The 124,509-nt window shown below is 45.6% G+C and overlaps 16 pseudogenes; 8 read left to right on the forward strand and 8 right to left on the reverse strand.

Moving 5' to 3' along the window:
• The first annotated feature begins 9,367 nt into the window (after window positions 1-9,367).
• LOC143936791 (5S ribosomal RNA) lies at window positions 9,368-9,487 on the forward strand (annotated as a pseudogene).
• A 98-nt stretch (window positions 9,488-9,585) lies between these two features.
• LOC143936919 (5S ribosomal RNA) lies at window positions 9,586-9,704 on the forward strand (annotated as a pseudogene).
• A 25,491-nt stretch (window positions 9,705-35,195) lies between these two features.
• On the forward strand, window positions 35,196-35,314 carry LOC143936790 (5S ribosomal RNA; annotated as a pseudogene).
• Window positions 35,315-38,655: 3,341 nt separating this feature from the next.
• On the forward strand, window positions 38,656-38,774 carry LOC143936579 (5S ribosomal RNA; annotated as a pseudogene).
• A 598-nt stretch (window positions 38,775-39,372) lies between these two features.
• On the forward strand, window positions 39,373-39,491 carry LOC143937788 (5S ribosomal RNA; annotated as a pseudogene).
• A 16,950-nt stretch (window positions 39,492-56,441) lies between these two features.
• Window positions 56,442-56,560, forward strand: LOC143937246 (5S ribosomal RNA; annotated as a pseudogene).
• Window positions 56,561-57,491: 931 nt separating this feature from the next.
• On the forward strand, window positions 57,492-57,610 carry LOC143936318 (5S ribosomal RNA; annotated as a pseudogene).
• A 526-nt stretch (window positions 57,611-58,136) lies between these two features.
• On the forward strand, window positions 58,137-58,255 carry LOC143937194 (5S ribosomal RNA; annotated as a pseudogene).
• Window positions 58,256-67,808: 9,553 nt separating this feature from the next.
• LOC143936773 (5S ribosomal RNA) lies at window positions 67,809-67,928 on the reverse strand (annotated as a pseudogene).
• Window positions 67,929-68,027: 99 nt separating this feature from the next.
• Window positions 68,028-68,146, reverse strand: LOC143936971 (5S ribosomal RNA; annotated as a pseudogene).
• A 9,695-nt stretch (window positions 68,147-77,841) lies between these two features.
• Window positions 77,842-77,960, reverse strand: LOC143936909 (5S ribosomal RNA; annotated as a pseudogene).
• Window positions 77,961-110,590: 32,630 nt separating this feature from the next.
• Window positions 110,591-110,710, reverse strand: LOC143936636 (5S ribosomal RNA; annotated as a pseudogene).
• A 98-nt stretch (window positions 110,711-110,808) lies between these two features.
• On the reverse strand, window positions 110,809-110,927 carry LOC143936554 (5S ribosomal RNA; annotated as a pseudogene).
• Window positions 110,928-111,459: 532 nt separating this feature from the next.
• LOC143937161 (5S ribosomal RNA) lies at window positions 111,460-111,578 on the reverse strand (annotated as a pseudogene).
• Window positions 111,579-119,692: 8,114 nt separating this feature from the next.
• LOC143937070 (5S ribosomal RNA) lies at window positions 119,693-119,812 on the reverse strand (annotated as a pseudogene).
• A 1,524-nt stretch (window positions 119,813-121,336) lies between these two features.
• On the reverse strand, window positions 121,337-121,455 carry LOC143937379 (5S ribosomal RNA; annotated as a pseudogene).
• Between the last annotated feature and the right edge of the window lie 3,054 nt (window positions 121,456-124,509).

Consider the following 124,509-nt stretch of genomic DNA (forward strand, 5'->3'; position numbering starts at 1 on the left):
TACCAAAGCATTCATTCTATAAATATTTGCAGATCCGACATGCGCTGGATAAACAATTTAATAAACAAGGCCCAGTGTGGAATAACTCCCCTTTTTATGACAGATTGAACGCGCAAGAAAAGGCAGGGGGAACTATAGCAGAAATATACCCATATATAACTGAAGGGAATATAGAAAACCCAGAGAAACTTAAATGTAGAGGGAAATGGGAGGAGGAATTTGGGGTATTTTCAGATGAGCAATGGAGGAAGTTATTAGAGGCAGGACACTCTATCTCAATCTCGCCTGCACAGAAGGTTTCTCACTTGATGCTGTTGCATAGATCATACTATACCCCCAAGAGACTGTTTGGCTTCGGGAAAAGAGAGGATGATAAGTGTCCAAGATGTCAAGATACTGGGGACCTAGCGCACATGTTCTGGAGATGTCCCAGACTATTTCGATACTGGTCAGAAATTATCCACACTCTGAATGAAACGTTTGGAGTGGGAGTAGGGAGAGATCCCAGACTATGTGTGCTGGGATTGGCTGAGGGAATAGGGGGCTCATCCTGTACAACTAAAGCAATACTGAGGTGTATGTTTCAGGCAAGAAAGCTTATAGCACAGAGGTGGCAGGCAGAGAGCCCCCCCCCGGCAAGAGATGGGACAAGGATAATAACAGAAACAATATGGAAGGAGAGGACAGTGTATATAAAAAGAGGAAACTTGAAGGAATTTGAAAAAATATGGAAGCCTTGGATGGACAGGATAGGACATTCAATGTAGAGGGAGGGAGGTGGAGAGAGAGGGGGACGGAGGGAGGGAACATTTTTTTTTTTTTTTTTTTTTTTTGTTTTTTTTTTTTTTTGCTTTTGCCTGAAGGGAAATAATGCTGTGAAGTCAGATAATTGTTAAAATTATGAAGGATTGACTGTACCCTTGACGATCTAATGGTTTCCTTTTTTTTTATATATGTTTAAAATTTTGATATAATATGATATAAAGATTGTATTTATGAAGAAAATGAATAAAGAATACTTTAAATAGAAAAGACTTTGGCTATTTGGGTTGGGGTAGAGGCCCTCTGGCCATTCTCATCTATCAACTGTGGTATGTAAGAGGCAGATTTCAACTCCTTTACCGACCTGGCTAAGATTTTTCCGCATTTGTCCCCTGACTCCTACGTCAGTTTATGACAAAACTGGAGTGCTGCTTTCGCTTTATAATGGAGTAGGTCAGTAATCTGGGTACGGAGTGTCCCCAATTCAATCTCTAAGGTCCGTGAGGGGGCATGCTTATGTTTCGCTTCCACAGAGGCAAGTTCACGAAACAGATTAGCAAGCTGTTCCTTCTGTGTTCGTTTGATGCGCGCCCCGTGCCTGATAAGTACCCTGCGGAGTACTGACTTGTGAGCCTCCCAAATTATCCGGGTCGCAGTCCTGAGTTTAGTTTTCTTAGAAATAAAGGTCCAATTCCATGGTCACATCTGCTTAAACTTCCAGTATCTGGAGGAGGCTCTCATTAAGGTGCCAGAATAGAGACCTAGGTGAGGGGTTCCTAGAGAGGGTGTAGGTAAGGGCTACAGGAGCGTGGTCGGACCAAGTAATATGGCAGATGGAGGAAGAGCTCACCAAGTGCAGTTGGTCATGTGGAATCAAGAAGAAGTCTATCCTCAAGTATGATTTGTGCGGGGAAGAGCAAAAAAAGTAGTCCCTTTCCCCGGAGTGTTGCAGACGCCAGACATCAACTAATTGGTCATTCATTTAACACTTAGTAATCCGCTTTCTAGAGGAAATGAGGAGCAAGGAGAAAGAGGCAGTAGTGTCAACCGATGGCGAAAGGGGACATTGAAGTCCCCACCTAATATCAAGTGGCCCTCCCGAAAGTCACATAATCTGTGCAGGGTAGTTCTGAGGAACGTGTCTTGGTGATCATTGGGAGCGTACACAGTGGCAAATGTAAAAAGGAGCTCTCCAATGTGGCCCCTAAGAAATAGATATCGGCCCCCAGGGTCCACCAGAGAATCCTGGAGAACCCAGGGGAGCCTGCTAGAGATCAGAATGGAGACTCCCTTGGTCTTAGAGGAGAGGTTAGTAGAGTGGTAGACCTTAGGGAAGGATCTCGACCATAGAAAGGGGAGGCTAGTATTTTTAAAATGTGTTTCTTGTATAAAGGCCACATCAGTACAGGAAGTCTTCAGTTCTCACAGGAGGATCCACCGTTTTTCAGGGGAGTTCAGTCCCTTAACGTTTAGAGAGGTGACCTTGACTGAGTCTGCCATCGCTCCTCTGGGAGGGGGAGGGGGACGTCAGAGAAAAGCAAAGAATGTTGAACCAAGGTAGGTATTGGGTAGGTAATGGATGGCGGGAACTAAGGGGGAGAAAGGAAGGGCAAATGGAAGGAAAGGTAAGGGGAAAAAGAGGCCGGGCACCTCAACCCCAGGGGGAGAGGGAAATTAAGGGTTGTCCGCACTCAACAGTACAGGAAGGGTTTACTAAAACAGCACAATTATGCTATAGCGCTTACCAGATGTACACTGGGTTCAAAGCGCCGCCCTACTTGGGTTGGTGGGTAGACAGGTCGGAGAGGGAGCCCACGGATCCTAGTCCCCCCAGTCCCGGCAGTGGTAAATGTCACGTCTGATATAGGTATGCAAATAAAAGACAATCAGTAACATCATAGAACCAAAAAACAATAGTATAATCAAAACAGAGGTAGAGCATATAACTGTCAGCACTGAGGGGTCTCCTCGGCTTGCCCTAAACTTAGGCATGCACGAGGGAGCCCGTCACAACAGAAAAGGCATCACAGAATGGGATCCACCACCCCCCATCCCATACCCCAAAAGTACATGCAGTCCCCGAACAAATGCATTTCTCCCTTTGGCAGATTGTCCTCTCTTTACCCGCTCTCCCCTGTCCATGCCCCGGGGGAAAAGGGGGAGGGAAGGGGGAAATGGGGGGGAGGGGGGAAAGGGTGAGGGAAAGAGGGGAGGGAAGGGGGGCAGCAAGGGAGAGGGGACAAACATGCGGAAATGTCAAGTCCTTTAGCGCACTCCCACCAGCAACCACCCGGACCCCATACATTTCAACTCCTCCCCTCCATGGTCACCACATCAAGATGAAAGGGAGCAGCCCTGGTCGGTGCATGGAAAATCCGGCAGGCAAGTGGCTGGGGCCACCATCCCTCCATCCAATGGGAGACTTCACCCGAGCAGCAGTCCTGGGGCCCCCCAATTAGTGTCTCTCCTGCATCGCCATCGGGGGCTGTGTAGAGCATCCGGAGGGAGGATGGGACCGCCCAAACAGTAAGGGGTAAATCCTCCAGGGGGGTCCAGAGTCAAACTGGAGGGAAGCAGTGTCTTGTATCAATAGGCTCAATAAATAAGTCATCCAGGGTGTCCCCGTAAGCTGCATAAGGCAATGTTGGCAAAGAGTAGGTGGGGGCCAGAGGGGAAGGGGACGAGGGGCGCAACCAGGGGGAGGGGACAAATATGCGGGAATGTCAAGCCCTTCCAGTACAGTGCACTAGGTATCACTCAGACCCCCCAAAGCGCAACTCCCCCCTCTAAGATCAAGACTCCAGAAGGGAAGATGAGCCGCCCTGGTCTGTACATGTAAGAACCTGCTGCCAAGGGGTTGGGACCATCATCCCTTCCTCCAATGGGAGATGCCACCGGCATGACAGCCTGTGTCCTGTCAAGTGGTGCCCCTCCGACAATGTCGTCGGGGTATATGTGGAGCATCCAGGTTGATGCAGGGACCACCCAAACAGTGAGGGATAAAGCCTCCAAGGGGGACCGGTGTCAGACATGAGGGTAGCGGTGTCTACAAGTACAAGTTGGTTAATTGGACAAGTCATCCAGTGTGTTCCTGTGAGCAGCGGAAGGCAAGGTCGTTAAGGATTATGAATGGGCAGGGGCCAGGGAGTGCATAAAATTGCCACCAGATGACCGGGGCAGAGAGGGCAAGGGGATGAAAGTCAGATCTGGTAGGTGGGGTGGTGAGGAGCGTCCCTCATATTACTCACGTTGGCCATCCCTTGAAGCTGAGCGCTCTGCATACCCAGGACTTTCTTCTGTATAATCTAGCCTATCTGTATACATTAGCCTGTCTTTTGTACACATTAGCCTCTCTGTATAATCTAGCCGGTCCTCTGTACACACTAGTCCATCTGTATACACTAATGTATACAGATAGGCTAGATTATACAGAAGAAAGTCCTGGGTATGCAGAGATGGAGGCTAGGGTATACAGAGAGAGAGGCTAGAGTATGCATACTTGCTAGTGTATACAGACGGACTAGTGTATACAGAAGACCGGCTAGTTTATATAGAGAGGCTAATGTGTGCAAAAGAAAGGCTAGTGTATACAAATAGGCTAGATTATAGAGAAGAACATCTTGGGTATGCAGAGATGGAGGCTAGGGTATACAGAGAGAGAGGCTGGGTTACACAGAGAGGCCCGTGTATGCAGACTTGCTAGTGTATACAGACGGACTAGTGTATACAGAGAGGCTTGGGTATACAGAGAGCTAATCTATAAAGAGAAGCTAGTGTATACAAAAGACATCCAAGGGTATACAGAGAGGCTCGTGTATACAGAAGACCGACTAGTTTATACAGAGAGGCTAATGTGTACAAAACACAGGCTAGTGTATATAGATAGGCAAGATTATACAGAAGAACGTCCTGGGTATGCAGAGATGGAGGCTAGGGTATACAGAGAGAGAGGCTAGAGTATGCATACTTGCTAGTGTATACAGACGGAGTAGTGTATACAGAACACTGGCTAGTTTATACAGAGAGTCTAATGTGTACAAAAGACAGGCTAGTGTATAAAAATAGGCTAGATTATAGAGAAGGACGTCCTGGGTATGCAGAGATGGAGGCTAGGGTATACAGAGAGAGAGGCTGGGTTACACAGACAGGATAGTGTATGCAGACTTGCTAGTGTATACAGACGGACTTGTGATACAGAGAGGCTTGGGTATACAGAGAGCTAATGTATAAAGAGAAGCTAGTGTATACAAAAGACAACCAATGGTATACAGAGAGGCTCGTGTATGCAGAAGACCGGCAAGTTTATACAGAGAGGCTAATGTGTACAAAAGACAGGCTAGTGTATACAAATAGGCTAGATTATACAGAAGAACGTCCTGGGTATGCATAGATGGAGGCTAGGGTATACAGAGAGAGAGGCTGGGTTACACAGAGAGGCTAGTGTATGCAGACTTGCTAGTGTATACAGACGGACTAGTGTATACAGAGAGGCTTGGGTATACAGAGAGCTAATGTATAAAGAGAAGCTAGTGTATACAAAAGACAACCAAGGGTATACAGAGAGGCTCGTGTATGCAGAAGACCAGCAAGTTTATACAGAGAGGCTAATGTGTACAAAAGACAGGCTAGTGTATACAGATAAAAGACAGGCTAGTGTATACAGATAAAAGACAGGCTAGTGTATACAGATAGGCTAGATTATACAGAAGAACGTCCTGTGTATGCACAGATGGAGGCTAGGGTTTACAGAGAGAGAGGCTGGGTTACACAGAGAGGCAGGAGTATGCAGACTTGCTAGTGTATACAGACGGACTAGTGTATACAGAAGACTGGCTAGTTTATACAGAGAGGCTAATGTGTACAAAAGACAGGCTAGTGTATACAGATAGGCTAGATTATACAGAAGAACGTCCTGGGTATGCAGAGATGGAGGCTAGGGTATACAGAGAGAGAGGCTGGGTTACACAGAGAGGCAGGAGTATGCTGACTTGCTAGTGTATACAGACGGACTAGTGTATACAGTAGACCAGCTAGTTTATACAGAGAGGCTAATGTGTACAAAAGACAGTCTAGTGTATACAGATAGACTAGATTATACAGAAGAACGTCCGGGTTATGCAGAGATGGAGGCTAGGGTATACAGAGAGAGAGGCTTGGTTACACAGACTTGCTAGTGTATACAGATGGACTTGTGTATACAGAGGACAGGCTAGTTTATACAGAGAGGCTAATGTGTACAAAAGACAGGCTAGTGTATAAAGATAGGCTAGATTATACAGAAGAACGTCCTGGGTATGCAGAGATGGAGGCTAGAGTATACAAAGAGAGAGGCTGGGATACACAGAGAGGCTAGTGTATGCACACTTGCTAGTGTATACAGACGGACTAGTGCATACAGAGAGGCTTGGTATACAGAGAGCTAATGTATAAAGAGATGCTAGTGTATACAAAAGACATCCAAGGGTATACAGAGAGGCTCGTTGATACAGAAGACCGGCTAGTTTATACAGAGAGGCTAATGTGTACAAAAGACAGGCTAGTGTATACAGATAGGCTAGATTATACAGAAAAACTTCCTGGGTATGCAGAGATGGAGGCTATGGTATACAGAGAGAGAGGCTGGGTTACAAAGAGAGGCTAGTGTATAAAGACTTTTTAGTGTATAAAGACAGACTCGTGATACAGAGAGGCTTAGGCATACAGAGAGCTAATGTATAAAGAGAAGCTATTGTATACAAAAGACAACCAAGTGTATACAGAGAGGCTCGTGTATGCAGAAGACCAGCAAGTTTATACAGAGAGGCTAATGTGTACAAAAGACAGGCTAGTGTATACAGATAGGCTAGATTATACAAAAGAACATCCTGGATATGTAGAGATGGAGGCTAAGGTATACAGAGAAAGAGGCTTGGTTACACAGACTTGCTAATGTATACAGTCGGACTAGTGTATACAGAGGACCGGCTAGTTTATACAGAGATTCTAATGTGTACAAAAGACAGGCTAGTGTATACAGATAGGCTAGATTATACAGAAGAGCGTCCTGGGTATGCAGAGATGGAGGCTAGGGTATACAGAGAGAGAGGCTAGAGTATGCATACTTGCTAGTGTATACAGACGGACTAGTGTATACAGAAGACCGGCTAGTTTATACAGAGAGTCTAACAAGTACAAAAAACAGGCTATTGTATACAGATAGGCTAGATTATACAGCAGAACGTCCTGGGTATGCACAGATGGAGGCTAGGGTATACAGAGAGAGAGGCTGGGTTACACAGAGAGGCAGGAGTATGCAGACTTGCTAGTGTATACAGACAAACTAGTGTATACAGAAGACCGGCCAGTTTATACAGAGAGGCTAATGTGTACAAAAGACAGTCTAGTGTATACAGATAGGGTAGATTATACAGAAGAATGTCCGGGTTATGCAGAGATGGAGGCTAGGGTATACAGAGAGAGAGGCTTGGTTACACAGACTTGCTAGTGTATACAGATGGACTTGTGTATACAGAGGACCGGCTAGTTTATACAGAGAGGCTAATGTGTACAAAGGACAGGCTAATGTATACAGATAGGCTAGATTATACAGAAGAACGTCCTGGGTATGCAGAGATGGAGGCTAGAGTATATAAAGATAGAGGCTGGGATATAAAGGGAGGCTAGTGTATGCAGACTTGCTAGTGTATACAGACGGACTAGTGTATACAGAGAGGCTTGGTATACAGAGAGCTAATGTATAAAGAGAAGCTAGTGTATAAAAAAGACAACCAAGGGTATACAGAGAGGCTCGTGTATACAGAAGGCCGGCTAGTTTATACAGAGAGGCTAATGTGTACAAAAGACAGGCTAGTGTATACAGATAGGCTAGATTATACACAAAATCTTCCCGGGTATGCAGAGATGGAGGATAGGTTATACAGAGAGAAAGACTGGGTTACACAGACTTGCTAATGTATACAGAAGGACTAGTGTATACGGAAGACCCGCTAGCTTATACAGAGAGGCTAACGTGTAAAAAAGACAGGCTATTGCATACAGATAGGCTAGATTATACAGAAGAACATCCTGGGTATGCAGAGATGGAGGCTAGACTATACAGAGAGAGAGGTCAGAGTATGCATCCTTGCTACTGTATACAGATGGACTAGTGTATACAGAGGACCGGCTAGTTTATACAGAGAGGCTAATGTTTACAAAAGACAGGCTAGTGTATACAGATAGGCTAGATTATACAGAAGAACGTCCTGGGTATGCAGAGATGGAGGCTAGGGTATAAAGAGAGAGAGGATAGAGTATGCATACTTGCTAGTATATACAGACAGACTAGTGTATACAGAAGACCTTTCTAGTTTATACAGAGAGGCTAATGTGTACAAAAGACAGGCTAGTTTATACAAATAGGTTAGATTATACAGAAGAACGTCCTGGGTATGCAGAGATGGAGGCTAGGGTATACAGAGAGAGAGGCTGGGTTACACAGAGAGGCTAGTGTATGCAGACTTGCTAGTGTATACAGACGGACTAGTGTATACAGAGAGGCTTGGGTATACAGAGAGCTAATGTATAAAGAGAAGCTAGTGTATACAAAAGACAACCAAGGGTATACAGAGAGGCTCGTGTATGCAGAAGACCGGCTAGTTTGTTGGCATTGACTTTTTTTTTTTGCCTTGTTTCCCAAGGGGACCATCTTTGCGTTTGTCAAGAGGGTTGAAAGTGCCTGAAGAGACTGCCTATGGACACATCACCCCGAAAGCACCCGATCTCGTTTGATGTTGGAGGCTAAGAAGAGTCGGGCCATGTTAGTACCTGGATGGGAGACCGCCTGGGAATACCAGCTGTCGTAGGCTTCTTTTTATGTTGTTGGCATTGACCTGTTTTTTTTCTCGCTTGTTTCCCAAGGTGACCATCTTGGTGTTTGTCAAGAGGGTTGAGAGGGCCTGAAGAGATTGCCTATGGCCATATCACTCTGAAAGCACTCAATCTTGTCTTATCTTAAAGGCTAAGAAGAGTCAGGCCTGGTTAGTACCTGGATGGGAGACCACCTAGGAATACCAGTTATTGTAGGCTTCTTTTTATGTTGTTGGCGTTGATTCGTTTTTTTTCTTCGCTTGTTTCCCAAGGTGACCATCTTGGCATTTGTCAAGAGGGTTGAGAGTGCCCAAAGAGATCGCTTACAGCAGCTTCACCCTGAAAGAGCCCTATCTCTTCTCATCTCCGAGGCTAAGAAGGGTCGGGCCTAGTTAGTACCTGGATGGGAGATGGCGTTGAAATACCAGGTGCCGTATTTTTCTTATTATGTTGTTGACATTGACCTGTTTGTTTTTTGCTTGTATCTCAAGGTGACTATCTTGGCATTTGTCAAGAGGGTTGTGAGTGCCCAAAGAGATTGCCTATGGGCACATAACCCTGAAAGCGCCCAATCTCCTCTGATCTCAGAGACTAAATAGGGTCGGGCCTTGTTACTACCAGGATGGGAGACCACCTGGGAATACTAGGTGCTGTAGACTTCTTCTTATGTTGTTGGCATTGACTTGTTTTTTTTGTTTGTTTCCCAAGGTGACCATCTTGGCGTTAGTCAAGAGGGTTGCGAGTGCCTGAAGAAATCTCCTACGGCTACATCACCCTGAAAGAGCCCAATCTCATCTGATCTCAGAAGCTAAGCAGGGTTGGGACAAGTTTAGTACCTGGATGGGAGACCGCCTGGGATTTCCAGATGCCGTAGGCTTCTTTTTATGTTGTTGGCATTGACCTATTTTTTTCCGCTTGTTCCCAAGGTGACAATCTTGGCGTTTGTCAAGAGAGTTGAGCGTGCCTGAAGATATTGGCTACGGCCACATCACCCTGAATCTGTTCCATCTCGTCTGATCTTGGAGGCTAAGCAGGGTCGGGCCTGGTTAATGCCTGGATGGGAGACCGCCTGGGAATACCAGGTGTCGTAGGCTTCTTTTTTTTTTTTCAAAGATAATTTTTTCTCCAAACAGGGGAAGGCGGTCCCCCGAGTACATAATGCAACAGAGAAATACAGAGCAAAAAGCAGCTGAACAATGCTTGATACAGGTATATTTACAACTGTGAGTCTGCCTTCCATCAATCATAATGATTCGAGGCACGGATAAAGTACTATACCAAGATCAAGAGTCACACAAACCCCAGGTCCCTCCGGCATAATCCATCCAGAGGGGGGTGTGGGGCCGTCATTCCCAATTTTCCACTTTTTCCAAAAGAGAGAGGGGGTGGACGGCGAGAGATAGGGGAAGAAGGCAGAAAAGAGAAGGTGTGAAAGATCAGGAAAGGAGAAGAGGGGATGAGACACGAGGGCAGCCACTGCCCAAGGGGCCAGGCAAGGAAAGCTCAGAGCACTAAGGCGATAGCAGGCGACATCCTTCCAGCAAGAATATAAAGGTATTCCAGATGTCCCAGATTTGTTTAAAACATTTTTGTTTACCTTGTGATGTGAAGATCAAGTCCTCCATTTTTTTAATGTCCTCTATTTTCCTAAGCCAGTGAGTAATGAAAGGGGGGGAACATTTTTTCCAATAGAGAGGGATGCAGGATTTCGCCGCATTTATCACATGCCGTAAAATTGATATTTTGTACTTCTTAATGGGAATCTGTGAATGGTGCAAGAGAAAGAATGCAGCCTTTTCCGGGATGGAGAAGTTTGTGAATTTTTGTGTTATGCATCGGATCTCTGTCCAGAAGTCCACCAAGCTGGGGCAGGACCAAAAAATGTGGAGCAACGTGCCCTCTTCTTCTCCACACCTCCAGCATATGTTCGAGGAAGAGGGGAAACATTTATGCAGCTTTGATGGTGTCAAATACCACCTGGTGAGAAGTTTAAAATTTGTCTCCTGTATCTTCGTGCACAGTGAGGTTTTGAGAGCCAAAGTGATAATGCGTTGTCTCTGTGCTGGGGAAAACGAGCAATTAAGGTCTTTTTCCCAGTTGGACAGACAGGTTAAGTGTGGGTGATCTGTTTGAGAGAGAATGTGGGCCAAAGGGCCTTCGCTCCTGCATAGAGTTTCAATCTCCGTCTGAGGGCGGATGAAAGTTTGAGGATTGGGAATGGAAAGGAGAAAATGATGTCATTGCGCCGCTCTCCAAAAAGGCAGTTGGAAAAGCCCTGTCGGATCTGTTAGGGTTGAGAAAGAAGGCCATTTTCCGTCAATGACGAATTTAGACGCATGGTCTAGGTTGGAATTTCTAAGTGGGTCCCCGGTTCAAAGTTTGGATGGCCGGGGGCGTGGCCAGGACAGCAATGGAGTAGGACGCTTGTGACCTGAGCTCCGCTCCTACCGTGATCTCCTGCAGTGATCCTGGGTGCCCACTGACTATTTTACCTGCAACTTTACTGGTGTAATACCGTTACTTTCCCGTGTATAACTTGGGACAATGTCTCCGATGAAGAAGCAGTCTGCAGCGGCGGCATCTCTTGAAAAATTCCGGCGGGACCACGAGGGCCAACATGGCGGACAGTCCCCTCTGACTGCAGAACCTGCTACCTCAGACACGGCGAAGGTGCTGGAGGCGATTTCTACCTGCCAGGCCACACTGACAACTAAGCTTGAGGAGGTCAAGGTGGACGTCTCACTTATCCGGCAGGACATGGCTAAACTGCATGACAGAGTGAAGGAAACTGAAACCCGGATCAGTCAGGCTGAAGATGTCCTGTTCCCTCTGCAGCATGCCCAGGAGGATGTGCAAAGACAACTCCAGCAGCTGGCCCAGAAACAGGATGACCTCGAGAATAGGGCCCGCAGATCTAACCTCCGATTCATCGGCCTACCGGAGGGCTCCGAGGGGGCTGACCCGGCGACATTTCTGGAATCTCTCCTGATCAAGGCCTATGGTAGGGAGGCGTTCTCTACCTCCTTTATTATCGAAAGGCCCCACAGAATGCCTGCCCGCCCGCCGCCGGAGGGGGCACCTCCCCGCACGTGCATTGCTAAGCTGCTAAACTACCGTGATAGGGATGCTATCCTTCGCCTTACCCGAGAAAAAGGCAACATCCCGTTTCAGAACGGACATATATCGGTGTTTCCCGACTTCTCCGCAGAAGTTCAAAAACGTTGTTCCCGATTCGTGGAAGTTAAGCGGCGCCTCAGGGCACATCACCTCAAATACGCTATGTTGTACCCGGCCAGACTCCGCGTTGTGGGGGAAGATAGGGCCCACTTTTTTGAAGATCCTGAGATGGCGGTATCCTGGTTGGACCAGAGAGACTCGGCTCGAAATCGGCCACCTCGGGACTAAAATCGTTGGAGGATTTGTGAGTACTCTATCTGCTCCCCCCTTTCTATTTGCCCGTGTGCAAGCAGATCGCTGTTGGACTGCCTATGCGTGGTTCACTAACCTCAGTCCCTGAATTGATACTTATGTTCCCCCTCTCTACCATGGATGGCCGTTATTCTTGTGGACTGAACATTTGCTGCTGCCTATGGCCACGCTCTGCGGGCATCCCCCTGGTTCATTACACAGTACCCCTTCCCCCTCCCTGTTAGTTTGGGGGGCCCGCTTGGCGGGCTTTATTGGGCCCTTTCCCTGGGTGGGTGGTGGGGTTGCGGGTCATCTGGACTTGCTGCATGGGACTGCAGAACTTTGACTTTCTCCTGATACATGCCCTTTACTGGACTGCTATGTCCCGCTGCTGAACTGGGCACCACACCAATGGGAGTGGGGTGGGAAATGGACGCATGGTCCGGCTCCGGCCTACAAGCCGGGTTATGACGAGAGAGGATTTGGTCTTGTCACTGGGTCCATATATGGCAAAGTCCACCCCCGTGGCTTATTGTTACTGATATTGCCTAGTGTTATATGGTTTGTTTTGGGAAGGGAGCTCCAGCCAAGTTGGGGTGGCTGAGAGCAGGGAGGGTGGGGATGGGTTGTAGTTGTTATGTTACGGTATGTTATGTTCTATGCTTAGTTTATGGCACAAGCTTTATTTGGTTATGGAACAGACAAATGTCTCTTTTTTATGTCTACTCTGATGAATATGGGGATGGATACTGTTTTGTCAGGTGGTGTGGGTAATATTTTTCTCCTTGTGATATTGGCTGAGACCATGCCATGGGTACCCTTAAGTTACTGACGTGGAATGTCAGGGGAATTCGGGATAAAATTAAGAGGGTGGCTGTGTTTGGGTGTCTTAAAACTTATAGAGCGCATATCACAGTTCTGGTGGAGACGCATGTAACTGGGAGATTGCAAATAGCTTTGCGTTGCCCGTGGATTGGCTGGGCCTACCACGCCACCCATACGTCCAATTATCGTGGGGTGTCTGTATTGATATCTAAGATGGCACAGTTTTCCTTGGTTTCTTTACAGACAGACCCACAGGGCAGATATATATTTATACACTGCTTATTGCACGGCGAACAGTACATTATACTCGCCTATTACGTACCCCCGCCCTACGATCATAGACTAATTACAGAGGGATTATTTTTTATGGCTCAACACCCTAATGTCCCAGCGATTTGGCTGGGAGATTTTAATATGGTTTTGAATCCAGGGGTGGATAGAATGAGCTCTACTCGAGGGGACCATCCACAGGGGGACACTGGCCTAGGTCGCACGTTTCAGGAATTCTCTCTTACAGATCTATGGCGATTTCAATATCAGGCTAAACGTGTTTACTCCTGTTTCTCTGCAACTCACTCCACCATGTCACGCATTGATTATATTGCTGTGTCCGCCCAGTTGTTACCCAGGCTAGTAGACACAGGCTATTATGCTAGATCATTGTCAGACCACGCCCCTTGCTGGGCAATTTTTTCCTTGACCCGGCCTACTGGACCGAAACCATGGCGGCTTCACCCCTTCTGGTTAACCGCCTTGAGTGACAGTGAAGACTTAGGGGATAAATGGCGTTTTTTCTTTACTACTAATCAGGGAACGGCTCCGGTTGATTGTACCTGGGAGGCTTTTAAACTGCACGTACGCTCCACTTTAACACACCGGATTAACCGGTTGAAGCGTACCTCCAAGACTTTGCTGTCTAATGCCCTACGGGAGCTGGACTCGGTGACCACTGACTTCACCACTGACCCCACACCTGCTAAGGCCCAGATATTAAGACACCACACAAGGATAGTAGATCACCTCCACACTGAACAGGCTAAGCAAAAGTTGTTTTTTGTTAAGCAACGGGTGTTTGAACAGGGAGAGAGGGCGGGAAAGTTGTTGGCCTACTTGGCGCATCGGGACTCCAAGCCCCCGGTGGTGGTTTCGTTGACTGACAATGGGGGTGCGGAGGTGACTGATCCGCCAACAGTGGCCACCATGTTTCGTGCTTACTATGCTGCCCTCTATGAGTCGCAGGTACATAGGCCGAGGACTGAGACGGGGGCATACCTCCGAGATGTCTCTCTTCCCCACCTGTCCGAGGCTCAGGTTGAGTCTCTTGAGGCCCCGATATCGGCAGATGAGATTAGGCTAGCGGTGGCATCCCTTGCAGCAGCTAAGGCCCCTGGACTGGATGGTATTCCTCTGGATTTCTATGCCCACTACTCTGAGATACTAGTGCCAGAATTGTTGAGATTATATACACACATATTTGAATCCGAGTCCCTATCTGATACTCTAAGGCAGGCAGTTATTATAGTGATACCCAAGCCAGGAAAGGATCCCCACTCCCCGGATTCCTACCGCCCCATCTCACTGCTCCAAGAAGATATTAAAATTTTGGCTAAAGTACTTGCCACCCGTTTGAGTGGCATCATCCTATCACTTATTCACCCTGATCAAACGGGATTTATGCCCGTGAAAAACACGGCCATTAATATCCGTCGGTTATATATGAATATCCAGGCTGAGCATGACAGAGTGGGATCGAGGGTGGTGGTGTCACTGGATGCCGCTAAGGCGTTTGATTCCATTGAGTGGAATTATCTTTGGGAATGCTTGGGTAAATTTGGGTTTGGCCCCAATTTTATTAAATGGATTACTCTCCTATACTATCGCCCAATGGCTAGAGTAGCGGTTAATGGATGGGTGTCGGACCCCTTTCAGTTGGGCCGTGGCACACGTCAGGGTTGTCCGCTCTCTCCTATGCTATATGCTTTGGCGGCAGAACCGTTGGCTGCTGCACTTCGGGCACACCCGGCTGTAGTAGGCCTCCGACGCGGCTCTCTGGTGGAGTCGGTGAGTATGTATGCGGATGATACTTTACTGTATTTAGAGGACTCGGGTCAGTCGTTGGGAGCTGCCCTGGGGGTCATAGAGGAGTTTGGTGGTCATTCCGATCTGCGTATTAATTGGACCAAGTCACAGGTTTTACCCATTGACTTGTTCCCCCCGGACCGGAGTGCAGCTTCTCTCCCGCTCTCCAGGGTATCCTCCATCCAGTATCTGGGAGTGCAGGTTACGAGGGAGCCCAGGGAGTATATTCTTCTCAATCTTGAACCACTGCTTCTGTATGTGCGGGAGAAGACTAAGGCATGGTCCCGTCTCCCCATTGGGGTTATGGGACGGATCAATATTACTAAAATGATCCTCCTGCCGAAACTCCTTTATGTACTTTGGCATTCCCCTGTCATGGTCCCTGTGGCGTTCTTTAAAACATTAGACGGTGTCTTAAACACCTTTATCTGGGGCCCATCTAGACATAAGTTGGCATGGAACACACTTAAAAACCCGACCTCTATGGGGGGATTGGCTCTCCCTGATTTCCACACATACTACATAGCAGCCCAGGTTTCCCATTTTTATCACCTCCATAGGGCGGATAGTCACAGATACCAGGCCTTGGTGGGCGGGAGGGCTGAATCCCCTGTTGACACTCCACTTCAGAGGATTTTTCGGGGTGGTGGGGATAGGGATGCCCGGTTCTGGATCCTGCCACACCACCGGAGTATTTGGAAGCTAGCCCTTAGATTACTGGGAGCTGACTATCACCACTCACATCCAACGTTATGGCGCAACCCCCTACTTCGTGAGTTGTTTGGCTTACCAGATGTAGACTTGTGGGCTTCTAGGGGGATACTTTATCTGCACCAGGTGGTGTCTCCTATGGGCGTAAGGGATTTTCCCTCCCTACAAGTGGAATTTAACATACCCCCTCATATGCACTTTCGCTACTTGCAATTGCGACACACGCTCCGTGCGCAATTTGCCCAGGACTTCCCGAATGTGCAGTCATTGGCTTTGACAGATGTAATTATGGGGGACAAACCGACTAAATTGATCTCGACTCTATACAGCCTACTCCGGGCCCGCTTGGTGGCGCAAATCACTGAACGGGCTAGGTTGAGATGGGAAGAGGATATAGGTCCCTTTGATGGGGAGGAATGGGAGGATGCTCTTGAGAACATTAAACAGGCTTCGCTTAACCTACCTGACCGACTAACGCAGTACTATGTGATGCACAAGTCCTATCTCACCCCTGTCCGGACTGCAACCCCCATGGCCTCTGATTTCAAGAAGTATCCCGTATATGTGGAATTCCCGAAGGAGATTTGGCAAGGAAACTCTGGGATTCGTCAGCGAGAACAGCATGTCATCCGCGTAGGCAGATATCTTGCACTCAATAGTACCCATTTGGAGTCCCGTTATGTCTGAGTTTTGTCGAATTGTGGAGAGAAAGGGTTCCAATGACAGTGCGAATAATAGGGGCGACAGGGGGCAACCCTGTCTGGTCCCATTCCCGATGTCAAGGGGAGATGAGAGCACCCCATTCGCTTTGACTTGAGCTGAAGGGAGCGTGAGTATATCTTACTTATCCATGCCAGCATCCGTTCACTCAGACCTATATGGCGAAGGACCGAGAACATGAATGTCCATTTGACCCGATCAAAAGCCTTCTCGGCATCAGTACTCACGAAAAGACAAGGGGTCCCAGATGACTTTGCTTTATGGACCAGGGTAAGCACCTCAATGGTGTTGTCCCTATCTTCCCTGGTGGGAATAAAACCTAACTGGTCAATGTGTATAAGGGACTGCAAGTGCTGTGCCAATCGCGTGGTGAGGATTTTAGAGAATAGTTTTAGGACCGAATTTAGGAGGGAAATGGGTCTGTAGCTCCCACATAGGCCCAGGTCTTTGCCCTCCTTAGGTATCAACGAGATGTGGGCTCTAAGGGTATCCTCAGGAAAATCCCCATTCGAGCTCAGAGTATTAAATAAATTCACCAAGCGCGGGCCGAGAATAGGGAGGAAGGTCTTATAGTATTGTGCGGTATATCCGTCAGGGCCCGGAGCCTTACCCACCTTCGTAGGTCCCATGGACGTCTGGACTTCTTCCAGTGTGATTGGGTCCTCCAAGTACTCCCGTGATTCCGATGAGAGGGTGGGTAGACCAGAACCGGTTACATATCTGTCTATATTGTCCTGTCTGGACCTTGAATCGGGCAGGTTGTAGAGATCAGAGTAAAATTTTTCAAAGACTTTGGCTATTTGGGTTGGGGTAGAGGCCCTCTGGCCATTCTCATCCATCAACTGTGGTATGTAAGAGGCAGATTTCAACTCCTTTACCGACTTGGCTACGATTTTTCTGCATTTGTCCCCTGACTCCTACGTCTGTTTACGACAAAACTGGAGTGCCGCTTTCGCTTTATAATGGAGTAAGTCAGTAATCTGGGTACGGAGTGTCCCCAATTCAATCTCTATGGTCCGTGAGGGGGCATGTTTATGTTTTGCTTCCACAGAGGCAAGTTCACGAAACAGATTAGCAAGCTGTTCCTTCCGTGTTCGTTTGATGCGCGCCCCATGCCTGATAAGTACCCTGCGGAGTACAGACTTGTGAGCCTCCCAAATTATCCCCGGGTCGCAGTCCTGCGTTTAGTTTTCTTGGAAATAAAGGTCCAATTCCCTGGTCACATCTGCTAAAACTTACGGTATCTGGAGGAGGCTCTCATTAAGGTACCAGAATAGAGACCTAGGTGAGGGGTTCCTAGAGAGGGTGTAGGTAAGGACTACAGGAGCGTGGTCGGACCAAGTAATATGGCTGATGGAGGAAGAGGTCACCAAGTACAGTTGGTCATGTGGAATCAAGTCACATAATCTGTGCAGGGTAGTTCTGAGGAACGTGTCTTGGTGATCACTGGGAGCGTACACAGTGGCAAATGTAAAAAGGAGCTCTCCAATGTGGCCCCTAAGAAAAAGATATTGGCCCCCCAGGGTCCACCAGAGAATCCTGCAGAACCCAGGGGAGCCTGCTAGAGATCAGAATGGAGACTCCCTTGGTCTTAGAGGAGGGGTTAGTAGAGTGGTAGACCTTAGGGAAGGATCTCGACCATAGAAAGGGGAGGCTAGTATTTTTAAAATGTGTTTCTTGTATAAAGGCCACATCAGTTCAGGAAGTATTCAGTTCTCATAGGAGGATCCACCATTTTTCAGGGGAGTTCAGTCCCTTAACGTTTAGAGAGGTGACCTTAAATGAGTCTGCCATCGCTCCTCGGGGAGGGGGAGGGGGACGTCAGAGAAAAGCAAAGAAAGTTGAACCAAGGTAGGTATTGGGTAGGTAATGGATGGCCGGAACAAAGGGGGAGAAAGGAAGGGCAAATGGAAGGAAAGGTAAAGGGAAAAAGAGGCCGGGCACCTCAACCCCAGGGGGAGAGGGAAATTAGGGAAGGGGGGCACTCACACCAGCAACCACCCGGACGCCATAAATTTCAACTCCTCCCCTCCATGGTCACCACATCAAGATGAAAGAGGAGCAGCCTTGGTCGGTGCATGGAGAATCCGGCAGGCAAGGGCCTGGGGCCACCATCCCGCCATCCAACGGGAGACTTCACCCGAGCAGCAGTCCTGGGGCCCGCCAATTAGTGTCTCTCCTGTATCACCATCGAGGGCTGTGTAGAGCATCCAGAGGGAGGCTGGGACCGCCCAAACAGTAAGGGGTAAATCCTCCAGGGGGGTCCAGAGTCAAACTGGAGGGAAGCAGTGTCTCGTACCAATAGGCTCAATAAATAAGTCATCCAGGGTGTCCCCGAAAGCTGCAGAAGGCAATGTCGGCAAAGAGTAGGTGGGGGCCAGAGGGGGGGGGGACGAGGGGCGCTACCAGGGGGAGGGGACACATATGCGGGAATGTCAAGCCCTTCCAGTACAGCGCACTAGGTATCACTCAGACCCCCCAAAGTGCAACTCCCCCCTCAAAGGTCAAGACTCCAGAAGGCAAGATGAGCCGCCCTGGTCTGTACATGAAAGAACCTGCTGCCAAGGGGTTGGGGCCATCATCCCTTCCTCCAATGGGAGATGCCACCGGCATGACAGCCCCATGTCCTGTCAAGTGGTGCCCCTCCTACAATGTCGTCGGGGTATATGTGGAGCATCCAGGGGGAGGCAGGGACCACCCAAACAGTGAGGGGTAAAGCCTCCAAGGGGGACCGGTGTAAGACAGAAGGATAGCGGTGTCTTGTACAAGTTGGTTAATTAGACAAGTCATCCAGTGTGTTCCTGTGAGCAGCGGAAGAAAAGATCGGTAGGGATTATGAATGGGAGGGGGCACGGGAGTGCATAAAACTGTCACCAGATGACCGGATCATAGAGGGCAAGGGGATGAAAGTCAGATCTGGTAGGAGTGTCCCTCATATTACTCATGTTGGCCATCCCTTGAAGCTGAGCGCTCTGCATACCCAGGACGTTCTTCTGTATAATCTAGCCTATCTGTATACATTAGCCTGTCTTTTGTACACATTAGTCTCTCTGTATAAACTATCCGGTCCTCTGTATACACTAGTCCGTCTGTATACACTAGACCGGCTAGTTTATATAGAGAGGCTAATGTGTGCAAAAGGCAAGCTAGTGTATACAAATAGGCTAGATTATAGAGAAGAACATCTTGGGTATGCAGAGATGGAGGCTAGGGTATACAGAGAGAGAAACAAGATAAAGTTGGCGCACAAATGAATGGTCTCTTTAAGAGCGTTTGACTATCTCGTGGGATGTTTGTTTATTTAAATAAATGTCCTGTAGATGGTCTCAATGTGCGGCTGTTAACCCATTATGGACTTGGTAAAAAATGGATGCAGCAGAAAAAACGATCAAAAACAGCGCATCAAAGGGACTAGTAGATTGATGTGAAAAAGACTTTAAAATGTCATTTATTAAATGTAAAAAATAAACACAGACATCTGATCCCTGCAGGATCTCAAACACATAAAAAACACCAATCATAAAACGGACAGATGTTTGATAATGAAAAGCTCCTCAGATCTCTCAATTATAACTTTGGAAAGGTCAAAACCAACGACCAATGTGCACAGCTTTCGAATGCCTAATGAATGCAATCAATCATCTGAAAGAACCCAAAAAGTCAGTGTAAACGAATGGAACAACGTTTCTAGGGACACTCACTTCATAGGTGTTCAATGGGCTGCAGAGCTGATGAGTCCAGTCTGATGACCGAGGGGGAGGTGTTTATTTCAGCTCCATCTGAAGCGTTCGGCTTGGAGGCAGAGGTGTAATGCTGCACGCTAGGTGGTAAGGATCAAGCTTAGTCACCAGATGATATCAGCTGTACACATAGGCAGCTTGGAGAACGCTGCACTGCCTGCAGTGCGGCTTGTCCGAGCGGCTGTGGATCACATGAGAGGCTTGTCACGTGGAAGGCTGTGAAGGGGAAGGTTGCTATGCCGACTCTCCTGCTTACATGTTTCGCGCTCCTGCGCTTTGTCCTTGCGCGAAACATGTAAGCAGGAGAGTCGGCATAGCAACCTTCCCCTTCACAGCCTTCCACGTGACAAGCCTCTCATGTGATCCACAGCCGCTCGGACAAGCCGCACTGCAGGCAGTGCAGCGTTCTCCAAGCTGCCTATGTGTACAGCTGATATCATCTGGTGACTAAGCTTGATCCTTACCACCTAGCGTGCAGCATTACACCTCTGCCTCCAAGCCGAACGCTTCAGATGGAGCTGAAATAAACACCTCCCCCTCGGTCATCAGACTGGACTCATCAGCTCTGCAGCCCATTGAACACCTATGAAGTGAGTGTCCCTAGAAACGTTGTTCCATTCGTTTACACTGACTTTTTGGGTTCTTTCAGATGATTGATTGCATTCATTAGGCATTCGAAAGCTGTGCACATTGGTCGTTGGTTTTGACCTTTCCAAAGTTATAATTGAGAGATCTGAGGAGCTTTTCATTATCAAACATCTGTCCGTTTTATGATTGGTGTTTTTTATGTGTTTGAGATCCTGCAGGGATCAGATGTCTGTGTTTATTTTTTACATTTAATAAATGACATTTTAAAGTCTTTTTCACATCAATCTACTAGTCCCTTTGATGCGCTGTTTTTGATCGTTTTTTTATACAGAGAGAGAGGCTGGGTTACATAGAAAGGCTGGTGTATGCAGACCAACTAGTTCATACAGAGAGGCTAATGTGTACAAAACACAGGCTAGTGTATATAGATAGGCTAGATTATACAGAAGGACATCCTGGGTATGCAGAGATGGAGGCTAGGAATACACAGACTTGCTAGTGTATAAAGACAGACTACTGTATACAGAAGGCCGGCTAGTTTATACAGAGAGTCTAATGTGTACAAAAGACAGGCTAGTGTATACAGATAGGCTAGATTATACAGAAAAACGTCCTGGGCATGCAGAGATGGAGGCTAGGGTATACAAAGAGAGAGGCTGGGTTACACAGAGAGGCAAGTGTATGCAGACTTGCTAGTGTATACAGACGGACTAGAGTATACAGAGAGGCTTGGGAATACAGAGAGCTAATGTATAAAGAGAAGCTAGTGTATACAAAAGACAACCAAGAGTATACAGAGAGGCTCGTGTATACAGAAGACCGGCTAGTTTATATAGAGAGGCTAATGTGTACAAAAGACAGGCTAGTGTATACAGATAGGCTAGATTATACAGAAAAACTTCCTGGGTATGTAGAGATGGAGGCTAGGGTATACAGAGAGAGAGGCTAGAGTATGCATACTTACTAGTGTATACAGATGGACAGAGAGGCTAATTTGTACAAAAGACAGGCTAGTGTATACAGATAGGCTGGATTATACAGAAGAACGTCCTGGTTATGCATTGATGGAGGCTAGGGTATACAGAGAGAGAGGCTTGGTTACACAGACTTGCTAGTGTATACAGACGGACAAGTGTATACAGAGGACCGGCTAGTTTATACAGAGGGGCTAATGTGTAAAAAAGACAGGCTAGATTATACAGAAGAACTTCCTGGGTATGCAGAGATGGAGGCTAGGTTATACAAAGGGAGAGGCTGTTTTACACAGAGAGGCTAGTGTATGCAGACTTGCTAGAGTATACCGACAGACAAGTGTATACAGAGAGGCTATTTTATACAGAGAGACTAGGGAAAACAGAGAGGCTAGTGTACAGAGACAAGCTGACAGTGAGGCCGGGGTATTAAAAAGAAGTTATACAGTATAATTGGAATGAGGCTGGGGTAATAAGATTGGCTTGGGTATACGCTGTGGTACACCCTAGAAAAGAATCAGAAAATAGAAAGTCAAACAAGGTAATACAGATAGGCTAATGTTATTCCCCTGTGCCTAGTGTATACAGAAGAATGGCTAGTGTATACAGAGAGGCTAGTGTGTACAGATGACAAGCTATTGTTTACAGATAGGCGTTTAATTTTTTTTGCAATAAATTTTTATTGTGGTATACAAGAGTAAATAAAAAAAAAAAATATATATATATATAATGGAACAATAAAATAACAATACAAACTTACAATAAGCATAAATAAAATGGACATGCATTTAAGAAAAATAAATAAATAAATAAATTAAATAGGAACTTTAAATATCAAAATGCAGTATATGACAATAAAGATTCGCAAAATTATCGTAAGGATAATTGCGCATAGTCAGAGGATTTACAAAAGCAATTCCAAGAATCCCAAATCTTCCTAAAGATATCAGTAGTATCAAACTGTGGTATGACTGTGGCATCTTTGGCTGGCCTGATTACCGGTGTTCCGCACCATCTCTGCGCAGGTATATATGCAAGTTTGTGGATCAAGTGTGCATGTGGGTCTCTCCACATTGTATATTTGTCCCCCCCTTTCCTTAGACATTTCCAAACATGGCTGTTCTCTCTATTTATAGGTTACCATCATGGTTTTGCTCCTGTTGAGTGATATAAAAGTCACGAAACGCGTAGAGCTGTCAACTTCCATGTTGTGTACACATGTTATAACAAAGAATGAACGTTCCATTTTGATTTATCCCTATTTTTGTTTTTATTTATTCTTAGGTGACACTTTAGAGTGCCACATATCTATAGATAACTGATATTTATTCAATGTGAAGATTCCTATGTATGTACTATCAAGTCCTTGTTGGAATGTACATTTTGATGAAATTCTATAATATTATTTTATGATTATGTGTAATAATAGGTGCAATACATGACTATTTGAATTTATTAAAATCAGTTTTTTATCTAATTGGATTTTCTAGCTTCCGTGTGCCTCATTTAAAGTCCCGCTCTGTTGCTCCCCCTTTTATTCGATATATCAGTAGTATTGATGAATCAATTCTTTCATTAAATTTTTTCGATACGATTAAACCAATCCAGAATGGATGGGGGAGTAGTAATGTTCCATAGAGCTGGAATACACATTTTTGCTGCGTTAATTAAGTGTAGAGTAAGAGATTTATGATACATTTTTCTAGGGATATGAGAGTGATGTAAAAGCATCTGTGCTGGCGAGAAATCAATCGGGAATGTGGAAACTAGAGAAGTAATACGGTAGACTTCCTTCCAGAAAGGTTGAATAAGGGGGCAAGACCAAAAGATATGAAGTAAAGAGCCTTCTAAATCCATACATCTCCAACAATGAGAAGGTATGGAAGGAGAAAACTTATTTATGGAAAGTGGAGTTTTGTACCACCTAGAGAAAATTTTAAAACCATTTTCCTGAGTAGAAACATTAATGTAACCTTTATGTATATAGGAATAAATTTTACTCCATTCTTTACTTGAAAGATCGAGAGAGAGATCTTGCTCCCATCGTTGACTGGCAACATTGGATTTGGAGTCAATATCAGAGAAAAAAAAAGAATACATTTTAGAAATAACGTGTTTTTGAGGTTCAGTTTGAGAGCATAGTACTTCAAAGGAGGTTAGTGATTTTGTAAAAGATATACGTTTGAGAGGGTTATTCAAAAAATGTCTTATTTGAAAGTATAGCCAGAAAGGGAAAGAACAACTTGAAGTCTGTAAATGTAAATCTGATAAATTTAAAAAGTAACCATCATGAAAAAATTGCATGGCTCTAACTATTTTATGAGGCCAATTAGACTTGAAAAAAGAGTTTAAAATACCTGGCGGGAAGTCAGGATTATCACAAATGGGTGTGAAGGGACCTGGAGAAGAAGAAATATTATGTTTTTTGCAAGCTTAATTGAATATTTGTATAGTATTGTGAATGAGAGGATGTTGTCTGTAAGTGTGTGGTACATGAGCGGGAGAAATCCAAGGTAGTTGGTGAAGAGGAATATTAGTAAATGAATGTTCAATGGATATCCAATCTTTAATAGAAGAGTGAATATTCCAGTCAACTATTCTTGATAGGTGACAGGCCCAATAATATTTAGAAAAATTTGGAAGACCTATACCCCCTTTCAATTTAGGCATGGTCAGTCTATCAAAACTAATTCTTGGTCTGAGTTTACCCCACAGAAAAAAAGAGCAAGCTTAATGGGTATAGTTTGAAAAAGATAAAGAAGTCTTGGAAGGATGTTCATTTTTATTATAGAAGCTTTACCAAACCAGGAAAATATACCAGTGGACCAAGAATGTAAGTCTTTTTGTATATTTTGAAGGATGGGAACGTATTTTTTAGAGTAGAGTTTAGACAAATGAGAGGGTAATTGTATACCAAGGTAAGTGATTGAATCAGTATTCCATTTAAAAGGAAATTTTGATTTACATCGGGAAATATCATCAGCGTCTAAAGATATATTCAGAGCTTCGGATTTATTGAAATTTATTTGAAGATTAGATAGAAGTTTAAATGTGGCGAAGTCTTTAAGCAAGGATGGAATAGAAATATGAGGATTAGTAAGAAATAACAGAATGTCATCAGCAAAAGCTGCTAGTTTATAAGTGTTGTGGGCGATAGTAATTCAGGATTAGAATTGAGACAATGAAATAAAGGTTCGAGAGTGAGTACAAAAATTAAAGGGGATAGGGGACATCCTTGACGAGTGCCATTGGAAATTGGAAAGGCATTTGATAGGTGGCCATTAACTCTCACTCTCGCAGTCGGGGAGGAGTATAATGCATGAATAAATTGCAACATGCGTTCGGGGAGACCAAATATTTTTGAGAGCTTCAAACATATAATCCCAGGCCACTCTATCGAACGCCTTCTCCGCATCTAAAGATAAGAAAAAACCACGTTGTTGTGAGGAAGACAACCAATGATGTAGATTAATAGCTTTCGTTGTATTATCTTTTGCTTCTCTACCTGGAATGAAGCCTACTTGGGCAAGAAGGGTAAAAGACGATTGGCCAAAATTTTTGCATAAATCTTCAGATCCACATTCAGCAATGAAATTGGACGGTAATTAGAAACAAGGGATGGTTCTTTATGAGGTTTAGGAATAACTGTTATATGAGCAGTAAGTAAATCAGGCGTAGGAGATTTGTGTAAAGATAAGAAATTAAAAGCATTTAGAAAATGTGGGCGCAGGATTTCTATAAAAGATTTGTAATAGCCCGAAGTTAGACCATCTGGTCCAGGACTCTTTCCAGGTTTTAACTGTTGAAGAGCCATTTAGAAGAAATAGGTTGTGCTATAGTGAGAGAGTCTTGTTCAGAAAGTTTTCTCGTGGTATGTTTAGATAAAAAATCTTGAATTTGTTTTATTCGGGTGTTTCGTTCAGAGTCTGAAATGGAGGGCTATAAATTGTATAGACGTGTATAATAATTAACAAAGTGATTAGCAATATCAGTATTAGTAACTAACTTGCGTCCCGTGGAAGTGGTGAGGGAATGAACAGTAGAACGTCTCTTCTTGAGTCTCAAAGCATTAGCTAATAGTTTCCCTGCTTTGTTCCCGTATTCATAAAAACGTTTTTGATTTAATATGTAATTGCGTTTATATTGATTGTGCAATTCAGCTAACAAATCTTTTCTAGCTTGAATAAGATCATTTAAAGAGGAAATAGCCTGTGAAGATTTATGTGCCATTTCCAAATGGCGAATACAAGATGTCAAGTTATTGATATATGAATAAAGTAACCTCTTATAACGCATTTGTACGCTTCCTAGGACACTAAAGTTGAAACATCAGGAGAGGTATTTTCAGCAAAATATTGATTCAGTCTCTCAACAAGGACGGGAGCAAATCTTTTATCTGTGAGAAGGGAGGGATCTAGACGCCAGATAGATGGTACATCAGGAAATGACATGGACATCGAAATAGGGTGATGATCAGATAAAAACATGGGATCAATAGTGGCAGAAGTGAGGAAAGGTAGGTCTTTCTGAGAAATAAATAGATAGTCAAGTCTAGAGTAACTTTTATGTGGTGCAGAATAAAAGGTGTAATCTTTCATTGTAGGGTATAGTGTACGCTATGTATCATGTAGAGATAAATTTTGAAGTTGAGTTTTAATGGAGCATAAAACTGTATAAAGGAGTGATGAGGAACCGGTAGACGTATCCTGAATAGGTATCAAGGGAACATTAAAATCACCTCCTACAATGAGAATGCCAGAATAAAAATCAGACAGTTTCTGCAAGGTTGATTTAAAAAATAGGGATTGTTTAGAATTAGGAACATAAATATTAGCTAAAGTGATAGGTTTACCATGAAGCGATCCTTTCAAAAAAAGATACCTTCCCTCTATGTCTATACAGGAGTCCAAAATTTAGAAAGGGCATTTAGCAGCAATTAAAATAGAAACCCCCTTGGATTTCGAATGGAGATTAGTGGCATGAAAAAAAGATGGATATCGGGGATCATGAAGTTTAGGAGTGGAATTCGTTTTAAAATGTGTTTCTTGCAAGAAAATTATATCAGCTTTGTTTTTATGCATATAGGAAAGCAATTGTGAACGTTTCTCTGGTACATTAAGACCTCTAATATTTAAGGAAATCCTTTTAATGGTCGGCAAAGAAGATTTAATATGTGAATAAGCCATTGTACGATATGAGATGCAGGAGAAAAAGAAGATAAAATATTATACTGCAAGTAAAAAAGAGAAAAAAGAAAAAAAATTATAAAAATTAAACAAATAAATAAATATATAAATAAATAGTATGAGATCAAAAAGGGGTAAAACCGGGGATAAACAAGAACCCGCTTGTTGATCCGTGAATGGCAGATAATAAATCTACCAAAATTCCTGATATCGATCAGTGGTATGAGTAATAATTAAATATTTTTTATTATGTGCGAGAGTAGCGTACTGTGAGAGAACGAGGTTGGACACAAAAAAAGAGGTGTCTTTTAGTAATTAATAATACATTTCCCGTTGAACAGAGATAATGAACAACATAAAATGGAGGAGGTAAATACATAAAAAAAATGAATAGAGTATTCGAAGAGTATCACAATGTAAAATATGGGTGTCATTAAAAAGTATGCTATGTTAAGCGCAATTTCTGTTTTTCCACTGTGTCCATATCGGTTAATATTTTTCAAAAAGAAAATTGTAGTCCCAATTTTTTATCATATTCCACCCAAACCTTTACTCCTTCCTCGCTCTCTCCCCCCCCCCCCCCCCCCCCCCACTTCACTCTCCCCTATGGTAATAGCCACATAATCATAAATACAATAACTTCCAATAGAAAAACAAAATATTAATAATAATAAAATTAATATCAATTACACAGATATAAACCTACAAATCCCGAAGGTCTACATGCCAAGGAAAAAAATAAAAATAACATTTGAGACATCCGACGATACTTCATAGAGGAACTAAACCACCGCAAATTTATCGAGAATGAAATACAATGTATCATTTATCATAACAAGATTAGGAGAAGGCAGAAGAAAACAAATAAATAAAAAAGAAAGGGAGGAGGAGAGAAAGGAAAGAAAGAAAAACAAAAGAAAACATCAAGCAAAGCAGGTAAATAGAAACAGCATTGGAAATAAAAGTAAGAAGTAATAAGCAGAGCATTCGAAAGTCAATGAAAGTAAATGACCCCGGCGGGCTCGGCGGGAATGAGGTGCTCTCGTGGAATGTGAATCACCGCCAGTATTAGCAGAAGCAGGATCCAAAGGGACGTTGTTCCGACGGTGATCGTTTTCTGTGGTGACGAATTGTTTGGGTATCCATCTGTTCGCAATGAAGCTGGGCTGAGCCTGTGATCCGTGGACGAAAGTCCGCATACCAATCCGGTACTGCAGTAAAAGGGATATCCAGTGTAGAGCAGAAATTACGCAGATCTTCAGGCACTCTGAGTAGGGCTTTGTAAAGTCATTGACTGACAGACCAAAAGGACAATTTACTTGGCAATATTTAACAGGAAAGAGATCCAAAGCGTTAGATGCAGTAGCTTCATAAAACTGAGAAATCGTTGTATTACTCTAAATTTAAAAGTTGTTCCGGTAGCAGTGAAAAGACTGATATTAGATGAAATATACACATTTCGTTTACTATTGCAGAGAGATGCCGGCTAAATGTTAATATCTTAATATGTGCTGCGTGTAAGGTAGAAATAAGATGGTTTTGTGTGAGTTGGTTTTCCAGGATTTAGAGATATTAATCTGTTTATTCTAATAATAAATATAGAAAAATAACTCATATTAATATTGAGACAGTATATACAGGTCGGGTTTAAGTATAAATACACAAAATATATATGATTGCTGCATAACACAAAATAACATCTAGGTTCATTTCATATCTTTCAGGTTCATTACGTGTCTTTTTAATCATTTAGTGAATATACTCCAAATATAGCAAAAGGATGGGAAAGGATAACAATTGCAGAGGATGACATGGCAAAAAGACAAACTGCATTAGAATTGTGAATGTGAATTAGAGATGAAATGTCAATCCCAATTGGTTACTTACAGGTAACCATTAATACAGCTACATACAGCAAAGTGTGAGCTAAGCAGCTAAATATTCCTTAAAATTGCAGAGATTAAGTATTGCAGTGGAAAAAAGAGATCGGAAGCGTTAGTTGCAGGAGCTTCAAAATGACTGAGAAATTCTTTCATTACTCTAAATGTAAAAGTTATCCCGGTAGCACTGAGTGGTCTGATATTAGATGAGTGATCGTTGTGATACAAATTCAGTTTCCTATTGCAGATAGATACCAGCTAAAAGTGAGATGAGCAATTAAACTGTTCACATCGGTAGCATTGCATTACTCTTAATATGTGCAGCGTGTACAGAAGCAATAAGATGGTTTTGTATAATCCTAAAATTAGCAGTATACGTAATAAAGGTGAGTAGGTTACCTGGATTTAGACATAGCAAACTCTATAATCGAAATTAGCAAAATTAGAAAGGATAATATTGAGACAGTAAATACAGGTCGAGCTTAAGTGGAAATACACAAAATATCTAGCTTACCTTTACATTGTTCAATAGAGCGTTGCAAAGTAATACCAAGGCAGAATGACGGAATAGCAATTAGATGAGATGATTGCTGTAATCGTGAAATATCAGCAACGATGTGACAAGATTTCTATCGTTTTTCAGGATCCTTACGTGTCTTTAAGGATGAGAAAGTATAATAACTGGCAAAGTATGACATGGCATCAAGCATACATTGCATGAGACAGATTGCATTAGAGGTGTGAGATAGACATGACATTGGTTACTTTCATGTAACCATTAATACAGTTAACGCGGCTACATACAGCAAAGTGTGAGCTAAGCAGCTAAAGAGTATACATTATTTAAGAGTAAATTGACGTAGCTTGAAAATTCCAACGTGTAAATCGTTCCATTCATTTTGTTACGCACGAGGACGGCTTACACTGACAGTTTTCCGTTTTCAATGGTTATCGGCATAATGTATCAGTAACCCTGAACATTAATGTTGATATAAAGTTTACATTAGGATGTATGCTTGATGTGAATGTAAAATAGTTGCATTATGTGTTAGTAATGTAATCAAACTTTATTGCTATCCTTTGCTAGTGCAATCACTTCTCAATCAAGTAAAATAAAAATTGCAGAGATTAAGTATTGCAGTTGAAAAGAGATCGGAAGCGTTAGTTGCAGTAGCTTCAAAATGACTGAGAAATTCTTTCATTATAAATGTAAAAGTTATCCCGGTAGCACTGAGTGGTCTGATATTAGAGGAGTGATCGTTGTAGTACAAATTCAGTTTCCTATTGCAGAGAGATACCAGCTAAATGTGAGATGAGCAATTACTTCACATCGGTAGCATTGCATTACTCTTAATATGTGCAGCGTGTAAACAAGCAATAAGATGGTTTTGTATAATCCTAAAATTAGCAGTATACGTAATAAAGATGAGTAGGGTTGTCTGGATTAAGACATAGCAAACTCTATAATCTAATTTATCAAAATTAGAAAGGATAATATTGAGACAATATATACAGGTCGAGCTTAAGTGGAAATATACAAAATATCTAGCTTACCTTTACATTGTTCAATAGAGCGTTGCAAAGTAATACCAAGGCAGAAAGACGGAATAGCAATTAGATGAGATCATTGCTGTAATCATGAAATATCAGCAACGACGTGACTAGGTTTCTATCGTTTTTCAGGATCCTTTCGTGTCATTAAGGATGAGAAAGTATAATAACTGGCAAAGTATGACATGGCAAACAGACAGATTGCATTAGAGGTGTGAGATAGACATGAAATACAATATATACCATGAATATAGTTAACGTGGCTACATACAGCAAAGTGTGAGCTAAGCAGCAAAAAGGGTATACATTATTTAAGAGTAAATTGACGTAGCTTGAAAATACCAACGTGTAAATCGTTCCATTAATTTTGTTACTCACGAAGACGGCTTACACTGACAGTTTTCCCTTTTCACTGGTTAACGGCATAATGTATCAGTAACCCTGGACATTAATAGTGATATAAAGTTTACATTAGGATGTATGCTTGATTTGAATGTAAAATAGTTGCATTATGTGTTAGAAATGTAATCAAATTTTATTGCTATCCTTTGCTAGTGCAATCACTTCTCAATCAAGTAAACCGTCCCACTGCTTTTCTGACATTTTGCTGCTGTTAAAAAATGTGTTTCCAGTGTTATGTGTTACAAATGGTTATCAGTGTGACAGTTAATGTGGAGACGTAATACCCAAAATAGAGTCAGAACGAGAATCCTATTGCATAGAGGTAGTGAGAGATGGTTGCATTACGTGCAGTGTGTAAAAGGTTTTAAAAAGATGGTTTTGTGTGAATTTTGCTTTAACGTAAAATTTGCTGTAGACATTATAACTATGGTTAGGTTTACAATGATTTAGAGATAGTAATCTCTATAATATAATAAACATAGCAAAACAAATTTAGAAAATATTGAGGCAGTATATAAATGTCGAGATAAAGTGAATAGACAAGGGATAGTTGCAAAGTAATATCATCATTAAGGCCTAATTAAGGTCTCATTGTCCGAATAGCAATGAGATTAGATGGTTGCAACATAACACGAAATATGAGCACGGCTAGGTACAGAAGAACAGTACATAATTTAAGAGTACAGTAGAATATAGTATACATTATTTAAGATTTAATTGACTTAGCTTGAAAAAAAATCTAAGTTGAAATCGTTAAGTAAATCGTTGAGTAAATCGTAAATTTATCAAATAACCAACTCTGAGATTATGATTATGTCACTGGTTAATATGACAGTTGCTTTACGCGGTCCTTTTCCACTGGTATAATCATAATGTAATATCAGTAAATGTTAAAATTTTAAGACGTTTACAATGTATTAGGATGTGGAATTGATATGGATTTAAAAGTGATACATTAATTTTCTGAAGCATATGGCAGAAAAACGGCTTACACTGCTTTCCTCACATTTTGCTGCGGTTAAAAGAAATGTTTTGTCACTGTGTTTTAACTGTGACAGTTAACGTGAAGAAAAAGAAGTAATACAGAAAATAGAGTCAAACAGTGGAAACGTTTATTTGCTTATGTCATGACAGCTGATACTGGTTGAGCAATAAAACGGTTTTATCAAGATGTAAGACTAGTTTTATTCTCTACATATATGCTTTTGAGACAGTTGTATAATATAGGCGACCAATAGGACATTTAAATGGCTTAATATTGCAGGGAGGAAGTATCGCCGTTCAACGGTAAGAGATTGAAAGTTTAGCTTGAGAATGGGCGAGAAATAGTTGCGTTAGTCTAAATTTAAAGGCTATGCCGGTACCTTTGAGAAAGCTTATATTAGACTAGTTGATCTTTGCATTACACAATCCTATTATTATTATTATTACAATTCTAGTGCAGAGAGATAGTTAATGTCAGAGATACTCGGTTAATGTCAGAAGAGCAATAAAAGTGTTTACATCGTTAGCGAGCGATAGTTACATTACTCTTAGTATGTGCAGCATGTCTGGTAGCAAATGGATGGTTTTGTGAACATTTTACATTACCGTACAATTAGCGGTAGACCTGTGAAGTGAAGTGAATAGATTTAACCGGATTTTGAGATAGTACTCTCTATTTCTAATAATAAATAAAGCAAAATAAGTCAGAAGGGTGTGTCGTCAGTGGTGATATCAATGTGACAGTTGATGTGGAGAATTACAAATATGCAAAATAGTGCAAAAGAGTGCAAAGCTAAGTCATTTGTTAAGCCATATGCCGTTATTGGTTTGGCAGTACATGGTTTACTTTGATATATGATAGTTTTATTGCATGCTTGATGTGGATGATTATAATCGTGTAGTGAGTATAATCTATATTTAGCATAATAATGAAAAGGCAGCTAGATGAAATGATGAAATGTCTCTGTATATCCTAGATTGTCTTCTGTTATCACTTAGCCTACCCTCTAAATTCACTAGCCTCTCTATATACACCAGCATGTTTACACTAGCCGGTCTTCTGCATAAAATCTGCCTGTCTTCGATATACACTAGACTGTGTTCTGAATACGTCTTCTGTCTTCTGTATGCCCTAGTCTGTCTTCTGTATACATTAGTCTCTCTGTATAAACTAGCATCTCTGTATACCGAAACTGTCCTCTGTAAACACTTGTCTCTTCTTTATAGCCTGTCTAGCCTTTCTTCTGTACACCCTAGCTTCTCTGTATACACTAACCAGGTTTCTTTATACAATAGCTTCACTGTATGCACTAGCCTCTCTGTATAATCTAGCCTCTCTGTATACCTTAGATAGTGTTCTGCATACACTAGCCTCTCCGTAGAAGCCAGCCTTTATTCTGTATTCACTAGCCTTTCTTCTGTACGCTGTAGTCTTCTATATATACTAGCTTCTCCGGACCCCTTGCATCTCTGTAAACTCTGTGTAAACTAGCGAGTCTTATGTATACACTCGCCGACTGTATACACTAGACTCTCTGAATACACTAAACTCTCTGTATACCACAGCCTTTCTTCAGTATGCAGTAGCCTGTACAAACTAGCTAGAATAAACCAGCCTGTCTTCTGTACCCACTAGCCTGTCTGTTTACACTGGGCTGTCTTCTGTACACACTATTATCTCTGTATACACTACCCAGTCTTCTGTATACACTGTCAGCTTTGATGTATACCCAAGCCTGTCTTGTATACACTAGTTTCTCTATATGCACTGTCCTTTCTGTATACACTAACCTCTCTATATACATTAACATCTTTGTATATACTAGCCTCTCTTTAAACTAGTCTATCTGTGTACCCCAGCCTCACTGTTTACTCTAGCATCTCTGTATACACTAGCATTTCTGTATACATCACCCTATCTGTATTAATTAGCATCTCTGTATACCCCAGCCTACCTTATGGCAGCCTCTCTGTATACACTACACTGTATACACTAGCATTTCTGTATACATCACCCTACCTGTATTCACTAGCCTCTCTGTATACCCCAGCCTGCCTTTCTGTATACACTAGCTTTTCTTCTGAATATAATAGTCTCAGTCTCTCTCTATAACCAAGCCTGTTTTCTGTATACATTAGCATGTGTCCTGTATACACTAGCCTGTCTTCTTTATTCTCTAGCCTCTCTGTATACAATAGCCCAATACTTTGTATACCCAACCGGGTTTCTGTATAAACTGGCCTACCTTCTGTATACCTTAGCCTCTCTCTATATACTTAGCTTAGCCTTCCTTCTATATACACTGCCATTTATGAGTTAAACAAAGAGTCTAGTGTACATAAACGACAGGATAGATTATAAAGAGAGGATAGGGTATGCAGAAGAAAGCCTAGTGTATACAGAACACAGGCTAGTACCCTGAGCCTGGGTGAGAGTGGATAAGGAGCATTAGGAGGGCTTGGTCTTCCACATCAACCAAGTCTTTGGCATGATGTGGCTCAACACATCCAGCTGCCGAAAATAAGGAAAAGTGTGGGAGACACACAACACCCACTGTAACAGTGCTAGGTTCCTGTATTACAGAAACAGAACACCAGCAATAAGGGGTAGCTTCAGGTGTATATTGTGCAGGAGGCACACAACACCCACACTCAACAACCACTGCAGATGCCTGTATTGCAGAAATAAAGGGTAGCTTCAGGTGTGTACTGTGCAGGAGGCACATAACCCCCACTGTAACAGTGCTAGGTTCCCAAGCAGTTCCCAAGCAGTAAAGACACTGTCCCTGCCTATCGTCCTCTTTCCCTGACCGCCGCAACACACCATACAAGGCGTGTGGGGTGTGTACTAAACCCCCTGAGCTATAATTGGCCACAGGAATCCTGCCTGTGGTCAATTGTGGCTCTCCTCTCAGAGGATGTCACATCTGTTCTTATTTTATAGAACTTATTATGCTCCTCGTAAACTTTTTCAATTTGGCCGAGTGGCCAGATGCAAGCTGCCCCCGGTACGGGAACATGGGGGGAGACATGATTCACATGTTTTGGAGATGCCCGAAGTTGATCCGCTACTGGACGGGGGTGACAGAAACCATTGATCGGGTTTTTGGAACCTCCACCAGGATGGAGGCTAAGTATCATCTCCTGGGATTAGTTGAAGGAGATGGAAACCCGGGAAGCAGCCAGATGGCAGTTCTGAGATGCCTATTTCAGGCAAGGGAACTGATTGCCCGACCATGCTTAGCCTCCAATGTTGGCAATGACTTGTTTTTTTTTTCCGCTTGTTTCCCAAGATGACCATGTTGGCGTTTGTCAAGATGGTTGAGAGTGCCCGAAGAGATCGCCTACGGCCCCATCACCTTGAAAGTGCCTGATCTTGTCTGATCTCGGAGGCTAAGCATTGTTGGGCCTGAATTAGTAACTGGATGGAAGACCGACTCTGAATACCAGGTGCCGTAGGCTTCATTTCATGTTGTTGGAGTTGACCCAAGATGACCATCTTGGCATTTGTCAAGAGGGTTGAGAGTGCCCAAAGAAAGTGCCTACGGCCAAATCACCCTGAAAGTGCCAGATCTTGTCTGATCTCGGAGGCTAAGCATTGTCGGGCCTGATTATTAACTGGATGGGAGACCGACTGGGAATACCAGGTGCCGTAGGCTTCTTTTTATGTTGTTGACGTTGACATGTTTTTTTCCGCTTGTTTCCCAAGGTGACCATCTTGGCATTTGTCAAGAGGGCTGAGAGAGCCCAAAGAAATCTCCTAAGGCCACATCACCCTGAAAGCGCCCGATCTCATCTGATCTCAGAGGCTAAGAAGGGTCCGGCCTGGATAGTACCTAATTACAGGTGGCGTAGGAATCTTTTTATATTGTTGGCTTTGACCTGTTTTTTTTTTTTTTTAAACAATCTTTATTTATTTAATGAAAATGAAAAGAGAGGATAAACATTTGCTGTAGGTAATGCTGATACGTAATACTCCAGTCGTTCCTTTTTCGTTTTTCACTTGTAGTGGGAACAAGAACATGAATAGTCAACAGTCATAAATTAACTTCGTACTGATTAGGTTATTAAGAGAGTATTTACCTGGTGACGGGTCAACACGTTAGGTCAACTGATTGTTGGGCTGAGTAATCCCAGTCCGCAGTCTAGTTCGTGCAGTATAGGACTGGTCTGTCCTCTTGTAAGAGGTTCTCACGCGTGATACGCTTGGTCAGCTTTAACGTTCAAGGTAACTCACGTGGGGCCGACGGCTTCCTAGACGACCGCGTGCGGGGGGAAGGGGAGCAGTCCTGCATAATAGCGGAACCAAAGTGCCATTTCCCTGTTCAAGTCAGGTTGTCCCATGGCGTCAGGTCACCAAATTTTTGTTGGGCCCCCCAAGTCCTCCATTCCTCACCCATCACCTGGCACTCAACATATCAACCATCTGCCCGTAGGCAGCCATAACTATTCAAGTCATAAAGTATTAGAAAGTAGTTAAGTGAGAAAAAGAAGGGAAAAGAAAAGTGGTTTAGAGCATACCTGAAGCCTCTCTTCTGACTCCGCCTCCTCCCCGAGCTCCGTCAACCTCTCCATACATGTAGGATGATCAAGGGGGTGAGTGAAGAGAGAGAATAGCATCCTCTCTCCCCACCCCTGATTAATGAAATGTTAAATTGAGTGTTGGAGTCTCCTCAGCTCCTGGTCCCTATCTGTAAGCCCTGGGGGCGTCCCCTTAGGGATGGCACCGCCAGTTCCAGGAGGGCCACATCCAAACTGGATGAAATGTGTCCAGGGTTCGATATATACACTAGCCAGGGCTGCCAAATCGCAGTGAAGCGGTCATGGGCCCTTCTGCAAGTGGCAATCCACCCCTCTGCCTCCCGGATGTCACCCACCCTGCGGCGCCACTCCTCCTTACTTGGGATTTGCGGACGCATCCAAAAAATAGGGAGCAGCCGCTTAGCTGCATTTAACAAATGAGGCAGCACACTCTTCTTGTACTGGCTCACTGGCATGGGAGGAATGGGTAGCAGGAAGTGAATCGGGGACAGAGGAATATCTATGCCTGTGATTTCTTTGATCAGAGATTTAATGTCCTCCCAGTAAGGTCTGATCGCAGGGCAATCCCACCAAATATGCAGAAGAGTGCCCCTGTGGCCACAGCCCCGCCAACATTGATCTGACGTGGATGGGTATATCCTTGCTAGATCTGCCGGCACACAGTACCAGCGCATCAGTAGCTTGTAGTTCATTTCTTGCGTCTTGGAATCAATCGAGCTGGACCGGGTAAGTTGGTAGAGGCAAGATATTTGGGCAGGGGTGAAAGTTATCTCCAAGTCCCTTTCCCAGGCTCTGATGCAAGCAGGCTTCACTGTGGGGGATGCAGAGTTAAGCAGTTGATAGAGTTCAGAGACCATGTGTGGTATTGGTTCTTCCGCTATGAAGAGACGTTCGAAGGGTGTGAGGGAGGAGATATCCCGTATGGAGTCTCCCTGTGTTTTAAAAAAATGGTGGAGTTGCCTATACCGCCAGAAGTCCATAGGGAAGCTCCCCCTCTGATCTCGTAGAGTTACTAGGGACATTAGTTTGCCATTCTGCATTAATTTACCACAACTAGCGTCTCCATCATCTGCCCAGGGGCCAAAGAAAGCAGCCTGTTCCCCCGGGGGGAACCATAAGTAACCCCCCAGTGGGGCCAGTGGGGACACAGGGGGCGCCAGTGTCAAATTGGCATTAAGTCGGTCCCAGGTTCTCAGGGCCTGGATCGTCAGCGGGGAAGTAAAGGTGGACAGATCCCTGTGTTCCCGTGCTAGCCACGGCGCATAGGTCAAATTTCTCCCTGCCATATATTTTTCAAGAGAGACCCATAATTTGGATTGAGTATGGAAGCGCCAGTTCAGTATTCTCTGGAGGACTATTGCCCTGTAGTATCTTTGGGCGTCAGGGAGGCCCAGGCCTCCTGCGTCTCTATGGCGACTTAGCAATCTAATTGCGATTCTCGGCCTCTTATTGTTCCAAACAAAATTTGATATTAGACTGGATAGCTGGGCAAAGAAGGTGTTAGGTAGGGCCACAGGTAGCATCTGCATAGAGAACAGCACGCGTGGGAGAATGTTCATTTTGATGATATTGAGTCTGCCCATCCAAGTGAAGGCTGTCTTAGTCCATAGGGCCAAGTCTTTATTCACAGCTTTTAGTAGGGAGGGGAAGTTAGTGGAGTATAGGGTGTCAAACCTGTCTGTCAGCCGTATACCTAAGTATTTTATGGTCGCTTTGGCCCATGTAAATGGAAAGGCAGTACGCAACCTGTCAGTCAGGGAAGGCGTCAATTGGATGGGTAATATCTCTGATTTTGTATAATTAATTTTGAAGTTAGAAAGTGTCCCGAAGCGCTGGAGTTCCCTCATCAGATTAGGCAAGGAGATCAGGGGTTCCGTGAGGTGGAAAAGTACGTCATCAGCATAAGCCGAGAGCTTATGTTCCATACGCCCCACCGTAAGTCCCTTGATATCCAAGTTCGCCCGGACCGTACGAAGAAACGGGTCCGACCTGTTTTTTTTTCGCTTGTTTCCCAAGGTGACCATCTTAGCATCTGTCAAGAGTTTTAAGTATGTCCCGAAGCGTTCAGCTAAGGCCACATCACCATGAAAGCGCCCAATCTCAGAGGCTAAGCAGGGTCAGGGTCAGATGGGAGACCACCAGGGTCTATGTTGTTGGCGTTGACCTGTTTTTTTTCACTTGTTTCCCAAGATGACCATCTTGGCGTTTGTCAAGAGCACTCAAGAGAGTGTCTGAATAGAACACCTACGGCCACATCACCCTGAAAGCACACAACCTCATCTGATCTCGGAGGCCTAGTGTATGGCCTGGTTAGTACCTGGATGGGAGACCATCTGTGAATACCAGGTGCCGTAGGCTTCTTTTTACGTTGTTGGCGTTGACCTGTTTATTTTTCGCTTGTTTCCCAAGGTGACCTTCTTGCAGTTTGTCAAGAGGGTTGAAAGTGCCCAAAGAGATCACCTACGGCCCCATCACCCTAAAAGCACCCGATCTTGTCTGATCTCGGAGGCTAAGCAGTGTCGGGCCTGGTTAGTACCAGGATGGCAGAACGTCTGGGAATAACAGGTGCCGTAGGCTTCTTTTTATGTTGTTGGCCTTGACCTGTTTTTTTTTCACTTGTTTCCTAAGGTGACCTTCTTGCAGTTTGTCAAGAGGGTTGAAAGTGCCCTAAGAGATCGCCTATGGCCACATCATCCTGAAAGCGCTTGATCTTGTCTGGACTGGGAGGCTATCCAGGGTCAGGCCTGGTTAGTACCTGGATGGGAGGCTGCTTGGGAATACCAGGTGCCTTAGGCTTCATTTCATGTTGTTGGAGTTGACCTGTTTTTTTTTTTTTTCGCTTGTTTCCCAAGATGACCATCTTGGCGTTTGAGGGTTGAGAGTGCCCAAAGAGATCACCTACGGCCCCATCACCCTGAAAGCGCCCAATCTGGTCTGATCTCGGAGGCTAAACAGTGTCAGGCCCGGTTAGTACCTGGATGGGAGACTGCCTGGGAAGACCAGGTGCCATAGAAGGATCTAGCCTGGTTAGTGTCTTGATTGGGAGATCGCCTGGGAATACCAGATGCCGTAGGCTTCTTTTTATGTTGTTGGCTTTGACCTGTTTTTTTTAGCTTGTTTCCCAAGGTGACCATCTTGGCCTTTGTCAAGAGGCTTCAGAGTGCCCAAAGAGAGTGCCTACGGCCAAATCACCCTGAAAGAGCCCAATCTCATCTGATCTCGGAGGCTAAGCAGCGATGGGTCTGGTTAGTACCTGGATGGGAGACAGGCTGGGAATACCAGGTGCCGTAGGCTTCTCATTATGTTGTCGGCGTTGACCTGTTTTTTTTCCCTTGTTTCCCAAAGAAATTGCCTACAGGCACAACACCCTGAAAGCACCCAATCTCGTCTGGTCTCAGAGGCTAAGCAGGGTTGGGCCTGGTTTTTACCTGGATGGGAGACCGCCTGGGTTTTCCAGATGCCGCAGGCTTCTTTTTATGTTGTTGACGTTGACATGTTTTTTTCCGCTTGTTTCCCAAGGTGATTTGTCAAGAGGGCTGAGAGAGCCCAAAGAAATCTCCTACGGCCACATCACCCTGAAAGCGCCCAATCTCATCTGATCTCAGAGGCTAAGAAGGGTCCGGCCTGGATAGTACCTAATTACAGGTGGCGTAGGAATCTTTTTCTTTTTTTTTTTATTTGTATTTAGGCGGAAGGACCAAACCGGCCACAACATGTACAAAATCAAAACAGTCACAGTGCAATATAAAGTAGCGACAATCTGGGTACATGACATAGTACAACTGTAACATAGGTATCCCCTGACAGTAACATGTAACATCATGCCGTTTAGGTCCGGCCAGGTCTCTCACCCCTTTTTTTTTCCTGTTGGTTGTAGAAGGATGTAAGAGAGCCCAGGAACTCCAACAGAGCCCTGAGGTGCCAAGGAAGGCAAAGCTAGTTAGAAAAACAGTGAATAGAAGAGGAAGTAGGAAGGGAGAGGTAAGTAAAGGTCAGGCAGGGGGCAGGAGGAAGGAGATTGGGGGGCGGGGTAGGGGGGGGTACCCACGAGCATGGGTGTCCAGTATACTCAGATTAGGTAAACATTCGAACGATTGGTCATAATATCATCCACTTTACGGTGGGTGAACTAGGGGCCCCCGTAGGGCCTGCCCCTCTTGTGAGAATTTGAAGACATTCCAAAGTTGCCATGTCTTGGTATATAACTCCTGTCTGTGTTGGCTCGTCAGGACAAGGTCTTCCATCTTATTAACGTCTTCGACTTTCCTGACCCAAGTAATCAGAGTAGGCGGGAGCGGAGATTTCCAGGCAAGGGGATTGCATGCCTTCGCCGCATCTACAAAATGTCTGATCAAACACTTCTTATACAAGCGTGTGGGTATGTCGTTAACATGAAGCAGGAAGAACGCCGGATCATCCGGGATCACATAATCAGTGAATCCCTGCACGATCCGACGGACCCCCTCCCAAACACATCTAAGTCTAGGGCAGGACCAAAAAATATGCAACAGAGTCCCCGTCCCCTCCCGGCAGCGCCAGCATTCATCCGACACCGCCGGGAAAAATTTACGCAAAACTACCGGGGTCCTATACATTCTCGTGAGGAGTTTGTAATTCGTCTCCTGCACCTTAGTGCAGATTGACGATTTGTGCGTAAACAGCACAATTTTCTGCTTCTGTAGATCTGTGAATGTGCAATTCAGTTCCCTTTCCCATTTAATGCGACTCGGGAGCTGATAGCCTTCCGGCGGAACATTAAGTATCGTGTATGTTAAGGACAGAGTGTGAGCCACCAACCCCGTTCCGGAGCATAGATCTTCTATGGGTGTGGGAGGTAAAGATGCGGCCCTAGGCGGCGTTAGGGTGTCTAAAAAGTGTCGCAGTTGTGCTGTTCTAAAAAAGTCCAGACGGTATGGGCCAGTCGGGTCTGTCAGTTCTGCAGTCATTCTCCAGTGTCCCGCTACACTAAAATGTGAGGCTAGGTAACACCCCGAATCCCTCAGGGTTCGGAATGCTGCATCAGATTTGCCCGGGTGGAAACGTGGGTCATCCAAAATCGGGCAGAGGGGCGAGTTATCGGAAGACAGGGGGACCTGGGAGGCCAGACGCGTGCAGACCACCACAGTATTGCCTATGAGCGGGTGGCGCTTGAGGGCCAGCGGAACATCATTGTAGCATCCCGCTCTGGGCTTGTTCCACCTGCATCCACAGCTTCACCTTCCCATGACGACACCAGTCAATTAGTCTAACCAGCTGTGCTGCTTTGTAGTACGTGTGCACGTCTGGCATCGACAGACCCCCAGATCGCTTGGGTAGGGACAGAATTTTCCCCTGTAACCTAGACCTTTTCCCCGCCCACAGAAAGGTCAAAAATACTTTTTTTTTTTTTTTTTTTTTCTTTTAGATCTTCTTTATTATTTTCCTTATAACAAATACATCAGACCATTACTTTTAGGCCGCGTACACACGCGCGGACTGTTCGCCCAACCTTGTTCGGCAAACAGTTTGTCAAACAGTCCGCTCAAAATTTGCATGAGCGGACTTGCCCACACACGAGCGGACTGTTTGACGAACAAGGTTGGGCAAACAGTTCGCTCAACTTTTGAAATGAACGGACTCGCCCACGTAAGGAGGAGGCAAATCCGCCCATTTCGAGCGCGTGTACAGGTAGGCGGGGCCCGCGAAGGAGACGTCGCGGGCTCCGCCGCCTGGAATGGGCTTAAAGGGGAACCCCAACGCCGAAAAAAATCGGCGTGGGGGTTCCCCCCAAGTCCACACCAGACCCTTGTCCGAGCACGCTACCCGGCCGGCCAGGAAAGGGGGGCGAGCGAGCGCGCCCCCCCCTCCTGAGCCGTACCAGGCCGCGTGCCCTCAACATGGGGGGGTGCCTTGGGGAAGGGGGGGGCCGCGCGGCCCCCCCACCCCAAAGCACCTTGTCCCCATGTTGATGAGGACAAGGGCCTCTTCCCGACAACCCTGGCCGTTGGTTGTCGGGGTCTGTGGGCGGGGGGCTTATCGGAATCCGGGAGCCCCCTTTAAGAAGGGGGCCCCCGGATACCGGCCCCCCACCCTATGTGAATGAGTATGGGGTACAATGTACCCCTACCCATTCACCTGTGAAATAAAGTACAAATAAAAACACAACACAGGGGGAAAAAATATTTTATTGCACAGCCGGGGGTCTTCCGTCTTCGGGGGTCTTCTCGCCGGACTCCTCCGCTATGTGTGTGTAGCTCTTTTGCCAGCGGAGGAGTCCGGCTTTCTTCCTCCCCGCCGCCGGCCTCTTCTCCCGACTTCGGGGGTCTTGTCCCCCTCTTCGGTTCTTCTGCCGGGCCACCGCGCCTGGTCCGGTGGCCCGGTCTTCTGTCGCCGTCTTCCGTTCTTCTGTCGCCGCCTTCGGTTCTTCTGCCGGGCCACCGCGCCTTCTTGTAGCTCTTTTACAGGCGGTGGCCCGGTCTTCTGTCGCCGTCGCCGCCTTCCGTTCTTGTTCTTCTTCTTGTTCTTCTTGTTCTTCTCCAGGCGATGTTGACTCGACGAGCTCTCCGGCCGGAATGCCGGGGACGCGCTGTGCGGTCACTTATATAGTGACAATGGGGCGGGGTCACATGGTATATGTCACATGGGTTGATGTCACATGGTGACCCCGCCCCCTTACGATGTCATAGTCCCCATGTGACATCAACCCATGTGACCAACCCATGTGACATATACCATGTGACCCCGCCCCATTGTCACTATATAAGTGACCGCACAGCGCGTCCCCGGCATTCCGGCCGGAGAGCTCGTCGAGTCAACATCGCCTGGAGAAGAACAAGAAGAACAAGAAGAAGAACAAGAACGGAAGGCGGCGACGGCGACAGAAGACCGGGCCACCGCCTGTAAAAGAGCTACAAGAAGGCGCGGTGGCCCGGCAGAAGAACCGAAGGCGGCGACAGAAGAACGGAAGACGGCGACAGAAGACCGGGCCACCGGACCAGGCGCGGTGGCCCGGCAGAAGAACCGAAGAGGGGGACAAGACCCCCGAAGTCGGGAGAAGAGGCCGGCGGCGGGGAGGAAGAAAGCCGGACTCCTCCGCTGGCAAAAGAGCTACACACACATAGCGGAGGAGTCCGGCGAGAAGACCCCCGAAGACGGAAGACCCCCGGCTGTGCAATAAAATATTTTTTCCCCCTGTGTTGTGTTTTTATTTGTACTTTATTTCACAGGTGAATGGGTAGGGGTACATTGTACCCCATACTCATTCACATAGGGTGGGGGGCCGGTATCCGGGGGCCCCCTTCTTAAAGGGGGCTCCCGGATTCCGATAAGCCCCCCGCCCGCAGACCCCGACAACCAACGGCCAGGGTTGTCGGGAAGAGGCCCTTGTCCTCATCAACATGGGGACAAGGTGCTTTGGGGTGGGGGGGCCGCGCGGCCCCCCCCTTCCCCAAGGCACCCCCCCATGTTGAGGGCACGCGGCCTGGTACGGCTCAGGAGGGGGGGGCGCGCTCGCTCGCCCCCCTTTCCTGGCCGGCCGGGTAGCGTGCTCGGACAAGGGTCTGGTGTGGACTTGGGGGGAACCCCCACGCCGATTTTTTTCGGCGTTGGGGTTCCCCTTTAAGCCCATTCCAGGCGGCGGAGCCCGCGACGTCTCCTTCGCGGGCCCCGCCTACCTGTACACGCGCTCGAAATGGGCGGACTTTCCGAGCGGGAACAGTCCGCTCATTTCGAAAGTACAGCGGACAGGCCCACACACGGGCGGACTGTTCGCTCAAACACAGTTTCAGCGGACAGTTTTTCGGAATTTCCGAAAGACTTTGTCCGTCCAACTGTCCGCTGAAACTGTCCGCTGAAAGCCCACACACGAGCGGACTGTCCGCCCAAACACTGTTCAGCGGACAAGGTTGGGCGAACAGTCCGCCCGTGTGTACGCGGCCTCAATCTTAAAACATTTGGGGTTTACACATATACCCCAGTATCTTCACAGACATACATTCCTTTACATATCCATAATAACATTATATGGTGGCTCTAGAGGGGGGGGGGTTTGTTGGAGCGGAGATGTTCTGTGTGAGAGGGGAAAAAAGACAAAAAAAAAAAAAAAAGGGGGGGTGGAAATTTTTATGTTTATCCTTTCTCTTTCTGTGACCTTCCTTTGGTGCATTATTTATACTTTGTGCAAGGGAGAAAAAAAAAAAAAAAAAGAAAAAGAAAAAAAAAAAAAAACAAAAAAAAAAAAAGGGGGTGAAAATTTTTATGTTTATCCTTTCTCTTTCTGTGACCTTCCTTTGGTCCATTATTTATACTTTGTGCAAGAGAGAAAGAAAAAAAAAAAAATTGTGATTGTAACATTTATATTAATGTCTCCACAAATGGTCATCTCCGCTCTTCCCCACCCCCCCCTCCCCAGGCCCTTTCCTGCCCTTTTTCGCATCCCATTTATCTTAAAACATACTACAAACAATAACAATACAACAAAACAACAAAACAACAAAGTTTTAACGGTTGTGGTTCGGTTCTCATTTCCCTCTTTCCCTTTCCTTCCCTCTCCCTTCCCTTCCCCCCTCCCCTTTCTACGGTGTACCTTTGGGGGATACGAGCTTGCTCAGCAACTTCTTAGTTGTTCTCTCCCTCCCCTCCCCCTCTCCTCTTGGAGATCTATGGGGGGGTTTAGGTGAGATTATCTGAATTTTTAATTCGACATGGCCTACTCTTACTCTATTTCTCGGGAATAGTGCTTCCAGCCTGCCCACATATTTTTATGTTTTTCCTGTTGTTCTTTTAGATTGTATATCCATTTTTCAGCTTCCATTATTTTATCTACCTCTCCCTTCCATTCTAATAATGTGGGACATGCTGTCTGCTTCCAATATCTAGGTATTAATGATTTGGCTGCGTTCAGCAAATGTGGTGTGATGCCTTTTTTATATGATTTGATGGAGCCTTCTGTACCATGGAATAAATATTGCAAGGGTGTCACTTCTATAGGTTTTATTATTATCCTCCCTATCCATCTGGCTACTCCCTCCCAAAAATTCCTGATTTTGGGGCATTCCCACCATAAGTGAAGATATGTCCCCTTATCCTTACATCCTCTCCAGCAATGCCCATCCGCTGTTGGATATATCTCTGCTATTCTAGCTGGTGTTCGATACCATCTGGCTATAAACTTATATGACATTTCTTGTATTGCTGCACTTATTGATGTCACATGTGTCAGCTCCATGATTTTTTTTACTTGTGTTGGTTTTATTGTGCATCTTAGTTCCTTCTCCCACTCTCTTATAAAGTAAGGGGTTGTGCTGCTTTGTTCACTTAAAACTATTTTATACATCTGGGATAATAAATTGCCTGGTTTTTCTAATTTCAGACACATCTTCTCATATGTCGTAAGGGAACTCAGGGGTCTTACTTGGGGTTCTAGTTTATTAAAGAAGTCTCTCATTTGATAATATCTCCATCTCGACATATGTATGTCTCCTTGTGTTGATATTAATTCTGTCAATGAGAGTATACTTCCCAATGGAGCATATCTTAAACACCTTGTGTTCCCCCCTGACCCCCAGGAGCCTAATGCTCCCCTTTCTTCCCCTGGTGGAAACCATGGGTATCCCCCTAATGGAGCTAGTGGTGATGTACGTGGGGCATATTTTCCATTTTTATTCATTCTATCCCACACTGCTAACGTATTCCGTGTTAATGGTGATGTCCACTTTGATAATGCTCTATTCGTGGCCTGTATCCATGGGGCCCCTGCTAGATTTCTACCCGCCATACTTTCTTCCACTGATACCCATGCTTTATTTAAGGAGTCATGACACCAGTTTAATATTCGTACCATAGCCATTGCTTTATAATACATAAAAACATCTGGGAGCCCTATTCCTCCTTCCTTCTTATTTCTGCGCAAGATGTCATATGCTATCCTAGGATTTTTCTCCTTCCATATAAAAGATATAAACATTTTGCGTATTTTCTTGAAAAAGGTCTGAGGCACTGCTATCGGAACAGTATTTATAATATATATTATTCTAGGTAATATATTCATTTTCAAAGTATTTATCCTCCCGAACCATGTCATTGAATGATCCCTCCACCTATTTAAATCTTTGTTTATTTCTGTTATTAAGGTTTCGTAATTCAATTCATATAGGGATTTAACCTCTGCTGTTATGTGTACTCCCAAGTAATATAATGATTTCTTTTCCCATCTAAATGGTAGGTCATTCTTCATCAATATTGACATTGGTAGTGGGACATGACAAGGTAATAATATAGATTTTTCCATGTTTATTTTAAAGTTGGACATTCTTCCATATCTCTGAACTTCCTCCATCAATGCCATTATTGATCCCTGTGGTTCTGAAAGATAAAATAATAGGTCATCAGCATATGCTGAAACCTTGTGCTCTTCAGTTCCTATTCTTATTCCTTTTATTCCCTTGTTATTTCTCACCCTGCACAGAAATGGTTCAAGAGTTAAGGCGAACAATATTGGGGAAAGGGGACACCCCTGTCTTGTGCCATTTCGTATTTCAAAGCATCCTGATAGGGTACCGTTTACTTTCACTCTTGCCCTAGGTTTTGCATATAGGGCTGCTATCCATCCCATCAATCGGTCTCCCAGACCTATTGCTCTCAGCACTTCTTTCATAAAGTCCCAGTCAACTCTATCAAATGCCTTTTCGGCATCCATTGATAGAATTGTACTGGGTACTCTGTCTGGGCCACTTTGCATCCAATGGAGTATATGTAGAGCTCGGATGGTGTTGTCTTTGGTTTCTCTACCTTTCATAAAGCCCGTTTGATCGCGATGGACCAGTTGTGTTACCTCTTCTTGTATTCTGGTGGCTATGATTTTGGCTAATAATTTAGTGTCTGAGTTGAGCAATGATATGGGTCTATAGTTGGCACATTCCTGTGGGTCTTTCCCCTGTTTCGGTAAAACCGTTATATAAGCTAGCAGTGCTTCTGGGGACATTGTACTGGAGGCAGAAATTTTGTTGAAGTATCTGCATAAAGGTGTTTCTAGTATCTGAGCAAACTTTTTATAATATGCATTAGTTAACCCATCGGGTCCTGGGCTTTTCCCCCTCGGCAGGTTTTCTATTGCTTTTTTTATCTCCTCTTTAGTTATTGGTTCTTCTAGTTTTTCTATTATCCTAGTAGGGAATATTGATATTGTGGAACCGTTAATATAATCTTTCATCTCTTCTATCCTCCCCTTATCTTCCACCTGCTCCGGAATGGGTTGGATATTATATAGCTTCTCATAAAATTGTTGAAATTCCTTTGCTATTAATTTTGTGTCTTTTACTTGTTTATTATTCACTCTGATTTCATGTACATGGGATGATTCCCTCTTTTTTTCTAGTTGTCTAGCCAATAATCGGCCGCATTTATTCCCATGTCCATAGAATCTGTGTGCTATAAATCTGTATTTATCCCTGACCCTTCTATCAAGACACTTGGTAAGCTCCTCCCTCATAATTCCCAACTGCCTGGCATCTTCTGGTTCACGAGTGCTCTTATGTTTGTTCTCTAGTTCCTTTATTCTTTCTAACTGATCTTCTATCTCTTTTCTTTTTTCCCTCTTTACTCGTGTCCCGTGAGCTATTAATTCTCCTCTAATTACCGCTTTGTGGGCTTCCCACACAGTTTGCTCAGATACTTCCTCTGATGTATTTAGTACAAAGTACTCCTCTAGTTTATGTTGAAGGTCCTCTATTATTTTTTTATCATCTAATAATGACTCATTTAATCTCCATGTTCGTTCCTTATGACCTGTGTGTGTAAGGGAGATCACTGCTACCACCGGGGCATGATCTGAGATCGTTATTGACTTTATATTTACTGCTTTTACATATTCCAGGTAGTACTGATCTACCAGGATCCAATCCAACCTGGAATAGGTGTTATGGCTCTTTGAATAGTAACTATAGTTTTTTTTTTCTCCATTTAGTGCCCTCCAGCTATCTACTAAATGTGAGGATTGAAATAATTTTTTAACCTGTTTAAGTGCTCTGAATGATAAGGGTGTTTTCCCTGTTGTTGTGTCTAATTTAGTGTCAACTATCACATTAAAATCCCCTCCAAGAATCAAAAACCCTTCCCTAAATTTTTCTAATGCTCTTAATGTTTTTCCTAAAAAATCTACTGTGCATGTGTTTGGTGCATATATTGAAGCAAATGTGTACCTTTGTCCCTGCAATGTTCCTTTAATAAAAAGGAACCTCCCTTCTGGGTCTGTGTTCACCACTATAGATGTCAAAGGGCACGTATTCCCAAAGGCTATCGATACTCCTCTTGCTCTCGCAATTGGTGATACCGCATGAAACCATTGGTTATATGGGAATACCGGTAGCCTTGGTATGGATCCTGATGTAAAGTGTGTTTCCTGTAGGAACACTATATCTACAGCTTGATGATTTAATTCCTGCCAGAGACGTCCCCTTTTTTGAAGTGAGCATAATCCCCTTACATTATAAGTCATTATTTTTAATACTTTAACCATTTCTTTGCTCTGAGTAATTGTATACCATTCTTAATCTGCTGCTAAGTGTCTCTTCTCCCCATTTCCATGTACACCTATGAAAAACTCCCCAAAAAACAAAAAAAAAGAGAAAAAAAAAAAAAAAAAAAAGGGAAAAGAGAAAAATTCCGTTCCGGCCACATCCACAACTTAACACTTTACTTAGTAAAATGCACCAACTAATGATAGGGTGAGCCCGTTTGGTTACTCCTAACTCCTCCCGAGCCCTCCCCCCTTCCTGCATTTGCAGGTTTGGTCAGTCCCTTTCCACGGGACCCGCCTAATTGGGGAAAAAAAAAAAAATAAAAAATAAAATAAACCCTGCAGTAAAGTTAGGCGAGGGTTTGAGTGCTGACCCATACTTCCCCCCCCTCCCTCTTGACTTCACTTATTTTTATATCTTCCTAAGTCTCTTTTCTCTTCCCTTCTTACAGTTCTTTTATGCTAAAATGTGCTATCTTCTTTCGTTAGCCTTTCCCTCCTACTTGGGACCATGGCTCCGGTCGTTGGATTACTGTCTTGACGTTAGTGATTCTCCAGTCCTGGAAATCTACGGATGGGAGTTCTAGTATTTCTAAAAATTCTTTTAGATCATCCTTAGTACGGAGTGCTGCTGTTTTCCCGTTCTTTGAAGCTATTAAACGGAAGGGATACCCCCATCGATACCTAATATCTGCTGCCTGTAGAGCTTCCAACAATGGTCGGACCATTCTTCGCTGCATTAATGTGCGACGGGATATGTCAGGGAACAGAAGGATATGGACTCCTTCGTATTCAATTGTGGGGGTGTCTCGTGCAATTCTAATTATTATTTCCTTTATTGTATACTTATGCAGTTTGCATATCACATCTCTAGGCTTCTCTTTATTTTGAGTACTGAAGGAGGTGACACGGTGGACTCTGTCTATCTCAATAAATTCCGGCGCGGCTGTTCCCATAATTTGACAGAATAATTTTTGAACTACTGTTGGCAGGTCGCTGCTATGATATTTTTCAGGTAGACCTCGTATGCGTATATTCTGTCGCCGATCCCTGTTCTCAAATTCGTCCATTTGATCTCTGTAATTATTCATTACTTCCTCATGGTATTTAATAGTGTCTTGGGCCTCTGCTACCGCCTGTGCCATCTCTTCTTGGGTATTTTCAATACCTTCCATTCTATTACCTATTGTCATCACCTCTTCTTTTAATTCCTCTACTGCTAGTTTACATGATTTCTCTACTGTTGCTATTAATTGTTGAATGTCCGCCTTCGTAGGGAGGGCCTTTATGTGCTCTCTTAGGTCCCATTCTATATTTATACTTTCCGTCTCTTCCCCCTCAGAACCTCTTTTATTTTGCTCTTTCCTATTAGAGTTTCCCAGACTCTTTTTTGCCATTTCTTTCCTTGGTGTATCAACATGAGGTCCTTTATGGTCTTTGTCTTTCATCTTTTTTTCTTTTTGCTCTTCCTCGGGTATATTACCTCCCTCATCTATTATATCTTGGGTTCCTTCCTCTTCGCTGACAGCTATTCTTTCTTTATCGGGGGGTCTTTGTGAGTCCAAGCTCTGGTCTGTTGGAGTTCCTTCCATTATTGAGAGTCTTTTTTTTTTTTTTTCTCCCCTTACTCCACCCCCCCTCCAGTCCTCTTTCATGCCTCCTGGGGTTGGTATTCCTTCTCTTTGCCTTCCCTCCAAATAGTTTCCACTTACTCTCCGCTCTTCTCTGCTTGTGGTTTGTAACCCCCGGCCATATCCCATTGGCTCATTGTGATCCAATGTTGATGCTCCTCGTCCCACCTTTGTATGCCCACCAGCCATCTCCAAACTCCCCCGTCTCCCTTCCTGGTTTCGGGTAGTCAATCGTTCTCCCTTTGGCGGCGTCAGGTAGGCCCGCAATACACTTGCCGAATTCCTACTTCCACCTGCAGCCGGTTGTAATGCCGCACGTCTACGTGTTGTCATTCCTACTGCTTTCTCCGCTTCTATTATTCTTTACTATCTCTCTTTTTTTTTTTTAAAGTCCAATCTATATGCTACCCCACACTGTGCATCTATGCATCTGCACTTCTGTTGGGTCTAGACAAGAAAAACCAGAGTCTGCCAGGGAGGAGTGCTCTTAACTTTGTTCAGCTCATCAGCTCTTCAGCTTTATTTTTTTAGTTGCCGGTTTCACTCCACAGCTAAGAACCGCTTCCCGTATATTGGTGTATAGGTGTTTATATTGATATGCTCCAATTGTCTTTGGTTCCGTTCCTATGAACCCGATCACAAATGTCCATACACTATTATACTTATGATTATACAGCCCTTTGTATGCACTCTGGGTAGCTCAAGTTTTATAGTCAACGTTATTCTCCCATAGAGATAGCAAAAAAAATAAGTTCTCTCACCCTCTCTTCTGACGCTCTGGTACTCTCCAGCTAGTCTCCAGACTGTTTCCTTGTGTGTCCTCGATTCATGCAGGCAGGAGGTTCACAGGGGCTCACAGGTCAAAAATACTGACCGGATTTGTGCGAAATAGGATAGAGGGATGCGGATTGGAAGGGCTTGAAGGAGGTAGAGAAATTTGGGAAGAACCATCATTTTCAGGATGTTACAGCGGCCAAACCAAGAATGGAGGCCGCTGTTCCATTTGCATAACAAAGCTCGCACTTTATGAAGCAAGGGTGGGAAGTTAAGTTGAAAAAGTTGAGATAGTTTCGGGGGTATAAGTGTGCCCAGGTATTTCAAGGCTACTGCCGTCCATTTCAGGTTGAAACGTGTTTGTAGATTAGTCAGCTGGGGAGCGGACATGCCTACTCCCATGGCTTCCGATTTACCAAAGTTTATACGAAAGTTGGAAAGTTTGCCATAAGTTTCAAATTCATTAAGTAGGGTAGGTAGCGATAAGGACGGATCAGCCAGAGTAAACATTAAGTCATCGGCGTAAGCCGAGACTTTGTATTGCGCATTCGCGACCCCGATCCCTACAATATCTGGGTTTCTCCTAATATGACAAAGGAAAGGCTCCAGGGTCAGAGCAAACAGCAAGGGGGAGAGAGGACACCCCTGCCTGGTTCCATTGGTAATCTCAAAGATGTCCGAGAGAACACCGTTGGCTCTCACCCCGGCCGTCGGGTTGGAATACACCGCCGAAATCCAACACATCACCCTGTCTCCCAGTCCAATGTGCTCCAGCGTGGAGAACATAAACTGCCAGTTCACTCGGTCGAACGCTTTTTCGGCGTCTGTCCCGAGGAATACGCACAGAATGCGTTCCTTATTCGCCACGTGTAACAGATTCAGGACTTTAATAGTATTGTCCCTGGCTTCTCTGGTCGGTACGAAACCCACCTGGTCCAAGTGAATTAAGCTAGGTAAATGTCGTTGTAGTCTAGTGGCCAAAATTTTTGTGAAGAGTTTCAGGTCTGTATTTAGCAAGGAGATAGGGCGGTAGCTCCCACATTGCGCTGGATCCTTGCCTTCTTTCGGTATCACCGAGATCTGGGCCTGTACCGTTGACTTATGGAAGTGCGCTCCCATGCTCAGGACATTAAGAAAATATATCAAATGTGAACCCAAAGATGGGAGAAGGGTTGTATAGTATGTATTCGTGAGACCGTCTGGACCCGGAGCTTTTCCCGTCGTAGTGGTGCCTAGCGCCGACTGAAGTTCTATTAACGTAATTGGCTCCTCTAAGTTCTCTATAACTTTGACCGGTAACGTGGGCATGAGGGAGGCGGCGATATACTGAGAGGTAGCATTTGGAGGCGGCGGGGACGTGTGTAGATTATAAAGGGCGTCATAGAATGTTTTAAATTCTTGTGAAATTTGTTGCGGCAGGGAGATCTTCTGACCCCCCGCAGAGCTGACGTATGGTATATAGGAGGCGAGTGTTTGTTCTTGTAGGTTACGAGCTAAGGTCCTCCCGCACTTTTTGCCGGATTCATACACTTTTTTCCGGCATATTTGGAGCATTGCCTTCGCCCTATAATGAAGCAGGTCAGTAATCTGCCTGCGAGCCACATCTAGCTCCCTACCTAAATGTACTGTGGGAGTGCGTTTATGACTTACTTCCAGATTCTGCATCTTTAGCAGCAACGCCGACAGTTGGGCCGCCCTCTGCTTGTGGAGCCTAGCACCATGTTTAATAAGCACTCCACGGATCACCGCTTTGTGCGCTTCCCATATCACTCCGGGACTACTCTCCGAAGTCAAGTTAGTCTGGAAATAACAGTCTATTTCCCTAGTTATGTCCGCAAGGATTTATGGGTTCTGAAGAAGACTGTCATTCAGGCACCAGGGTGGTCTCTGTGATTTATGAATGTCCGTAATAGTGTATCGCAGGGTGATCGGGGCATGATCCGACCAAGTTATTGAACCTATCGTAACATCTTTAACAGCATGTAAATGTCTATGGGGGATTAGGAAATAGTCTATACGCGAGTATGTATGGTGGGGTCTGGAATAAAAAGTGTAGTCCCTTTCCCCGGGATGAAAAAGTCTCCACGTATCAACCAGTTGTGCTGAATGTAAAGACGCAGAGATGCGTTTACGCATCTCCCGGGAGGTGGAAGAAAGGAGGCCGGGGCCCAGGGGAGGGAAAGTGGATGCTGGAAGGGGAAAAGTGATAGACACTTATTAGGGCGCAATCACAAGAGAGAACTGCGCAAAGAGACAACAAAATGTGCTGAATACAGCTAAAGCGCTCCCCAGTAAGATACCGGGATTCGGGCGCGTTCCTAAGTGGGGTGGTGGTTGGACAGGGCCGAGAAGTGTGGCCCCCGGTCCCACCCAACACCCCCGGCAATCCGCCATATAACAACAACATACAACGGCAAAAACAGCTGAACATATTTGTGGAACAGTATATAGCATATAAAGACGTGAAGAATATTCACAGGGAGAGGAAACATGTTAACATCAATGCCCAGCTCAAATATAAAAGGAAGAATAACCTGAGGGAAAGAGGCAACACTAGACAATCATGTGGCTAACAACATACCCTTTACATCACTCCCCGATAACAAACATGGTTGCTGGTCGCCCCAATGCCCTCAAACCAAAATCAAACTCCTCCACGACCCGAAGGAGCACTCCCACCCCCCAGCACAGTGGAATCACCCCGGGCGTCCCAGACCACAGGGTAAAACAGGCCCCCCTCAAGCAAAACACCCCCCTCCCCCCCCAAGATGGAAAAAATAGTCACGTCCCTCTGTTCAAGGCAGTCCAGCACACAAGGCAGTATATAGTATATCCAATACATGGCGCAGGTCAGGGCCTGCACCTACGAGTTTTCCGGGGAGACAATCCCCACATGGCAAATAAGTCTCCGTCTGGCATCCCAGCGGTCAGGGAGGTGTGTAGGCCTAGCAGCAGGGGAGAGCATAAAACCCAAGAGCATGGTGTAATTCCTGTGGCCATCAACCCTCCTCTCCCCCGCCCTCAACAAAAGCAACTGCCATATCCATCTATTGCCAGGGTACACATCGTCCCGCTGCCATGTATAGAGTATCATAGAAAAAAAAAACCCCACCGCATATCAATGTAGCTCAGTCTTCCATATAAAAGGAGACACTGCGGGGGTCCGGAGGGGACACAACGGGGCAGGGGGGGAGCACAAAAAATAAGGGAAAAAATCCGGGCTATGGAGGGCAAGAAAGTCACAAAGCCGCTGGGGGTACTGGTAGAGGACAGTTGGGGGAGCCCAAAATAAGTCAGGGGTCAAGCAGCAAAACAAGGGAGCTACTCACGGTGTGGAGGGTCCTCCCGCTGGGCCAATCTAGGCCGCCGTCGGCTGCGCTGCAACCTGGGCTGTAACGGGCCTCTGTACGCTGAGGGACCAGATCTTCCAACCGGGCGAGGTAGCAGTTGTAGCCAGTCAGGGACAGGGATCTGTTCCGCCTCAAGGAACCTGAAGAGGCCGGGTAGGTCAGCTGGCGACTGCAGGGTGTACATGTTGCCTTCCCTCCGGAAGGTGACGGCAAGTGGGTATCCCCAACGATGGGTACATCCCTTCGCTTTTGCCAACTCCAGGACGGGGCGTAGTAGGGCCCTACGTTTCAGCGTGGCCCTGGAAAGATCCGGGAGAATGGAAATGGCAGCTCCATTTAAGTCAACTTCTCCCTGCTCCCATGCTCTTCTCAGTATCTCGTCTTTCTGCGGGTATCGTAGCAGTTTGCATAGGACATCCCGCGGACGTTCCGGATCAGCATTTCTAGGTCCCAGAGTCCGGTGAAGAAGTTCCACTTCCACAGCTCCCGTGGGATCCTCCAAGAGGATACGAAAAACTTCTTGCACGGCGGCCTCCATAGTTTCACCCTCGAGGGATTCGGGTACTCCTCGGAGCCGCAGATTGTTCCTGCGGCTCCTGTCTTCCATGTCTTCTAAGTGGAGCTGAAGTGCAATAGCTGTGTCACGATGTTGGTCTCGGGACCTTTCCAAGTCCGCTACTCGGTGCTCCAATGTGGAAAAGGAGGCCTCACCCGCAGACACCCTTTCCGTCAAAGCGGACACATCTTCCCTCACCTCCTGGATATCTCTGCGGTGCGTCTCCTCGAGGCGTAAAATAAGCGCCTCAATGTCCGTTCTGGTGGGGAGGGCCTGTATCAAGGATCGAAGATCTTGGTCGATTTGGTCCGACCCCCGGGAACTTCCTGGTACATCCATTGAAGCCGATGTTACAGGCGGAGTGTCTGCGGCTGGGTGCCGATCCGCCGGGGTGTCCCGACTCTCAGGTCACGCTTGAGGTGCCCCGCGTTGTGTGCCTCGTGGCGCCGCCAAGGCCGCACCTGTATACCGTCTTTGCGTGGGGTTAAAGTAGCGTTTCATCTCTCCGGCGGGGGTCCCGGAGCGATCTCCCTTAGCAGCTGCCCTTGTCCTGCATCTTTCGGGTGATTGCATGCCGATTTAACAGTGGAATACCGTGGGTGGAAGGCCGGGGCCGGGAGCTCACAGAAAATGCGACTTCAATCCGCCATGTCCAGGCCACGCCCCCAGGAATCTTTTTATATTGTTGGCTTTGACCTGTTTTTTTTTTTTTCGCTTGTTTCCCAAGGTGACCATCTTAGCATCTGTCAAGAGTTTTAAGTATGTCCCGAAGCGTTCAGCTAAGGCCACATCACCATGAAAGAGCCCGATCTCAGAGGCTAAGCAGGGTCAGGGTCAGATGGGAGACCACTAGGGTCTATGTTGTTGGCGTTGACCTGTTTTTTTTCACTTGTTTCCCAAGATGACCATCTTGGCGTTTGTCAAGAGGATTGAGAGTGTCTGAATAGAACACCTACGGCCACATCACCCTGAAAGCACACAACCATCTTGACTAATCTCGGAGGCTAAGCAGTGTCGGGCCTGGTTAGTACCAGGATGGGAGAACGTCTGGGAATAACAGATGCCGTAGGCTTCTTTTTATGTTGTTGGCCTTGACCTGTTTTTTTTTCACTTGTTTCCAAAGGGGACCATCTTGGCATTTGTGAGTGCCCGAAGAGATCACCTACAGGCCCCATCACCCTGAAAGCGCCCAATCTGGTCTGATCTCGGAGGCTAAACAGTGTCAGGCCCGGTTAGTACCTGGATGGGAGACTGCCTGGGAAGACCAGGTGCCATAGAAGTATCTAGCCTGGTTAGTGTCTTGATTGGGAGATCGCCTGGGAATACCGGATGCCGTAGGCTTCTTTTTATGTTGTTGGCTTTGACCTGTTTTTTTTAGCTTGTTTCCCAAGGTGACCATCTTGGCCTTTGTCAAGAGGCTTCAGAGTACCCAAAGAGAGTGCCTACGGCCAAATCACCCTGAAAGAGCCCAATCTCATCTGATCTCGGAGGCTAAGCAGCGATGGGCCTGGTTAGTACCTGGATGGGAGACAGCCTGGGAATACCAGGTGCCGTAGGCTTCTCATTATGTTGTCGCCGTTGACCTGTTTTTTTCCCCTTGTTTCCCAAAGAAATTGCCAAAGAAATTGCCTACGGGCACAACACCCTGAAAGCGCCTAATCTCGTCTGGTCTCAGAGGCTAAGCAGGGTTGGGCCTGGTTTTTACCTGGATGGGAGACCGCCTGGGTTTTCCAGATGCCGCAGGCTTCTTTTTATGTTGTTGGTGTTAACATGTTTTTTTCGCTTGTTTCCCAAAGTGATCATCTTGGCATTTGTCAAGAGGGTTGAGAGTGCCTAAAGAGATCGTTTACAGCCGCATCACCCTGAAGGCACCCTATCTCTTCTGATCTCGGAGGCTAAGAAGGGTTGGGCCTAGTTAGTACTTGAATGGGAGACGGCCTTGGAATACCAGGTGCCATATTCTTCTTTTTATGTTGTTGGCGTTGACCTGTTTTTTTTCGCTTGTTTCCCAGGGTGACTATCTTGGCATTTTTCAAGAGGGATGAGAGTGGCCAAAGAGATTGCCTATGGGCACATCACCCTTAAAGCGCCCAATCTCCTCTGATCTCAGAGGCTAGAAAGGGTCGCGCCTTGTTAATACCTGGATGGGAGACCGCCTGGGTGCTGTAGGCTTCTTTTTATGTTGTTGGCGTTGACTTTTTTTTTTTGTTTGTTTCCCAAGGTGACCATCTTGGCGTTTGTCAAGAGGTTTGAGCGTGCCTGAATAAATCTACTATGGCCGCATCACCCTGAAAGAGCCCAATCTCATTTGATCTCAGAGGCTAAGCGGAGTTGGGACCTGGTTAGTACCTGGATGGGAGACCGCCTGGGATTTCTCGATGCCATAGGCTTTTTTTTTAAGTTGTTGGCATTGACTTATTTTTTTTTGCTGGTTTCCCAAGGTGACCATCTTGGCGTTTGTCAAGAGGGTTGAAAGTGCCTGAAGAGATTGCCTACGGGCACATCACCCTGAAAGCACCCGATCTCATTTGATGTTGGAGGCTAAGAAGAGTCGGGCCTTGTTAGTACCTGGATGGGAGACCGCCTGGGAATACCAGGTGTCGTAGGCTTCATTTTATGTTGTTGGCGTTGACCTGTTTTTTGTTTCGCTTGTTTCCCAAGGTGACCATCTTGGTGTTTGTCAAGAGGGTTGAGAGTGCCTGAAGAGATTGCCTTTGGCCACATCACTCTGAAAGCACCCAATCTCGTCTGATCTTGGAGGCTAAGAAGAGTCAGGCCTGGTTAGTACCTGGATGGGATGTAGGCTTCTTTTTATGTTGTTGGCGTTGATTTGTTTTTGTTTTTTTCGCTTGTTTCCCAAGGTGACCATCTTGGCATTTGTCAAGAGGGTTGAGAGTGCCCAAAGAGATCGCTTACAGCAGCATCACCCTGAAAGAGCCCTATCTCTTCTCATCTCTGAGACTAAGAAGGGTTGGGCCTAGTTAGTACCTGGATGGGAGATGGGAGATGGCGTTGGAATACCAGGTGCTGTATTCTTCTTTTTATGTTGTTAACATTGACCTGTTTTTTTTCGCTTGTATCTTAAGGTGACTATCTTGGCATTTGTCAAGAGGGTTGAGAGTGCCCAAAGAGATTGCCTATGGGCACATAACCCTGAAAGCGCCCGATCTCCTCTGATCTCAGATGCTAAACAGGGTCGGGCCTTGCTAGTACCTGGACTGGAGACCACCTGGGAATACTAGGTGCTGTAGGCTTCTTTTTATGTTGTTGGCGTTGACTTATTTTTATTTTTTTTTGTTTACCAAGGTGACCATCTTGGTGTTTGTCAAGAGGGTTGAGAGTGCCTGAAGAGTTCACCTATGGCCACATAACCCTGAAAGCACCAGATCTCATCTGATCTCAGAGACTAAACAGGGTCGAGCCTTGTAAATACCTGGATGGGAGACCACCTGCTAATACTAGGTGCTGTAGACTTCTTCTTATGTTGTTGGCGTTGACTTGTTTTTTTGTTTGTTTCCCAAGGTGACCATCTTGGCGTTAGTCAAGAGGGTTGAGAGTGCCTGAAGAAATCTCCTACGGCCACATCACCCTGAAAGAGCCCAATCTCATCTGATCTCAGAGGCTAAGCAGGGTAGGGACCAGTTTAGTACCTGGATGGGAGACCACCTGGGATTTCCAGATGCCATAGGCTTCTTTTTATGTTGTTGGCGTTGACCTATTTTTCTCCGCTTGTTCCCAAGGTGACCTTCTTGGCGTTTGTCAAGAGAGTTGAGAGTGCCTGAAGATATTGGCTACTGCCACATCACCCTGAATCTGTTCCATCTCGTCTGATCTTGGAGGCTAAGCAGGGTCAGGCCTGGTTAATGCCTGGATGGGAGACCGCCTGGGAATACCAGGTGTCATAGGCTTCTTTTTTTTTCAAATATAATTTTTTCTCCAGTCCAGTCCCCCGAGTACATAATGCAACAGAGAAATACAGAGCAAAAAGCAGCTGAACAATACTTGATACAGGTATATTCAAATATAATTTTTTCTCCAGTCCGGTCCCCCGAGTACATAATGCAACAGAGAAATACAGAGCAAAAAGCAGCTGAACAATACTTGATACAGGTATATTCGCATCCAGGGTCACACAAACCCCAGGTCCCTTTGGCATAATCCATCCAGAGGGGGTGTGGGGGCTGTCATTCTCAATTTTCCACTTTTTCCAAAAGAGAGAGGGGGTGGAGGGGGTGAGAGATAGGGGAGGAAGGCAGAAAAGAGAAGGGGTGAAAGATCAGGAAAGGAGAAGAGAGGACGAGACACGATGGCAGCCACTGCCCAAGGGGCCAGTCAAGGAAAGCTCAGAGCACTAAGGCGATAGCAGGCGACATCCTTCCAGCGAGAATATAAAGGTATTCCAGATGTCCCAGGTTTGTTTAAAAAATTCTTGTTTATCTTGTGATGTGAGGATCAAGTCCTCCATTTTTTTTAATGTCCTCTATTTTCCTAAGCCAGTGAGTAATGAAAGGGGGGGAACATTTTTTTTCAATAGAGAGGGATGCAAGATTTTGCCGCATTTATCACATGCCGTAAAATTGATTTTTTGTACTTCTTAATGGGAATCTGTGAATGCTGCCAGAGAAAGAATGCACCCTCTTCCGAGATGGAGAAGTCTGAATTTTTGTGTTATGCATTGGATCTCTGTCCAGAAGTCCACCAAGCTGGGGCAGGACCAAAAAATGTGGAGCAACGTGCCCTCTTCTTCTCCACACCTTCAGCATATGTTCGAGGAAGAGGGGAAACATTTATGCAGCTTTGATGGTGTCAAATACCACCTGGTGAGAAGTTTAAAATATGACTCCTGTATCTTCGTGCACAGCGAGGTTTTGAGAGCCAAAGTGATAATGCGTTGTCTCTGTGCTGGGGAAAACAAGCAATTAAGGTCTTTTTCCCAGTTGGACAGACAGGTTAAGTGTGGGTAATCTGTTTGAGAGAGAATGTGGGCTAAAGGGCCTTTGCTCCTGCATAGAGACTCAAACTCCGTCTGAGGGCGGGCGAACGTTAGAGGATTGGGGATGGAATGGAGAAAATTATGTTGTTGCGCCACCCTCCAAAAAGGCAGTTGGAAAAGCCCTGTCGGATCTGTTAGGGTTGAGAAAGAAGCCCATTTTCCGTCAATGACGAATTTAGACACATGGTCTAGGTTGGAATTTCTACGTGGGTCCCCGGTTCAAAGTTCGGATGGCCACATATAGGGAATAGGGGGGAAGTCAAAGACGTGAGTGTGTTTTGGGTAGCGATCAGGTGACTGACTTCAACGAAGCCCCGATAGTGGGATCTGACGTCAATTCTGTGGGTAAATCCTTATAGCACCACATGGCACTTCTTAGCGGAATTCAGGAGTGAGATTGTTCTAGTTGCACCCAGAGCTTAGAAAGTTTGTTTCGATTCCAGTCCAATACCAGATGGGAGGCCAGGTAGTAGCATCGCAAGTCAGGGAGAACCAACCCTCCCTGTTGTTTAGACAATGTCAGCTGTGACCGCTTAAGTCTGGGATTTTTGTGGGCCCAGTTAAATTGAGTGAGCAGGGATTGAGCTTGCTTAAAAAACGTGACTGGAATCTGTATCGGAAGAGCTTGGAAAAGATAGGTACATTTAGGGACTATGTTCATTTTAATGAGATTGCATTTCCTGAACCAGGAATGGAGGCCAGAATGCCACCCGTGAAGCAAACTGCGGATCTCAGTAACAAAGGGTGGGGGGAAGTTCAACATAAACGTACGCGCGATGTCCGGTGGAATGTAAGTACCTAAGTTCTTAAGAGCTGTATGGGTCCATTTAAATTGAAAATTGGACTGCAAGTCTAGTAACGTTTGCGGGGGGACTGCAACCCCCATGGCCTCTGATTTCAAGAAGTATCCCGTATATCTGGAATTCCCGAAGGAGATTTGGCAAGGAAACTCTGGGATTCGTCAGCGAGAACAGCATGTCATCCGTGTAGGCAGATATCTTGCTCTCAATAGTACCCATTTGGAGTCCCGTTATGTCTAAGTTTTGTCGAATTGTGGAGAGAAAGGGTTCCAATGACGTGCGAATAATAGGGGCGACAGGGGGGAACCCTGTCTGGTCCCATTCCTGATGTCAAGGGGAGATGAGAGCACCCCGTTCACTTTGACTTGAGCTGAAGGGTGTGAGTATATCTAACTTATCCATGCCAGCATCCGTTCACTCAGACCTATATGGCGAAGGACCGAGAAGATGAATGTCCATTTGACCTGATCAAAAGCCTTCTCGGCATCAGTACTCACAAAAAAAGGGGTCCCAGATGACTTTGCTTTATGGACCGGGGTAAGCACCTTAATGGTGTTGTCCCTATCTTCCCTGGTGGGAATAAAACCTAACTGGTCATTGTGTATAAGGGACTGCAAGTGCTGTGCCAATCGCGTGGCGAGGATTTTAGAGAATAGTTTTAGGACCGAATTTAGGAAGGAAATGGGTCTGTAGCTCCCACATAGGCCCGGGTCTTTGCCCTCCTTAGGTATCAACGAGATGTGGGCTCTAAGGGAATCCTCGGGAAAATCCCCATTCAGGCTCAGAGTATTAAATAAATTCTTCCAGTGTGATCGGGTCCTCCTCCAAGTACTCCCGTGATTCCGATGAGAGGGTTGGTAGACCAGAACCGGTTACATATCTGTCTATATTTTCCTTTCCGGACCCTGAATAGGGCAGGTTGTGAGATCAGAGTAACATTTTTCAAAGACTTTGGCTATTTGGGTTGGGGTAGAGGCCCTCTGGCCATTCTCATCTATCAACTGTGGTATGTAAGAGGCAGATTTCAACTCCTTTACCGACCTGGCCAAGATTTTTCCGCATTTGTTCCCTGACTCCTACGTCAGTTTATGACAAAACTGGAGTGCAGCTTTCGCTTTATAATGGAGTAGGTCAGTAATCTGGGTACGGAGTGTCCCCAATTCAATCTCTAAGGTCCGTGAGGGGGCATGTTTATGTTTCGCTTCCACAGAGGCAAGTTCACGAAACAGATTAGCAAGCTGTTCCTTCCGTGTTTGTTTGATGCGCGCCCCGTGCCTGATAAGTACCCTGCGGAGTACTGACTTGTGAGCCTCCCAAATTATCCCCGGGTCGCAGTCCTGCGTTTAGTTTTCTTGAAAATAAAGGTCCAATTCCCTGGTCACAGCTGCTAAAACTTCCGGTATCTGGAGGAGGCTCTCATTAAGGTGCCAGAATAGAGACCTAGGTGAGGGGTTCCTAGAGAGGGTGTAGGTAAGGGCTACAGGAGCGTGATCGGACCAAGTAATATGGCCGATGGAGGAAGAGCTCACCAAGTACAGTTGGTCATGTGGAATCAAAAAGTCTATCCTCAAGTATGATTTGTGAGGAGAAGAGCAAAAAGAGTAGTCCCTTTCCCCGGAGTGTTGCAGACGCCAGACATCAACTAATTGGTCATTCACTAAACACTTAGTAATCCGCTTTCTAGAGGAAATGAGGAGCGAGGAGTAAGAGGCCGAAGTGTCAACCGATGGCGAAAGGGGACATTAAAGTCCCCACCTAATATCAACTGTCATATAATCTGTGCAGGGTAGTTCTGAGGAACGTGTCTTGGTGATCATTGGGAGCGTACACAGTGGCAAATGTAAAAAGGAGCTCTCCAATGTGGCCCCTAAGAAAAAGATATCGGCCCCCAGGGTCCACCAGAGAATCCTGGAAAACCCAGGGGAGCTGCCAAGGGGTTGGGGCCATCATCCCTTCCTCCAATGGGAGATGCCACCGGCATGACAGCCCTGTGTCCTGTCAAGTGGTGCCCCTCCGACAATGTCGTCGGGGTATATGTGGCGCATCCAGGGGGAGGCAGGGACCACCCAAACAGTGAGGGGTAAAGCATCCAAGGGGGACCGGTGTCAGACAGGAGGATAGCGGTGTCTTGTACAAGTTGGTTAATTAGACAAGTCCTCCAGCGTGTTCCTGTGAGCAGCGGAAGGAAAGGTCGGTAAGGATTATGAATGGGTGGGGGCACGGGAGTACATAAAACTGCCACCAGATGACCGGGGTAGAGAGGGCAAGGGGATGAAAGTCAGATCTGGTAGGTGGGGGGGTGAGGAGTGTCCCTTATATTACTCATGTTGGCCATCCCATGAAGCTAAGCGCTCTGCATACCAGGACGTTCTTCTGTATAATCTAGCCTATCTGTATACATTAGCCTGTCTTTTGTACACATTAGCCTCTCTGTATAAACTAGCCGGTCCTCTGTATACACTAGTCCGTCTGTATACACTAGTGTATACAGATAGGCTAGATTATACAGAAGAACGTCCTGGGTATGCAGAGATGGAGGCTAGGGTATACAGAGAAAGAGGCTAGAGTATACATACTTGCTAGTGTATACAGACGGACTAGTGTATACAGAAGACCGGCTAGTTTATATAGAGACATCCCCCTCCCCCTCCCGAGGAGCGATGACAGACTCAGTCAAGGTCACCTCTCTAAACGATAAGGGACTGAACTCCCCTGAAAAACGGTGGATCCTCCTGTGAGAACTGAAGACTTCCTGTACTGATGTGGCCTTTATACAAGAAACACATTTTAAAAATACTAGCCTCCCCTTTCTACGGTCGAGATCCTTCCCTAAACTCTACCACTCTACTAACCCCTTCTCTAAGACTAAGGGAGTCTCCATTCTGATCTCTAGCAGGCTCCCCTGGGTTCTCCAGGATTCTCTGGTGGACCCTGGGGGCCGATATCTTTTTCTTAGGGGCCACATTGGAGAGCTCCTTTTTACATTTGCCACTGTGTACGCTCCCAATGATCACCAAGACACGTTCCTCAGAACTACCCTGCACAGATTATGTGACTTTCGGGAGGGCCAGTTGATATTAGGTGGGGACTTTAATGTCCCCTTTCGCCATCGGTTGACACTTCTGCCTCTTGCTCCTCGCTCCTCATTTCCTCTAGAAAGTGGATTACAAAGTGTTTACTGAATGACCAATTAGTTGATGACTGGCATCTGCAACACTCCGGGGAAAGGGACTACTTTTTTTGCTCTTCCCCTCACAAATCATACTTGAGGATAGACTTCTTCTTGATTCCACATGACCAACTGCACTTGGTGAGCTCTTCCTCCATCGGCCATATTACTTGGTCCGACCACGCTCCTGTAGCCCTTACCTACACCCTCTCTAGGAACCCCTCACCTAGGTCTCTGTTCTGGCACCTTAATGAGAGCCTCCTCCAGATACCGGAAGTTTTAGCAGCTGTGACCAGGGAATTGGACCTTTATTTCCAAGAAAACTAAACGCAGGACTGCGACCCAGGGATAATTTGGGAGGCTCACAAGTCAGTACTCCGCAGGGTACTTATCAGGCACGGGCGCGCATCAAACGAACACGGAAGGAACAGCTTGCTAATTTGTTTCGTGAACTTGCCTCTGTGGAAGCGAAACATAAACATGCCCCCTCACGGACCTTAGAGATTTAATTGGGCACACTCCGTACCCAGATTACTGACCTACTCCATTATAAAGCGAAAGCGGCACTCCAGTTTTGTCGTAAACTGACGTAGGAGTCAGGGGACAAATGCGGAAAAATCGTAGCCAGGTCGGTAAAGGAGTTGAAATCTGCCTCTTACATACGACAGTTGATAGAGGAGTATGGCCAGAGGGCCTCTACCCCAACCCAAATAGCCAAAGTCTTTGAAAAATTGTACTCTGATCTCTACAACCTGCCCGATTCAGGGTCCGGACAGGACAATATAGACAGATATGTAACCAGTTCTGGTCTACCAACCCTCTCATCGGAAAAACTGGAGTACTTGGAGGACCCAATCACACTGGAAGAAGTCCAGACGGCCGTGGGACCTCCGAAGGTGGGTAAGGCTCCAGGCCCTGACGGATATACCGCACAATACTATAAGACCTTCCTCCCTATTCTCGGCCCGCGCTTGGGGAATTTATTTAATACTCTGAGCTCAAATGGGGATTTTCCTGAGGATGCCCTTAGAGCCCACATCTCGTTGATACCTAAGGAGGGCAAAGACCCGGGCCTATGTGGGAGCTACACACACATTTCCCTCCTAAATTCGGTCCTAAAACTATTCTCTAAAATCCTTGCCACGCGATTGGCACAGCACTTGCAGTCCCTTATACACATTGACCAGTTAGGTTTTATTTCCACCAGGGAAGATAGGGACAACACCATTAAGGTGCTTACCCTGGTCCATAATGCAAAGTCATCTGGGACCCCTTGTCTTTTCGTGAGTACTGATGCCGAGAAGGCTTTCAATCGGGTCAAATGGACATTCATGTTCTCGGTCCTTCGCCATATAGGTCTGAGTGAACGGATGCTGGCATGGATAAGTAAGATATACTCACGCTCCCTTCAGCTCAAGTCAAAGCGAATGGGGTGCTCTCATCTCCCCTTGACATCGGGAATGGGACCAGACAGGGTTGCCCCCTGTCGCCCCTATTATTCGCACTGTCATTGGAACCCTTTCTCTCCACAATTCGACAAAACTCAGACATAACGGGACTCCAAATGGGTACTATTGAGTGCAAGATACGCGCCTACGCGGATGACATGCTGTTCTCGCTGACGAATCCCAGAGTTTCCTTGCCAAATCTCCTTCGGGAATTCCAGATATACGAGATACTTCTTGAAATCAGAGGCCATGGGGGTTGCAGTCCTCCCGCAAACGTTACTAGACTTGCAGTCCAATTTTCGATTTAAATGGACCCATACAGCCCCTAAGAACTTAGGTACTTACATTCCACCGGAAATCGCGCGTACGTTTATATTGAACTTTCCCCCACCCCTTGTCACAAAGATCCGCAGTTTGCTTCACGGGTGGCTTTCTGGCCTCCATTCCTGGTTCAGGAGATGCAATCTCATTAAAATGAACATACTCCCTAAATGTACCTATCTTTTCCAAGCTCTCCCGATCCAGATTCCAGTCCCGTTTAAGCAAGCTCAATCCCTGCTCACTCAATTTAACTGGGCCCACAAAAATCCCAGACTTAAGCGGTCACAGCTGACATTGTCTAAACAACAGGGAGGGTTGGTTCTCCCTGACTTGCGACGCTACTACCTGGCCTCCCATCTGGGGCGTGTATTGGACTGGAATCAAAACAAACTTTCTAAGCTCTGGGTGCAACTAGAACAATCTCACTCCCGAATTCCGCTATAAGGATTTACCCACAGAATTGACGTCACATCCCACTATAGGGGTTTTCGTTGAAAGTCAGTCACCTGATCGCTACGCAAAACACACTCACGTCTTTGACTTCCACCCTATTCCCTATACGTGGCCATCCAAACTTTGAACCGGGGACCCACTTAGAAATTCCAACCTAGACCATGCGTCTAAATTCGTCATTGACGGAAAATGGCCTTATTTCTCAACCCTAACAGATCCGACAGGGCTTTTCCAACTGCCTTTTTGGAGAGCGGCGCAATGACATCATTTTCTCCATTCCATTCCCAATCCTCAAACTTTCACCCGCCCTCAGACGGAGTTTGAGACTCTCTGCAGGTGCGAAGGCCCTTTGGCCCACATTCTCTCTCAAACAGATCACCCACACTTAACCTGTCTGTCCAACTGGGAAAAAGACCTTAATTGCTAGTTTTCCCCAGCACAGAGACAACGCATTATCACTTTGGCTCTCAAAACCTCACTGTGCACGAAGATACAGGAGACAAATTTTAAACTTCTCACCAGGCGGTGTTTGACACCATCAGAGCTGCATAAATGTTTCCCCTCTTCCTCGAACATATGCTGGAGGTGTGGAGAAGAAGAGGGCACGTTGCTCCACATTTTTTTGTCCTGCCCCAGCTTGGTGGACTTCTGGACAGAGATCCGATGCATAACACAAAAATTCACAGACTTCTCCATCCCGGAAAAGGCTGCATTCTTTCTCTTGCACCATTCACAGATTCCCATTAAGAAGTACAAAATATCAATTTTACGGCATATGATAAATGCGGCGAAATCCTGCATCCCTCTCTATTGGAAAAAATGTTCCCCCCCTTTCATTACTCACTGGCTTAGCAAAATAGAGGACATTAAAAAAAATGGAGGACTTGATCCTCACATCACAAGGTAAACAAGAATTTTTTAAACAAACCTGGGACATCTGGAATACCTTTATATTCTCGCTGGAAGGATGTCGCCTGCTATCGCCTTAGTGCTCTGAGCTTTCCTTGACTGGCCCCTTGGGCAGTGGCTGCCCTCGTGTCTCGTCCCCTCTTCTCCTTTCCTGATCTTTCACACCTTCTCTTTTCTGCCTTCTTCCCCTATCTCTCACCCCCTCCACCCCCTCTTTCTTTTGGAAAAAGTGGAAAATTGGGAATGACGGCCCCACACCCCACTCTGGATGGATTATGCCGGAGGGACCTGGGGTTTGTGTGACCCTGGATCTTGGTACAGTACTTTATCCGTGCCTCGAATCATTATGATTGATGGAAGGCAGACTGACAGTTGCGAATATACCTGTATCAAGTATTGTTCAGCTGCTTTTTGCTCTGTATTTCTCTGTTGCATTATGTACTCGGGGGACCGCCTTCCCCTCTTTGGAGAAAAAATTATATTTGAAAAAAAAAAGAAGCCTATGACACCTGGTATTCCCAGGCGGTCTCCCAACCAGGCATTAACCAGGCCCGACCCTGCTTAGCCTCCAAGATCAGACGAGATGGAACAGATTCAGGGTGATGTGGCCGTAGCCAATATCTTCAGGCACTCTCAACTCTCTTGACAAATGCCAAGATGGTCACCTTGGGAACAAGCGGAAAAAAATAGGTCAACGCCAACAACATAAAAAGAAGCCTACGGCATCTGGAAATCCCAGGCGGTCTCCCATCCAGGTACTAAACTTGTCCCAACCCTGCTTAGCTTCTGAGATCAGATGAGATTGGGCTCTTTCAGGGTGATGTGGCCATAGGAGATTTCTTCAGGCACTCTCAACCCTCTTGACTAACACCAAGATGGTCACCTTGGGAAACAAACAAACAAAAACAAGTCAATGCCAACAACATAAGAAGAAGTCTACAGCACCTAGTATTCCCAGGTGGTCTCCCATTCAGGTATTAACAAGGCCCGACCCTATTTAGTCTCTGAGATCAGACGAGATCTGGTGCTTTCAGGGTTATGTGGCCATAGGCGAGCTCTTCAGGCACTCTCAACCCTCTTGACAAACACCAAGATGGTCACCTTGGTAAACAAAAAAAAAAAACAAGTCAACGCCAATAACATAAAAAGAAGCCTACAGCACCTAGTATTCCCAGGTGGTCTCCAGTCCAGGTACTAGCAAGGCCCGACCCTGTTTAGCATCTGTGATCAGAGGAGATCGGGCGCTTTCTGGGATATGTGCCCATAGGCAATCTCTTTGGGCACTCTCAACCCTCTTGAAAAGTGCCAAGATAGTCACCTTGAGATACAAGCGAAAAAAAAACAGGTCAATGTCAACAACATAAAAAGAAGAATACGGCACCTGGTATTTCAACGCCATCTCCCATCCAATGCCAACAGCATAAAAAGAAGCCTACGACAGCTGGTATTCCCAAGCGGTCTCCCATCCAGGTACTAACATGGCCCGACTCTTCTTAGCCTCCAACATCAAACGAGATTGGTGCTTTCGGGGTGATGTGCCCATAGGCAATCTCTTCAGGCACTTTCAACCCTCTTGACAATTGCAAAGATGGTCCCCTTGGGAAACAAGGATAAAAAAAAAAAGTCAATGCCAACAAACTAGCCGGTCTTCTGCATACACGAGCCTCTCTGTATACCCTTGGTTGTCTTTTGTATACACTAGCTTCTCTTTATACATTAGCTCTCTGTATACCCAAGCCTCTCTTTATACACTAGTCCGTCTGTATACACTAGCAAGTCTGCATACACTAGCCTCTCTGTGTAACCCAGCCTCTGTATACCCTAGCCTCCATCTCTGCATACCCAGGACATTCTTCTGTATAATCTAGCCTATTTGTATACACTAGCCTGTCTTTTGTAAACATTAGCCTCTCTGTATAAACTAGCTGGTCCTCTGTATACACTAGTCCATCCGTATACACTAGCAAGTATGCATACTCTAGCCTCTCTCTCTGTATACCCTAGCCTCCATCTCTGCATACCCAGGACGTTCTTCTGTATAATCTAGCCTATCTGTATACAATAGCCTGTCTTTTTTACACGTTAGCCTCTCTGTATAAACTAGCGGGTCTTCCGTATACACTAGTCCTTTTGTATACATTAGCAAGTCTGTGTAACCCAGTCTCTCTCTCTGTATACCCTAGCCTCCATCTCTGCATACCCAGGAAGTTTTTCTGTATAATCTAGCCTATCTGTATACACTAGCCTGTCTTTTGTACACATTAGCCTCTCTGTATAAACTAGCCGGTCTTCTGTATACACGAGCCTCTCTGTATACCCTTGGTTGTCTTTTGTATACACTAGCTTCTCTTTATACATTAGCTCTCCGTATACCAAGCCTCTCTGTATACACTAGTCCGTCTGTATACACTAGCAAGTCTGCATACACTAGCCTCTCTGTGTATCCCAGCCTCTCTCTTTGCATACTCTAGCCTCCATCTCTGCATACCCAGGATGTTCTTCTGTATAATCTAGCCTATCTGTATACACTAGCCTGTCTTTTGTAAACATTAGCCTCTCTGTATAAACTAGCCGGTCCTCTGTATACACTAGTCCGTCTGTATAATCTAGCAAGTATGCATACTCTAGCCTCTCTCTCTGTATACCTTAGCCTCCATCTATGCATACCCAGGACGTTCTTCTGTGTTATCTAGCCTATCTGTATACACTAGCCTGTCTTTTGTAAACATTAGCCTCTCTGTATAAACTAGCCGGTCCTCTGTATACACTAGTCCGTCTGTATAAACTAGCAAGTCTGCATACTCTAGCCTCTCTGTGTAACACAGCCTCTCTCTCTGTATACCCTAGCCTCCATCTCTGCATACCCAGGACCTTCCTCTGTATAATCTAGCCCATCTGTTTACACTAGCCTGTCTTTTGTACAAATTAGCCTCTCTGTATAAACTAGCCGGTCTACTGTATACACTAGTCCATCTGTATACACTAGCAAGTATCCATACTCTAGCCTCTCTCTCTGTATACTCTAGCCTCCATCTCTGCATACCCAGGACGTTCTTCTGTATAATCTAGCCTATCTGTATACAATAGCCTGTCTTTTTTACACGTTAGCCTCTCTGTATAAACTAGCGGGTCTTCCGTATACACTAGTCCTTCTGTATACATTAGCAAGTCTGTGTAACCCAGCCTCTCTCTCTGTATACCCTAGCCTCCATCTCTGCATACCCAGGAAGTTTTTCTGTATAATCTAGCCTATCTGTATACACTAGCCTGTCTTTTGTATACATTAGCCTCTCTGTATAAACTAGCCGGTCTTCTGTATACACGAGCCTCTCTGTATACCCTTGGATGTCTTTTGTATGCACTAGCATCTCTTTATACATTAGCTCTCTGTATACCAAGCCTCTCTGTATACACTAGTCCGTCTGTATACACCAGCAAGTCTGCATACACTAGCCTCTCTGTGTATCCCAGCCTCTCTCTTTGTATACTCTAGCCTCCATCTCTGCATACCCAGGACGTTCTTCTGTATAATCTAGCCTATCTTTATACACTAGCCTGTCTTTTGTACACATTAGCCTCTCTGTATAAACTAGCCGGTCCTCTGTATACACAAGTCCATCTGTATACACTAGCAAGTCTGTGTAACCAAGCCTCTCTCTCTGTATACCCTAGCCTCCATCTCTGCATACCCAGGACGTTCTGCTGTATAATCTAGCCTATCTTTATACAATAGCCTATTTTTTGTACACGTTAGCCTCTCTGTATAAACTAGCCGGTCTTCCATATACACTAGTCCATCTGTATACACTAGCAAGTATGCATACTCTAGCCTCTCTCTCTGTATACTCTAGCCTCCATCTCTGCATACCCAGGACGTTCTTCTGTACAATCTAGCCTATCAGTATACAATAGCCTGTCTTTTTTACACGTTAGCCTTTCTGTATAAACTAGCAGGTCTTCCGTATACACTAGTCCTTCTGTATACATTAGCAAGTCTGTGTAACCCAGCCTCTCTCTCTGTATACCCTATCCTCCATCTCTGCATACCCAGTAAGATTTTCTGTATAATCTAGCCTATCTGTATGCACTAGCCTGTCTTTTGTACACATTAGCCTCTCTGTATAAACTAGCCGGCCTTCTGTATACACGAGCCTCTCTGTATACCCTTGGTTGTCTTTTGTATACACTAGCTTCTCTTTATACATTAGCTCTCTGTATACCAAGCCTCTCTGTATACACTAGTCCGTCTGTATACACTAGCAAGTCTGCATACACTAAATTCTCTGTGTATCCCAGCCTCTATCTTTGTATACTCTAGCCTCCATCTCTGCATACCCAAGACGTTCTTCTGTATAATCTAGCCATTCTGTAAACATTAGCCTGTCTTTTGTACACATTAGCCTCTCTGTATAAACTAGCCGGTCCTCTGTATACACAAGTCCATCTGTATACACTAGCAAGTCTGTGTAACCAAGCCTCTCTCTCTGTATACCCTAGCCTCCATCTCTGCATAACCCGGACATTCTTCTGTATAATCTAGCCTATCTGTATACACTAGACTGTCTTTTGTACACATTAGCCTCTCTGTATAAACTAGCCGGTCTTCCGTATACACTAGTCCGTCTGTATACACTAGCAAGTCTGTGTAACACAGCCTCTCTCTCTGTATACCTTAGCCTACATCTCTGCATACCCAGTAAGTTTTTCTGTATAATCTAGCCTATCTGTATACACTAGCCTGTCTTTTGTACACATTAGCCTCTCTGTGTAAACTAGCCGGTCTTCTGTATACACTAGTCCGTCTGTATACACTAGCAAGTATGCATACTCTAGCCTCTCTCTCTGTATACCCTAGCCTCCATCTCTGCATACCCAGGACGTTCTTCTGTATAATCTAGCCTATCTGTATACACTAGCCTGTCTTTTGTACACATTAGCCTCTCTATATAAACTAGCCGGTCTTCTGTATACACTACTCAGTCTGTATACACTAGCAAGTATGCATACTCTAGCCTCTCTCTCTGTATACCCTAGCCTCCATCTCTGCATACCCAGGATGTTCTTCTGTATAATCTAGCCTATCTGTATACACTAGTGTATACAGATGGACTAGTGTGTACAGAGGACCGGCTAGATTATACAGAGAGGCTAATGTGTACAAAAGACAGGCTAATGTATACAGATAGGCTAGATTATACAGAAGAAAGTCCTGGGTATGCAGAGCGCTCAGCTTCAAGGGATGGCCAACGTGAGTAATATGAGGGACACTCCTCACCCCCCCACCTACCAGATCTGACTTTCATCCCCTTGCCCTCTCTGCCCTGGTCATCTGGTGGCAATTTTATGCACTCCCTGGCCCCCACCCATTCATAATCCTTACCGACCATGCCTTCCGCTGCTCACAGGAACACACTGGATGACTTGTCCAATTAACCAACTTGTACAAGACACCGCTACCCTCATGTCTGACACCGGTCCCCCTTGGAGGCTTTATCCCTCACTGTTTGGGTGGTACCTGCATCCCCCTGGATGCTCCACATATACCCCGGCGACATTGTCGGAGGGGCACCAATTGACAGGACACAGGCTGTCATGCCGGTGGCATCTCCCATTGGAGGATGGGATGATGCCCCCAACCCCTTGGCAGCAGGTTCTTTCATGTACAGACCAGGGCGGCTCATCTTCCCTTCTGGAGTCTTGACCTTAGAGGGGGGAGTTGCACTTTGGGGGGTCTGAGTGATACCTAGTGCGCTGTACTGGAAGGGCTTGACATTCTCGCATATTTGTCCCCTCCCCCTGGTTGCGCCCCTCGTCCCCTTCCCCTCTGGCCCCCACCTACTCTTTGCCGACATTGGATGGAGGGATGGTGGCCCCAGCCACTGGTGGGAGTGCGCTAAAGGACTTGACATTTCCGCATGTTTGTCCCCTCTCCCTTGCTGCCCCCCCTTCCCTCCCCCTTCCCTCCCTTCCCTTCCCTCCCTTCCCTTCCCTCCCCCTTTCCCCCCCCCCCCCCCCCATTGACAAGTATAATACTGCATGGATAAACACATACAAGAAAGTGATTAAATAATACAAGTGCCCATATTTACAATAAGCTTTAAAGAAAAAAGCACATAATTGAATCTGATTGCTACAAACAGCATTGATATATACATAGTTATGTGTATGGGGGAACAAAGCATTGGGGTCGTATAACAATCTAGGAGGCTGAAAGATCAAACACTCACCTACTGTGTATTCACACAACTAAAGATCAAAATAATCCCATATTGCAAGAAAAATGAATGAAGAGCCTCTGTGGTGAATAGGAAGGGAGATACCCGGACTGTAGATGCTTGCAGGGAGGTGCTTCAAAATATCAGTTTAAATGTATGCTATTAAAGAAAAGGAGAATCATACATATTAACTCCCAAGAATCGCTCTGATTTTGCGACTTCTGAGAGAAGCTGCATTAGGCTAAAATCAATTACATCTGGTAAGCGCTATAGCATAATTGTGCTGTTTTGGTATACCCTTCCTGTACTGTTGAGTGTGGACAACCCTTAATTTCCCTCTCCCCCTGGGGTTGAGGTGCCCGGCCTCTTTTTCCCCTTACCTTTCCTTCCATTTGCCCTTCCTTTCTCCCCCTTAGTTCCCGCCATCCATTACCTACCCAATACCTACCTTGGTTCAACATTCTTTGCTTTTCTCTGACCTCCCCCTCTCCCTCCCCGAGGAGCGATGGCAGACTCAGTCAAGGTCACCTCTCTAAACGTTACGGGACTGAACTCCCCTGAAAAACGGTGGATCCTCCTGTGAGAACTGAAGACTTCCTGTACTGATGTGGCCTTTATACAAGAAACACATTTTAAAAATACTAGCCTCCCCTTTCTATAGTCGAGATCCTTCCCTAAGGTCTACCACTCTACTAACCCCTCCTCTAAGACCAAGGGAGTCTCCATTCTGATCTCTAGCAGGCTCCCCTGGGTTCTCCGGGATTCTCTGGTGGACCCTGGGGGCCGATATCTTTTTCTTAGGGGCCACATTGGAGAGCTCCTTTTTACATTTGCCACTGTGTACGCTCCCAATGATCACCAAGACACGTTCCTCAGAACTACCCTGCACAGATTATGTGACTTTCGGGAGGGCCAGTTGATATTAGGTGGGGACTTTAATGTCCCCTTTCGCCATCGGTTGACACTTCTGCCTCTTACTCCTTGCTCCTCATTTCCTCTAGAAAGCGGATTACTAAGTGTTACCTGAATGACCAATTAGTTGATGTCTGGCGTCTGCAACACTCCGGGGAAAGGGACTACTTTTTTTGCTCTTCCTCTCACAAATCATACTTGAGGATAGACTTCTTCTTGATTCCACATGACCAACTGCACTTGGTGAGCTCTTCCTCCATCTGCCATATTACTTGGTCCGACCACGCTCCTGTAGCCCTTACCTACACCCTCTCTAGGAACCCCTCACCTAGGTCTCTATTCTGGCACCTTAATGAGAGCCTCCTCCAGATACCGGAAGTTTTAGCAGATGTGACCATGGAATTGGACCTTTATTTCCAAGAAAACTAAACTCAGGACTGCGACCCGGGGATAATTTGGGAGGCTCACAAGTCAGTACTCCGCAGGGTACTTATCAGGCATGGGACGCGCATCAAACGAACACGGAAGGAACAGCTTGCTAATCTGTTTCGTGAACTTGCCTCTGTGGAAGCGAAACATAAACATGCCCCCTCACGGACCTTAGAGATTGAATTGGGGACACTCCGTACCCAGATTACTGACCTACTCCATTATAAAGCGAAAGCAGCACTCCAGTTTTGTCATAAACTGACGTAGGAGTCAGGGGACAAATGCAGAAAAATCTTAGCCAGGTCGGTAAAGGAGTTGAAATCTGCCTCTTACATACCACAGTTGACAGATGAGAATGGCCAGAGGGCCTCTACCCCAACCCAAATAGCCAAAGTCTTTGAAAAATTGTACTCTGATCTCTACAACCTGCCCGATTCAGGGTCTGGACAGGACAATATAGACAGATATGTAACCAGTTCTGGTCTACCAACCCTCTCATCGGAATCACGGGAGTACTTGGAGGACCCGATCACACTGGAAGAAGTCCAGACGGCCGTGGGACCTCCGAAGGTGGGTAAGGCTCCGGGCCCTGACGGATATACCGTGCAATACTATAAGACCTTCCTCCCTATTCTCACCCGCGCTTGGTGAATTTATTTAATACTCTGAGCTCGAATGGGGATTTTCCTGAGGATACCCTTAGAGCCCACATCTCGTTGATACCTAAGGAGGGCAAAGACCCGGGCCTATGTGGGAGCTACACACCCATTTCTCTCCTAAATTCGGTCCTAAAACTATTCTCTAAAATCCTCGCCACGTGATTGGCACAGCACTTGCAGTCCCTTATACACATTGACCAGTTAGGTTTTATTCCCACCCTGGAAGATAGGGACACCACCATTAAGGTGCTTACCCTGGTCCATAAAGCAAAGTCATCTGGGACCCCTTGTCTTTTCTTGAGTACTGATGCCGAGAAGGCTTTTGATCGGGTCAAATGGACATTCATCTTCTCGGTCCTTCGCCATATAGGTCTGAGTGAACAGGTGCTGGCATGGATAAGTAAGATATACTCACGCTCCCTTCAGCTCAAGTCAAAGCGAATGGGGTGCTCTCATCTCCCCTTGACATCGGGAATGGGACCAGACAGGGTTCCCCCCTGTCGCCCCTATTATTCGCACGTTTTTGGAACCCTTTCTCTCCACAATTCGACAAAACTCAGACAAACAGGACTCCAAATGGGTACTATTGAGATCAAGATATCTGCCTACGCGGATGACATGCAGTTCTCGCTGACGAATCCCAGAGTTTCCTTGCCAAATCTCCTTCGGGAATTCCAGATATACGGGATACTTCTTGAAATCAGAGGCCATGGGGGTTGCAGTCCCCCCGCAAACGTTACTAGACTTGCAGTCCAATTTTCGATTTAAATGAACCCATACAGCCCCTAAGAACTTAGGTACTTACATTCCACCGGACATCGCACGTACGTTTATGTTGAACTTCCCCCACCCCTTGTCACTAAGATCTGCAGTTTGCTTCACGGGTGGCATTCTGGCCTCCATTCCTGGTTCAGGAGATGCAATCTCATTTAAATGAACATACTCCCTAAATTTACCTATCTTTTCCAAGCTCTCCCGATCCAGATTCCAGTCCAATTTTTTAAGCAAGCTCAATCCCTGCTCACTCAATTAAACTGGGCCCACAAAAATCCCAAACTTAAGCGGTCACAGCTGACATTGTCTAAACAACAGGGAGGGTTGGTTCTCCCTGACTTGCCACGCTACTACCTGACCTCCTATCTGGTATTGGACTGGAATCGAAACAAACTTTCTAAGCTCTGGGTGCAACTAGAACAATCTCACTCCCGAATTCCGCTAAGAAGCGCCATGTGGTGCTATAAGGATTTACCCACAGAATTGACGTCACATCCCACTATAGGGGCTTCGTTGAAAGTCAGTCACCTGATCGCTACCCAAAACACACTCACGTCTTTTACTTCCCCCCTATTCCCTATACGTGGCCATCCAAACTTTGAACCGGGGACCCACTTAGAAATTTCAGGGTTATTGTGCTCATAGGCAATCTCTTTGGGCACTCTCAACCCTCTTGACAAAGGCCAAGATAGTCACCTTGAGATACAAGCGGAAAAAAACAGGTCAATGTCAACAACATAAAAAGAAGCCTACGACACCTGGTATTCCCAGGCGGTCTCCCATCCAGGTACTAACAAGGCCCGACTCTTCTTAGCCTCCAACATCAAACGAGATCGGGTGCTGTCAGGGTGATGTGCCCTGAGGCAATCTCTTCAGGCACTTTCAACCCTCTTGACAAACGCCAAGAAAAAAAATAAGTCAATGCCAACAACTTAAAAAAAAAGCCTATGTCATTCAGATATCCCAGGCGGTCTCCCATCCAGGTACTAACCAGGTCCCAACCCTGCTTAGCCTCTGAGATCAAATGAGAATGAGCTCTTTCAGGGTGATGCAGCCATAGTAGATTTTTTCAGGTACGCTCAAACCTCTTGACAAACGCCAAGATGGTCACCTTGGGAAATAAACAAAAAAAACAAGTCAACACCAACAACCTAAGAAGAAGTCTACAGCACCTAGTATTCCCAGGCGGTCTCCCATCCAGGTATTAACAAGGCATGACCCTTTCTAGCCTCTGAGATCAGAGGAGATTGGGCGCTTTCAGGGTGATGTGCCCATAGGCAATCTCTTTGGGCACTCTCATCCCTCTTGAAAAATGCCAAGATAGTCACCCTGGGAAACAAGCGAAAAAAAAACAGGTCAACGCCAACAACATAAAAAGAAGAATACGGCACCTGGTATTCCAAGGCCGTCTCCCATTCAAGTACTAACTAGGCCCAACCCTTCGTAGCCTCCGAGATCAGAAGAGATAGGGTACTTTCAGGGTGATGCGGCTGTAAACAATCTCTTTAGGCACTCTCAACCCTCTTGACAAATGCCAAGATGATCACTTTGGGAAACAAGCGAAAAAAACAGGTCAACACCAACAACATAAAAAGAAGCCTGCGGCATCTGGAAAACCCAGGCGGTAAAAACCAGGCCCAACCCTGCTTAGCTTCTGAGACCAGACGAGATTGGGTGCTTTCAGGGTGTTGTGCCCGTAGGCAATTTCTTTGGGAAACAAGGGAAAAAAAACAGGTCAATGCTGACAACATAATTAGAAGCCTACGGCACCTGGTATTCCCAGGCTGTCTACCATCCAGGTACTAACCAGGCTCATCGCTGCTTAGCCTCCGAGATCAGACAAGATCGGGCACTTTCAGGGTGATTTGGCCGTAGGCACTCTCTTTGGGCACTCTGAAGCCTCTTGACAAAGGCCAAGATGGTCACCTTGGGAAACAAGCTAAAAAAAACAGGTCAAAGCCAACAACATAAAAAGAAGCCTACAGCATCCGGTATTCCCAGGCGATCTCCCAATCAACACACTAATCAGGCCCGACAATGCTTAGCCTCCGAGATTAGACAAGATGGGGCACTTTCAAGGGGATGGGGCTGTAGGCAATCTCTTCGGGCAATCTCAACCATCTTGACAAACGCCAACATGGTCATCTTGGGAAACAAGCAAAAAAAAAACAAGTCATTGCCAACATTGGAGGCTAAGCAGGGTCGGGCAATCAGTTCCCTTGCCTGAAATAGGCATCTCAGAACTGCCATCTGGCTGCTTCCCAGGTTTCCAACTCCTTCAACTAATCCCAGGAGATAATACTTAGCCTCCATCCTGTTGGAGGTTCCAAAAACCCGATCAATGGTTCCTGTCACCTCCGTCCAGGCAGGATTCCTGTGGCCAATTATAGCTCAGGGGGGTTTAGTACACACCCCACACTATATAAGGACGCCAGCGCGGCGGCCTTGTATGGTGTGTTGCGGCGGTCAGGGAAAGAGGACGATAGGTAGGGACAGTGTCTTTACTGCTTGGGAGCTGCTTGGGAACCTAGCACTGTTACAGTGGGGTTTATGTGCCTCCTGCACACCTGTAGCCACCCTTTATTACTGGTGTTCGATTTCTGCAATACAGGCATCTGCAGTGGTTGCTAAGTGTGGGTGTTGTGTGCCTCCTGCACAGTATACACCTGAAGCTACCCTTTATTGCTGGTGTTCTGTTTCTGTAATACAGGAACCTAGCACCGTTACAGTGGGTGTTGTGTGCCTCCCACGCTTTTCCTTATTTTCGGCAGCTGAACGTGTTAAGCCACATCATGCCAAAGACTTGGTTGGATGTGGAAGACCAAGCCCTCCTAATGCTCCCCATTCACTCTCACCCAGGCCCAGGGTATTAGCCTGTGTTATGTATACACTAGGCTTTCTTCTGTATACCCTATCCTCTCTTTATAGTCTAGCCTGTCGTTTATGTACACTAGACTCTTTGTTTAACTCATAAATGGCAGTGTATATAGAAGGAAGGCTAAGCTAAGTATATACAGAGAGGCTAAGGTATACAGAAGGTAGGCAAGTTTATACAGAAAACCGGTTGGGTATACAAAGTAGTAGTCTATTGTATACAGAGAGGCTAGAGAATAAAGAAGACAGGCTAGTCAGGCTAGTGGGGTATACAGGACACATGCTAATGTATACAGAAAACAGGCTTAGTTATAGAGAGAGACTGAGACTATTATATTCAGAAGAAAAGCTAGTGTATACAGAGAGGCAGGCTGGGGTATACAGAGAGGCTAGTGAATACAGATAGGGGGATGTATACAGAAATGCTAGTGTATACAGTGTAGTGTATACAGAGAGGCTGCCATAAGGTAGGCTGGGGTATACAGAGATGCTAATGAATACAGAGATGCTAGAGTAAACAGTGAGGCTGGGGTACACAGAGAGGCTAGTTTAAAGAGAGGCTAGTATATACAAAGATGTTAATGTATATAGAGAGGTTAGTTTATAAAAAGAGTCGAGAGTATACAGAAAGGACAGTGCATATAGAAAAACTAGTGTATACAAGACAGGCTTGGGTATACATCAAAGCTGACAGTGTATACAGAAGACTGGGTAGTGTATACAGAGAGTAAAGTATGTACAGAAGAAAGGCCAGTGTAAACAGACAGGCTAGTGGGTACAGAAGACAGGCTGGTTTATTCTAGCTAGTTTGTACAGGCTAGTGTATACTGAAGACGGGCTGTGGTATACAGAGAGTTTAGTGTATTCAGAGAGTCTAGTGTATACAGTCGGCGAGTGTATACATAAGCCTGGCTAGTTTACACAGAGTTTACAGAGATGCAAGGTGTACAGAGAAGCCAGTAGACTACAGCATACAGAAGAAAGGCTAGTAAATACAGAATAAAGGCTGGCTTCTACGGAAAGGCAAGTGTATGCAGTACACTATCTAGGGTATACAGAGAGGCTAGATTATACAGAGAGGCTAGTGCATACAGTGAAGCTATTGTATAAAGAAGCCTGGTTAGTGTATACAGAGAAGCTAGGGTGTACAGAAGAAAGGCTAGACAGGCTATAAAGAAGAGACTAGGGGTTTACAGATACAGTTTGGGGTATACAGAGATGCTAGTTTATACAGAGAGACTAATGTATACAGAAGACAGGCTAGGGCATACAGAAGACAGAAGACGTATTCAGAACATAGGCTAGTGTTTTTCGAAGACTTGTGTATAGAGAGGCTAGTGAATTTAGAGTGTAGGCTAAGTGATAACAGAAGACAATCTGGAATATACAGAGACATTTCATCATTTCATCTAGCTCACATCTCTAATGGAGTTTGTATCATTGCCTTTTCATTCTTATGCTAAACATAGATTATACTCACTACACGATTATAATCATCCACTTCAAGCATGCAATAAAACTATTATACATCAAATTAAACCATGTACTGGCAAACCGCTAATTGTACGGTAATGTAAAATGTACACAAAACCATCCATTTGCTATCAGACATGCCGCACATACTAAGAGTAATGTAACTATCGCTCGCTAACGATGTAAACAGTTTTTTTGCTCTTCTGACATTAACCGAGTATCTCTGACATTAACTATCTCTCTGCACTAGAATTGAAATAATAATAATAGGATTGTGTAATGCAAAGATAAACTAGACTAATATAAGCTTTCTCATTGCCGGCATATCCTTTAAATTTAAACTAACGCAACTATTTCTCTCCCATTCTCAAGCTAAGCTTTCAATCTCTTACCGTTGAACATCGATATTTCCTCCCTGCAATAATAAGCCATTTTAATGTCATATTGGTCGCCTATATTATACAACTGTCTCAAAAGCTTATATGTAGAGAATGAAACTAGTCTTACATCTTAATAAAACAGTTTTATTGCTCAACCTGTATCAGCTGTCATGACATAAGGAAATAAACGTTTCCACTGTTTGACTCTATTTTCTGTATTACTTCTTTTTCTCCACCTTAACTGGCACAGTTAAAACACAGTGACAAAACATTTCTTTTAACTGCAGCAAAATGGGAGAAAAGCAGTGTAAGCCGTCTGCCTCAATACATTTTCTAAATTTATTTTGCTATATTTATTATTATATTATAGAGATTACTATCTCTAAATCATTGTAAACCTAACCATAGTTATAATGTCTACAGCTAATTTTACGTTAAAGCAAAATTCACACAAAACCATCTTTTTAAAATCTTTTACACACTGCACGTAATGCAAACATCTCTCGCTACCTCTATGCAATAGGGTTCTTCTTCTGACTCTATTTTGGGTATTACGTCTCCACATTAACTGTCACACTGATAACCATTTGTAACACATAACAATGGAAACACATTTTTTAACAGCAGCAAAATGTGAGAAAAGCAGACGGTTTACTTGATTGAGAAGTGATTGCACTCGCAAAGAATAGCAATAAAGTTTGATTACATTAATAACACATAATGCAACTATTTTACATTCACATCAAGCATACATCCTAATGTAAACTTTACATCACTATCAATGTTCAGGGTTACTGATACATTATGCCGATAACCAGTGAAAACGGAAAACTGTCAGTCTAAGCCGTCTTCGTGTGTAACAAAATTAATGGAACGATTTACACGTTGGACTTTTCAAGCTACGTGAATTTACTCTTATATAAATGTATACCCTTTAGCTGCTTAGATCACACTTTCCTGTATGTATGCGTTAACTGTATTAATGGTTACATGAACGTATCCCATGGGGATTGACATTTCATGTCTATCTCACACCTCTAATGCAATCTGTCTCTTTGCGATGTCATACTTTGCCAGTTATTATACTTTCTCATCCTTAAAGACACGTAAGGATCCTGAAAAACGATAGACATCTAGTCACGTCGCTGCTGATATTTCACGATTTCAGCAATCATCTCATCTAATTGCTATTCCGTCATTCTGCCTTGGTATTACTTTGCAACGCTCTATTGAACAATGCAAAGGTAAGCTAGATATTTTGTGTATTTCCACTTAAGCTCGACCTGTATATACTGTCTCAATATTATCCTTTCAAATTTTGCTAATTTAGATTATAGAGTTTGCTATGTCTAAATCTAGGTAACCAACTCACCTTTATTACGTATACTGCTAATTTTAGGATTATACAAAACCATCTTATTACTTCTTTACACGCTGCACATATTAAGAGTAATGTAATGCTACCGATGTGAAAAGTTTAATTGCTCATCTCACATTTATCTGGTATCTCTCTGCAATAGGAAACTGAATTTGTACTACAACGATCACTCCTCTAATATCAGACCACTCAGTGCTACCGGGATAACTTTTACATTTAGAGTAATGAAAGAATTTCTCAGTCATTTTGAAGCTACTGCAACTAACGCTTCCGATCTCTTTTCAACTGCAATACTTAATCTCTGCAATCTATTTAGCTGCTTAGCTCACACTTTGCTGTATGTAGCCGTGTTAACTGTATTAATGGTTACCTGTAAGTAACCAATGGGGATTGACATTTCATCTCTAATTCACATTCACAATTCTAATGCAGTTTGTCTTTTTGCCATGTCATCCTCTGCCAGGTTTTATCATTTCTCATCCTTATGCTATATTTGGAGTATATTCACTACATGATTAAAAAGACACGTAATGAACCGGAATGATAAAAACCTAGACACGTCGTTGCTGTTATTTCGTGCTATGCAGCAATCATATATATTTTGTGTATTTACACTTAAACCCGACCTGTATATACTGTCTCGATATTAATCTGAGTTATTTTGCTAAATTTATTATTAGAATAAACAGATTAATATCTCTAAATCCTGGTAAACCAACAAACACAAAACCATCTTATTTCTACCTTACACGCAGCACATATTAAGATATTAACATTTAGCCGGTATCACTCTGCAATAGTAAACGAAATGTGTATATTTCACCTAATATATCAGTCTTCTCAGTGCTACCGGAACAACTTTAAAATTTGGAGTAATGCAACGATTTCTCAGTTTTATGAAGCTACTGCAACTAACGCTTTGGATCTCTTTCTTGATAAATTACGCTCTGCAATATTAAGCCATGTAAATTGCCATGTAAATTGTCCTAATGTTCTGTCAGTCAATGACTTAACAAAATATACTTTTTGCTCTATTTTGTATATTTGTAGTTCTCCACATTAACTGTATATATCACCTCTGACAACACACCACTGACCTTTTAACAGCACCGAAATATGAAAAAAACACTGTATCTCTTTACATGATTAAGAAGTAGTTGCATTAGCAAAAAATAAAGTCCTGTCTTCTGTACACGCTAGCCTTTCTGTATACATTAATCTCACTGAGTACACCGCCTTCTCTGTCTTCTGTATACATGTGCCCGTAACCTATATACATTAGCCTGCCTTCTTTATACAATAGTCTCGGTGTCCCAGCCTCTCTGCATACACTAGCCTCACTGAATTCCCCAGACTGTCTTCTGTATACAAAAGCCTATCTGTAAACAATAGCTTGTCATCTGTACACACTAGCCTCTCTGTGTACACTAGCCATTCTTCTGTATACACTATCTGTATTACCTTGTTTGACTTTTCTATTTTCTGTTTCTTTTCTAGGGTGTACCTCGCCGTTTACCCAAGCCAATCTTATTACCCCAGCCTCATTCCAATTATACTGTATAACCTAACTTCTTTTTATACCCCGGCCTCACTGTCAGCTTGTCTCTGTACAGTAGCCTCTCTGTTTCCCCTAGTCTCTCTGTCTGTATACTCAAGTCTGCATACACTAGCCTACAGAAGAAAGTCCTGGTTATGCAGAGATGCTAGTGTATACGGAAGATCGGCTAGTTTATACAGAGAGGCTAATGTGTACAAAAGACAGTCTAGTGTATACAGATAGGCTAGATTATACAGAGGAACGTCCGGGTTATGCAGAGATGGAGGCTAGGGTGTACAGAAATAGAGGCTTGGTTACACAGACTTGCTAGTGTATACAGACGGACTAGTGTATACAGAGGACCGGCTAGTTTATACAGAGAGGCTAATGTGTACAAATGACAGGCTAATGTATACAGATAGGCTAGATTATACAGAAGAACACTCCTCACCCCCCCCCCCCCCACCTACCAGATCTGACTTTCATCCCCTTGCCCTCTCTGCCTCGGTCATCTGGTGGCAGTTTTATGCACTCCCGTGCCCACACCCATTCATAATCCTTACCGACCTTTCCTTCCGCTGCTCATAGGAACACACTGGATGACTTGTCTAATTAACCAACTTGTACAAAACACCGCTATCCTCCTGTCTGACACCGGTCCCCCTTGGAGTCTTTATCCCACACTGTTTGGGTGGTCCCTGCCTCCCCCTGGATGACTTATTTATTGAGCCTATTGGTACGAGACACTGCTTCCTTCAAGTTTGAATCTGGACCCCCCTGGAGGATTTACCCCTTACTGTTTGGGCGGTCCCAGCCTCCCTCTGGATGCTCTACACAGCCCCGATGGCGATGCAGGAGAGACACTGATTGGCAGGCCCCAGGACTGCTGCTCGGGTGAAGTCTCCCGTTGGATGTACTTTTGGGGTATGGAACGGGGGTGGTGGATCCCATTCTGTGATGCCTTTTCTGTTGTGACGGGCTCCCTCGTGCATGCCTATGTTTAGGGCGACCCCTAAACTTGAAGGAAGCAGTGTCTCGTACCAATAGGCTCAATAAATAAGTCATCCAGGGTGTTCCCGAAAGCTGCAGAAGGCAATGTCGGCAAAGAGTAGGTGGGGCCAGAGGGGGAGGACGAGGGGCGCAACCAGGGGGAGGGGACACATATGCGGGAATGTCAATCCCTTCCAATACAGCGCACTAGGTATCACTCAGACCCCCCAAAGTGCAACTCCCCCCTCTAAGGTCAAGACTCCAGAAGGGAAGATGAGCCGCCCTGGTCTGTACATGAAAGAACCTGCTGCCAAGTGGTTGAGGCCATCATCCCATCCTCCAATGGGAGATGCCACCGGCATGACAGCCCCGTGTCCTGTCAAGTGGTGCCCCTCCGACAATGTCGTCTGGGTATATGTGGAGCATCCAGGGGGAGGCAGGGACCACCCAAACAGTGAGGGATAAAGCCTCCAAGGGGGACCGGTGTCAGACAGGAGGAGAAGTCATCCAGTGTGTTCCTGTGAGCAGCGGAAGGAAACGGATTATGAATGGGTGGGGGCACGGGATTGCATAAAACTGCCACCAGATGACCTGGTAGGTGGGGGGGGTGAGAAGTGTACCTCGTATTACTCATGTTGGCCATTTGTTGAAGCTGAGCGCTCTGCATACCCAGGACGTTCTTCTGTATAATCTAGCCTATCTGTATACACATTAGCCTCTCGGTATAAACTAGCCGGTCCTCTGTATACACTAGTCTGTCTGTATACAATAGCAAGTCTGTGTAAACCTAGCCTCCATCTCTGCATACCCCGGATGTTCTTCTGTATAATCTAGCCTATCTATATATACTAGCCTGTGTTTTGTACTCTTTCGCCTCTCTGCATACCCAGGACGTTCTTCTGTATAATCTAGCTTGTCTTTTGTACACATTGACCGTCTGTATACACTAGCAAGCCTGTGTAACCAAGCCTCTCTTTCTGTATACCCTAGCCTCCATCTCTGCATAACCAGGACGTTCTTCTGTAGGCTAGTGTATGCAGACACTCTAGAGTATACAGACAGAGAGGCTATTTTATACAGAGAGACTAGGGAAAACAGAGAGGCTACTGTACAAGCTGTACTAGACAAGCTGACAGTGAGCCCGGGGTATAAAAAGAAGAAGTTAGGTTATACAGTATAATTGGAATGAGGCTGGGGTAATAAGATTGGCTTGGGTATACGGCGAGGTACACCCTAGAAAAGAAACAGAAAATAGAAAAGTCAAACAAGGTAATACAGGTAGGCTAAAATGATTCCCATGAGCCTAGTGTATACAGAAGAATGGCTAGTGTATACAGAGAGGCTATTGTGTACGGATGACAAGCTATTGTTTACAGATAGGCTTTTGTATACAGAAAACAGTCTGGGGAATTCAGTGAGACTAGTGTATGCAGAGAGGCTGGGACACCAAGACTATTGTAAAAAGAAGGCAGGCTAGTGTATATAGATTACGGGCACATGTATACAGAACACAGAAAAGGCGGTGTACACAGAGAGATTAATGTATACAGAAAGGCTAGCGTGTACAGAAGACAAGACTTTATTTTTGGCTAATGCAACTACTTCTTAATCATGTAAAGAGATACAGTGCTTTTTTCATATTTCGGTGCTGTTAAAAGGTCAGTGGTGTGTTGTCAGAGGTGTTATATACAGTTAACGTGGAGATCTACAAATATACAAAATAGAGCAAAAGAGTGCTAAGCTAATTTTGTTAAGTCATTGACTGACAGACCAATAGACAATTTACATGGCGATTTACCTGGCTTAATATTGCAGAGCGTAATTTAACAGGAAAGAGATCCAAAGCGTTAGTTGCAGTAGCTTCATAAAACTGAGAAATCGTTGCATTACTCTAAATTTAAAAGTTGTTCCGGTAGCACTGATATTAGGTGAAATATACACATTTCGTTTACTATTGCAGTGTGATACCGGCTAAATGTTAATATCTTAATATGTGCTGCGTGTAAGGTAGAAGTAAGGGTAAAATGGTTTTGTGTGAGTTGGTTTAACAGGATTTAGAGATATTAATCTGTTTATTTTAATAATAAATTTAGCAAAATAACTCAGATTAATATTGAGACAGTATATACAGGTCGGGTTTAAGTGTAAATACACAAAATATATATGATTGCTGCATTACACGAAATAACAACAACGACGTGTTTAGGTTTTTTTCATTCTGGTTCATTACGTGTCTTTTTAATCATGTAGTGAATATACTCCAAATATAGCATAATGATGAGAAAGGATAACACCTTGCAGAGGATGACATGGCAAAAAGACAAACTGCATTAGAATTGTGAATGTGAATTAGAGATTAAATGTCAATCCCCATTGGTTACTTACAGGTAACCATTAATACAGTTAACACGGCTACATACAGTCAAGTGTGAGCTAAGCAGCTAAATATTCCTTAAAATTGCAGAGATTAAGTATTGCAGTTGAAAAGAGATCAGAAGCGTTAGTTGCAGTAGCTTCAAAATGACTGAGAAATTCTTTCATTACTCTAAATGTAAAAGTTATCCCGGTAGCATTGAGTGGTCTGATATTAGATGAGTGATTGTTGTAGTACAAATTCAGTTTCCTATTGCAGATAGATACCAGCTAAATGTGAGATGAGCAATTAAACTGTTCACATCGGTAGCATTGCATTACTCTTAATATGTGCAGCGTGTAAAGAAGCAATAAGATGGTTTTGTATAATCCTAAAATTAGCAGTATACATAATAAAGGTGAGTAGGTTACCTGGATTTAGACATGGCAAACTCTATAATCTAAATGAGCAAAATTAGAAAGAATAATATTGAGACAGTATTCACAAGTCGAGCTTAAGTGGAAATACACAAAATATCTAGCTTACCTTTACATTGTTCAATAGAGCGTTGCAAAGTAATACCAAGGCAGAATGACGGAATAGCAATTGGATGAGATGATTGCTGTAATCGTGAAATATCAGCAATGTCGTGACTAGATTTCTATCGTTTTTCAGGATCCTTACGTGTCTTTAAGGATGAGAAAGTATAATAACTGGCAAAGTATGACATGGCAAAGAGACAGATTGCATTAGAGGTGTGAGATAGACATGAAATGTCAATCCCCATGGGTAACTTTCATGTAACCATTAATACAGTTAACGCGGCTACATACAGCAAAGTGTGAGCTAAGCAGCTAAAGGGTATACATTATTTAAGAGTAAATTCACGTAGCTTGAAAATTCCAACGTGTAAATCGTTCCATTAATTTTGTTACCCAAGAAGACGGCTTAGACTGACAGTTTTCCGTTTTCACTGGTTATCGGCATAATGTATCAGTAACTTTATATCACCATTAATGTTCAATTAATGGTGATATAAAGTTCACATTAGGATGTATGCTTGATGTGAATGTAAAATAGTTGCATTATGTGTTAGTAATGTAATCAAACTTTATTGCTATTCTTTGCGAGTGCAATCACTTCTCAATCAAGTAAACCGTCCCACTGCTTTTCTCACATTTTGCTGCTGTTAAAAAAGGTGTTTCCAGTGTTATGTGCTACAAATGGTTATCAGTATTAATGTTACCCAAAATAGAGTCAGAAAAAGAACCCTATTGCATAGAGGTAGCGAGAGATGGTTGCATTACGTGCAGAGTGTAAAAGGTTTTAAAAAGATGGTTTTATGTGAATTTTGCTTAACGTGAAATTAGCTGTAGACATTATAACTATGGTTAGGTTTACAATGATTTAGAGATAGTAATCTCTATAATATAATAATAAATATAGCAAAATAAATTTAGAAAATATTGAGGCAGTATATATATGTCGAGATAAAGTGAATAGACAAAAGGGATAGTTGCAAAGTAATATCCTCATTAAGGCCTAATTCATTTTCTGAAGCATATGGCAGACAGACGGCTTACACTGCTTTTCTCACATGTTGCTGCGGTTAAAAGAAATGTTTTGTCACTGTGTTTTAACTGTGACAGTTAAGGTGGAGAAAAAGAAGTAATACAGAAAATAGAGTCAAACAGTGGAAACGTTTATTTCCTTATGTCATGACAGCTGATACAGGTTGAGCAATAAAACTGTTTTATTAAGATGTAAGACTAGTTTTATTCTCTACATATGTACTTTTGAGACAGTTGTATAATATAGGCGACCAATAGGACATTAAAAGGGGCTTAATATTGCAGGGAGGAAATATCGCTGTTCAACGGTAAGAGATTGAAAGCTTAGCTTGAGAATGGGCGAGAAATAGTTGCGTTAGTCTAAATTTAAAGGATATGCCGGTACCATTGAGAAAGCTTATATTAGACTAGCTGATCTTTGCATTACACAATCCTATTATTATTATTACAATTCTAGGGCAGAGAGATAGTTAATGTCAGAGATACTCGGTTAATGTGAGAAGAGCAATACAACTGTTTACATCGTTAGCGAGCGATAGTTACTCTTAGTATGTGCGGCATGTCTGATAGCCAATGGATGGTTTTCTGTACATATTACATTACCGTACAATTAGCGGTAGACATCGAGGTGAATAGATTTTACCGGATTTTGAGATAGTACTCTCTATTTCTAGTAATAAATAAAGCAAAATAAGTCAGGATGGTGTGTCGTCAATGGTGATATCAGTTGATGTGGAGAATTAACAAATATGCAAAATAGAGCAAAAGAGAGCAAAGATAAGTCATTTGTTAAGTCATTGGCCGTTATTGGTTTGCCAGTACAAGGTTTACTTTGATGTATCGTGTAGTGAGTATAATCTATGTTTAGCATAAGAATGAAAAGGCATAACATTGCAATGAGACAAACTCCATTAGAGATGTGAGCTAGAGTAAATTATGAAATGTCTCTATATATTCCAGATTGTCTTCTGTTATCACTTAGCCTACCCTCTAAATTCACTAGCCTCTCTATATACACCAGCATGTTTACACTAGCCGGTCTTTTGCATTACAATAGCCTGTCTTCGATATACACTAGCCTATGTTCTGAATACGTATTCTGTCTTCTGTTTGCCCTAGCCTGTCTTCTGTATACATTAGTCTCTCTGTATAAACTAGCATCTCTGTATACCCCAAACTGTCTTCTGTAAACACTTGTCTCTTCTTTATAGCCTGTCTAGCCTTTCTTCTATACACCCTAGCTTCTCTGTATACACTAACCAGGCTTCTTTATACAATAGTTTCACTGTATGCACTAGCCTCTCTGTATAATCTAGCCTCTCTGTATACCCTAGATAGTGTTCTGCATACACTTGCCTCTCCGTAGAAGCCAGCCTTTATTCTGTATTTACTAGCCTTTCTTCTGTATGCTGTAGTCTTCTACAGTCTCAAGCCTGTCTTGTATACACTAGTTTCTCTATATGCACTGTCTTTTGTGTATACACTCGACTCTCTCTATACACTAACCTCTCTATATACATTAACATCTTTGTATATACTAGCCTCTCTTTAAACTAGCCTCTCTGTGTACCACAGCCTCACTGTTTACTCTAGCATCTCTGTATACACTAGCATTTCTGTATACATCACCCTATCTGTATTAATTAGCATCTCTGTATACCGCAGCCTACCTTATGGCAGCCTCTCTGTATACACTACACTGTATACACTAGCATTTCTGTATACATCCCCCTATCTGTATTCACTTGCCTCTCTGTATACCCCAGCCTGCCTCTCTGTATGCACTAGCTTTTCTTCTGAATATAATAGTCTCAGTCTCTCTCTATAACCAAGCCTGTTTTCTGTATACATTAGCATGTGTCCTGTATACACTAGCCTGTCTTCTTTATTCTCTAGCTTCTCTGTATACAATAGCCTACTACTTTGTATACCCAACCGGTTTTCTGTATAAACTGGCCTACCTTCTGTATACCTTAGCCTCTCTGTATATACTTAGCTTAGCCTTCCTTCTATATAAACTGCCATTTATGAGTTAAACAAAGAGTCTAGTGTACATACGTCTCTCTATATACACCAGCATGTTTACACTAGACGGTCTTCTGCATACAATAGCCTGTCTTCGATATACACTAGCCTATGTTCTGATTACGTATTCTGTCTTCTGTATGCCCTAGCCTGTCTTCTGTATACATTAGTCTCTCTGTATAAACTAGCATCTCTGTAAACCCCAAACTGTCTTCTGTAAACACTTGTCTCTTCTTTATAGCCTGTCTAGCCTTTCTTCTGTACACCCTAGCTTCTCTGTATACACTAACCAGGCTTCTTTATACAATAGCTTCACTGTATGCACTAGCCTCTCTGTATAATCTAGCCTCTCAGTATACCCTAGATAGTGTTCTGCATACACTTGCCTCTCCGTAGAAGCCAGCCTTTATTCTGTATTTACTAGCCTTTCTTCTGTATGCTGTAGTCTTCTATATTTACTAGCTTCTCTGTACCCCTTGCATCTCTGTAAACTCTGTATAAACTAGCCAGTCTAATGTATACACTCGCCGACTGTATACACTAGACTCTCTGAATACACTAAACTCTCTGTATACCACAGCCTGTCTTCAGTATACACTAGCCTGTACAATCTAGCTAGAATAAACCAGCCTGTCTTCTGTATCCACTAGCCTGTCTCTTTACACTGGCCTGTCTTCTGTACAAACTATACTCTCTGTATACACTACCCAGTCTTCTGTATACACTGTCAGCTTTGATGTATACTCAAGCCTGTCTTGTATACACTAGTTTCTCTATATGCACTGTCTTTTGTGTATACACTCGACTCTCTCTATACACTAACCTCTCTATATACATTAACATCTTTGTATATACTGGCCTCTCTTTAAACTAGCCTCTCTGTGTACCACAGCCTCACTGTTTACTCTAGCATCTCTGTATACACTAGCATTTCTGTATACATCACCCTATCTGTATTAATTAGCATCTCTGTATACCGCAGCCTACCTTATGGCAGCCTCTCTGTATACACTACACTGTATACACTAGCATTTCTGTATACATCCCCCTATCTGTATTCACTTGCCTCTCTGTATACCCCAGCCTGCCTCTCTGTATGCACTAGCTTTTCTTCTGAATATAATAGTCTCAGTCTCTCTCTATAACCAAGCCTGTTTTCTGTATACATTAGCATGTGTCCTGTATACACTAGCCTGTCTTCTTTATTCTCTAGCTTCTCTGTATACAATAGCCTACTACTTTGTATACCCAACCGGTTTTCTGTATAAACTGGCCTACCTTCTGTATACCTTAGCCTCTCTGTATATACTTAGCTTAGCCTTCCTTCTATATAAACTGCCATTTATGAGTTAAACAAAGAGTCTAGTGTACATACGTCTCTCTATATACACCAGCATGTTTACACTAGACGGTCTTCTGCATACAATAGCCTGTCTTCGATATACACTAGCCTATGTTCTGATTACGTATTCTGTCTTCTGTATGCCCTAGCCTGTCTTCTGTATACATTAGTCTCTCTGTATAAACTAGCATCTCTGTAAACCCCAAACTGTCTTCTGTAAACACTTGTCTCTTCTTTATAGCCTGTCTAGCCTTTCTTCTGTACACCCTAGCTTCTCTGTATACACTAACCAGGCTTCTTTATACAATAGCTTCACTGTATGCACTAGCCTCTCTGTATAATCTAGCCTCTCAGTATACCCTAGATAGTGTTCTGCATACACTTGCCTCTCCGTAGAAGCCAGCCTTTATTCTGTATTTACTAGCCTTTCTTCTGTATGCTGTAGTCTTCTATATTTACTAGCTTCTCTGTACCCCTTGCATCTCTGTAAACTCTGTATAAACTAGCCAGTCTAATGTATACACTCGCCGACTGTATACACTAGACTCTCTGAATACACTAAACTCTCTGTATACCACAGCCTGTCTTCAGTATACACTAGCCTGTACAATCTAGCTAGAATAAACCAGCCTGTCTTCTGTATCCACTAGCCTGTCTCTTTACACTGGCCTGTCTTCTGTACAAACTATACTCTCTGTATACACTACCCAGTCTTCTGTATACACTGTCAGCTTTGATGTATACTCAAGCCTGTCTTGTATACACTAGTTTCTCTATATGCACTGTCTTTTGTGTATACACTCGACTCTCTCTATACACTAACCTCTCTATATACATTAACATCTTTGTATATACTAGCCTCTCTTTAAACTAGCCTCTCTGTGTACCACAGCCTCACTGTTTACTCTAGCATCTCTGTATACACTAGCATTTCTGTATACATCACCCTATCTGTATTAATTAGCATCTCTGTATACCGCAGCCTACCTTATGGCAGCCTCTCTGTATACACTACACTGTATACACTAGCATTTCTGTATACATCCCCCTATCTGTATTCACTTGCCTCTCTGTATACCCCAGCCTGCCTCTCTGTATGCACTAGCTTTTCTTCTGAATATAATAGTCTCAGTCTCTCTCTATAACCAAGCCTGTTTTCTGTATACATTAGCATGTGTCCTGTATACACTAGCCTGTCTTCTTTATTCTCTAGCTTCTCTGTATACAATAGCCTACTACTTTGTATACCCAACCGGTTTTCTGTATAAACTGGCCTACCTTCTGTATACCTTAGCCTCTCTGTATATACTTAGCTTAGCCTTCCTTCTATATAAACTGCCATTTATGAGTTAAACAAAGAGTCTAGTGTACATACGTCTCTCTATATACACCAGCATGTTTACACTAGACGGTCTTCTGCATACAATAGCCTGTCTTCGATATACACTAGCCTATGTTCTGATTACGTATTCTGTCTTCTGTATGCCCTAGCCTGTCTTCTGTATACATTAGTCTCTCTGTATAAACTAGCATCTCTGTAAACCCCAAACTGTCTTCTGTAAACACTTGTCTCTTCTTTATAGCCTGTCTAGCCTTTCTTCTGTACACCCTAGCTTCTCTGTATACACTAACCAGGCTTCTTTATACAATAGCTTCACTGTATGCACTAGCCTCTCTGTATAATCTAGCCTCTCAGTATACCCTAGATAGTGTTCTGCATACACTTGCCTCTCCGCAGAAGCCAGCCTTTATTCTGTATTTACTAGCCTTTCTTCTGTATGCTGTAGTCTTCTGTATATACTAGCTTCTCTGTACCCCTTGCATCTCTGTAAACTCTGTGTAAACTAGCCAGGCTTATGTATACACTCGCCGACTGTATACACTATGTATACACTGTATACACTCTGAATTCACTAAACTCTCTGTATACCACAGCCCGTCTTCAGTATACACTAGCCTGTACAAACTAGCTAGAATAAACCAGCCTGTCTTCTGTACCCACTAGCCTGTCTGTTTGCACTACCCAGTCTTCTGTATACACTGTCAGCTTTGATGTATACCCAATCCTGTCTTGTATACACTAGTTTCTCTATATGCACAGTCCTTTCTGTATACACTCGACTCTTTTTATACACTAACCTCTCTATATACATTAACATCCTTGTATATACTAGCCTCTCCTTAAACTAGCCTCTCTGTGTACCCCAGCCTCACTGTTTACTCTAGCATCTCTGTATACACTAGCATTTCTGTATACATCACCCTTTCTGTATTCATTAGCATCTCTGTATACCCCAGCCTACCTTATGGCAGCCTCTCTGTATACACTACACTGTATACACTAGCATTTCTGTATACATCCCCCTATCTGTATTCACTAGCCTCTCTGTATACCCCAGCCTGCCTCTCTGTATACACTAGCTTTTCTTCTGAATATAATAGTCTCAGTCTCTCTCTATAACCAAGCCTGTTTTCTGGATTTGAGACGTGTACAAAGAGATTGCCTATGGGCACATAACCCTGAAAGCGCCCGATCTCCTCTGATCTCAGAGGCTAAACAGGGTTGGGCCTTGCTAGTACCTGGATTGGAGACCACCTGGGAATACTAGGTACTAGGCTTCTTTTTATGTTGTTGGCGTTGACTTGTTTTGTTTTTTTTTTGCTTACCAAGGTGACCACTTGGTGTTTGTCAAGAGGGTTGAGAGTGCTTGAAGAGCTCGCCTATGGCCACATAACCCTGAAAGCACCAGATCTCGTCTGATCTCAGAGACTAAACAGGCCGGTCCTTGTAAATACCTAGATGGGAAACCACCTGGGAATACTAGGTGCTGTAGACTTCTTCTTATGTTGTTGGCGTTGACTTGTTTTTTTTTTGTTTGTTTCCCAAGGTGACCATCTTAGCGTTAGTCAAGAGGGTTGAGAGTGCCTGAAGAAATCTCTGACGGCCACATCACCCTGAAAGAGCCCAATGTCATCTGATCTCAGAGGCTAAGCAGGGTTGGGACCAGTTTAGTACCTGGATGGGAGACCGCCTGGGATTGCCAGATGCCGTAGGCTTCTTTTTATGTTGTTGGCGTTGACCTATTTTTTTCCGCTTGTTCCCAAGGTGACCATCTTGGCGTTTGTCAAGAGAGTTGAGAGTGCCTGAAGACATTGGCTACAGCCACATCACCCTTAATCTGTTCCATCTCGTCTGATCTTGGAGGCTAAGCAGGGTCGAGCCTGGTTAATGCCTGGATGGGAGACCGCCTGGGAATACCAGGTGTCGTAGGCTTCTTTTTTTTTCAAATATAATTTTTTCTCCAAACAGGGGAAGACGGTCCCCCGAGTACATAATGCAACAGAGAAATACAGAGCAAAAAGCAGCTGAACAATACTTGATACAGGTATATTCGCATCCAGGGTCACACAAACCCCAGGTCCCTCCGGCATAATCCATTCAGAGGGGGGTGTGGGGCCGTCATTCCCAATTTTCCACTTTTTCCAAAAGAGAGAGTGGGTGGAGGGGGTGAGAGATAGGGGAGGAAGGCAGAAAAGAGAAGGGTCAAGAAAGGAGAAGAGGGGACGAGACACAATGGCAGCCACTGGCCAAGGGGCCAGTCAAGGAAAGCTCAGAGCACTAAGGCGATAGCAGGCGACATACTCATACTCATTCACATAGGGTGGGGGGCCAGTATCCAGGGGCCCCCTTATTAAAGGGGGCTCCCGGATTTCGATAAGCCCCCCGCCCGCAGACCCCGACAACCAACGGCCAGGGTTGTCGGGAAGAGGCCCTTGTCCTCATCAACATGGGGACAAGGTGCTTTGGGGTGGGGGGGCCGTGTGGCCCCCCCTTCCCCAAGGCACCCCACCCATGTTGAGGGCACGCGGCCTGGTACGGTTTAGGAGGGGGGGCGCTCGCTCACCCCCCTTTCCTGGCCGGCCGGGTAGCGTGCTCGGACAAGGGTCTGTTGTGGACTTGGGGGGGACCCCCACGCCAATTTTTTTTGGCGTTGGGGTTCCCCTTTAAGTCCATACCAGGCGGCGGGGCCAGCGACGTCTCCTTCGTGGGCCCCGCCTACCTGGAGACGCGCTCGAAATGAGCGGACATTCCTCCGCGTGTGTGGGCGAGTCCGTTCATTTCAAAAGTAGGGCGGATAGTATGGCGGACTTAGTACGCCGTATTAGTCCGCTCAAAAAGTGGTGTGTGTGGTCAAGTCCGTTCATTCGAAAGTATGACGGACTGTACGTCGGATTGTCTGACGGACTAAGTTGGCCAGACAGTCCGCCCGTGTGTACGCGGCTTTAATGGGAATCTGTGAATGGTGCAAGAGAAAGAATGCAGCCTCTTCCGGGATGGAGAAGTCTGTGAATTTTTGTGTTATGCATTGGATCTCTGTCCAGAAGTCCACCAAGCTGGGGCAGGACCAAAAAATGTGGAGCAACGTGCCCTCTTCTTCTCCACACCTCCAGCATATGTTCGAGTAAGGGGGAAAAATTTATGCAGCTTTGATGGTGTCAAATACCACCTGGTGAGAAGTTTAAAATTTGTCTCCTGTATCTTCGTGCACAGCAAGGTTTTGAGAGCCAAGGTGATAATGTGCTGTCTCTGTGCTTGGGAAAATGAGCAATTAAGGTCTTTTTCCCAGTTGGACAGACAGGTTAAGTGTGCGTAATCTGTATGAGAGAGAATGTGGGCTAAAGGGCCTTCGCTTCTGCATAGAGTCTCAAACTCTGTCTGAGGGCGGGCGAAAGTTTGAGGATTACGGATGGAATGGAGAAAATGATGTTTTTGCGCCGCTCTCCAAAAAGGCATTTGGAAAAGCCCTGTCGGATCTGTTAGGGTTGAGAAAGAAGGCCATTTTCCGTCAATGACGAATTTAGACGCATGGTCTAGGTTGGAATTTCTAAGTGGGTCCCCGGTTCAAAGTTCGAATGGCCACGTTTAAGGAATAGGGGGGAAGTCAAAGACGTGAGTGTGTTTTGGGTAGCAATCAGGGGACTGACATTCAACGAAGCCCCAATAGTGGGATGTGACGTCAATTCTGTGGGTAAATCCTTATAGCACCACATGGCGCTTCTTAGCGGAATTCGGGAGTGAGATTGTTCTAGTTGCACCCAGAGCTTAGAAAGTTTGTTTCGATTCCAGTCCAATACCAGATGGGAGGCCAGGTAGTAGCGTCGCAAGTCAGGGAGAACCAACCCTCCCTGTTGTTTAGACAATGTCAGCTGTGACCGCTTAAGTCTGGGATTTTTGTGGGCCCAGTTTAATTGAGTGAGCAGGGATTGAGCTTGCTTAAAAAATGGGACTGGAATCTGGATCAGGAGAGCTTGGAAAAGATATGTAAATTTAGGGAGTATGTTCATTTTAATGAGATTGCATCTCCTGAACCAGGAATGGAGGCCAGAAAGCCACCCGTGAAGCAAACTGTGGATCTTAGTGACAAGGGGTGGGGGGAAGTTCAACATAAACGTATGCGTGATGTCCGGTGGAATGTAAGTACCTAAGTTCTTAGGGGCTGTATGGGTCCATTTATATCGAAAATTGGACTGCAAGTCTAGTAACGTTTGCGGGGGGACTGCAACCCCCATGGCCTCTGATTTCAAGAAGTATCCCATATATCTGGAATTCCCGAAGGAGATTTGGCAAGGAAACTCTGGGATTCCTCACCGAGAACAGCATGTCATCCGCGTAGGCAGATATCTTGCATTCAATAGTACCCATTTGGAGTCCCGTTATGTCTGAGTATTGTCGAATTGTGGAGAGAAAGGGTTTAAATGACATGCGAGTAATAGGGGCGACAGGGGGAAACCCTGTCTGGTCCCATTCCCGATGTCAAGGGGAGATGAGAGCACCCCATTCGCTTTGACTTGAGCTGAAGGGCTTGAGTATATCTTACTAATCCATGCCAGCATCCGTTCACTCAGACCTATATGGCGAAGGACCGAGAAGATGAATGTCCATTTGACCCGATCAAAAGCCTTCTCGGCATCAGTACTCACGAAAAGACAAGGGGTCCCAGATGACTTTGCTTTATGGACCAGGGTAAGCACCTTAATGGTGTTGTCCCTATCTTCCCGGGTGGGAATACAACCTAACTGGTCAATGTGTATAAGGGACTGCAAGTGCTGTGCCAATCGCGTGGTGAGGATTTTAGAGAATAGTTTTAGGACCGAATTTAGGAGGGAAATGGGTCTGTAGCTCCCACATAGGCCCAGGTCTTTGCCCTCCTTAGGTATCAACCAGATGTGGGCTTTAAGGGTATCCTCAGGAAAATCCCCATTCAAGCTCAGAGTATTAAATAAATTCACCAAGAGTGGGCAAGAATAGGGAGGCCCTCTGGCCATTCTCAGCTATCAACTGTGGTATGTAAAAGGCAGATTTCAACTCCTTTACCGACCTGGCTAAGATTTTTCCGCATTTGTTCCCTGACTCCTACGTCAGTTTATGACAAAACTGGAGTGCCGCTTTCGCTTTATAATGGAGTAGGTCAGTAATCTGGGTACGGAGTGTCCCCAATTCAATCTCTAAGGTCCGTGAGGGGGCATGTTTATGTTTCGCTTCCACAGAGGCAAGTTCACGAAACAGATTAGCAAGCTGTTCCTTCCGTGTTCGTTTGATGCGCACCGTGCCTGATAAGTACCCTGCGGAGTACTGACTTGTGAGCCTCCAAAATTATACCCGGATCGCAGTCCTGCGTTTAGTTTTCTTGGAAATGAAGGTCCAATTCCCTGGTCACATCTGCTAAAACTTCCGGTATCTGGAGGAGGCTCTCATTAAGGTGCCAGAATAGACACCTAGGTGAGGGGTTCCTAGAGAGGGTGTAGGTAAGGGCTACAGGAGCGTGGTCAGACCAAGTAATATGGCCGATGGAGGAAGAGCTCACCAAGTGCAGTTGGGCATGTGGAATCAAGAAGAAGTCTATCCTCAAGTATGATTTGTGAGGGGAAGAGCAAAAAAAGTAGTCCCTTTCCCCGGAGTGTTGAAGACGCCAGACATCAACTAATTGGTCATTCAGTAAACACTTAGTAATCCGCTTTCTAGAGGAAATGAGGAGCGAGGAGCAAGAGGCAGAAGTGTCAACCGATGGTGAAAGGGGACATTAAAGTCCCCACCTAATATCAACTGGCCCTCCCGAAAGTCACATAATCTGTGCAGGGTAGTTCTGAGGAACGTGTCTTGGTGATCATTGGGAGCGTACACAGTGGCAAATGTAAAAAGGAGCACTCCAATGTGGCCCCTAAGAAAAAGATATCGGCCCCCAGGGTCCACCAGAGAATCCTGGAGAACCCAGGGGAGCTGCCAAGGGGTTGGGGCCATCATCCCTTCCTCCAATGGGAGATGCCACCGGCATGACAGCCCTGTGTCCTGTCAAGTGGTGCCCCTCCGACAATGTCGTCTGGGAATATGTGGAGCATCCAAAGGGAGGCAGGGACCACCCAAACAGTGAGGGGTAAAGCCTCCAAGGGGGACCGGTGTCAGACAGGAGGATAGTGGTGTTTTGTACAAGTTGGTTAATTAGACAAGTCATCCAGCGTGTTTCTGTGAGCAGCGGAAGGAAAGGTCGGTAAGGATTATGAATGGGTGGGGGCACGGGAGTGCATAAAACTGCCACCAGATGACCGGGGCAGAGAGGGCAAGGGGATGAAAGTCAGATCTGGTAGGTGGGGGGGTGAGGAGTGTCCCTTATATTACTCATGTTGGCCATCCCATGATGCTGAGCGCTCTGCATACCAGGACGTTCTTCGGTATAATCTAGCCTATCTGTATACATTAGCCTGTCTTTTGTACACATTAGCCTCTCTGTATAAACTAGCCGGTCCTCTGTATACACTAGTCCGTCTGTATACACTAGTGTATACAGATAGGCTAGATTATACAGAAGAACGTCCTGGGTATGCAGAGATGGAGGCTAGGGTATACAGAGAAAGAGGCTAGAGTATACATACTTGCTAGTGTATACAGAGGATATACAGAGAGGCTCGTGTATGCAGAAGACCGGCTAGTTTATACAGAGAGGCTAAAGTGTACAAAACACAGTATATATACAGTGTGTATATAGATAGGCTAGATTATAGAGAAGAACATCCTGGGTATGCAGAGATGGAGGCTAGGGTATACATAGAGAGAGGCTAGAGTATGCATACTTGCTAGTGTATACAGTAGACCAACTAGTTTATACAGAGAGGCTAATTTGTACAAAAGACAGGCTAGTGTATACAGATAGGCTATATTATACAGAAGAACGTCCTGGGTATGCAGAGATGGAGGCTAAGGTATACAGAGAGAGGGGCTGGGTTACACAGAGAGGCAGGTGTATGCAGACTTGCTAGTGTATACAGCTGGACTAGTGTATACAGAGAGGCTTGGGTATACAGAGAGCTAATGTATAAAGAGAAGCTAGTGTATACAAAAGACAACCAAGGATATACAGAGAGGCTCGTGCAGATGACCGAGGCAGAGAGGGCAAGGGGATGAAAGTCAGATCTGGTAGGTGGGGGGGGGGGTGAGGAGTGTCCCTCATATTACTCATGTTGGCCATCCCTTGATGCTGAGCGCTCTGCATACCCAGGACGTTCTTCTGTATAATCTAGCCTATCCGTATACATTAGCCTGTCTTTTGTACACATTAGCCTCTCTGTATAAACTAGCCGGTCCTCTGTATATACTAGTCCGTCTGTATACACTAGTGTATACAGATAGGCTATATTATACAGAAGAACGTCCTGGGTATGCAGAGATGGAGGCTAAGGTATACAGAGAGAGGGGCTGGGTTACACAGAGAGGCAGGTGTATGCAGACTTGCTAGTGTATACAGCTGGACTAGTGTATACAGAGAGGCTTGGGTATACAGAGAGCTAATGTATAAAGAGAAGCTAGTGTATACAAAAGACAACCAAGGATATACAGAGAGGCTCGTGCAGATGACCGAGGCAGAGAGGGCAAGGGGATGAAAGTCAGATCTGGTAGGTGGGGGAGGGGGGTGAGGAGTGTCCCTCATATTACTCATGTTGGCCATCCCTTGATGCTGAGCGCTCTGCATACCCAGGACGTTCTTCTGTATAATCTAGCCTATCCGTATACATTAGCCTGTCTTTTGTACACATTAGCCTCTCTGTATAAACTAGCCGGTCCTCTGTATATACTAGTCCGTCTGTATACACTAGCAAGTATGCATACTCTAGCACAGAGAGACTAGGGAAAACAGAGAGGCTAGTGTACAGAGACAGTGAGGCCGGGGTATAAAAAGAAGTTAGGTTATACAGTATAATTGGAATGAGGCTGGGGTAATAAGATTGGCTTGGGTATACGGCGAGGTACACCCTAGAAAAGAAACAGAAAATAGAAAAGTCAAACAAGGTAATACAGACATGGGCGTCCGCAGCAGGGGGCAAGGGGGGTCAAGTGCCCCCCCCCCTGGAATCCCCAAGGTGTTGCATGCCGTCATGCTGCATTTTTTTTTTACTGAGTCCGCTGGCGGCTGCATCCTCGCTCTCTCCTCTGGATCACACAACACTGGCTGGCTCTGTGTTCAGCGGCCGCTCTGTAACACAGTCCCGCCCCCCCAGACCTGCTCGCGTGATAGTAGAGAGAATCAATTTTCCGCCTATCACACAAGCGGGACTGTGTTACAGAGCGGCCGCCGAACACAGAGCCAGCGTTGTGTGGCTCTGTGTTCGGCGGCCACTCTGTAAGGAGGAGGAGATGCCCATCTGTGCCACAGTCCCTGGATAGGAGGATCGAGGGGGGATGGGGGCTGCAGTGCTCTCATCCACCACCACACTCTCCTGCCCCTCGTGCTCTCCTCCACCACCACACTCTCCTGCCCCCCCAGTGCTCTCCTCCACCACCACACTCTCCTGGCCCCCCCAGTGCTCTCCTCCACAACCACACTCTCCTGCCCCCCCAGTGCTCTCCTCCACCACCACACTCTCCTGACCCCCCCCCAGTGCTCTCCACCACCACACTCTCCTGCCCCCCCAGTGCTCTCCTCCACCATCACACTCTCCTGCCCCCCCCAGTGCTCTCCTCCACCACCACACTCTCCTGCCCCCCCAGTGCCCTCCTCCACCACCACACTCTCCGGCCCCCCCCAGTGCTCTCCTCCACCACCACACTCTCTAGCCCCCCCCAGTGCTCTCCTCCACCACCACACTCTCTTGCCCCCCCAGTGCCCTTCTCCACCACCACACTCTCCGGCCCCCCCCAGTGCTCTCCTCCACCACCACACTCTCCGGCCCCCCCAGTGCTCTCCTCCACCACCACACTCTCCTGCCCCCCCCCCCAGTGCTCTCCTCCACCACCACACTCTCCTGCCCTCCCGTGCTCTCCTCCACCACCACACTCTCTCCTGCCCCCCCAGTGCTCTCCTCCACCACCACACTCTCCTGCCCCCCCCCAGTGCTCTCCTCTACCACCACACTCTCCTGCCCCCCAGTGCTCTCCTCCACCAGCACACTGTCCTGCCCCCCCCAGTGCTCTCCTCCACCACCACACTCTCCTGCCCCCCCAGTGCTCTCCTCCATCATCACACTCTCCTGCCACCCCCCCAGTGCTCTCCTCCACCACCACACTCTCCTGCCCCCCTCCCAGTGCTCTCCTCCACCACCACACTCTCCTGTTCCCCCAGTGCTCTCCTCCACCACCACACTCTCCTGCCTCCCTCCCAGTGCTCTCCTCCACCACCACACTCTCCTGCCACCTCCCCAGTGCTCTCCTCCACCACCACACTCTCCTGCCCCCCCAGTGCTCTCCTCCACCACCACACTCTCCTGCCTCCCTCCCAGTGCTCTCCTCCACAACCACACTCTCCTGCCCCCCCCCCCCCAGTGCTCTCCTCCACAACCACACTCTCCTGCCCCCCCAGTGCTCTCCTCCACCACCACACTCTCCTGCCCCCACAGTGCTCTCCTCCACCACAACACTCTCCTGCCCCCCAGTGCTCTCCTCCACCACCACACTCTCCTGCCCCCCCCAGTGCTCTCTCCTCCCCTGTTCTTGCCGCCCCCCTGCTCTCCAGCTCTCCCCATACTTCTCTAGCCACCATCCCAGTGGTCTCCACCCCCCGTTCACCCCCCAGTGCTCCCCCTGCCCCCCCAGTGCTTTCCCCCCCTGTTCTCCCCCCAGTGATCTCCACTCCCCCCAGTGCTCTCCCCCCTGTTCTCGCCTCCCCGTGCTCTCCACTCCCCCCAGTGCTCTCCCCCTTGTCCCCCCCAGTGCTCTCCTCCACCACACTCTCCTGCCCCCCTGACAGTTTTCTCCTCCCCTGTTCTTGCTGCCCCCCCTGCTCTCCAGCTTTCCCCATCCTTCTCTAGCCACCATCCCAGTGCTGCCCCCCCAGTGCTCTCCCCCCTGTTCCCCCAGTGCTCTCCACTCCGCCCAGTGCTCCGCCCCCTGTCCCCCCCACAGTCCTCTCCGCTCCCCCCAGTCCTCTCCCATCCACGCTCTCCCACCGTGTTCTCCCCCCTGTTCTTCCCCCCCAGTGCTCTCCACTCCCTCCAGTGCTCTCCCCCCTGCTCTCCCCCAAAGTGCCCTGCTCTCCCCCCCAGTGCTCTCCCCCTGTTCTTTCCCCCCCAGTGCTCTCCCCCCTGTTCTTTCTCCCCCCCAGGGCTCTTCAGCTCTCCCTATCACTCTCCAGCCCCCACCCCAGTGCTCTCCAGCCCCCTATTCTCCCCACCCCTGTTCTTTCTGCCCCCCTGGTGCTCTCCAGCCCCCCCCCCCAGTGCTCTCTACCCTCCGTGCTCTCCACCCCAGTTCTTTTTGGCTCCCCCTAGCACTCTCCACTCCCCACCCCTGTACTCTCCACTCCCCCTGCATTTTGCCCCCACCCATGTGCTCTCCACCCCCCATAGTGCTCTCCAGTCCCCCGTGCTTTCCACCCCTGTTCTTTCTGGCCCCCACTGGTGCTCTCAAGCTCCCCCCCATTGCTCTCCACTCCCCCTGTTTTTCTGCCCCCCCAGCGCTCTTCACCACCCCACACTCTTAGCCCCCCCAGTGCTCTCTGCTCCCCACTCCTGTGATCTCCACTCCCCCTCGCTCTTTGCCCCCACCCATGTGTTCTCCAACCCCACTAGTACTCTTTGCTCCCCCTTCTCTCCTACTCCCACCCAGTGCTCTCCACTTCCCCAGGACCAGAGGGCCGGCTGACTGGGACCGGAAAATGAGGACCACTCCAACTCACAGCAGACAGATCCTCTGGAAGGAGCACCGTCCCCATCCAAAACGAGAACAGACCCTGCCTGCTGCTGGCCATCATGGATATCCTGCTGGCATGCAAGGTACCGTACCAAGCATCAACAACACACCTTCCCACAGACAGGGCCTGCAGACTGGGACATGGGGCACAGGAGGGGCTGCAATGATGGGCACAGTGAGACTGCATTCACGGCATAGTAAAGCTGCATTTGATGGACACGGTGAGGCTGCATTTGATGGACACGGGTGAGTCTGCATTTGATGGACACGGTGAGGCTGCATTTGATGGACACAGTGAGGCTGCATTTGGTGGGCACAGTGAGGCTGCATTTGGTGGGCACAATGAGGGTGCATTGGTGGGCACAGTGAGGTTGCATTGGTGGGCACAGTGAGGCTGCATTTAATGGGCACTGATGAGGCTGCATTGAGCTCTTGCATCAAGTCTGCAGTCTCTGACCATCTCCTGTAGCATGTCTGCAGTCTCTGAGGGAGTCTGGAGAGGAGTCAAGAGTGGGAGCACTGCCAGAATGGGGGTCATGGGAGAAGTCAGACTTGTGTGGATTGAGACTATAGGATAAAACCAGAGCCACCAAGCTGGAGCCGACTGACTGAGCCCCACACAGTGCACCTAAGAAGAGGTCAGTGAAAGCACCACCAGGCCAGTCGGGGGTCACTGATGTAAGGGGGGAGTGAATACGATAATGTAAGGGGCACTGATATAAAGGGTTTCCTCCTTATATTAGTAACCCACCTCCCTTACCTTAGAGTATTCTTTCTGCAGTTTCTGGGGTCCCCCTTGATGATTGATCACTTACCACTATTAACTGGAATTTGTATATATGTGTGTGTGTGTATATATGCCCTATGTGATTTCATATCTATATCTAATACTCTCTTCATTAAATGTGCTTTAAAATGTATGGTTTTCCCTTTCATGAACAAGAAAATAATGACGTTATGCTGTTGGGCTGGTATAATAATGCTGTGAGGCTGGTATGAAATTTTTTCCAGGGCTGGTTTTTGAAAGCATGGGCGTCCGCAAGGTTACTCAGGTGGCTGCATACCATGCCCATATAGCCTAGAGAATGTACATCTTTCTACATTGCAATACATCTGTTGTTGCCATATTTTTATCTTGATGAAAACAGCCTATACAGTGACAGTATGAGATCAAAATATGGCCACAACAGATGTATTGCAATGTAAAAAGATGTACATTCTCTAGGCTATATGGGCATGGAACACAGCCGCCAGAGTAACTTCCAATACAAAGTGAAGATGAATTATCTGTTATATAACACATATGTATTACCAGTGGAAAGATTTTCATGAGATTGTCGAAAAGGGGCGGAGCATGAGAGGCCTTAAAATGATGCCCCCCCCCTGGAAAAAGTTCTTCGGACGCCCATGAATACAGATAGGCTAATGTTATTCCCCTGAGCCTAGTGTATACAGAAGAATGGCTAGTGTATACAGAGAGGCTAGTGTGTACAGATGGCAAGCTATTATTTACAGATAGGATTTTGTATACAGAAGACAGTCTGGGGAATTCAGTGAGGCTAGTGTATGCAGAGAGGCTAGGACACCGAGACTATTGTAAAAAGAAGGCAGGCTAGTGTATTTAGATTACGGGCACATGTATACAGAAGACAGAGAAGGCGGTGTACACAGAGAGATTAATGTATACAGAAAGGCTAGCGTGTACAGAAGACAGGACTTTATTTTTTGCTAATGCAACTACTTCTGAATCATGTAAAGAGATACAGTGCTGTTTTCATATTTTGGTGCTGTTAAAATGAACCCAGTGTACATCTGGTAAGCGCTATAGCATAATTGTGCTGTTTTAGTATACCCTTCCTGTACTGTTGAGTGCGGACAACCCTTAATTTCCCTCTCCCCCTGGGGTTGAGGTACCCGGCCTCTTTTTCCCCTTACCTTTCCTTCCATTTGCCCTTCCTTTCTCCCCCCTTAGTTCCCGCCATCCATTACCTACCCAATACCTACCTTGGTTCAACTGTCTTTGCTTTTCTCTGACATCCCCCTCCCCCTCCCCGAGGAGCGATGGCAGACTCAGTCAAGGTCACCTCTCTAAACGTTAAGGGACTGAACTCCCCTGAAAAACGGTGGATCCTCCTGTGAGAACTGAAGACTTCCTGTACTGATGTGGCCTTTATACAAGAAACACATTTTAAAAATACTAGCCTCCCCTTTCTACGGTCGAGATCCTTCCCTAAGGTCTACCACTCTACTAACCCCTCCTCTAAGACCAAGGAAGTCTCCATTCTGATCTCTAGCAGGCTCCCCCTGGGTTCTCCAGGATTCTCTGGTGGACCCTGGGGGCCGATATCTTTTTCTTAGGGGCCACATTGGAGAGCTCCTTTTTACATTTGCCACTGTGTACGCTCCCAATGATCACCAAGACACGTTCCTTAGAACTAACCTGCACAGATTATGTGACTTTCGGGAGAGCCAGTTGATATTAGGTGGGGACTTTAATGTCCCCTTTCGCCATCGGTTGACACTTCTGCCTCTTGCTCCTCGATCCTCATTTCCTCTAGAAAGCGGATTACTAAGTGTTTACTGAATGACCAATTAGTTGATGTCTGGCGTCTGCAACACTCCGGGGAAAGGGACTACTTTTTTTGCTCTTCCGCTCACAAATCATACTTGAGGATAGACTTCTTCTTGATTCCACATGACCAACTGCACTTGGTGAGCTCTTCCTCCATCGGCCATATTACTTGGTCTGACCACGCTCCTGTAGCCCTTACCTACACCCTCTCTAGGAACCCCTCACCTAGGTCTCTGTTCTGGCACCTTAATGAGAGCCTCCTCCAGATACCGGAAGTTTTAGCAGATGTGACCAGGGAATTGGACCTTTATTTCCAAGAAAACTAAACGCAGGACTGCGACCCAGGGATAATGTGGGAGGCTCACAAGTCAGTACTCCGCAGGGTACTTATCAGGCACGGGGCGCATCAAACGAACATGGAAGGAACAGCTTGCTAATTTGTTTTGTGAACTTGCCTCTGTGGAAGCGAAACATAAACATGCCCCCTCACGGACCTTAGAGATTGAATTGGGGACACTCCGTACCCAGATTACTTACCTACTCCATTATAAAGCGAAAGCGGCACTCCAGTTTTGTCGTAAACTGAAGTAGGAGTCAGGGGACAAATGCGGAAAAATCTTAGCCAGGTCGGTAAAGGAGTTGAAATCTGCCTCTTACATACGACAGTTGATAGATGAGTATGGCCAGAGGGGCTCTACCCCAACCCAAATAGCCAAAGTCTTTGAAAAATTTTACTCTGATCTCTACAACCGGATTCAGGGTCCGGACAGGACAATATAGACAGATATGTAACCAGTTCTGGTCTATCAACCCTCTCATCGGAAAAACTGGAGTACTTGGAGGACCCAATCACACTGGAAGAAGTCCAGACGGCCGTGGGACCTCCGAAGGTGGGTAAGGCTCCGGGCCCTGACGGATATACCGCACAATACTATAAGACCTTGCTCCCTATTCTCGGCCCGCGCTTGGTGAATTTATTTAATACTCTGAGCTCGAATGGGGATTTTCCTGAAGATACCCTTAGAGCCCACATCTCGTTGATACCTAAGGAGGGCAAAGACCCGGGCCTATGTGGGAGCTACAGACCCATTTCCCTCCTAAATTCGGTCCTAAAACTATTCTCTAAAATCCTCGCCACGCGATTGGCACAGCACTTGCAGTCCCTTATACACATTGACCAGTTAGGTTTTATTCCCACCAGGGAAGGTGCTTACCCTTGTCCATAAAGCAAAGTCATCTGGGACCCCTTGTCTTTTCGTGAGTACTGATGCCGAGAAGGCTTTTGATCGGGTCAAATGGACATTCATGTTCTCTGTCCTCCATATAGGTCTGAGTGAACGGATGCTGGCATGGATAAGTAAGATATACTCACGCTCCCTTCAGCTCAAGTCAAAGCGAATGGGGTGCTCTCATCTCCCCTTGACATCGTGAATGGGACCAGACAGGGTTGCCCCCTGTCGCCCCTATTATTCGCACTGTCATTGGAACCCTTTCTCTCCACAATTCGACAAAACTCAGACATAACGGGACCCTAAATGGGTACTATTGAGTGCAAGATATCTGCCTACGCGGATGACATGCTGTTCTCGCTGACGAATCCCAGAGTTTCCTTGCCAAATCTCCTTCGGGAATTCCAGATATACGGGATACTTCTTGAAATCAGAGGCCATGGGGGTTGCAGTCCCCCCGCAAACGTTACTAGACTTGCAGTCCAATTTTCGATTTAAATGGACCCATACAGCCCTTAAGAACTTAGGTACTTACATTCCACCGGACATCACGCGTACGTTTATATTGAACTTCCCCCCACCCCTTGTCACAAAGATCCGCAGTTTGCTTCACAGGTGGCTTTCTGGCCTCCATTCCTGGTTCAGGAGATGCAATCTCATTAAAATGAACATACTCCCTAAATTTACCTATCTTTTCCAAGCTCTCCTGATCCAGATTCCAGTCCCGTTTTTTAAGCAAGCTCAATCCCTGCTCACTCAATTTAACTGGGCCCACAAAAATCCCAGACTTAAGCGGTCACAGCTGACATTGTCTAAACAACAGGGAGGGTTGGTTCTCCCTGACTTGCGACGCTACTACCTGGCCTCCCATCTGGGGCGTGTATTGGACTGGAATCAAAACAAACTTTCTAAGCTCTGGGTGCAACTAGAACAATCACACTCCCGAATTCTGCTAAGAAGCGCCATGTGGTGCTATAAGGATTTACCCACAGAATTGACGTCACATCCCACTATAGGGGCTTCGTTGAAAGTCAGTCACCTGATCGCTACCCAAAACACACTCACGTCTTTGACTTCCCCCCTATTCCCTATACGTGGCCATCCAAACTTTGAACCGGGGACCCACTTAGAAATTCCAACCTAGAAGATGCATTTAAATTCGTCATTGACGGAAAATGGCCTTCTTTCTCAATCCTAACAGATCCGACAGGGCTTTTCAAAATGCCTTTTTGGAGAGCGGCGCAATGACATAATTTTCTCCATTCCATTCCCAATCCTCAAACTTTCACCCGACCTCAGACGGAGTTTGAGACTCTATGCAGGAGCGAAGGCCCTTTGGCCCACATTCTCTCTCAAGCAGATCACCCACACTTAACCTGTCTGTCCAACTGGGAAAAAGACCTTAATTGCTCGTTTTCCCCAGCACAGAGACCACGCATTATCACTTTGGCTCTCAAAACCTCACTGTGCACGAAGATACAGGAGACAAATTTTAAACTTCTCACCAGGTGGTATTTGACACCATCAAAGCTGCATAAATGTTTCCCCTCTTCCTCGAACATATGCTGGAGGTGTGGAGAAGAAGAGGGCACGTTGCTCCACATTTTTTGGTCCTGCCCCAGCTTGGTGGACTTCTGGACAGAGATCCGATGCATAACACAAAAATTCACAGACTTCTCCATCCCAGAAGAGGCTGCATTCTTTCTCTTGCACCATTCACAGATTCCCATTAAGAAGTACAAAATATAAATTTTACGGCATGTGATAAATGCGGCGAAATCCTGCATCCCTCTCTATTGGAAAAAATGTTTCCCCCCTTTCATTACTCACTGGCTTAGCAAAATAGAGGACATTAAAAAAATGGAGGACTTGATCCTCACATCACAAGGTAAACAAGAATTTTTTAAACAAACCTGGGACATCTGGAATACCTTTATATTCTCGCTGGAAGGATGTCGCCTGCTATCGCCTTAGTGCTCTGAGCTTTCCTTGACTGGCCCCTTGGGCAGTGGCTGCCCTCGTGTCTCGTCCCCTCTTCTCCTTTCCTGATCTTTCACACCTTCTCTTTTCTGCCTTCTTCCCCTATCTCTCACCCCCTCCACCCCCTCTCTCTTTTGGAAAAAGTGGAAAATTGGGAATGACAGCCCCACACCCCCCTCTGGATGGATTATGCCGGAGGGACCTGGGGTTTGTGTGACCCTGGATCTTGGTACAGTACTTTATCCGTGCCTCGAATCATTATGATTGATGGAAGGCAGATTCACAGTTGCGAATATACCTGTATCAAGTATTGTTCAGCTTCTTTTTGCTCTGTATTTCTCTGTTGCATTATGTACTCGGGGGACCGCCTTCCCCTGTTTGGAGAAAAAATTATATTTGAAAAAAAAAAGAAGTCTATGACACCTGGTATTCCCAGGCGGTCTCCCATCCAGGCATTAACCAGGCCCGACCTTGCTTAGCCTCCAAGATCAGACGAGATGGAACAGATTCAGGGTGATGTGGCCGTAGCCAATATCTTCAGCCACTCTCAACTCTCTTGACAAACGCCAAGATGGTCACCTTGGGAACAAGCGGAAAAAAATAGGTCAATGCCAACAACATAAAAAGAAGCCTACGGCATCTGGAAATCCCAGGCGGTCTCCCATCCAGGTACTAAACTTGTCCCAACCCTGCTTAGCTTCTGAGATCAGATGAGATTGGGCTCTTTCAGGGTGATGTGGCCGTAGGAGATTTCTTCAGGCACTCTCAACCCTCTTGACTAACGCCAAGATGGTCACCTTGGGAAACAAACAAAAAAAACAAGTCAACGCCAACAACATAAGAAGAAATCTACAGCACCTAGTATTCCTAGGTGGTCTCCCATCCAGGTATTAACAAGGCCCGACCCTATTTAGTCTCTGAGATCAGACGAGATCTGGTGCTTTCAGGGTGATGTGGCCGTAGTAGATTTCTGCAGGCACTCTCAACCCTCTTGACTAACGCCAAGATGGTCACCTTGGGAAACAAACAAACAAAAAAAACATGTCAACATGTCAACGCCAACAACATAAAAAGAAGCCTACAGCACCTAGTATTCCCAGGTGGTATCCAGTCCAGGTACTAGCAAGGCCCGACCATCTTTAGCATCTGAGATCAGAGGAGATCGGGCGCTTTCAGGGTTATGTGCCCATAGGCAATCTCTTTGGGCACTCTCAACCCTCTTGACAAGTGCCAAGATAGTCACCTTGAGATACAAGCGAAAAAAAACAGGTCAATGTCAACAACATAAAAAGAAGAATACTCCATCTCCCATCCAGGTACTAACTAGGCCCAACCCTTCTTAGCCTCCGAGATGAGAAGAGATAGGGCTCTTTCAGGGTGAAGCTGCTGTAAGCGATCTCTTTGGGCACTCTAAACCCTCTTGACAAAATGCCAAGATGGTCACCTTGGGAAACAAGCGAAGAAAAAAAACGAATCAACGCCAACAACATAAAAAGAAGCCTACAATAACTGGTATTCCCAGGTGGTCTCCCATCCAGGTACTAACCAGGCCTGACTCTTCTTAGCCTTTAAGATAAGACGAGATTGGGTGCTTTCAGAGTGATATGGCCATAGGCAATCTCTTCAGGCACTCTCAACCCTCTTGACAAACACCAAGATGGTCACCTTGGGAAACAAGCGAAAAAAAAACAGGTCAATGCCAAAAGCATAAAAAGAAGCCTACGACAGCTGGTATTCCCAGGGGGTCTCCCATCCAGGCACTAACATGGCCCGACTCTTCTTAGCCTCCAACATCAAACGAGATCGGGTGCTTTCGGGGTGATGTGCCCATAGGCAATCTCTTCAGGCACTTTCAACCCTCTTAACAAATGCAAAGATGGTCCCCTTGGGAAACAAGGAAAAAAAAAAAAGTCAATGCCAACAAACTAGCCAGTCTTCTGCATACACGAGCCTCTCTGTATACCCTTGGTTGTCTTTTGTATACACTAGCTTCTCTTTATACATTAGCTCTCTGTATACACAAGCCTCTCTGTATACACTAGTCCGTCTGTATACACTAGCAAGTCTGCATACACTAGCCTCTCTGTGTATCCCAGCCTCTCTCTTTGTATACTCTAGCCTCCATCTCTGCATACCCAGGATATTCTTCTGTATAATCTAGCATATCTGTATGCACTATAGCCTGTCTTTTGTACACATTAGCCTCTCTGTATAAACTAGCCGGTCCTCTGTATACACAAGTCCATCTGTATACACTAGCAATTCTGTGTAACCAAGCCTCTCTCTCTGTATACAGTAGCCTCCATCTCTGCATAACCCGGACGTTATTCTGTATAATCTAGCCTATCTGTATACACTAGACTGTCTTTTGTACACATTAGCCTTACTGTATAAACTAGCCGGTCTTCTGTATACACTAGTCCGTCTGTATACACTAGCAAGTCTGGATACTCTAGCCTCTCTGTGTAACACAGTCTCTCTCTCTGTATACCCTAGCCTCCATCTCTGCATAACCCGGACGTTCTTCTGTATAATCTATCCTATCTGTATACAATAGCCTTTTTTTGTACACGTTAGCCTCTCTGTATGAACTAGACGGTGTTCCGTATACACTAGTCCGTCTGTATACACTAGCAAGTCTGTGTAACCCAGCCTCTCTCTCTGTATACCGTAGCCTACATCTCTGCATACCCAGTAAATTTTTCTGTATAATCTAGCCTATCTGTATACACTAGCCTGTCTTTTGTACACATTAGCCTCTCTGCATAAACTAGCCGATCTGCTGTATACACGAGCCTCTCTGTATACCCTTGGTTGTCTTTTGTATACACTAGCTTCTCTTTATACATTAGCTCTCTGTATACCCAAGCCTCTCTGTATACACTAGTCCATCTGTATACACTAGCAAGTCTGCATACACCATCCTCTCTGTGTAACCCAGTCTCTCTCTCTTTATACCCTAGACTCCATCTCTGCATACCCCGGACGTTCTTCTGTATAATCTAGCCTATCTGTATACACTAGCCTGTCTTTTGTACACATTAGCCTCTCTGTATAAACTAGCCAGTCTTCTGTATACACTAGTCCATCTGTATACACTAGCAAGTCTGTGTAACCCAGCCTCTCTCTCTGTATACCCTCACCTCCATCTCTGCATACCCAGGACGTTCTTCTGTATAATCTTGCCTATCTATATACACTAGCCTCTGTTTTGTACACATTAGCCTCTCTATATAAACTAGCCGGTCTTCTGCATACACGAGCATCTCTGTATACCCTTGGATGTCTTTTGTATATACTAGCTTCTCTTTATAGATTAGCTCTCTGTATACCCAAGCCTCTCTGTATACACTAGTCCGTCTGTATACACTAGCAAGTCTGCATACACCGGCCTCTCTGTGTAACGCAGCCTCTCTCTCTGTATACCCTAGCCTCCATCTCTGCATACCCAAGATGTTCTTCTCTATAATCTAGCCTATTTGTATACACTAGCCTGTCTTTTGCACACATTAGCCTCTCTATATAAACAAGCCGGTCTTCTGTATACACTACTCAATCTGTATACATTAGCAAGTATGCATACTCTAGCCTCTCTCTCTGTATACCCTAGCCTCCATCTCTGCATACCCACGACGTTCTTCTGTATAATCTAGCCTATCTGTATACACTAGTGTATACAGATGGACTAGTGTGTACAGAGGACTGGCTAGACTATACAGAGAGGCTAATGTGTACAAAAGACAGGCTAATGTATACAGATAGGCTAGATTATACAGAAGAAAGTCCTGGGTATGCAGAGCGCTCAGCTTCAAGGCATGGCCAACGTGAGTAATATGAGGGACACTCCTCACCCCCCCACCTACCAGATCTGACTTTCATGCCCTTGCCCTCTCTGCCCCGGTCATCTGGTGGCAATTTTATGCACTCCCTGGCCCCCACCCATTCATAATCCTTACCGACCATGCCTTCCGCTGCTCACTGGAACACACTGGATGACCTGTCCAATTAACCAACTTGTACAAGACACCGCTACCCTCATGTCTGACACCGGTCCCCCTTGGATGCTTTATCCCTCACCGTTTGGGTGGTACCTGCATCCCCCTGGATGCTCCACATATACCCCGGCGACATTGTCGGAGGGGCACCAATTGACAGGACACGGGCTGTCATGCCGGTGGCATCTCCCATTGGAGGATGGGATGATGCCCCCAACCCCTTGGCAGCAGGTTCTTTCATGTACAAACCAGGGCGGCTCATCTTCCCTTCTGGAGTCTTGACCTTAGAGGGGGGAGTTGCACTTTGGGGGGGTCTGAGTGATACCTAATGCGCTGTACTGGAAGGGCTTGACATTCTCGCATATTTGTCCCCTCCCCCTGGTTGCGCCCCTCGTCCCCTCCCCCTCTGGTCCCCACCTACTCTTTGCCGACATTGCCTTCTGCAGCTTACGGGGACACCCTGGATGACTTATTTATTGAGCCTATTGATACAAGACACTGCTTCCCTCCAGTTTGACTCTGGACCCCCCTGGAGGATTTACCCCTTACTGTTTGGGCGATCCCAGCCTCCCTCCGGATGCTCTACACAGCCCCCGATGGCGATGCAGGAGAAACACTAATTGGCGGGCCCCAGGACTGCTGCTCGGGTGAAGTCTCCCGTTGGATGGAGGGATGGTGGCCCCAGCCACTTGCCTGCTGGATTTTCCATGCACCGACCAGGGCTGCTCCCTTTCATCTTGATGTGGTGACCATGGAGGGGAGGAGTTGAAATTTATGGGGTCCGGGTGGTTGCTGGTGGGAGTGCGCTAAAGGATTTGACATTTCCGCATGTTTGTCCCCTCTCCCTTACTGCCCCCCCTTCCCTCCCTCCTTCCCTCTCTTCCCTCCCCCCTTTCCCTCCCCCTTTCCCCCTCCCCCCCCCATTTTCCCCCTTCCTTCCCCCTTTCCCCCCGGGGTGTGGACAGGGGAGAGCGGGTAAGGAGAGGACAATCTGCCAAAGGGAGAAATGCATTTGTTCGGGGACTGCATGTACTTTTGGGGTATGGGACGGGCGGTGGTGGATCCCATTCTGTGATGCCTTTTCTGATGTGATGGGCTCCCTCGTGCATGCCTACATTTAGGGCGAGCCGAGGAGACCCCTCAGTGCTGACAGTTATATGCTCTACCTCTGTTTTGTATATACTATTGTTTTTTGGTTCTATGATGTTACTGATTGTCTTTTATTTGCATACCGGTATCAGACGTGAAATTTACCACTGCCAGGACTGGGGGGACTAGGATCCGTGGGCTCCCTCTCCGACCTGTCTACCCACCAACCCAAGTAGGGCGGCGCTTTGAACCCAGTGTACATCTGGTAAGCGTTATAGCATAATTGTGCTGTTTTAGTATACCCTTCCTGTACTGTTGAGTGTGGACAACCCTTAACTTCCCTCTCCCCCTGGGGTTGAGGTGTCCGGCCTCTTTTTCCCCTTACCTTTCCTTCCATTTGCCCTTCCTTTCTCCCCCTTAGTTCCCGCCATCCATTACCTACCCAAAACCTACCTTGGTTCAACATTCTTTGCTTTTCTCTGACGTCCCCCTCCCTCTCCCCGAGGAGCGATGGCAGACTCAGTCAAGGTCACCTCTCTAAACGTTACGGGACTGAACTCCCCTGAAAAACGGTGGATCCTCCTGTGAGAACTGAAGACTTCCTGTACTGATGTGGCCTTTATACAAGAAACACATTTTAAAAATACTAGCCTCCCCTTTCTATGGCCGAGATCCTTCCCTAAGGTCTACCACTCTACTAACCCCTCCTCTAAGACCAAGGGAGTCTCCATTCTGATCTCTAGCAGGCTCCCCTGGGTTCTCCAGGATTCTCTGGTGGACCCTGGGGGCCGATATCTATTTCTTAGGGGTCACATTGGAGAGCTCCTTTTTACATTTGCCACTGTGTACGCTCCCAATGATCACCAAGACACGTTCCTCAGAACTACCCTGCACAGATTATGTGACTTTCGGGAGGGCCAGTTGATATTAGGTGGGGACTTTAATGTCCCCTTTCGCCATCGGTTGACACTTCTGCCTCTTTCTCCTTGCTCCTCATTTCCTCTAGAAAGCGGATTACTAAGTGTTAACTGAATGACCAATTAGTTGATGTCTGGCGTCTGCAACACTCCGGGGAAAGGGACTACTTTTTTTGCTCTTCCCCTCACAAATCATACTTGAGGATAGACTTCTTCTTGATTCCACATGACCAACTGCACTTGGTGAGCTCTTCCTCCATCGGCCATATTACTTGGTCCGACCACGCACCTGTAGCCCTTACCTACACCCTCTCTAGGAACCCCTCACCTAGGTCTCTATTCTGGCACCTTAATGAGAGCCTCCTCCAGATACCGGAAGTTTTAGCAGATGTGACCATGGAATTGGACCTTTATTTCCAAGAAAACGAAACTCAGGACTGCGACCTGGGGATAATTTGGGAGGCTCACAAGTCAGTACTCCGCAGGGTACTTATCAGGCATGGGGCGCGCATCAAACGAACACAGAAGGAACAGCTTGCTAATCTGTTTCGTGAACTTGCCTCTGTGGAAGCGAAACATAAACATGCCCCCTCACGGACCTTAGAGATTGAATTGGGGACACTCCGTACCCAGATTACTTACCTACTCAATTATAAAGCGAAAGCAGCACTCCAGTTTTGTCATAAACTGACGTAAGAGTCAGGGGACAAATGCAGAAAAATCTTAGCCAGGTCGGTAAAGGAGTTGAAATCTGCCTCTTACATACCACAGTTGATAGATGAGAATGGTCAGAGGGCCTCTACCCCAACCCAAATAGCCAAAGTCTTTGAAAAATTTTACTCTGATCTCTACAACCTGCCCGATTCAGGGTCCGGACAGGACAATATAGACAGATATGTAACCAGTTCTGGTGTACCAACCCCTCTCATCGGAATCACGGGAGTACTTGGAGGACCCGATCACACTGGAAGAAGTCCAGACGGCCGTGGGACCTCCGAAGGTGGGTAAGGCTCTGGGCCCTGACGGATATACCGTGCAATACTATAAGACCTTCCTCCCTATTCTCACCCACGCTTGGTGAATTTATTTAATACTCTGAGCTCGAATGGGGATTTTCCTGAGGATACCCTTAGCGCCCACATCTCGTTGATACCTAAGGAGGGCAAAGACCCGGGCCTATGTGGGAGCTACACACCCATTTCCCTCCTAAATTCGGTCCTAAAACTATTCTCTAAAATCCTCGCCACGTGATTGGCACAGCACTTGCAGTCCCTTATACACATTGACCAGTTAGGTTTTATTCCCACCAGGGAAGATAGGGACACCACCATTAAGGTGCTTACCCTGGTCCATAAAGCAAAGTCATCTGGGACCCCTTGTCTTTTCGTGAGTACTGATGCCGAGAAGGCTTTTGATAGGGTCAAATGGACATTCATCTTCTCGGTCCTTCGCCATATAGGTCTGAGTGAACGGATGCTGGCATGGATAAGTAAGATATACTCACGCTCCCTTCAGCTCAAGTCAAAGCGAATGGGGTGCTCTCATCTCCCCTTGACATCGGGAATGGGACCAGACAGGGTTGTTCCTTCAGAATTCCAGATATACAGGATACTTCTTGAAATCAGAGGCCATGGGGGTTGCAGTCCCCCCGCAAACGTTACTAGACTTGCAGTCCAATTTTCGATTTAAATGAACCCATACAGCCCTTAAGAACTTAGGTACTTACATTCCACCGGACATCGCACGTACGTTTATGTTGAACTTCCCACCACCCCTTATCACTAAGATCTGTAGTTTGCTTCACGGGTGGCATTCTGGCCTCCATTCCTGGTTCAGGAGATGCAATCTCATTTAAATGAACATACTACCTAAATTTACCTATCTTTTCCAAGCTCTCCCGATCCAAATTCCAGTCCCATTTTTTAAGCAAGCTCAATCCCTGCTCACTCAATTAAACTGGGCCCACAAAAATCCCAGACTTAAGCGGTCACAGCTGACATTGTCTAAACAACAGGGAGGGTTGGTTCTCCCTGACTTGCCACGCTACTACCTGGCCTCCCATCTGGTATTGGACTGGAATTGAAACAAACTTTCTAAGCTTTGGGTGCAACTAGAACAATCTCACTCCCGAATTCCGCTAAGAAGCGCCATGTTGTGCTATAAGGATTTACCCACAGAATTGACGTCACATCCCACTATAGGGGCTTCATTGAAAGTCAGTCACCTGATCGCTACCCAAAACACACTCATGTCTTTGACTTCCCCCCTATTCCCTATACGTGGCCATCCAAACTTTGAACCGGGGACCCACTTAGAAATTCCAACCTAGAAGATGCATCTAAATTCGTCATTGACGGAAAATGGCCTTCTTTCTCAACCCTAACAGATCCAACAGGGCTTTTCCAAATGCCTTTTTGGAGAGCGGTGCAACAACATAATTTTCTCCATTCCATCCCCAATCCTCAAACTTTCGCCCGCCCTCAGATGGAGTTTGAGACTCTATGCAGGAGTGAAGGCCCTTTAGCCCACATTCTCTCTCAAACAGATTACCCACACTTAACCTGTCTGTCCAACTGGGAAAAATACCTTAATTGCTCATTTTCCTCAGCACAGAGACAGCACATTATCACTTTGGCTCTCAAAACCTCGCTGTGCACGAAGATACAGGAGACAAATTTTAAACTTCTCAACAGGTGGTATTTGACACCATCAAAGCTGCATAAATGTTTCCCCTCTTCCTCGAATATATGCTGGAGGTGTGGAGAAGAAGAGGGCATGTTGCTCCACATTTTTTGGTCCTGCCCCAGCTTGGTGGACTTCTGGACAGAGATCCAATGCATAACACAAAAATTCACACACTTCTCCATCCCGGAAGAGGCTGCATTCTTTCTCTTGCACCATTCACAGATTCCCATTAAGAAGTACAAAAAATAAATTTTACGGCATGTGATAAATGCGGCGAAATCTTGCATCCCTCTATTGGAAAAAATGTTCCCCCCCTTTCATTACTCACTGGCTTAGGAAAATAGAGGACATTAAAAAAGTGGAGGACTTGATCCTCACATCACAAGGGTAAACAAGAATTTTTTAAACAAACCTGGGACATCTGGAATACCTTTATATTCTCGCTGGAAGAATGTCGCCTGCTATCCCCTTAGTGCTCTGAGCTTTCCTTGACTGGCCCCTTGGGCAGTGGCTGCCATCGTGTCTCGTCCCCTCTTCTCCTTTCTTGATCTTTCACCCCTTCTCTTTTCTGCCTTCCTCCCCTATCTCTCACCCCCTTCACCCCCTCTCTCTTTTGGAAAAAGTGGAAAATTGGGAATGACGGCCCCACACCCCCCTCTGGATGGATTATGCCGGAGGGACCTGGGGTTAGTGTGACCCTGGATGCGAATATACCTGTATCAAGTATTGTTCAGCTGCTTTTTGCTCTGTATTTCTCTGTTGCATTATGTACTCGGGGGACCGTCTTCCCCTGTTTGGAGAAAAAATGATATTTGAAAAAAAAAAGAAGCCTACGACACCTGGTGTTCCCAGGCGGTCTCCTATCCAGGCATTAACCAGGCCCGACCCTGCTTAGCCTCCAAGATCAGACGAGATGGAACAGATTCAGGGTGATGTTGCCTTAGCCAATATCTTCAGGCACTCTCAACTCTCTTGACAAACGCCAAGATGGTCACCTTGGGAACAAGCGGAAAAAAAAAGGTCAATGCCAACAGCATAAAAAGAAGCCTACGGCATCTGGAAATCCCAGGCGGTCTCCCATCCAGGTACTAAACTGGTCCCAACCCTGCTTAGCCTCTGAGATCAGATGAGATTGGGCTCTTTCAGGGTGATGTGGCCATAGGAGATATCTTCAGGCACTCTCAACCCTCTTGACTAATGCCAACGCTTGGGAAACAAACAAAAAAAACAAGTCAACGCCAACAACATAAGAAGAAGTCTACAGCACCTAGTATTCCCAGGTGGTCTCCCATCCAGGTATTTACAAGGCCGACCCTGTTTAGTCTCTGAGATCAGACAAGATCTGGTTCTTTCAGGGTTATGTGGCCATAGGCAAGCTCTTCAGGCACTCTCAACCCTCTTGACAAACACCAAGATGGTCACCTTGGTAAACAAACCAAAAAAAAACAAGTCAACGCCAACAACATAAAAAGAAGCCTACAGCACCTAGTATTGCCATTTGGTCTCCAATCCAGGTACTAGCAAGGCCCGACCCTGTTTAGCCTCTGAGATCAGAGGAGATCGGGCGCTTTCAGGGTTATGTGCTCATAGGCAATCTCTTTGGGTACTCTCAACCCTCTTGACAAAGGCCAAGATAGTCACCTTGAGATACAAGCGAAAAAAAACAGGTCAATGTCAACAACATAAAAAGAAGCTTACGACACCTGGTATTCCCAGGCGGTCTCCCATCCAGGTATTAACAAGGCCCGACTCTTCTTAGCCTCCAACATCAAACGAGATCGGGTGCTGTCAGGGTGATGTGCCCTGAGGCAATCTCTTCAGGCACTTTCAACCCTCTTGACAAACGCCAAGAGGATCACCTTGAGAAACAAGCAAAAAAAATAAGTCAATGCCAACAACTTAAAAAAAAAGCCTATGGCATTGAGAAATCCCAGGCGGTCTCCCATCCAGTTACTAACCAGGTCCCAACCCTGCTTAGCCTCTGAGATCAAATGAGAATGCAGCCATAGTAGATTTTTTCAGGCACGCTCAAACCTCTTGACAAACGCCAAGATGGTCACCTTGGGAAATAAACAAAAAAAACAAGTCAACACCAACAACATAAGAAGAAGTCTACAGCACCTAGTATTCCCAGGCGGTCTCCCATCCAGGTATTACCAAGGCACGACCCTTTCTAGCCTCTGAGATCAGAGGAGATTGGGCGCTTTCACGGTGATGTGCCCATAGGCAATCTCTTTGGGCATCCCTCTTGAAAAATGCCAAGATAGTCACCCTGGGAAACAAGCGAAAAAAAACGCCAACAACATAAAAAGAAGAATATGGCACCTGGTATTCCAAGGCCGTCTCCCATTCAAGTACTAACTAGGCCCAACCCTTCTTAGTCTCCGAGATCAGAAGAGATAGGGTGCTTTCAGGGTGATGCGGCTGTAAACGATCTCTTTAGGCACTCTCAACCCTCTTGACAAATGCCAAGATGATCACTTTGGGAAACAAGCGAAAAAAAACAGGTCAACACCAACAACATAAAAAGAAGCCTGCGGCATCTGGAAAACCCAGGCGGTCTCCCATCCAGGTAAAAACCAGGCCCAACCCTGCTTAGCCTGTAGGCCATTCCTTTGGCAATTTCTTTGGGAATTTCTTTGGGAAACAAGGGAAAAAAAACAGGTCAATGCCAACAACATAATTAGAAGCCTACGGCACCTGGTATTCCCAGGCTGTCTCCCATCCAGGTACTAACCAGGCCCATCACTGCTTAGCCTCCGAGATCAGACAAGATCGGGCACTTTCAGGGTGATTTGGCTGTAGGCACTCTCTTTGGGCACTCTGAAGCCTCTTGACAAAGGCCAAGATGGTCACCTTGGGAAACAAGCTAAAAAAAACAGTCAAAGCCAACAACATAAAAAGAAGCCTGCGGCATCCGGTATTCCCAGGCGATCTCCCAATCAAGACACTAATGAGGCCCGACAATGCTTAGCCTCCGAGATTAGACAAGATGGGGCACTTTCAAGGGGATGGGGCCGTAGGCAATCTCTTCGGGCAATCTCAACCATCTTGACAAACGCCAACATGGTCGTCTTGGGAAATAAACAAAAAAAACAAGTCATTGCCAACATTGGAGGCTAAGCAGGGTCGGGCAATCAGTTCCCTTGCCTGAAATAGGCATCTCAGAACTGCCATCTGGCTGCTTCCCAGGTTTCCAACTCCTTCAACTAATCCCAGGAGACAATACTTAGCCTCCATCCTGTTGGAGGTTCCAAAAACCCGATCAATGGTTCCTGTCACCTCCGTCCAGGCAGGATTCCTGTGGCCAATTATAGCTCAGGGGGGTTTAGTACACACCCCACACTATATAAGGCCGCCAGCGTGGCGGCCTTGTATGGTGTGTTGCGGCGGTCAGGGAAAGAGGACGATAGGCAGGGACAGTGTCTTTACTGCTTGGGAACTGCTTGGGAACCTAGCACTGTTAGAGTGGGGGTTATGTGCCTCCTGTACAGTACACACCTGAAGCCACCCTTTATTACTGGTGTTCGATTTCTGCAATACAGGCATCTGCAGTGGTTGTTGAGTGTGGGTGTTGTGTGCCTCCTGCACAGTATACACCTGAAGCTACCCTTTATTGCTGGTGTTCTGTTTCTGTAATACAGGAACCTAGCACTGTTACAGTGGGTGTTGTGTGCCTCCCACGCTTTACCTTATTTTCCTTATTTTCGGCAGCTGAACGTGTTGAGCCACATCATGCCGAAGACTTGGTTGGATATGGAAGACCAAGCCCTCCTAATGCTCCTCATTCACTCTCACCCAGGCTCAGGGTACTAGCCTGTGTTCTGTATACACTAGGCTTTCTTCTGTATACCCTATACTCTCTTTATAGTCTAGCCTGTCGTTTATTTACACTAGACTCTTTGTTTAACTCATAAATGGCAGTGTATATAGAAGAAAGGCTAAGCTAAGTATATACAGAGAGGCTAAGGTATACAGAAGGTAGGCCAGTTTATACAGAAAACCGGTTGGGTATACAAAGTAGTAGTCTATTGTATACAGAGAGGCAAGAGAATAAAGAAGACAGGCTAGTCAGGCTAGTGGGGTATACAGGACACATGCTAATGTATACAGAAAACAGGCTTGGTTATAGAGAGAGACTGAGACTATTATATTCAGAAAAAAAGCTAGTGTATACAGAGAGGCAGGCTGGGGTATACAGAGAGGCTAGTGAATACAGATAGGGGGATGTATACAGAAATGCTAGTGTATACAGTGTAGTGTATACAGAGAGGCTGCCATAAGGTAGGCTTGGGTATACAGAGATGCTAATGAAAACAGAAAGGGTGATGTATACAGAAATGCTAGTGTATAACAGAGATGCTAGAGTAAACAGTGAGGCTGGGGTACACAGAGAGGCTAGTTTAAAGAGAGGCTAGTATATACAAAGATGTTAATGTATATAGAGAGGTTATTGTATAAAAAGAGTCGAGTGTATTAAGAAAGGACAGTGCATATAGAGAAACTAGTGTATACAAGACAGGCTTGGGTATACATCAAAGCTGACAGTGTATACAGAAGACTGGGTAGTGCATACAGAGAGTATAGTGTGTACAGAAGAAAGGCCAGTGTAAATAGACAGGCTAGTGGGTACAGAAGACTGTCTGGTTTATTCTAGCTAGTTTGTAAAGGCTAGTGTATACTGAAGACGGGCTGTGGTATACAGAGAGTTTAGTGTATTCAGAGAGTCTAGTGTATACAGTCGGCGAGTGTATACATAAGCCTGGCTAGTTTACACAGAGTTTACAGAGATGCAAGGGGTACAGAGAAGCCAGTATATATAGAAGACTACAGCATACAGAAGAAAGGCTAGTAAATACAGAATAAAGGCTGGCTTCTACGGAGAGGCAAGTGTATGCAGAACACTATCTAGGGTATACAGAGAGGCTAGATTATACAGAGAGGCTAGTGCATACAGTGAAGCTATTGTAAAAAGAAGCCTGGTTAGTGTATACAGAGAAGCTAGGGTGTACAGAAGAAAGGCTATAGACAGGCTATAAAGAGGAGACAAGTGTTTACAGATAAAGTTTGGGGTATACAGAGATGCTAGTTTATACAGAGAGACTAATGCATACAGAAGACAGAATACGCATTCAGAACATAGGCTAGTGTATTTCGAAGACAGGCTATTGTATGCAGAAGACCGTCTAGTGTAAACATGCTGGTGTATATAGAGAGGCTAGTGAATTTAGAGGGTAGGCTAAGTGATAACAGAAGACAATGTGGAATATACAGAGACATTTCATCATTTCATCTAGCTCACATCTCTAATGGAGTTTGGCTCATTGCCATTTCATTCTTATGCTAAACATAGATTATACTCACTACACGATTATAATCATCCACTTCAAGCATGCAATAAAACTATCATACATCAAAGTAAACCATGTACTGGCAAACAAATAACGGTCAATGCCTTAACAAATTACTTATCTTTGCTCTCTTTTGCTGTATTTTGCATATTTGTTAATTCTCCATATCAGCTGATATCACCATTGACGACACACCATACTGACTTATTTTGCTTTATTTATTACTAAAAACAGAGAGTACTATCTCAAAATCCGGTTAAATCTATTCACCTCGATGTCTACCGCTAATTTTACGGTAATGTAAAATGTACACAAAACCATCCATTTGCTATCAGACATGCCGCACATACTAAGAGTAATGTAACTATCGCTCGCTAAGGATGTAAACAGTTTTATTGCTCTTCTGACATTAACCGAGTATCTCTGACATTAACTATCTCTCTGCACTAGAATTGTAATAAAATAATAATAGGATTGTGTAAAGCAAAGATCAACTAGTCTAATATAAGC

Source organism: Lithobates pipiens, unplaced genomic scaffold, assembly GCF_037356315.1.
Source record: "Lithobates pipiens isolate NorthernLeopardFrog02 unplaced genomic scaffold, aLitPip1_a1.2 Scaffold_28, whole genome shotgun sequence".
NCBI lineage: Eukaryota > Metazoa > Chordata > Amphibia > Anura > Ranidae > Lithobates > Lithobates pipiens.